This window comes from Heterocephalus glaber, unplaced genomic scaffold (genome assembly GCF_053883595.1).
Source record: "Heterocephalus glaber isolate CG9 unplaced genomic scaffold, H.glaber_assembly_v1.0 deba00001608, whole genome shotgun sequence".
Classification (NCBI taxonomy): domain Eukaryota; kingdom Metazoa; phylum Chordata; class Mammalia; order Rodentia; family Bathyergidae; genus Heterocephalus; species Heterocephalus glaber.
The window spans coordinates 39,523,983-39,668,161 of record NW_028258379.1 but is presented as its reverse complement, the minus strand read 5'-3'; the positions used below and the strand labels follow the sequence as shown (position 1 = coordinate 39,668,161).

General features: G+C 47.9%; 1 protein-coding gene and 2 pseudogenes across 4 annotated transcripts; 1 reads left to right on the top strand and 2 right to left on the bottom strand.

Moving 5' to 3' along the window:
* Positions 1-38,671: 38,671 nt before the first annotated feature.
* Rcor1 (REST corepressor 1) lies at positions 38,672-143,779 on the bottom strand. 2 transcript variants are annotated; one of them, XM_004836914.4, is made up of 12 exons: positions 143,267-143,779; positions 143,132-143,191; positions 75,337-75,420; positions 58,745-58,797; positions 54,479-54,640; positions 53,608-53,726; positions 52,464-52,542; positions 49,117-49,311; positions 44,775-44,852; positions 44,517-44,574; positions 43,629-43,858; positions 38,672-41,957 (listed from the first exon to the last, which is right to left on the bottom strand). In XM_004836914.4, exons 1-12 carry the CDS (start codon positions 143,508-143,510, stop codon positions 41,916-41,918), a joined length of 1,404 nt encoding a protein of 467 aa, XP_004836971.3. In that variant the 5' UTR covers positions 143,511-143,779; the 3' UTR covers positions 38,672-41,915. The 2 variants fall into 2 exon arrangements, with proteins under 2 accessions (XP_004836971.3, XP_087051738.1); XM_087195612.1 differs by lacking the exon at positions 58,745-58,797 and having other exon boundaries at positions 143,267-143,368.
* LOC147822878 (tRNA (uracil-5-)-methyltransferase homolog A pseudogene) lies at positions 75,427-109,576 on the bottom strand (annotated as a pseudogene). The gene has a single exon (XR_015445183.1). The product of XR_015445183.1 is annotated as a tRNA (uracil-5-)-methyltransferase homolog A pseudogene (transcript).
* On the top strand, positions 109,821-111,915 carry LOC147822877 (Krueppel-like factor 4 pseudogene; annotated as a pseudogene). Its single transcript, XR_015445184.1, has one exon. The product of XR_015445184.1 is annotated as a Krueppel-like factor 4 pseudogene (transcript).
* Positions 143,780-144,179: the final 400 nt, after the last annotated feature.

The window sequence follows — 144,179 nt, the reverse complement described above, 5'->3', positions numbered from 1 at the left end:
TCGAGACACAGCCATAACATCCAGCTACTCCAAAAGCGGAGGCAAGAGGCTTGCCGTGAGTTCGATGCCACCCTGGGCTACATAGTGAGTTCAAGGCCAGCCTAGACCACATAGGGAGACCCTGTCTCAAAAAAATAAATAACAATAACAATAATAATAAATAAAAATGAGGGTCTGGTGGTGGGCTCTGTGGTACAGTGCGTGCCTAGCGTGCATGAAGCCCTGGATTTAGTTTCCACTACTGCAAAAAAAAGAAAAATTATTTTCCTCCAGATTCAAGATTCCTTCATCCATCCAAAGTGTGCACTGGACGCCCAGCCGGTGGATGTTCACGGCTCCCTGACCTTCTTTCACCCCACCGAGGCTCATGACCCCTTGGGAAGGGGCAGCACCAACTTGCTGAAATTGCTCTCGGAACTGTGTTGTGGGTTCTTCGTCTCTGCTGCACTGTCAGAGGCTGAGACCCTAAATGCAAGAGACTGAGCTTTGCAGAGAAGAAATAGATACCTGAACGCGCCACGCCTCAAGCCCGTCCTCACAGGCAGTGTCCAGCAGGCCCCTGGAGCGCTGGGCAGACGCTGGGGTGACTTCACAAGCCTGGGACGGCCTCCAGCCACCCCTGCTGTCCACTGCCTGCCCTCACTGCCCTGTCCCCTCCCACGCCCGCGCCCTCAGCCATTCCCTGCCACCACCACTCCTCTCCAGCTGCCTCCTCCTGGTCACCTTCTCCGCATCAGGCTCCACTGCCCCACCGTGCTTGGCTCTCTAGGTGGCATGCCGAGTCCCTGTCCCCTTGCCGCGTCCTACAGACCGGATCAGGTAGGCTTTGGGGCCAGGAGTGGACGCCAATACCTCTAATTCCGCCTCTTCCTGTCCCCTCCAGGTCCTGAGCACCCCAGCGGCTCCAGCAGGGACACTCAGGGAGGGGAACCCCCGCAGGGCACCCCGGCCCTGGGAACGGCCGTGCTCCCCGCTTCCCATCAGGGAAGAAAGACCTTCAACCACCCCCACCCCCATCCTTCTGCTGGCACCCCGGGCACCTGCCGTTCTGGAAGCTTCTGTCCCAGCCGGGGAGGGAGCCTGAGGCAGAGCAGCCTGCTGGAGGACAGGCAGGGCACATATCCCAGGCCCCCACCGAGGGCTTGACGTGTGGGGTCGTCTGCCAAGTTACCCACACTTCAGGAGGCCCTGAGGGGCAGAGAGAAAGCAGGGTGACAGACAGACACACGAGGATGGTGGCATGGGGCCAGTGGCTCAGACAATGTCCCCAGGAAGCCCTTCCTTATGTGGCTCCTGGTGAGGACAGGGAGGAATGTGGTGGGGTGTACAGTCACTGCTAGGGCACAGCGAACAAGTCTAGAACCTGGTGGCTTACACAATGATAGCCCTTACCTCATGATCTCCATGGGCTGGCAGTTCAGGAGAGGTGGTGGAAGTGATTGTGGGAAGGCCAGGCCTCTTCCATCACATGCCAGCCCTGGCCGCCTTATGACATGGCTGCCCAGACAGGCTGGCCGGAGGCTCCCGGATTAGGAATTCCAGTCACCAAAGCAGGTGCTGTGTCACCTTTATCACTTACCATTGGATGTCACGTAGTGCCACTTTTCTGTGCCCTCCGGTTACAGCCACGTCATCAGCCTGCCCAGGCTCCAGAGGAGGTGTGACCATTCCTCATGATGGTAACTGAATCAAGAAACACCTCCATCGGTCACTTTCCCTGTCACTAGGACACAACTCCCAACGCCCACAAGCGTGCAGAGGAGAGGTTCAATTTGGCTCATGGTTTCGGGGATTCAGTCCATGGTTGGCTGCTCTAAGGCGTGAACATCAAGCTGGAAGGGTGTGGTGGAGCAAAGACGCTTAGTTCCTGGTGGGCAGGGACCAGAGACACCTTTGTGATCCACCAGACACAAGCAGAAGCTCCCAGGTGGCTCCCAAGCCAAGCAAGTGACAGTGTTAACCACTAGGAGGGGCACAGACTTTGCTTCTCTCAGAGAACCCTGAGGGTCACAGTGTAGGAAAGTGGTGGGACAGGGAATACCTGGCTCTCACATCCGTGACCTTTTGCTATGACTTTGTCATCCCTTCTACCAAGAGGAGTCTGTTCCCCACACCTCTGATCTGGGTATGGTGGTGCACACCTGTGATTCCAGTACTCTGGGAGGCTGAGACAGGAGGATCACAAGTTTGAGCCCAGCCTGGGAAATCTAGTGACTTAATGAAATCCTATCTCAAAAAAAAAAAAATTAAAAAGGTCTGGGGACGCAGTGGCACTGCGCCTGTCTCACAATGCAGCATCCTGAGTTCGACCTGTGGTGCCAAAAAACAAAAAAGCCCTATAGAGGCTATTTGTTAAGAAAAAAAAAGGTCTGGGGGTGGAGCTCAGTGCAAAGACCCTGGGTTCACTGCCCAGTACTGAAAAAAACAAAAGAACCAAAAACCCAGGGCATGGCCAGGTGACTGGCTTGGGCCGCTTCGTAACTCCGGGGAGCTTGAGGGGTGCACTGGGCGGTGAAGGCCTCCCTCTCTCGAGGCGCTGAGGGACAGGGAGACACTTGGCAGCCCTCATGGCCTCCCGTCTGTGCTCCCAGGAGTGAGCGAGGGGCTCCCGTGCCTCGCCCACAGTGCCAGCTTCCCCAGGGCCCATTGGTGACTGCAATTTAAGCCACATCAGAAGTCAGTAGCCAGTGGATACTCACCCTCTAACAGCACTCGGGGCCTGGCCCTCAGCCTTCGGCCCACTGCCGCCCCAGGCTCACCTGGGGAGATGTCCCTGCACCCCCTCAGGGAGGCCCTGTTCAGGCCTTCTGAGGTGGAAGGCCCAACCCTGAGGGCTCCCAGAGCAGCTGTCCACTCTGTTCTGAATTGGGCGCTGACTTTGGGGCCCAGGCTTTGAGTCTGGGGAAGATGGGGTCCTGGACCACCTATCAGAAGCCACAACTCCGGAATAGAGCTGGGAGCCTTGCTGACAGGTGAGAGTAATGCCAGGCTGTTCTTGCAAAACATATTTGGGGTCTCTTGGATAAAGATTGCAATTTTAAACATTAAGATTTTGCTATGGGGCTGGGCACTTAGCTCAGTGGCACCGAGCCTGCCTCGAAAGCACGAGGTCCTGTGTTCCATTCCCAGTACTGGAGAAAAAAATAAATAAATAAAAGATTTTGCTATGATTAAATTCTCACTGGGCCTGGGGAAAGAACTGTAACCACATTTCAATGTAGCTTTTGAAGGGATTTAGTGATTTTCCATTAATTTTTTTAAATGTCAAGGGTACATAGCTTTCTTCGAGGACTCCACCTATGGCAAATTTCAGATTTAAAAAGATCCATCGATGGACTTAGAGGGCCAAGAAGGGGAGCTGACAGATCTGCAATTCAAAAATTAGGAAACTGTTAAGTTTCCAGTTAATTCAAAAACCATCTCAATGGAAAATGTTGTGAGCATGCCATGCGTAATCCAGGAGAACACGCTTGGAATTGCAGCGGAAGTGTGCCCTGTAAGAAAGCTTGCTCTGGGCCTGGGGATTTAGCTCAGTGGTTCCGCTGCCTGCCTCGCAAGCACAAGGTCCCGAGTTCGATCCTCGGTACCAAAAAAAAGCTTGCTGTGGAAAAGCATCGGCAGCGGCAGGCAGCCGCCGACAGTCGGCTCTCGTTACAGGAGACAGCCGGGTCCTTCCTCCGCTTCCCAGCTTCCCCTTGCTCCCTGCCAGCCTCAGAGCTCAGAGAGCAGGCAGAAGTTACATTTCCAGTGCTACGGAACAGTGAAGTCTGTGGTGAATGTTCATTGCCTATTTAGTAAATACAATTGCATTTCTAGCTGTGTTTTGTCTGGCTCTTACTGGAACTCACTTTCGAGGGTAGGAGGGTACAATGGGATGAGCGGGGACACACATCAGGGAGCAGAGGACTCGTTGGTGGCAGTGACAGCAGGAGGGTTTGGTCTTTCTGACCTGAGCCAAAGCCAGGGCAGATGCCACATCCTGTCCCTGCCCTCTGGAGGCCAGCTCTCCCCAGTAGAAGTGCCAGGCAACCTGGGTCCCGTCCCCAGGCCTGCGGGTCCCCGCTCAGGACCGGACCATTCCAGCCCCTTGTCATTCAGATCCACCCAGAGCAAGCTTTCGGCCAGGTCCTACAGTCACCATGCAGCCCCCACTCCAAGCTCCCTCCCTGCCGCAGCATTCCTGTTGCTCGGCCCCACTGAACCCTAGACACGATGCCCTTTCACCTGTGCACCATTTCATCTCAATGTCAGCGTGACTGCTCTTCCCCTGCACTGCATCCTGAATGCCATAAGTTAAGCATCTTTGTTCCACCACACCCCTTCCACCATGCTGTTCCAGCCTTAGAGCTGGCCAACCGTGGACTGAATCCCCTGACACTGTGAGCCACATTAAACTTCCCCTTCTTTAAGCTATGGGTGTTAGGTATGTTGTCCTAGCAGCAGTAAAGCTGACCAATACATCTTGACAAAATGACTTTCACCCAGTAATTCTACTTCTAGGCATCTGCCCTAGAAGAGTGAAAATGTCTGTCCACACAAAAACATGCACACAGAGTTCATAGCTGCATAATCCACAACCACCAGCAGGTAGAAACAACTGAATGTCTATCAGCTGATCACTGCACAGACACAATGCATGCTGTCTGTACCATGGAATATTACTTGGCAATAAGGGAAATGAAATACCGATATGCACTCCAGCAAGGGTGAGATATCACATAAAGGGAAAGAGGCCAGACAAAACGGGTCACATATTATACAATTGCATTATATGAAATGCCCAGAATAGGCAAATCCATAGAGATAGAAAGTAGATTAGTGGTTGCCTGTGGCTGGTGGGAAGGGAATAGGGGGTGACCACTAAGGCCTGCGTGGTTTCTTTTCAGGGTCACAAACTTGTTCTAAAAGTGACTGTGGTGGTGGTTGCACAAGCTCATAAATCTACTAAGAACCGCTGGATTACACTTCAGACTACTGAGTGTTACAGCGCATGAATGGGAAAGTTGTGGGGATCAAAGTGGCGTCACTCGTGTCAAGCCATAAGCGAGGCAAACAAATAAAGCCAGGCGGTTGGTTGGAGAGGAGAGACAGATCTCACGTGCGCATGCTTGACAATAAGGACAAGTCCACAAAGACTGCCTGAGCCCCAGCCTTGCCCAGCGGCCACTGGCCTGCCCCCAAAATATTTCTGCAAGGACGTCGGCTCCACACTGTCTAATCTGGGGCCAACGCTGCCCTTGTTATTGGCCCTGTAGCCAGGGATTATTGTTCAAAATACAAGGAGGGATGAAAACTATGATGATGGATGTTGAAATTAAAGAAAAACCTTATCACTGTAAAAGACACATTACACAGAATGATGGAATAAGGAAGAGGGAATATTTAGAGTATTTTAAGGGAGTTTAATGGCAACATGTCTCTTAATGTAATTTTTTTTTTTTGGTACCGGGGATAGAACTCAGGACCTTGCACTTGTGAGGCAGGTGGCGGAACCACTGAGCTAAATCCCCGGCCCTGTAATATATTTTTAATTTAAATATTCATCATATTTTTTATCACCCTGCTTATCTGATGTTATCCTCTTTGTTTTGCCTTTAAAACCTCCCCCCACCCCCCGCCTCAACCCTCAGCCTCCCCGAATGTGCCTAGGGCTTCCTGTGGCATCGATCCCAGGTACACAGCATTATTCCTCTCTCTCTCTCTTCCTCCAATTGTCCCTTAAGTTGATGTGAATTAGATTTAGTTTTTGACTCACCTCACCTCTGTGCTAGCAGGTACAAGTGTCGGTGACCTTCCCTGGGAGTCCTGCATGGGGACACCTTGGGCCAGGTCCCTCAGGGTTTCAGGTGAGGCAACATTAGCGCCCTCCTGGTGGACAGGCACACTCAGGGAATGGTGGCCCTGCACATGGCTGGACTGGGGACAGAACAGGAAGAGGGGCCCGGGTCCTGCATGTCCACAGCAGACTGCATTGCATCACTGCATCCAGACACAGACAGCAGGGTTGGCCTGCCTGGGGTGGAGATGCCTTCTTCCAGCAGCTGGAAACTTCTAGAAAGTAGGCTTCTCCTCCTACTGGGACATCAGGTTCACCCAGACACTGGCAGGATCTTGGGTATGCAGTGGTCCAAAAACCACCCTGAGTGCCTCGGGGATGGGTTCTTATTGGCTAAACCAGTGGTTTTTCTAGCCAATGACTGGTTTAGTATGGGCCATGTGACCCACTTCTAGCCAGTGAAATGTGGGGGTGGGGGCGGGGCTACTGAGGAATGCTGGGAAGGCCTTACTGGTGGATAAAAACAGAGAGGCAAAATGGCTTCCCTTCTGCTGCTGATTTTGGATCTGGGTAATCCATGTCTGCCAAGTGTCACAGGCGAAATGTTTCAGATGAGGTGCCTATGTGGTGGCGCACATGTAATCCCAACATTCTGGGAGATTGAAGCAGGAACATTTCAAGTTCAAGCCCAGCCTGACCAATTTAACATGACCCAGTCTCAAAATTTTAAAAAAGGCTGAGGATATATGTAGCTCAGTGTGAAGGCACTGAGTTCAAATGCCAAGTATCAGAAACAAAAAAATGCCATTGAGGGACCAGATGCCACTGGTGCTGCCCTTCCCTAGGAAAGGCTGTGCTCTTTCCTTATTGTTGAGGTCAACTTTTTTTTTTTCGGGGTGGGGAGCTTGAGACAAGGTCTTGCTATGTAGCCCAGGCTGGCCTCAAACTTGCAGTGATTCTCCTGCCTCAGCCTCCCAAGTGCTGCGATTACAGGCATGTGCCACCACACCTGGCATGTTGAGACCAACTGGGTCAGGTTTCTTTCCACTGCAGCTGGTCCTGCCTTAGCCCAGGTCCACAGGGCCCCAGTCCATAGTGCCTGGGACAGTGTTGGCTGACGTTAGCATGTGATCACTGCAAGTTTCTAGAGAAAAGATTACTTTGGTTTTGGAGACTTCAGCCTATGGTCTGGTTGCTGAAGGGGAAAAACAGCACCTTGCTTTGGTAAGGTTTTTGTCATAGACTCGAACTTCTCCCACTCACACTGGACACCAAGCAGGAGAGATGTCAGAATCCATGAACATGCAGCCCTGAGCCTCTTCCCAAAAGGGCTCCTGGGAGGGCCTGAGCCTGAGCACCCCGAAGAGATGCGGGACTGGGGCGGGGAGCTCAGGCCCAGAGCACCCCTTTCCCATGAGTCTGAGCGTCCAGGAGGAGGCGGGCAGGGGAGCAGAAACCAGGCCCAGGTGACACACGCATCGTTTAGCTTGTGGTGACAAAAATAACTCGAACTCGGCCTCTCCCCTGAGGGCCAAAATCCCCTTTCAGAGGGGGTGAACTCAGGCAAGAGCGACAGGAAGCCAGGCTGGTGGAGGGCAGTTGCAGTCTCCGCAGATGATGGCGCCCACCCCTGCCTCAGTTTCCCCATGCCAGCTGTCGCTGTTGACTTAGTCCTCATCTCACTCTGGCCCACGAAGCTGGGTCAGGGCTACAGCCCGAGCCCCGTCCCCTCTCCCTCCAGCTCCAAGCCCAGCTGCCGCTCTGGGCCTCCAGCTGAGATTTATAAAGATTTAATAGCCGAGGGCTGGATGAGAGCTCGGATTATTAAGATCTCATTTCTCTTTGAAATTATCTCATGAAGTATTCTCTTGCATAATTAAAACTAAATTCCACCTATCAAAATAAATGAAAAGGCTGCCGGGCCCTGGTGTCACGCGGGGGAGTGACTCCTGAGGCCACCGGGTCCTTTTCTGAGCTGTCCCTGCACTGAGTGACACGGCTTGGGCTTTCTAAATCCACCTTCTCCAGCTCTCCGCCAGTGCTGCTCCTGGTGACCCGGGCCAAGGCTCTGACCTTCCCGGTGTATCACCGGCCTGCTGGGGCGCAGACGGGTCAAGAAAAGATCATGGGCCTCAGTGGTGGGCGCGGTTGCCGATCCCAAAATAAGGGTGTGTTTATATTTCAAGGAGGCAGCTCTGTCTGTACCCAGTGCGGATTCTGTCTTCTGGATGACAGCAAGCTCATCAGGAGGCTGCATGGGAGATGCTGCACAAGTATCTCTTGGTGTCCCCTCCTCCAGGGTCCCTGGGCTTTGGCCCTTGCTCTCCTGCCATGGGCACTGGGTGCCATAGCATAGGGATCTCTGCAAATCTCGCTGGCCTGGTCCCTATTGGTTAAGTGAATAACTGCATTATCTGCTTCTGAGGAAGAACAGGTTGAGAATTGCAAGGTATCTGTCCAGAGCAGCCCTGTGAGGTTACCCAGGTGGGGCACTGCACAAGGGCACCTACCTCAGGCATTCTAGGCTTGTAGGCAGGAAAGGGTGGTGACCTAACTGGTCAGTACCTCATGGCCACTTTCTGTGACAGTGTCATGGGGTGGAGGGGCTTTCCTAATTCACCTAGGAGCCTCGAGTGCTAGCAGGCCAGAGTGACCCTCATCACATGGGAGTTGCCTGTGACCTCAGATGACACCATTCTCTGGGGCAGGGTGGCTTCTGGGAGGTGAGAAAGGCCAGGCCAGGGACACAGACAGCAGAATCAGGGAAGTGGGCAGACTGGGAGTCATCTCGGAGGATGTCTGTTGTGTTCCATCTGTGGCCTCAATAAAGTTACCTGCATTTTGAACGGGGGGGGGCACCCACGCATGGTCGTAGTGTCCCCTGTGCCGCTCTGGGTCGGGAAGGGCTGTCCCTGTCCACTGGGTGAGCCTGACGCTTGCCCCTGCCCCTGCCCAGTCCCGAGTCCCCAAGCCCCCATGGGGAAGGAGAGGGCAGCCTGGCCAGGGCCCAGGGCACACAGGGCCTTCGGGAGGGAGGGGCAGGCTGCACCAGGACACCCGGAATGGCCTTCGCTGCTCAGCACAGGGCCTCAGGCGCCCCCATGACTTGAATCCACACCGCCGCCTCAGGCAGAAGGGATTCCATGTCTCTGGGTAAGGAGAGGATGCACCGCAAGCTGGGTGCGCTGGTGCAGGCCTACAATCCCAGCACTCTGGGAGGCTGAGGCAGGAGGATCCCAAGTTTGAGCCCAGCCTGAGCAACTCAGTGACTTAGCGAGACTCTGGCTCAAAATAAAAAAATACGAAAGGGCTGGGGATGCAGCTCAGTGCCACGGCCCCGGGTTCAGTCCAAGGTCCCACAAAACAAATGAAAGAATAAATGAGGAAATCCGAGAACCTGGAGAGGAGAGCCCAGGGTCACACAGCTTCTAGCCGCAGAACTGGGGTCTGAGGGCTCTGGCGCCTCCCACCTGTCTCAGCCTCCCAAGTGCTGTCGGGTCACAGGTGGCACCCCACACGCCACTCCATGTGCGTTCTCAGCCTCTGTGGCTATGCCTCTCGCTCTGGCTCCCAGGAAGTCCAGCGAGCCCCGCCTTCCCTGGGAGCTGGGGGGCTGCGTGAGGGGCCTGGGCTCCCTGCAGGCCCTACAGGGCGGGCTTTGCTCCCTCAAGCTCCAGGCCTCATGAGCCTGCACACTCTCCTTCTGCAGGGTCGCTGGGCCCACACTGCGTCCTCTGGAGCGACTGGCCCGGGGCCAGGACTGGCCGGCCCCCTTGGCATCTCTGCTCTGATTTCTCCACAGCCACAGGGGCAGCAGCTCCTGAGTCCAGATCCCGCCAGCCGAGGCCTCGCTCAGAGCCATGCCCAAGCTGCCACCCAGGCCAGCTGAGGCCACTGAACAGACGCTGCCTCACGTTCCAAGTTGCCTGCCCCAGGATCCCCTAGGATCTGGCCCTCTCTTCCCTGCTTCCCGGGACAGGGCTCCCCGGTTCCTGCCTACGCCTGGCCTTTCCCAAGTTCCTCGCCTGGAAAGGGCTCTGGGGCCTGCAAGACCTCAGCGGCCTCTGACACCATCGCGGCCCAGCCTGAGCCCCAGCGCCCCCACACCCAGCGAACTTGGAGAGGGGACGTCGGGGAGCTGAGCGACACCACCGTGCTCAGCGCCACCCGGGCGGCCTGCGGGGTCCTGGTGTGTCACCATTTGTTGATTCTTGGTGTGACTGTTACTGATTTGCTGATTGCTGTTAGCTCATTCTGAGTTTGCACAGCCAGATATTCAGCTGTTTCCTGACTAATGCAAGCAAAAAAAGCAAAACCAGAATATTCTGCCCACGTGTGTGCACCGCACTTGGCTGTCACCACAGCTGCCACCACCAGCCGCATCAGGGATGGAGGGCCCTGCCCCCACCAGCTCCAGGAAAACAAACAGAACGATTAGCCAGGAAGCCTCTGCAGTGGCAGGGATGTCGGCTCCCAGAACACCAGAAACCTGGGGCTCCGCCGCAGGGCCCTCCACGCAGCGCCACGCAGCCCGGGAAAGGCGCCGACAGTGGCCTTGGGCCCTGCCCTCCCTGCGCAGGGCTCCAGGCCAGGCGGTCAGCTCCGCCTGTGAACATGAACACATCAGGGACACACGCAGAGCAGGGCCCAGAGCGCCCCAGCCAGGCCCGCGTCTGCCCAAAGCTGGCCCAGGCCCTGGCTCTGATGGGCAGGGCCTAGACACCTGCAGGACAGTGAGGCCCCACTCCCAGGCCCAGGGCCTGGTCCTGCTGTGGCCTGGGGCAAGGCCTGGACCAGACCAGAGTAGGGCCCGAGTGCCAGCCCTGGGAGCAGTTGCCATGGGGCTGAGACCGCAGAGGACAGCGTGGGGGGGACAGCGTGGGGGGCACAGCCTCTCCCCCAGCCCAGCAGGCACACATGTGACAGCCTTGGGGACTGAGGTGGGTTGGGGAGGCCTCCAGGGTCCAGCGAGGCTGGGCAGCCTGGCAGGAGGTGTTTACAGCAGCCTTGGAGTCAAAGGTGCTAAAAATGGCAGGGGCCTCGCCCTGCCCCACTCCACCCGCTGCCCAGCAGGTGGCAGGACAGGAATAGGCGCCAGGCCCCGAGGGGTTGGCAGGGACACCTCCCTCTCCGGGGCCTGCAGGAGGAAGCGGATGGGCTCTCTGGGGGCCCTGTGGCCCAGGGCTGAGCCATACAGGGAGTGAGGGACCGGGAGGGGCCCAGGCTGGGCTGACTGCACCCAGCAGCCCCGGCACAGAGGCCTGACTCCAGGGCAGTGCCAGGGCCTGATCCGTGCCATGTGCGTCCACCCTGGGCCAGCCTCCTCCTCCTGGGTGCTCCGAAGGTGGGTTCTGCCGAAAGTGGGGGCCGGGGTCACCTGAGGGCCAGGCTCCTGGGTGACGCCCCTAGGACAGTGCTGGGAGGCTGGTACCCACGCCCCCTCCTGGGCACCAGAGGCCACAGAGCCCGGGCTCCACACGGCCCCAGCACCCTGGGTCCCCTACAGCTGAGGAGAGCAGTGCTACCAGCCAGATTGGACCCCAGACTTCCTGAAAGTGACACGCACCATGGCCAACAAGTATCAGTCACCAAGCCCAGCCACCAGGGCGCCAGACGTCTGGGCAGGGCACGGGCCAGGCTCTTGGACATCAGCTCATGTTTTCAAAACACCACCCTTGTGACCGTCCTGGCTCCCGGGGACTTGGGGCTTTGAGCTCCATCTTCCTTCTGACTTGTGAGCTTAGGCAGCCACTGCCAACCTGAGGGCGGGCGGGCAGGCGTCAGGGCGCAGGGCACGGGCGATTCACCCCAGCTACAGGGAGCCCCACGCTCCTCCTGGCCACCCCGGGGCCAAGCTGCCCACCCAGGGACCCTCCCTCCTCCAGGAGCCCCTCAAAAGGTCTCTCAGGGACTTGCCAACAGGCTCCGGGAGTGTCCTGGGTGCCCCGGCCCTGGTACCACACCAGTGATGGAAGCCTTCTAGAGACCGAGCCCCAGAACAGCAGCCCAAACCCACCTACTTACTGCAAAGTGCCCGACTTAATTCAACCTGAATTCTGAGGTTTTGGTTTAGAACAAACAGCTGTTACCCAATGCTCGGCTGCCAGGGCGACTTGCCTCTTGGGGAGGGCTTCGGTCCCCCCACGGCACGCATGCCACAGGTTCACTGCCACTGCCCTGCGCCTGGCACACGAGGCCTTGCTGCTTCTGCTGCTGCTGTCACTCCGCTCCTCTGGAGCCCAGCCAGTCTCCTGCACACGCCCCAGCCCCGCAGCTCCCGGGCCTCATCAGCACCCCAAAACCAGCCAAGGAGGGGTGGGAGGGACAGTGCTGCTCCCCACACCAGGCTGGGGCCAGGGTTCCGGAGCTGCCCACCTTGCCGAGGCCTCTGGGGCCCTTCCAGAGCTGACCCCAGATGCATCCCTGGGGTTCCCCATCCTGCTTGTGATGCCCCTGACCCCAAGTGCCCCCTGGGCTGTCTCCCTGCCGTGGCCTGAGAGGCCCGGAAGGCCCTGTGCCAGGCCTGCTGCAGCTCCAGGCCCGACCCCCTGGCCTCTGTCCCATTACCCTGAGTCTCCTCAGTCTTGGGGACCCTGGGCTTGGGCCTGTGTCCGCCTGGCAGGAGGGGACGTCCCTGTCCTGTGCCATTGAGGGCTCCAGAGGTGGAGGGGCCCCAAGGCTTGGAAGACCCACCCCAGTTCTGGCAAGGAGTGGCCGGGGCCGGGACAGAGGACCCTCAGCTCTGGCATCACCTGGACCTGGGTTCAAATCCTGCCCTCGTCATATCCTTGAGTTCTGGGCAAATACTTAACTCCTCCAACCCCCTTCTCATCAGCAAATGGAACCAGCGACTCTGGTTGGGGGGATGAAGGTGGCCTGCACTAAGCCAGCTGTGGTGCAGGCTGAGGGGTGAGCTTGGGACAGAGCCAAGCAGGGCCGAGACCAGCAGGGCGGCAGGCAGCGTCCAGGCCCAGCCTCCGTGGTCGCAGGTGTGAGGCTGTGATGTAGATGAGCGCTTCTAGGTGCAGGGCCAGGCTACTCCGAGGCGGGCCGGGCCTCACGTGGGCTGATCTTCGAGGCTGTTCCTGGTCCCCAGCGGCAGGGGCCGGCAGCCTCCGAGGTGCCGTCGTGGATTGCGGCAGCCTTCTCAGTGACCGGCCTCTGCCCACGCATCCCAGGCATCAGTGCGCCCGCCCCTCCCGGAAGCCTGTCCTATGCAACACTAGCACTGCCGGCCCGGTGCTGCTTGCGTAAATCCTTCTCCATCCGCTCACTTCCAGTCTCTCTTCGCCTCTGCCTTTATTTTATTAGTTCAGCTGGGAATTAGCTCAGTGGTTCCGCCGCCTGCTTTGCAAGCACAAGGACCCGAGTTCAATCCCCAGTACCAAAAAAAAGAAAAACAAAACTGACTGGGAAGTAGGCTGAAAGACCTTAAGTCAAGCACAGCATCTTGGGGACCTTGTCCTATGTCGCATTTAGGTCAGAAACACAACGCAGCACTGCTGTCATGTCTGAAATGGTGATGTCTCTGAAATGAGTCTAAAAACAAGAAATAGAAGTGCGGGGGACAGCGGGCCCCGCCGCCGCTCAGACTCTGCCCGTTTTTGTTCTGCGTCGTGGTTGCCGACAGAGGGCGCCAGTGGGACACCACGGCCGTCTAGGAGTTCGCGGCGCCGCGGCGGGGCTGGGCCGAGGCGAGGGTGTGGGGCGAGGGTGCCGCCGCGGAGGATCCGGGTCTTTTAACCATCTCAGCCGCTGCCATCTTGTAGCCAGATCGTCGCTCTCTGTTCAAACCTACCTGTTCAGGTTACAAGAGAAATTTTCTCCCCTCTCCTCTTCCTCTTCCTCTTCTCTCTCTTTCAGGATCGAACTCTGGACCTTGCACTTGCAAGGCAGGCGCGGCGCCACGGAGCTAAATCCCCGGCCCCTCTTTCTTTCTTTCCTTCTTTCTCTCTTCCTTTCTTCCTGTACTGGGGACTGAACCCAGGCCCAAAGCTACATCCCTTATTTTTTTTTATTTTGGGACAGGGTCTTGCTGAGTAGCCCAGGCTGGGCTCAAGTTTACAATCCTCCTGCCTCAGCCTCCCAGAGTGGTGTGATTATAGGTGTCCGCCACCATGTCTGGCTCTGAATTTCTATTTTTTTTGGCTTTTTAAAATTTGAATTTCAGGGCCAGGGATTTATTTAGCTCAGTGGTTCCGGTGCCTGCCTCATAAGTGCAAGGTCCTGAGTTCGATCCCCAGTACCAAAAAACAACAACAACAAACAACAACAAAAAATAATAATAATAAATTTTGAATTTCTGTTTTTAAAAGATCTATTGAGGTTCCAAAGTGTCCCCACATTAAGGCATTTTCCCTTACTTACTGGTGCTTGCTTGTCATAGTGGCTGTGAAGATTTCACCCGCTAACTCCAGGACCTGAGCCCACCTGGAGCTGGTTTCTGCTGTTTTCTGATCACAACTCATACCCTCCTGTTTTCTTTTTCTTTTTTTTTTTTTGGTACCAGGGATCGAAATCTGGTCCTTGTACTTGTGCAGTGGGCAGCGAAACAGTTAAATCCCTGGCCCACCTCCTGTTTTCTTTGCCTGTGTGTTAATTTCCAATTGAAAAGCAGACTTTGGAGAAAATACATTTTAGTGACTCTGGGTTCTATTATGGTCTTAGGATTGCTGCTTTGTTGTTGTTTCAGAGGACATTTAACTGCTTCTATTCAAATCACCTCTCTCACACACACACACACACATGCATGCCTGTGCAGTGCCCATCTGCTGTGCTTTCTGTCCCTCTCCCCTCAGTGCTGCTTTTGTCACCCGGCTTCCTGTGGGTGGGCATGGGGTCCTCCTGCCCCCTAGGGTTTGCCAGCTGCAGCCCCGTGTCCACACTGAGGGCTGGGGGACTGTTCTCAGGAAGGCCTGAGGGACCGTTCTCAGGAAGGCCCCTCATCTGAGACTGCTCCCTTAACCTTCAGCTTTCCTGCCAGGCCCAGGCTTGCTGTAGTGCCTCACGGGTCAGGCTGGGCTTTCTGCCCCCAGCTGTGCATAGTCAGGTGGACTCAAAGCCTCCTGCAGACAGCCACCTTCCTGCCCAGCACCTTGGGGTCCATGGCAGGCGCAGGGTTCAGGGAGGGTGGGGTCTGAGCAGCGATGCTCCATCACTGAGAGCTCCAAGCTCCGTCCTCTGGTCTTTCCAGGGTGTAAGGAGGTGGCACTGCCCTCCCCTCCTCCACGATTCGGGCACTGGGCAGAACTTTATGAAATTATTTTAATGACTGAGCTGGAGACCAAGCCTATGAGGACCCCTGGGCTCGCCCACCAGCCTGCAGCTTGGCCATGCGGGCACCTGCAACAACAGACACACACACTCGCGCCCCCCCCCGCGCCCCCCCCGCCGCCTCTTGTCTTTACAGCTACTTGGATCCACACTGCAGAGGCACAGGGGAGCATAAAGGCCATTGTTCTGTGCTGCAGAAGGGAACAACAGACACAGGGCCTCTCAGGCTCCCTGATGAAAACTGAAGGCCACTGGAAAAGTAAAGAGAATCTCTGCGATAAAGGCGCACCAGACCACTGTGCTTGGTAAGATCATTACCTCGCATCGGAACCTGGACTATCTTCAGGGGAAGGGGAGCTGGAATCTGCAATAGAACCTTGCACAGTTCAACCGTGCAGGAGGACAGGGAGCTCAACCTGGGACTTGCAGCCAGAAATCTGCCTGAATCTAATGGGTCTGCAACTGGCTTACTGAGACTCATTGACTTATAACTGCACACTGCTGCCACATTGTCTATTGTGACAGCAGAGACATACCCTGAAGGAGGCCCTTCATTTATATCTTTTGTTATTTTCAAAATTACTACTATTATTTTGCTCTTATTTTTAATTTTTTTTCTTCTTTGCTACTCTTTTCAAATTTTTCTTTTTCTTTCTTTTCTCCTTTCTTTCTCTCTCTCTCTGGCTCACTCCCTTGCTGTCCCACATTGTTCTTCATCTCCCTTTGTGTTCCTGTTCTGCCCCTAATTTGTATTTCTTCTTTACTTTTCTTTTCTTCTCTTTCCTTCTCTTGCCTGTGCCCTCTGGTCTCACTGCTAACCTTCCCCTGTCCTTCTACCTACCTATCCCTCCCTCCCCAACTCCTTCTAAGTCCCCATCCCACAGGGTAAAGTTGCTATATTAAAGAGTTTATTCACTGTAAACATATGTTGGGTTAGTCCTTGATTTTGATTTAATTCACACAGTTAAAGGTGATAGATGAATAACTACCACAAATTGTCATTTTCTAAGAGGTACTTGATGCTATTGCGTTGCTGATTGTATCACTTGGGCTAAGGTGTTGTGATTGATCTAATCAGTTGTCCTTCCTGGTATAATGAAAATGAGATAGCATCAGAGCCATTAGAGTCTCAAAACCTAAAGACCAGCTATATCTGGAAGACACCTCTGAGAAGCAATCATTCCATAAGTGTTCTAAATACATCAACAAAGATATTTACAATAAGCAACTTCAAAGTATCAAGCCAGGAATTAAACTAAGGACAGTACCAAAAACAAAAATGAGAAGACATTTAAGTACGGCACAAGGCCAGGGATTTAGCTCAGTGGTTCCGATGCTTGCCTTGCAAGCACAAGGACACGAGTTCAATCCCCAGTACAAAAAAAAAAAAAAGGTCTTAAGTAAGGCATAAACTCAGACTTCCACCCCACAAAAGGCAAATTCTGGGGAAACAAGGTGGAAAAGTCTGATAATCAACCACTTGGACACCCTGAACTGATAGCACAGGAAGTAACAAAACAGATGAATGAGGCTCTAAAAAAATTCAAAACAGGAATAATTTCCCAGATAACTACAGAGATGGTGAGCAGAGTGAAAGACATGATTAGAAACTCTAGAACAGAAATAGATAGAAAAAGTAGATGAGCTCAGAAACATGCTGGAAGCCATGAATGCCCAGCATAAGAAAGAAATGGAAACCATGAAACAGATTCGAACAGATATTCAGATTAAAAACTCCACTGAAATCATGCATAGAAGATTAAAGGAATCTGAAGATAGAATATCAGATATAGAAGATAGGATTGTGGTTAAGGACCATGAAAACAGAGATCTCTTCAAAATAGTAAGGGACCATGAGAAATCAATCCAGCAGCTACTAGATGATGCAAAGAAGAATAACATAAGACTGATAGGACCCCATGAAAAAACAGGAGAAAGTACAATTGACATAGAAAAACTGTTCACAGAAGTAAATAGTAGAAAACTTCCCAGACAGAGGTGGAGAATTGGATGTACAGATAAGTGAGGCATATAGAACTCCAACCAGCCATGACCAAAAAAAATCTACACATAGACATATAATAGTCAAGATCCCAGAAACCCAACAGTAGAACAAAATCCTACAGGCAGTTAGAGAAAAGAAAAAAATCACCTACAAAGGAAAGCCCATCAGAATCACGGTAGACTTCTCAACACAAACCCTCAAATCAAGGAGAGTCTGGAGTGAAGTATTTCAAGCCCTAAAAGAAAATAACTTCCAACCTAGACTGTTGTGTCCTGCAAAATTATCTTTCAAAATTGATGGGGAAATTAGATACTTCCATAACAAAGAACACCTGAGAAATTTCATGACCAACATACCAGCACTCCAAACAAGTCTAAGCAATATCCTAGAAAAAGACAATGAAAGTCACAGCTCTATGAGGCCCAACAAAGGGAAGTCACCAGGCAAGGTAAGAAACTAAAGGGAAAGGGGGGTAAAAAAAAGAAATAAAAGAGCCAACAACAGCAAAACATCATGACATGGATGAGTCAATATCCATCAATTATAACCATCAATGTTAATGGCCTCAATTCACCAATCAAAAGAAATAGACTGACAGAATGGATTAAGAAGCAAAATCCAGCAATATGCTGTGTACAAGAAACACACCTAACTCAAAAAAAGAAATTCATAGATTGAAAGTAAAAGGATGGAAATCAGTTCTTCACGCGACAGGAACTCAGAGAAAAGCAAGGGTAGCAATCTTATTTGGAGACAAAATAGATTTCAAACCAAAACTAATTAAGAGAGACAAAGATGGTCACTACATCCTTGTGAAGGGAACAATCCAAGAGGAAGAGATGACAATCCTAAATATATATGCACCAAATACGAATGCCCCCAACTATACAAAACAAGTATTAATGGACATGAAAAATCAAATAAGCACTAATACATTTGTAGTGGGGGAATTCAATATCCCACTATCACAAGTTTACAGATCATCTAGACAAAAAATTAACAATGAAATTCTAGAACTGAATGAAGCTATTGAACAAATGGACTTAATAGATGTTTACAGAGTATTCCACCCCACAAAATCAGAATACACATTCTTTTTGGCTGCACACGGGTCATTCTCCAAAATAGACCACATGCTAGCTCAAAGGACATGTCTAAGTAAATGTAAAAGAATTGAAGTTATCTCCTGTATATTATCAGACCATAGTGCAATAAAAATGGAGATCAATAGCATGAGAAACCACAAAACTCCCACAAACACATGGAAATTGAATAACACCCTCCTGAACAACCAATGGGGCACAGAGGAAATTAAAGAAGAAATTAGATAGTTTCTACAAGTACATGATAATGCCAGTACAACATACAGGAATCTATGGGACACAATGAAAGCAGTTCTACACGGGAAATTCATAGCAGTGAAAGCCCATATTAGGAAAACAGAGAGAACTCAAACAAATAACCTAATGCAGAACCTTAAGCTCCTAGAAAAAGAAGAGCATAAGAAACTCAAAGCTCGGGGCCGGGGATTTAGCTCAGTGGTTTCGCTGCCTGCTGTGCAAGCGCAAGGACCCAAGTTCGATCCCCGGTACCAAAAAAAAAAAAAAGAAAGAAAGAAAGAAACTCAAAGCTCATACAAGAAAGGAAATTATAAAGATCAGAGCAGAAATCAATGCAATGGAGACTAAGAGAATAATACAAAATATTAATGAAGCCAAGAGTTTATTTTTTGAAAGAATAAATAAAATCAGTAAACATTTAGCCAACCTTATCAAAAAAAGGAAAGAAAAGGCTCAAATCCATGCAATTAAGAATGAAAAAAGTGAAGTTACAACAGACCCAGCAGAAATCCAGAGGATCATCAATACCTACTTTGAGAACCTGTGCTCTAATAAAATGGAAAACACAGAAGAAATGGGCAGATTCCTAGATACGTATGAATTGCCAAAGTTAAATGAAGAAGATATAGAAATTCTAAGCACTCTAATTACAATGAGTGAAATTGAAAATGTAATTCAAAATTTACCAACAAAGAAAAGTCCAGGTCATGATGGCTTCACTGCTAAATTCTACAAGACATTTAAAGAAGAACTATTGCCATTACTCTTTCAACTCATCAAGAAAATTGAAAGGGAAGCAAGGGTTCCAAATTCATTCCTGGAAGGAAGTGTTACTTTGATTCCAAAACCAGGGAAAGACTCAACCCAAAAAGAGAACTACAGGCTAATCTCCCTAATGAACATAGATGTAAAAATCCTCAACAAGATACTGGCAAACAGAATACAGAGGGTCATCAAGAAGATCATATACCCTTGGGCCGGCGATTTAGCTCAGTGGTTTCGTTGCCTGCTGCGCAAGCGCAAGGACCCGAGTTCAATCCCCGGTACCAAAAAAAAAAAAAGCAGAAGATCATACACCCTGACCAAGTTGGATTTATCCCAGGGATGCAAAGATGGTTCAACATTCATAAATCAATAAGTGTAATACAGTATATTAACACAGTCAAGGACAAAAACCATATGATCATCTCAATAGATGCTGAAAAGGTATTTGACAAAATCCAACACCCATTCATGATAAAAACGCTACAGAAAATTGGAATAGAAGGTCTTTATCTCAACCTGATTAAGGCTATTTATGAAAAACCAACAGCCAACATCATACTAAATCATCAAAAACTGAAAACTTTCATGCTAAAATCAGGAACAAGACAAGGATGCCCACTATCACCACTCCTGTTCAATATAGTTTTGCAAATATTAGCCACAGCAATTAGAAAAGAGAAAGAAGTAAAAGGAATACAGATAGGAAAGGAAGAAGTTAAACTGTCATTATTTGCTGATGATATGATACTTTGCATAGAAGACCCAAAAAACTTGGCCAAAAGACTTCTAGACCTACTTGACAGATTCAGTAGAGTAGCTGGATATAAGGCCAATACTCAAAAAACAATAGCCTTCTTATACACAAATAGCAGACTCACTGAGAGACAAATTAGGGAAACAATTCCTTTCACAATAGCATCCCAAAAACCGAAATATCTAGGAATCAACCTAACAAAGGAAGCAAAAGACCTCTGCACTGACAACTACAGCACTCTGAAAAAGGAGATCAAGGAGGATATAACAAAATGCAAAGACATCCCTTGTTCCTGGGTGGGAAGAACCAATATAGTGAAAATGGCCATACTTCCAAAACTACTATATAGATTTAATGTAATGCCAATTGAAATTCCAACAATATACTTCACAGAACTAGAGAAAACAATCAAAAAATTCATTTGAGGGCCGGGGATTTAGCTCAGTGGTTTCGCTGCCTGCTGTGCAAGCACAAGGACCCGAGTTCGATCCCCGGTACCAAAAAAAAAAAAAAAAAGAAATCATTGTTAATTTTGGGCTGGGGATTTAGCTCAGTGGTTCTGCCACCTGCCTCGCAAGCACAAGGACCCGAGTTTGATCCCCGGTACCAAAAAAAAAAAAAATTCATTTGGAACTAGAATAGCAAAAGCAATTCTAGGCAACAGAGACATGGCTGGGGGATATCACAATCCCCAACTTGAAACTATACTACAAAGCTACTGTGATAAAAACAGCATGGTACTGGCAAAGAAACAGATCCAAGAATCAATGGAATAGATTAGAAGATCCAGAAACAACTTCAGACATACTCAGCCACCTCATTTTTGACAAAGGAGCCAACCACCCTCATTAGAGGAAAGATAGCCTATTTAATAAATGGTGTTGGAAGGGCCGGGGATTTAGCTCCGTGGTTTCGCTGCCTGCTGCACAAGTACAAGGACCCGAGTTCAATCCCCAGTACCAAAAAAAAAAATGGTGTTGGAAAAACTGGATTTCAACCTGGCAAAGATTGAAAGTAGACCCATACCTATCACCATGCACTAAACTAAGATCAAAGTGGCTTAAAGATCTAAATTTTGTTTGTTTGTTTGTTTTGTTTTTTGGTACCAGGGATTGAACTCGGGTCCTTGTGCTTGTGCAGCAAGCAGCGAAAGCACTGAGCTAAATCCCCGGCCCTAAAGATCTAAATATTAAGACAGAAACAGTAAACTTGCTGGAAGATGAGTTAGGTAGAACTCTTGAAGACATTGGCATAGGAAAAGACTTTATGAACAAAACTTCAGTAGCACAGGAAGTAGCACAAAGAATCGACAACTGTTATCTCATCTTATTAAAAAGCTTCTGCAGGGGCCGGGGATTTAGCTCAGTGGTTCTGGCACCAGCCTTGCAAGCACAAAGTCCCAAGTTCAATCCCCAGTACCAAAAAAAAAAAGCTTCTGCACTGCAAGAGAGACCACCAACAGAGCTAAGAGACAACCTACAATGTGGGGAAAAAATTTTAGCAGTTGTACTTCAGACAAAGATCTACTATCTAGAATATATACAGAACTGAAAAAAAAAATCAGACCCCCAAATTCAAAGACCAAATTCAAAAATGGGCTTCTGAAATGAACAGACATTTCTCAGACAAAGAAGTAAAAGCAGCAAATAAATATATAAAAAAATGTTCAACATCACTGGTCATTCGAGAGATGCAGATGAAAACACTGAGAATCCACTTCACCCCAGAGAGATTGGCTGCTATCATGAAATCAACCAGTAACAAATCCTGGCAGAGGTGTGGAGAGAAAGGAACCCTTCTCCATTGCTGGTGGGAGTGCAGACTGGTGCAACCACTGTGGAAATCAGTATGGAGATACCTCAAAGAACTAGGACTAGAGGTCCCATTTGACCCAGCTATTCCCCTGCTGGGTATCTTCCCAAAAGAATTAAAAGAATCACACCACAGCGATATATGTGCACCCATGTTTACAGTGGCACAGTTTGTAATAGATAAAGCTTGGAAACAGCCCCAGTGCCCATCAACTGGAAACTGGATAAAGAAGATGTGGTTTTTTAATAAAATGGAGTACTACTCAGCCATAAAGAACGAGAAACTAGAGTCATTTATAGCTAAATGGATGCATATTGAGGCGATACTCTTAAGTGAAATAAATAGGACACACATGTGTAAATACCGAATAGTTTCTCTGGTGTGAGAAACTGAAAGTGTAAATAGGATTAAAAGGATTAAAATGAATAATTGATAATTTGAAATAGGAAAAGGTCCAAAGGTGGAGGGGTGGTGGGAGGGGAAGGGGAAAGGGAAGAAGGGAAAGGAAAAATTATGAGAAAAGAAGAAAAATGGAAACAAAGTCTATGTAAATAGGGAAGGGTGGAGGGGGTGAAGGGTGCACAGGTAATGGGGAAAAAATAAGAACCAAGATACATCATGTACATCAGGTACATGTATACCTAAAATGTACCAATAAAAGAATTTTAAAAAATTATTTTAAGACAACATCTCACTAAATTGGTGAGTTGCCAGGGTAGACTTGAATCTGCAGCCCTCCCTCCTCAGCTCCCCAGTGTGCATTACAGGCAGGCAGGACCACTCCTGCAGCGTCTTAGCTCTTAAAGAGACATGGTATTGGGCTTTATCTTTTGCCATAGCAGGGATAAAAGTGGACGATGCCTTTAATCTGTCTATAAGCACTGGATGGCAACCACAGTAGGGCTGCAATCCCCAGGAAAGGAAAGGAAAGAAAATCAAATGGCTGCACATAAAGACAGAAGCCGAGCCACACTTTCACAGGGCTGGAGAAGACCATTGTCCAAGGATGCCAGGGTGGGTGAGATTCGGGGGAGCATTTTGTAGTATAGAAAAGGAGCCTCAGATCCATGTGGAATTTTCCAGAAGGTACTGGGCTGTTGACGCTCATTGCAGAGCTGAGTCCTGGAGACCATGGAGGCCGAGAGCTGAGTAGAGGGGCAGGAGCTGCTCAGGGATCCACTGGGGTTGGAGAACTTGCTGGACAGCCCAGACCTAGGGTCTCAGGAAGTTCAACATCCTGGAGGAAGGACAGCACCCTCAGAATAGGCAAAACTGAAGAGGGCCATTCCACAAATCTAAACCCATCAGATTCAAGGTGATTGGTAAGCAATAAAAGAAAATGTAAAACTCTTTATAGACAGGTAATATAATCAGAGCTTCGATAACATGCTATTAATGAACAACAAACAAACAAAAATAACTGGACACATAAAGAAGTAGAGAAGGTGATTAAGACTCTAGAGATAAAACAATCTATAGCTCCTACACGGTGCTGTGTATCTGTAATCCCAGCACTGAGAGAGGCTGAGGCAGGAGGATGGCAAGTTCAAACTCACTCTGAGCAGCTTAGTGACTTAGTAAGTCCCCATCTTGAGATAAAAAATAAAAAAGGGGCTGGAGATGTAGCTCAGTGTGAAGGCCCTGCGTTCAACCTGCAGTATCCTCCTCACCAAAAAAGAAAACACACACACACACACACACACACACACACACACACAAAAAATAGATGGCATATCCAGAGAAGAGCTAGATATTGGAGTTGTCAGACACACTTTAATCATGACCTTTTTTTTCTTTTTTTTTCGTACCAGGGATTGAACTTGGGACCCTGTGGTTGCGAGGTAGGTGGTGGCACCACTGAGCTAAATCCCTGGCCCATGATTTCCTTTTTTTGAGGCAGGATCTCACTATGTAGCCCAGGCTGTCCTTGAACTCACAGCAACCCTCCTGCCCCAGCCTCCTGAGTGCTGGGATTACAGCCTGTGCCACCACAGCTGGCCTAACTGTGATTTATATATTAAACAACATCCAGGAAAAGATGGAGAGGATGGAGAGCTAGATGAAAATGTTTCACTAGAGACTCGGAGTCTGCCATGTTTTGAATATGTCTCTCACATTTCATGTGTTAGGGACTTAATCCTCACAATTGTTAGTGGCATTGGAGAGGCGGGCCTTTGGGAAGTGACAGGAGGGCATGGACCAGGAGGTGACTGGCACACCTGCTCTGCTGTTTTCATGACACCCTCTGCCATGCTGTGATGCAGCAGGGGGCCTTGTCAGTGGCCAAGCAGATGCTGGTGCTAAGCTCTCAGAATCCCTAGCCGCCAGACCCATGAGGTAAATGAACCTCCATTCTTTACAGATGCAGATGCCCCAGTCTGCAGAATTCAGTTATAGCAACAGAAAACAGACAAAGACACAGTTAATAACAGGCCATTCTAGAGCTGCATTTAAAATATCTGAGATCAAGAACTTGCCGATAGGTTTGATAGCAACAGAGAATGCAGGATTAATAAAGTCAAAGGCAGGCTGGTATAAAATACCCAATCTGAAACAGAAAGAGAATGGGGGACAAAGAAAACTGGGCATGAAACATATATGCAAAACACTTGCTGGAGAGCTAGAAGGCGAGGAAAGAGAGAAATGGACAAAGCCACATTTGCAGCAATAAGGACTTCAGTCTCACCAAAGACATCACCTCAGTCAAATTCTCAGTGAGACCCCAGGAGGATGAGTAAGCAGGAGAACTACAAAGCCACACCCAGGGAGTCACAACCAGTGCTGGAAATCCTAGTCCAAGAGGAAAAAGCCCCAAACGGGGAGAGCAATGTTATTTTCCAAGAACTCAAATGGTTGCAAGAATGCTAATCTATAAAACTATGGCAGCTGGTGGACAATGGAACGACAGCTTTGATGGAAGAGAAAAAACAACAGCAGCATTTCACAACCTGAAAACACTTTCCATGAAATACAAATGCAAAATAAAGATGATGTTAGATTTTTTATAAAAAAGGAAAGAATTCATCAATAGTAGATATGCACCCAAAAAATGCTGAAAAATTTCTTCAGACTTCAGGAAAAGGATCCAGGATGGAAGAATTGTCTTGCATATAAAATAAAGAGCGTTATGGAGGGGAACTGTGTGGGCAATGGAAATACTGATTTAAAAATAACTACAATGGAGCAGGGTTCCTCTTTCCCCACAGCCCCGCCAGCATTTGTTATTGGTTGATTTCATGATAGCAGCCATTCTTTCTGGGGTGAGGTGGAATCTCAGTGTTGTTTTCATCTCCATCTCTCGAATGACCCGTGATGTTGAACATTTTTTCATATATTTATTTGCTGTTTTTACTTCTTTGTCTGAGAAATGTCTGTTCATTTCAGATGCCCATTTTTGGATTGGGTCTTTGAATTTGGGGGGTCTGATTTTTTTCAATTTTTTATATATTTTAGATAGTAGTCCTTTGAGGTACAGCTGCTAAAAATTTTTTCCCCGCGTTGTATGTTGTCTCTTAGCCCTGTTGGTGGTCTCTCTTGCAGGGCAGAAGCTTTTTAATATGATAAATGTAAATGTATTGTATACCTAAAATGTACCAATTAATATATAAATTAAAAAAAATAACTACAATGAGGGCCAGGGAGTTAGCTCAGTGGTTTCATTGCCTGCTGTGCAAGTGCAAGGACCCGAGTTCAATCTCTGGTACCAAAAAATAGTAAATAAATAAATAAATAAATAAAAATAACTACAGTGATAATGACCCCTGGCACAGGATGGCTAACGTAACCAAAGCGAAATAGATGAGAACAGCAGCCCACAGGCTGGAGGTCGGTGGCACTGCTGTGTAGCTCCCAAGTGGTTTTGCAAGTGGCGTGACACTAATTTAAAGCCAGCGGTAATAAATGAAAGATGAGTATTGTTATAAAGAGAAGGACAGATGAGCGAGAGCACACTCTTCCTTGACTTGGGGTGTGCTTGGAGGAGGCTTTGCCTGTGTCTGCATCTGGCCTCTGCCCGGGAGGGAGGGAAGGAGAGGAGCCAGATCACCCTGTTCCTGTGTGCACCCTGAGCGGCCACACTCCAGCCCTCGAAGGCCCTGCCTCTGGGCGACTCTCGGAGGAGGACGGTCCCTCCTGTCCTTCTCAGTGGGAGGCTCCTGATGTCCCCAGGGTGTCCCTGTGAGCTCTGACCAACTGGGTGGCTTGGCAGAGCCCAGAGTCCAGCACACCCTCCAGAGCCAGGAGACGCAAGCTGCAGCCCGGCCTCCGACCCACTGGCTTGGGTCTCAGACAAGTCACGGAACTTCCCGGAAATGCAGAAGGCATGCAGAGGCCAAAGAGGTTTTCAGAAGATTCAAGCTTTACAGAGGCTCCCGAGGTGGTAGTGAAGCTAGAGGTACCTGAGGGTAAGGCTGGAGAAAGGGAGGCTCCACCTGCCTTGGACCCAGTTTCTAGGCTGAACTGGAGGCATCAGGTAACCAAGGAAAAGGCTGGGACAAAGAAAGGAGGCCACCTGGAGCTGCTTTCTGAGACAGGGTCCACCTCCTGCACTAAACATTAGCCCAGGACTGAGAGGCCTGGGTCTGAAAACAACGGGAAAAGGTGACAGGTGACTTAGCTTACACACAAGTCCCCAGGCGTGCACACCGGGGGCTTCTGCAACCCTTGCAGGACCCCCACCCTAATTACTGCATCACTGCCTGTGCAGATTTGACCCCAGGGGAATTTGGGCAATGTGACAGGTCCTCCAAGGGCCTCAAAGGGCCAAAAGCTCTGCATCCCAACTCTCAGTAGAGTCAAGCTGCTCAGTGGCAGGAGTTGAACCTCAGGCCAAACCCTCAGTCCCACTCCAAGCCTCAGCACCAAGCCCCTGAGCTGGGAGTTCTCCTTGGCCCACTCCTGCCCTGGGGAGTGGGACTTGTCTCCTCCCTGCCGCTGCTAGGTGTGCTGCTCGATTCTCTGCTTGGACATCAGGAACCTGGATGAGACTCACCCCTGGTACCAGCAGCTGAAAAGCAGGAGCCCATGCAGTGCCAGAGACGCACGGCGACTGTGCTGGGGCAGTCAGACCACCAGCTCTCCGAGGTGCCAGGGGCTCCCCGTGTATGTGTATGGGGCAGCGATGGGGAGGAGAACCGGCCAGCAGAGCGAGCAGGGGTGCCCACATACCTGACCCGGGGGGCCTTATCCTACAGGAGACTCAGGGTTATGATCACAGTATTAGGTGGGAGCCGATTGAAACAGGTAGCAAATATCATAAATACGAGCAAAATAATGTTTTTGCTGAAAGAAATGCCAAACACACCCTATCTTCCCACATTTCCTCTTTGTAAGGCAACCGTTTTAAGTGCCATTTTAATATTTTTAGCTCAGGCTTTTGGATTCCCTTAGGAGACTTCCTTCCCATCAATAATCCTGAAAATAATTAACACAATGAATCCGGTATGAAGACTTACAGAAAGGCAATTCAGGGGCTTTTTGGAAATTGCTTATTATGGTGCATCCAGCTACACAGAACTTGTTTCTACAGACTTTTGCTGTGTGGGTGGCGACTCTGGGTCTCATTCACCCCGACCCACTGGCATGCGGCAGCACGTGACTCCGCACACAGATGAGCCTGCTGTTCTCAGTTCCGCGCAGATTTGTGTCCAAACACCAGGGCCCCGACGAGCAGCACTGCATGCAGTGCCCATTAACATCTCGTGGTGCCTTTCAAGTGCATTCTCCATTCCTGAGTGTGTTTGTGACAGGTGGCACGGCTGTCGTCATGGGAACCGAATGTCCCGAAGAGGCATGGAGATCCGCCCACACAGGGCGCAGCCCCGGGCATTTCCAGCCGGCTCCACCACCCTCGGCCCCGGAGCTGGACCTGTAGAGCACGTTCTTCACAACACTGGGCTTCCACCCCTGTCCCTCTGAGTGGTGACGCAGCCCCTGGCCTTGTCTGCTTAGGCCGCTGTGAGGGCACTGCTGGCTGCCCGCTCCAGCCCCAGGGCTCAGAAGCCCAGTGCAAGCTCTCTGTCCTCCTCCTCCCGGCCTGGGGATGGACCAGGCCACACAGAGCTCGGGCGAGCACCCACCGCCAAGCTGCCTTCCAGACAGGCTCTCACTGGGCTGCCCAGGCCGGCCTTGAAATTGTGATCCTCCTGCCTCAGCCTCTTGAGTGGTGGGATTACAGGCGTGTGCCACCATGCCTGGTGACATCTTTTTATATTGTGTATCATTAACATATATTGAAGGTAGAATTATTAACGCTTTTGCCTTTTAACTTCTACACTAAAGTGATTTAGACACCACCATCACAGTATTCAAGTGTTATTGTTATGGAGATCTCGGAAAGGAAAGAAATGCTACAGAACTCAGGTAAAACAAATAAGATTTACTTGCAAGCCGGCTGGGACTGCCAGAAACCGGTCTGGTCAGAGTCCCCCCCCCCCCTTTTGTTAGTCTCTTCTCTTTATACTTTTGTTAGTCATTATCTCCTTCCTTGTGGTCTCTGATGTGTAAAAACAATTGGGGTGCCTACCTACAAGTCACAGACACAAGATAGGCACATATACATTGTAAATTCACTTAGGCATTTGCAACTTTGTTAGGTTAAAATGTTATCTATAATTAAATTACTGGTTAACACCTTAAACATCAAGAGCAACAAAAAAAGCAAATCTTAAAGGAATACATTACTTATTTTGCTTCTACAATTACCTTCATATTCAATCTACTAAGCTACTTAAAACTTTTTTCTTTCTATCAATGTGATTTACAGGAAGCTTCAGGTCTACCCGTACTTTTGCTAGCGAGGCATGGTAATTGTTTTTTTAGTTTGGACATCTGGCCCAATTCAAGTGGGGGGTTGCAGTTAAGAAATGCTGCAGGCATTTCCTTATCTAGGGATGGTGCTATTGCCTGCAGTCATTTTAAATATCCCTCAACATTACACAACTGACTGTTTACCAATAGGTTTAAGGTTTTCTTTTTTGGAAGTTATTAATCAGTGTCCTTTTGTTTCACGTTGGTTTTTGTTTTGAGGCTGGCCTCACACTCCCTGTATGGCCCAGCTGGGCTTGAACTCCCAGTCCTCCTGTCTCAGCCTCCCAGAGTGCTGGGACTGCAGGTGTGTGCCACCATGGCTGGCCTTGGGTTCCAATCTGAACCGTTTCCTCTTGGACTTGTAAGACCTGCCGGATGGATGGAGATAGATCCCCTGGACGCTGACTGCTCTGAATCTTCTCCCCTCTGGCATATCTAAAGACGAGCTTTGCTAGGTGTAGTATTCTTGGTTGGCAATTGCTGGTTTTGTTGAGTGCTTTGAATATTTCGTTCTATTTTCTGCTGAACTCCAAGGTTTCTACTGCGAAGTCCAGTGACAGCCGTAGGAAGGCTCCCTTGTACTTGATGATTTGGGTTTTATCTTGGTGCTTTCAAATCCTCTCTTTAGCCTTGCTAAGCTGCCCACACTGGCCTTGAAGTTGTGGTTCTCCTGCCTCAGCCTCCTGAGCAGCTGGGATGACTGGGATTTGCCACCATGCCCAGCTGTCTGACCCTTGACCATTTATTAGAATGAGTCTTCTGTAGTCTGCCTTGGGTTAATCCTGTTTGTAGATTCTTCCAACTTCATGAACCTTGTGGCTCTCACAATTTGGGGTTCTCACCAAGTATTTTTTTAAGTAAGCTTTCAGCCACATTCTCTCTCTCTCTCTCTAGGAGACAACCAGAATCTGCGCGGTGGTTTGTTTCCCTGTGTCCTGAGCCCTGCAGTTACTCTTCATGTTTTCCTTTTTTTTGCTCTGGCTAGATAATTTCAAATGGCTGATCTTTCAGGTCATACAGCTTGATCTTGTCTGCGACCGAATCTCTCTGTTGCATTTATCTCATTTACTGTAGTCTTCACAGCCAGAATTTGTTTTTTATTATTTCTATTTTCTGGTTGAATCTCTTTTTCCATGCACTGTTGTATGATTCTTTCGGATTGTCTGTTCTCTCACAGATTTCTGAGCTTCCTAAAAACAAGCATTTGGAGATTTTTGTTAGGCATGACATAATCTCCATTTCTTTGGGGCAAATTACTGGAACATTCTGCACAGGTTCCTTGATTATCTGATGTTTGTTGAAGCCTTGTGTTGCTGTCTGCTGATCCGCCTCCCCCCAGCACCCTGCATGTACCCAGGCTCATGAGATATAAAAAGCTAAGCAGGAGCCAGATGCAGTGGCACACACCTGTAATCCCAACACTCTGGGAGGCTGAGGCAAGAGGACTGCAAATTTGAGCCCAACCTGGACAATTTAGCAACTTAGCAAGACACTATTTCAAAATAAAAACAAATAAAAAAGGTCTGGGATTTGGCTCAGTGGTTCCACTGCCTGCCTTGAAAGCAGAAGGTCCCGAGTTTGATGCCTGGTACAAAAAAAAAAAGGGCTGGGCTGGGGATGTAGCTCAGTGCCAAGGCCCTGGGTTCAATGTCCAGGATTGGAAGAAAAGCAAAAAACAAAAACAAAGCAGCTAAGCAGGGTGGTTTGCTGGTTGGTGGCTGCAGCGCTCCAGTGGGTGCCCCCTCCAGGGCTCTGTTCTCCTGGGCTCCGACTTCCCTCCCTCTGCCTGCAGCAGTCTGAGGCCAATGTCCTTGTATACTTGCACATGCTCACACATGCTGCAGGCTGCAGGCTATGGAGAGAGGCACATGGGCCCTGGGGAGCATGCGGGAGAGCTGGTCTGGGCTACTTTGTCCCCAAAGTTCACAGGAAGGAACCCTGGCCCACGAGGCAGTTACCTGTGGTTGTGCTGGCTGCTGCAAGCCCCGGCTCCTCTTCCCTGCTCCCAGTGTCTTGAGATATCTGCCCTGCAGGCCTGCAGCATCTGGGCAGGACAGGAGGAAATGAGCCACATGGGAGCCTGTTATGCCCACTGCTCCCTGGGGTCTTGAAGGCCAGAGGCTCTCGCTTGGCAGCAGGGAACTGCTGGGCTGGCAGGCATGTGCCTTGAGATGCTAAGTGACATAAAGCAGACACTTGGCTTCAATGGTGCACAGCCCCTCTTATGTGAGAAACCCAAAGTATAAATAATTTAAGGAGTAAAAGACTGAAAATAGGAAACAGGGAGATAGATCTTTTGCAGATGGGAAGAGGACCAACAGATGGAGGGAAGGGAGACAAAGGAGACACAGAGAGAATTAAGATGCGTTACACACACGCACCAGCTCCCCACAGGGAGTGGATCTCATGTACTGCAAACGTGAACTAATAAAAATTAAAATTAACAAAAGAAAAAGAAAAACCCCACTGGGCTGGGGTGCAGCTCAGCAGCAAGCACTTGCCTATCATGCGTGAGGCCTGGATTTCCTCCAAAATCCAGAACTAAGAATATGCATTTCCCTTTCATTCTGCAATGTGCCTATTCTAAGTATTTTGCTGTAGAAGACACTGGGGTCTCTTTGTGGGCTCCCAGAAACCCATCAGGGTACCCTCGCCACGGGGCTGTCAAAATCGGCCTGGTTGGCCTGGACATGCATGGGGTGGGGCGATACAGGAAGTACCTGTACCTTCTTCTCTGTCCTGCTGTGAACAGTAGCTCTAAAACAAGAAAGTCTAAAAATGGTGCATTTTATTGAATGCAACTAGATTCTTTTTTTTTTTTTTTGGCAACTAGATTCTTAAAGTTTATTTAAAAAGAAAAAAATATTACTTTAGTTCAATTTTTGTTTAGTTTGAAATAAAGTCTTGTTGTACAGCCCAGCCTGGCCTCAAACTCACAGCAATCCTCCTGCCTCAGCTTCCCACGTGCTAGGATTCCAGGTGTGTGCCATGGCGCCCGGCTCTGTACCTCCCTCGGAGAGCAATGTGCAGCATCTTCCACAGTCACAGTGGCCATCTGAACATCTTCCTTGGAGAAATGCCTACTCCGCCTGTCCCGGTCTGCACTGTGCTGGGCTAGCAAATGGAAATTCCGCTCTCACAAGATCCAGATCCTGGCATCTGGTGCGTAACTCACTCTGCCCTGCAGACAGCCTCAGGCCCGATGCTGAGGGCCCATCCCCAAAGTACCCATTTACAGCAAAGGTGCTCACGCATGGCCAGATGAGGAGCTGGGCAGGCTGAGGCCTGGGACAGCAGGGAGCTCTTGCCGTGAGGCCCGGCACATGAACGTGCTTCCGACCATCAGCCCCGGACAGCCAGGAGGAGCACGGTCCTTTGGGACCACCAGTGCAGGCTTGGTGGAGACAGAAGGGGTCGGCAGATGGGGAAGTAAAAATGACCTGATGCCAGGTGTGGAGCACCCACACTCCACGAGAAATGTGCTCCGTGCACATGGCATGCAGAGGCAGCCAGGGCCACAGGGAGACCGAGTTGCAAATGAGAACAAGGAGATCCCCGCTGTGAGCCACATCCACATGCTGAGGGCCTTTTCCAGGCATCAGGCGAGAGGCAGCTCCCCGGGGCTGAGGCCTGTGCTTCCTTCAGGTGGCGCTGGGAGCTTGCTCTTCCTGTCCCCACCCCACCCTGTCACCTGGCGCCTTCCTTGTGTTCCACGTGGTCTCTGCTACAAGCTTCTCCCTAGGTCTGTTGGCCAGGCGCTTACCTTCCGCTCCTTTCTTCCACTCTCCTTTGCAATCTCTTCCTTGAACCCGTTAAGAATGTGATGTTTGCGAGGTGCAGTGACTCATGCCTAAACTCTCAGCTACTTGGGAGGCTGAGGCAGGAGGATCGTGAGTTCAAGGCCTGTGGAGCTTAACAAGACCCTGACTCAGAATGAAAAACTGAAAGGGCCAGGATGTGGCCCAGGGCAGACTGCCCGGGTTCCGTCCCTCATACTGCAGCAGGTGGGCAGCATCTCCCCAAGTCTCAAGTCACATGACTGACTTTGGGCCCAGCGCATCAGCAGATGTGACACAAGCAGGACGGGGCAGTGCCGTTGCTGGGCTTGGCCTCTGCACCATGGAGGACCCTTCCCGCCACCAACTTCCCATCCGGGTCTCAGCAGCCTCGGGCGACCTGGGACTGGATCCATTCCATCAGTAGCTGCAATCTGGTCATTTAATTTCCTAATTCCCCGGCACGTGTCGGCTGGCATTTCCCCTGACGACCAATGGCTTAGTTATCCCGCAGTCGTCCCGACAAGAGCGCAGTGTGCTGTGCCACGCTCTCCGATGGCGCTGAATGGCTGCAGCCTGCAGCCTGCAGGCCCGTCCTGGCTGCGCTCCCACCAGCCGACAGCCTTCCCAGGCGGCTCCCGAGGTCCCAGTCCCAGCCGCTGTCACAGCCTGCCTGGTCTCCACGCAGGGAAGTGAAGGGGAGGGGACCCTGGGCTGAGAGGGGACAGGGGGTGAGGTCCTAGGGCCCAGGCCTTCCTGGCACCTGTCTCACTGGTGATCTCATGGGAACCCCCACTGGCACCTGGCTTCCTTCGACATTTCCTGGTCACCCCTGGAGTTCACAGTCCTTGCTTATCTCTCCCAGTGCCGCAGGTGGGGGCCCAGACACGGACACACAGGCTGGCAACCAACCGAGCCCAAGGCTCTGTTGTGTTTTCTGAGGGAAAACCCCATGACCCGGGAGCTCAAACAGCACAGCGGGACCCCAAGCTGGCTGTCCCTGGCCGCCCGACCCTCCTGCCTCCTGCCACCCGGGACTGGCTCTCAGGAGCGCCTCAGGGCTGTGAGACACCCAGGATGCAGGCCCAGGGCTATTCCAGAGTTGGGGAACCCCAGGCCTATCCTGCCCTGCGCCCCGACCGCAGCTCTGCTGGTGGGCGGCAGCCCCAGATGTCCCTGCGTTTAGGTCAGGGAGGTGGCAGGTGGCCTCCTGCTTGCTGGGTGTCCGGCAGGACAGGGACAGAGTGGAGACCCAGAGACTCTCCACCACCTTCAGGGGGGTCAGGGACAGAATCGGCCCGGATGCGCCTGCACAGCAGGAGAACATGGGAGCCCCAGCGGGCTGAAGCGGGAGGCAGGCAGTGCGGCAGGGCCAGGAGGGAGCGCTCAGCTCCCAGGCTCCACAGCCACCACAGGACCCCACACAGAGGCAGCTCAAGCCAAGCCCGCCAGCTGTGCCCACCCAGTCTGCGCAGGAGCCTGGCTCGCAGTTGGTGCAGGCCCTGCATGCTCAGTGCTCATCGGCAGCAGGAATGTCACCCAGGGCTCAGGTGTCACTTCCCGTGCCCCAGGCTGGTGTCCTCCAAGAAGGGCCCTGTGATCCTCCCCGAGAGCTGTGCCACCAGGCAGTGCCCCATGGTGTCTACAGCCCAATCCTGTTGGTGACCTTGTCACAAATCCCTGGGGCTGCCCCTCTCTGGCCACCTCAGTCACTGCTGCCATGCGTCAAACCACGCCAAGATCCAGCGTCTAGAACAGCGGCTGCTGGTCTTGCTCACAACCTGAAGCCACCTTAAGCGGAGTGGTCGTGGCCAGGCGGGGCCCATGCTGGTCACTCTTGGGGTCCAGTAAAGCCCTCTGCCCCTGGGCGGCTTTGGTCGCAGGGCTGGGTGGTGGCAGCTGGCCAGCCAACCGTATCCAGCAGGCGGTGCCCAGCTTCTCAGGGTGGCAGGGCTCTCACAGGGCAGGCAGGCTGGGTCACCCATGCCACACGTATGGCGATGTCGCTGATCACGTCGGTAGTCCAGCCCATGTGCCCAGCAGGTCATGAGGGAAGCTTGGTCCTCAGGTGGCGGTGGGGCCAGCGGCAGATCCATGGGGCCTGGGAGGGAGTCCTAGCTTGGAAGCGACTAATGGGGCTCTGCTGGGTTCAGGATGCCCAAAAGGCCCATCCAGCTCTCCCCACTGCCCCAGCGAGCCTGCTATCGGCACCCGCCATGGGGTGATCCGGGCCGCACCACAGGCTGCGCCCAGCTGCTCATACTCAGCCACTAAGGCTGTGAGCTGTCACCTGGGTTTTCCTGATGCCTAGCCAGCAGCCTGGGCCTCATCTCAGGGGTGAGAAAGAGGCGGATACCGTCTGGCTGCCATGGGGAGGGGCCAAGGAAGCAAGGGGGACGCTGATGGAGGAGGGAGGTCCTCAGAGGCACCAGGCCGGAGCTCACAGAAGGCTGTGTGGGGGCACAGGGCAGTGCAGTGCTGGGCTCAGTGTGATGCCTGGGTTCCCTGCTCACCGAAGGCCCTAGCCCAGGGCACCCAGCCTCGGGGAAGGAAGAGGCCTGTGGGACAGTCTTGATGGCATCTGAGGGCCTGCGTGGAAAAGGCCAAGGCGGAAAAAATGGCACTGAGCCCCTTGGGACAGCCTGGAGCTGCAGGAGGCGAGGAGAGAGGGAACAGGAATGGCCAGGACACAGCTGCAGAGTGTGGCTGCAGGCAGGCTGTCGGCCCAGGGCCAGTCCAGGTGATGGGGCTGCTGCTCTGCTATGAGCAGGATGCCGAAAATTGCTGACTGTCCTGGTGCTGAAGAGAGGGCACCAGGGCTGCAAGGGGCTGAAGGCTGTGCAGAAGCAGGTCCCTAGCACAGGGCACCCTGCAGCCCGGACAGCCCACAGTGGCGCTACACTCACTGCACCTGCTCCTGGAGGTCCAGGCTGGCTGGGGCGGCTGCAGCTGGTGTGGGGCCCTCTCCACACGGGACAGCTTCACACACGAGATGGCTGGGGTAGCTGTGGAGAGGCAGATCCCAGTGATGCAAGGCAGCACCACTCCGTTCTGCACTGTGGCCGGGGGGGTGGGCAGCTCTCCTCAGGGGCAGGGGGAGTAGGCGACCTGAAGGGGGGAGTCAGCGCAACCCACACCTGTGGTTTCCTGGCGGTTTGGCAGTAATCATCTCAACAGCAGACATCTCAATAAACAAGCGAAGGACCCCAAAACCTGGCCCAGCTGCTAACCCCCTGGATGGCCGGGAAGTAATCGGCAGCTGCAGATCCCACTCCCTGGGTGCCAACTGGGAGCCAGAATGGCTGAGGGCCAGTGGGTACTTATTTCCTCTTCAACGCACTCAATTTCTTGATTCCTTTAACAAGCATTTATGTGCCTCGCATTATTCCCAGCTCTGGGGAACCAGGGAGGGACTCTGACAGTCAAGATCTCAAGGAACCCACAGTCCAGTGGACGGAGCAGCTTCCACAACAGCACAGGAAAAGGCCTGAGGGTCACTGCTGTGTGACAGTGGGGCAATGGGACAGGAGGCGACACTCTCGCTGCCTGTACGGAAGGCCAGCGGGCAAGCGGTGTGTTCCGATGTGCAAAGGAGCAGAGCTTCTAACCAGGAACTTGAGTCCCCATCCAGGCTCTAGGAGACAGCCACAGGCTGAAAGCAGGGGCAGGCTGTGGGCTCCACTGGGAGACAGACAGCGGCTCCAGTGGGAGTGAGGGAGGCTGAGCTGCCACCTGCAGCCTGCGGCGCCCATCCTAGTCAGATGACCAGGCATCAAGAGGACTCGGCTCGGGGCAGGTCTCTGTCTCTCGGGTCCCTCTGCGGGCACAGCAGTGAGGGTCCCACTGCCACGGAGGCCCAGAGAACAGGAGAGGGTCCTGGTGACAGCTCAGCCCTCACAGGTGGGGAGAGGCCCTGGCAGGGAGCGGGAAAGCAGCAGCCCTCCCTGCTCCTGGCCATGAGGACCGCATCTATGCAGCCAACCTGGGCATCTCTGTCCAAATGGTGGCTGAGCTCAAAGGGGCTGCGACGTGCGGAGAAGTGGCGAGTGGCCCTCGAGGGACAGCGCACAATCCCGGCCTCCAAGTCACCGCTGGGCCGTGGTGGGCACCAGGAGCACCCACGAGGAGCAGGGAGCACCATGACCAAGGGCAGCTGGGAAGCCAGGTGCTGCCTGGCTTCCTTCCCAGGATGCTGCCGAGCACGAGGCTCCAATCCCTCAGTCGAGCCAGATCTGTCCAGTGCAGGAGAGCAGCTCTTCCCCTGTGCACGCGCAGTTAGGGCAGAGCCAGAGCTGGGGCTGTCGGTACAGTTTCCTTCTGAAAATGGTCCCTGAAAACAGAAGGGGGGCCCAGGAAGTGGGACAGGGAGGAAACTGGCACAGGTGCACTCCGTGACAGGTCAGCACCACGGGCCACTGAGCTGGCGCCCGGGTGATGGCCCCGAAAGGCTGCCTGGAGCCAGCAGCCCAAGCGTCCTCCGCAGCCTTGCACACTGCCCTGGCCAGGACCACAGCGAGCAGCTGGGAACCGGGAGGTGGGGCCGAGCAGCCTTGCAGACAAGGAAGGGGCCTGGACCAGGGTCTTCACACGGGCCTGGGGTGCTGTCCCTGCACCTGACCGGTGCCCACTCCGGCTGGGCTGACGGGCCTTTCACTCACCCCCGCCCACGCTCTTCCCAGTCCTTGGAGACTGAGATCCAGCGTCCCTCAGGGCCGGGCCCTCCCCTCAGGCATCCCCACCACTTGCACTGCTTCCCTTTCAGCCCCTTGCCCTCCATCTCCGGGAGATGCTGGGCTTCTACACTGTGTGACCCTCCAAAGACCAGACACTGAGCTGCCCGGGCGCAGGCCTGCCTGCTGCCTTCCACTCTTCTCCAGGACTCAGGGTCACAGAGCAGGTGCCCAAAGGGGACGGTGGGGCCAGCGCTGGCTCTTCTGCTCTCCCCCATATCCCGGCCAAGGGGCCCAAATGCCCAGTGCAGTGAGCCCTTGAACCGCCTCTCTGCACGGGGACTTAGCTCAGGGATTGTTTGGCACCTCAGACAGCTGACTGGCAGGCGAGCGACTGGATCCAGGCAGAGAGGGGAGGGCGCGAGACCATAGTGCTCTTCACACCCTCGGGCAGGCTGGGCCCAGCAGGGCCATCTTAGCCTTCTGAGGCGACACAAGTGGTGGTCAATCTCTTCCCCGCCCCAATGCAGGGCCGTGTGGAGACCGAAGGTCAGGCGGAGCTGGGGGAAGCTGATAAAAAGCATCCTCAAGGGCCGGGGATTTAGCTCAGTGGTTCTGCCGCTTGCCTCGCAAGCATAAGGACCCGAGTTTGGTCCCCAGTACCAAAAACCAAAAAACCAAAAAAACCAAAAAAAACATCCTCATGGCCGGGATTTAGCTCAGTGGCTCTGCCACTTGCTGCTCAAGTCCAAGGTCCTGAGTCTGATCCCTGGTACCAAAAAAACCCCCAACCAAACAAAAAAGCCCCAAAAACCCATCCTCATACCCAACCTTCTTCACACTGAAGCTGTCAATCTCCACACGCAGAGCCCAACCTGATGCTGACCGTGAGTCTCACACAGTTCAGGCGGAAAAGCAAGCTGCCGCGCCGTGGGTCCACAGGTCTTACCCCGTGGCCCGCTCACAAGGGAAGCAACACCTCACCGACAGATGCACATGGGGGTTGCAGAAAATTGTCTGTTTTATATTTTATTACATCAATGGCTTGAAAATTTTTATTTAATTTCAGCAAATATTGGAAATAGAAAAATGAATTCTGCAGAATTTCACAAATAAAGTCTTCCAATTTCTACTAACAAATGTTATCATTCAATGGCTAAGCAATTATAATGCTATGAACATTCACGACAATGAATGTGCTGAAATAGAAAACAGGCAAAGAGAGACATGAAAATATTACTTACAACAGCATTATTACAACATATTTTCTTTAAAATTTCAACGTGGATTTTATCACTTCAAAAGATATACAGCATTTCCATTATATTTGCAAACTTAACCTTATACATCTTTTAAAATTTTGAAAAATTTTAAGCAATCTAAAAAGCACTTAGCAAAGTTGTAAGTCTACATATGGAATACTATCCACTCCAGTATAAGTTTTTGTTTAGGAGACGGTGACTGTAAACACTCATTATTTTACAACATGCATAGACTCTCCTGACCTCCTTCTGAATTGTAATGTTACTGCAATTGTGCTTTGCTACAGTAGGAGAAGCTGCAGAGCCCCAGGGCATGGCAGAAAGCATTGCACGGATCACTAATTCCGAGGACTGACTGACTACCTGGAGTTCTTCAGAGGCTGGCGCGCGGGATGCTGAGGGTTGGAATCCTGGGCTCGTGAGATCAGAAATGGGGTGGGGGTGGGGGATGGGACACAACAGAGAGAGAGAGAGAGAGAGAGAGAGAGAGAAAGAGAGATAGACAGAGAGAGGCTCGCGCTGGAGTTGGCTCCATCTTTCCTTTGCTCGCATAAAAGCAGGGATCCAGTTAGTGTAATGCACTGTTTGGCTTCTTTTTGGTGTGCAATTATACCAATAGTACATCTGATATTTGGAAAGACAAAAATAGGGTAGAGTTGAAATTTAAAGTGACAACAAGCACACTTAAGTGGTGTGGGATATTAGAGGAAATTTAACATAAACACCAAAGAATTGCTTCATTTTCCATTTTGCATTAGAGGCTGTGGCCACCAGCGGGTCCTAGAAGGTTAGAACCAGCAGGCATCAGGCTGAGGCCCGAGACAGCACGCAGGGTGGGGAGCCACACTAACTTGTTCCTCCTGCGCACCAGCACCTGCCTGGCCCGGCCCCAGCTGGCGACTGAGGCCATGACCTCCTGGTTCAAAGAGCTGCACTAGAGAGCCGGTCGCTGTTGCTGACCAGCTAACACAACATTCAAGTAACGAGGTGTTTAAATGGATAAATGAAAACAATTTTTACCTAACACTTTATACATCTACATAAAATTAAATAAAACAAACTTTTAATGCATATCAATACAATTTATATCTTTTAGGATTTCTAAACTAAAAGTTAAACTATTTGCGTCCATGATACTATATTTTGCACAATAACTTATACTTAGGAGAATTTTCCACAAAAATATATATAATTATGACATTCACATTGATAATTTTAAGAACACAAGCTTAAGTGACATTCCACCTAAAGCAGTTACCGAGTCCTGGACCTAGCCCACCGACACACCGATTCTTTTTTTTTTGGTACCGGGGATCGAACTCGGGTCCTTCCGCTTGCAAGGCAGGTGGCGGAACCACTGAGCTAAATCCTCGGCCCCGACGCACCGATTCTTGATATGTTAGAGTCTTCACTATAGACAAGAGCACTCATCACTGGCTTTGGAAGCGAGGTGATTCCTTGCATTTACATAATTGCCAAGACAGTGTAAGGAACAGCATTTAGGATAGTGCTCTTGGATGCACAGCCTGCAGCCAGGCGGGCCGGCAGACCTCCTGCTCCTCTGCCACGCTGCAGAGCGAGCTCCAGCTGAGCAGCCTTGAGCCTGAGGACACCATGTGACCTGTCGGGGCTGGAGGGTGCCCAGCGCCAGGGACGGGAGACAATGCAGAACAGACTGGGACCTGCCACCATGCTGCCTGCAGCCGAACATCATTTCTAGGCTCTGCCGGGAGGGGTCCCATCTTAAGGAAACTGGTGGGCGCAAAGAAAGACAACTATTGGCTGGGCAGGGTGGGGCGGGGCCGCCTGCTGCTGCTCTTGGCAGGACCGAGGGCGCGAGTCCAGCCAGGAGGACCGAGGCCACAGTGATGGCCTGTGTTCCTGTGAGCCAGCTCTGCCCTGCGCTTTCCGGCCGTCACTCAGTCCCACGGCAGGCTTGTGGGACACACAGAAACCTGCCCAGTGCTAGTGTCACTCTGCTACCTGTCTGCAGGTGGGAACAGCAGGCTCTCCTTGGCCAATAGACTCGCTGTGTGGGACAAGTCGAGGGATGTCTCTGCACTTCCCTTTGGAATGACCTTTCCCCAGATGTCTAAAACGAAATGTACAATCCCCAAAACCTAGGGTCCTAGCTGAACCTCTTTCTAAAGAGAAAATCAGCTGACAAAAAAAAAAAAAAAAAAAAGAAAAAGAAGCAAGGTGCTTGGGAGTCAAAACATCAAATTTTTAATTGCATATTTAAAATCCATAAGAATTCTGTTTATGCCTTAAAGCATCTGGATTTGTTTTCTTTTTGGTATTAAAAGCAGGAAAAATTATTCAAATGATGCAAACAACCAGCAAAGCTCCTCCTGCATTTTTAGCGCATGTGCAGTGGCCCTGGGTGGCAGGTGCAGCTTGGCGTCCGCGCCTCACGCCTCACAGGCCCCAGTCTGGGGAGGACCAAAGTGGCCCAGGCCATCTCAGCACTCTGATTAGAAGCTTGCTTGCTCCCAGTCTAACCAAAAGGCCTCTTCTCACCTTGGTCTCACCAGACCACGCGCTGACCACTTCTGTCTCGTGCTCTCTGCTACTGAGACGGGGGTGGTGCCTGTGTCACACAGCACTCGAGGGACACAAAGGGACACACACACGCAGCAGGCCAGGCACACCGAGGACAGGGCGGCGGTGTTGCTCCCACACACCCACCGGCAGCTCTTCCAACCCTGGAGCCAGCGCTCAGCTGGCAGAGGCGCTCCCCACCTACCTCGATGATGTCATCTTTGGCAAGCAATAAACTTTAAATAAGACACTTGAACAGAAAAGGGTCGATGTAACATGGTTGCCAAGAGGAGAAGGCACCAATTCCGAATGCACAAGCACCAGGTATAGTGATATGGACCGAATCTCTCGGAGTGGGGCGGTGGTAGTGGTGGCTGGGGATCAGGAAAAGATGGGGCACACCCACCCTGGGACTGCAATGCTGAGGTTGAAGGCAGAAAGCGTTGAAGTCCAACATTCCCTGTAAGCTACAGTGTCCAAGGTCAGTTGCTGAGAACGAGCTTTTAAACACTTGGGAAAGGAGAAAGGGGAGAGATTTAAGCCGACTAAATTTATGAACCATAATTCCACTCTATACTTGGGGAACTGAGTTGCATCAGGATGGTTGGCACAATAAGGTCACAATGCAGTCTGACAATGTGTCGTGACTTCCAAAGAAGCTTGGAATTACTTAGGTGGCTGCCCCGGAAAAGAACAAGAAAAACTTCCTAGAAAGCCAACCAGGTCAGTTATTCTGAAAACTACATTATGCACAAAGTAGAAATCGCAGGCCATGCAAGAACAGAGTCGAGCCTTCCGAGACTCCCTGTTCCGAAGCTGCTGATGGGGAAGAGCTGCCATTGGTGGGGTGCAGGGGTCCAAGTGGGGGGTGGGTCTGAGTCGAGGGGGTGCAGGCATGGGTTCCCCAGCACTGAGGCAGAGTGAGACGCAACGGAGCTCTCTGGGAAGTGGTGCCAGCATGGAGGAACGAGCAAAGAATTAAGGCAGATGGAGCACAGGACTGAAGTGTATGCCTTTTTGGTAATAGCTGCTTGTCCACAGAGATGTGATGCAGATGGCTAGGTGATGTCTCGTAATACCTGATATCCTGGATAGCACAGAGTCCACACCACGAGTTCAAAGCTGCCAGCGTTCTCATGAGGCAGATGCGTATCTGACGTCAAGGACAGAGGCAGCCTGAGGAGAGGGAGAGGGAAGGAGAGGTGAGAGTGCAGGCCAACAATGCCCCGACTCTCTGGGGCCCTGCGCACCCTCAGTCCTTCTGGGCACTAAGAGGCCAGCCAGGTGGTGACGCTGCCTCCCAGGGTTACCTGAAAACCCCTGCAGGCAGCACCAGCACAGCTGGCTGGGATATGGGTGGGCGGGCGGGCCGGAGGCGGTGGCACTCATGGCACTCGGCCCTGCCTGGGAACCTGCGAACGGCCTCTGGCCAGTGCTGGGAGCCTGGAAGCGGTGTGCAGGACCACAGGGCCCTCTTCAGAGCCTTGCAGGCGCCTCCTTCTTCACCGCCTGCCCCCAAAGCGGGTGTAGGGCCCTACTGCTCCCTGCAGCCTTTCTGCCGGGAAGCAACTGGCCTAGGAATTCACAATATGACAGCGAGGCTCCTTCAGGGAAAAAGCAATTTACAGGAACTGCTGCCAGTTCACTCAGGACTCTTTCTCCTCACTGGTAATGCATCCAATCATCGCATAATTTTAACTGAGACCCCAGCATTCCCTGCGCCCCTTCTCTGCTGCAAGGATGGAAGTAGCATCACGCCCTCCGCCCCATGCTCAGCACCGCAAGGACTTCTGGGTGACTCTCCCATCTTGGCTGGAAAGAAGAAAGGTCTGCAAGGGGCACATGATTCTCCACATTACTATACCACAACCCGAGGCCAGGGCTGGACCGAGCCCACAGCTACAATGAGTGAGAGTCACCAGTGAGCTCGTATTCAAACAGGCTCCCTTAGGCCCTGGGCGAGCAGACTAATTCCTTCTGCAAACTAACACGATGAAGGAAAACAAGAGGGGCGGCAGGGGAGGGCAGATGCTGTAAGAAGCATGAAAGGAAGGGGGTAAAGGAATGTCAGTGCAGGTGTGGGGGACACCACTGAAATGACCAAAGGGAAAAGGAGGATCACAGACATCTTAGATCAGCAGCCTCCTGCTGTGTCTCGCGTGGCTCTTGAAGAGGAGACTGGGTAAACAGATACAGACACTGAACACCAACGAGAAGCTGGGAGTGGCTGCTTGCTGGGAGGTGCACACCGGACGAGCCATGCCCAGCCTCACGGAAAGCATGAGGAAGATGCTTTCATTCCCACAAATCCTAAGGGTGCCGCTGTCCCCAGCTCTGTAGCCCTTCCTCAGACGAGCCCCATACACACGTTCTGTGGGCAGAGGCGAGGCCTGAGGAGGGGTGGTCAGGCAGGTAAGCCTGCACAGGAAGAAGGCAGGAAGGCATCCGGGACACGACTACAGGGTCAGCCACCACCCTCCCAGCTGTGACAGCCACAGGGCCTAGAACTGCCCCATCGATATCTAAGCCAGGCAGCCCCAACAGCACCAAAGGCCGGAAGGGGCAGCAGGGACGCAGCACCTCCCGATGACTGCTGCACGCCAGTCTCACTGGTTTCAGAGCAGCTGGCTGTGCGGTACTTTTTGGCTGGAGGAACCCAGAGTGAAATGAAGAACTGGCGCAGGAACTGAAGTGTGAACAATGAACTGCCAAGAGCTGGCTGGCGTCAGCACGCAGGTATTAACAGGAGGCCTGACACAGCTGCACCTGAGGGTATTTCACCAGCTGGAGCCCTGCCAGAGGCACAGGCGCAGCGGCAGTGAGGAGCCCGCCCTGCGTCAGGGTTACCTCATCCTCCTCTTCAGGCATCTTGATGGAGTTATCCGGGGACTTGACTGGCTTCTGGGTGCTGGGCCCATTGGTCTCTTCTTTACCGTGCTCTGCCTCCCACTCTTGTAAAACTTCATCGATGTTGAAGCGGCGTCGATAGTTGACAAAAAAGTTCTTGACCTGTACCACTGACTTATTCCCAATCACATCTGAGATTGCTTGAAAATCTCGGCCATATTTCCGGATGGCTGAGGACAGAAGAGAGCTTTTGTTGTTTTATTCATTCACTCATTCATTCAGGTACTAGGGATCAAACTTAGGACCTTGCGCTTGAGAAGCAGACGTGGCCCCACTAAGCTAAACCCTGGCCCGTTTTATTTGTTTAAATAGGAGAGAAAAATACTTTTTATAAATCACAACTGAGGCTCAGCCTCTTCAACGTGGCAAGAAAGCGCACAGGCTTTTAATAGCAGGAGCCAGCCAGCTTGTCAGGCCACGGGAAGGCACAGTCCAGGCTACACTCTGTGAGCGACCATACAGAAGTCCAGTTCGACCCCACCATCTGGAAATCTCTTCCTATCATGCTACAGACAGGGTTGCTGGAATCTTCACAAGTGCCCCATGGTGCAGATGCCCGGTGTGGAGGACCTCAGTGCTCTAGCATCTGGCCAGAGGGGTACAGTCTGACTACTCAGAGCTCAACAAGTATCTGCTGAAGTGTAACAATCATGTCCTTAGAACGCTGCCTTCCATGTCAGTTTTACAGCTTGTGAGAAATGGGAAAGGAGAATAAAGGCCGCCCAGGACAATGGAGCTCTGTGGCTGAAGTGACCCCTGTAGAATGTTCCCTTTCCCACAAATGCAGCTGTGGGGCTCCCTAGGCATTTGGAGGAGAGCCCTGCATACCTTGCACGGCGAGAAGCTGCTCTTCGGTGGTCCAGCGTGCATTGCACTTCTGAGTGACCTAGACAGTTGGACAGTTACACTCAGAGATAAGCACGTCCGTGTGACAGTTCAACCAATGCTCTTCCCCCACATCATAATTTTAACATCAACTGGATTTAGGAAATTATGTCTATTCCTTTCTAAGAAATGTATACTGGAAATGTGTCCCCCAGACATTAAACTCAGGGAAGACTTCTGAGACGGCTAATATGATCCTACCTCTGGAAGTCGATATGGTTCTATTCCACCGTCAAGTTTTTCTTTGAGAGCACTGTTTGTCTGTTTAATATTCTGAATCTAAAAAGGAAAAACATTTTCATTTTATAAGTAAAAACTCTAGAAAAGCATGAAAAGAGAACTAAAAAAATTACAAGAAACAAACAAGAGCTGAGACATTCCCAACCCCCACTGTGGTGCCCTCTGAGGGCAGCCTATGAAACTCTTTCACCTGCTTCCTGAGGGACAGTGAGAGGAGTGGACATGAGCGGCATCGCTGCTCCTAATAGGCAACTGCTGGTGCCGAAGGACACGGCTGGGCCTGACCCAGAGGAGAGGCGAGGCCTGGGCTTGCACTGCCTGGACGTAAGCAGACAGCTGAGGTGGCAGAGCACAGGCTGCACAGAGAGCCATGTGATAGCCGCCCGGCCCCACGCCACACTGTCCACGCACACCACTGGTCTACACGGCAGCGGCTCCAAGTGCAGACGCCCTCAAGGGGACAAAAGGAGGCCACACATCAGTGAGTGCTCCACAATCTTAACTTGCATCAGCGGCACTGGCTTCATTTTCTCACAAATTCCCTTTCTCTACACAGACAGAAACACCACACAGCCAGCAAGCCAGCCCCGCACTCCGCAGGCCCTTCCTCAGAGCCCAGGTGAAGCGTTTCCGTGCTATGCAGCAACGCTCATCTCAGTAACAGCACAAGCAAAGAGGAAGGCAGCGAAGGCATAGGCTGATTTTCCAAGGAAAACATGACACCCGTTCACAAATAGAAGACGTTCCCCAGAGACTAACTCCCGCTAGCAAAGGAAATGGAGACAGCGGGCCTTGAAGGGAGGGAGATACAGGAAGGTGCAGAAGAGTTACCCGGCAAAAGGAATAAGCGGACACTTTGATTTTCTGAAATCTGTTGTAACACACTGTTTTGAAAAGGTGCAAATCAGAAGAAAATAAACTGATGTTGGAACTCTATTTACCCCCAGTAAGGTCTCAGTAAGTAACACAAGCTCTACGGACCAGCACTGTCCATGACAGTGACACCACGGATCCCCAAGGCTGGGCTGGCTGAAGCCCTCTGCTCACCAACTCCTACTAGATGTTGCCAGGGATGGCACGCTCCCCACATCCCTTTAGCTGAGAAGCTGGGCTGACACATTTCCCACAAGGAATAAGCCATCCGGGAACACCGCATGTCCCAGAGCGCTCCTGGGACATGTGCCGCCCTCTCTACTTGAGTTGGCTCCGCTTAGACGACACAAAGCGGGTGTGCACTGTCCTGTGATTAAGCAGCATGCACTTCCCAGGGAGACCAGCATGCTCACCACGCATTTCCTGTCCTAAGGCCACGAGTAAAGCACACAGGTCAAATGCACACCAGACGTTGTCTCTGAGTTCTCACAAGCTGAGGCACTTTCCACACTGGAAACACCCGAGGGTTACAGTTAGAACAAGGGCAGAGGGGTAGCTGCCAACACCATGCCAACTGCCAAGAATCTGAACGGCAAGAGTAGCAAGAATTAGGACACAGAGTAATCCAGCGTTTAAAAAAACCAAAATCAAGAACAGCAATGCACATGGCCAATCCTCGAGGCCTGGTCCCTTCCTGACCTGCCAGCTGAACACGGCTTGCTTCTTCCACTCTCCTCCTCCTGTCACACCATCTCCTTCTCCAGCAGCACCGACTGTGACAGCACTCTGGAGGCATGCAGCCATGCTGGCCCTGCTCCCTGGGTCTGATGCAGGGCTTGGCTACAGGCGCTGTGAGGGACCACTGGTAAGGGGCTTTGCTTGTCCTGTGACAGGGACAGGCCAGTTAGCTCCACCTCCACCTCCTCCTTCCACCCTGAATACAGGTGTGAGGGCTACAGACGGCCTCCAAAATCTCCAACGATGTCAGGAGGAGACAGTGAGTTTGGAATGGCAGGGCAGAGGGTCTGATGGGAGAACCTGGTCCTTGACAGTAGCACCGAACACCGACCACTCCCAGAGAGAAAGGATTCTTTAGGTGTCGGAGCTGCTGCTCCTTTTCTGCTGCCCTCAGGTGAGTGCTTCCTGCCTGGCCAGCAGTCCTGTGCAGAGTGGCTGTCCCTCCTGCTAGATGCATCTGGCGGTATGTGCTCTCTACACAGCCCTCCCTCTCCTTCCCTCAGGAAGTCAGGCTCTGAGCTCTCTTCAAAATCATCCATTGCTGAGCAGCTGTCTTCCAAAGCCAAATGCGCCTGCCCTTGGCCTTGCTCTCACGCCAATGTCAGCAGCACCTGTGTGGAGAGGGACTCTTCCCTCCTGCACATGCGCACTTTGTAACTGCCCTGGACTCCCTCAGCAGGGGGACCGGGAGCATGAGATCCGGCCGGTGTGGGGAGCACTGCCCCTGAGAAGGGGTGGCACGCACCCGGGCCACAGGACCCATTCCCCACTGAGGTGAAGTGGGTCTCGGTGTGGCATCGCTGTGCAGCACTGGGCCACACAATGCCACAGCTGCTGGCTGTGTGTGGCCACGGAGCCCTGGAAACATGGCCACATGGCTGGGCATTTAGCCCCAGGCCACACTGTGTCTTTGGGATCCAGTCACACGCCAGAGGCAATCTAGTCAGGAAAGGTCCCTGGGTCACTGGGAAGGATGAGACCATGCTGTGCCAGCTGCCGAAACAAGGAGTGGCCTCCATTCCGGGGACACGTGTGGTCCGGTCAGTGTCAGCTCCCTGAAGTGGAAGGAAGATGGGCCACACACCCTACTCTTCTCATCTGGGAAACGACTGCCAGCTTCTCACTTAGCCTTGTGTGGGAATCACCAAGATTAACAGATCAAAAGCAGCACAACCCAAAACTGCAGACCACAAGTAGACCGTTTTCTGGAACTGAGTTCCAGAGGGTGGGAGGGAGGGAAGGAAGGAGAGACACAAAGCCATGAAAGGCCAATGCCAGACTGTTGGGCTGCATTTTCCATCTAAAGGTGAAACACAATCAGATTAGTGATGAGGCTTTCTACACAGCAAGTATAGACAACGGCAAAAGATAGCTTAAAACACGGTACCCTTTACAAGGGCACCAAACATCTAGGGATAGCACTAGCAAAGAATGTTTAGGCCTTGCGCACAAAAAATAATAAAACATACTGCCTGCCTCGCAAGCACAAGGTCTTGAGTTTGATCCCCAGTACTGAAAAAAAACAACCCCACAGAGAATAGAGATCTGACTAATGAGCGTGAGTGGAATCACACCCGCTCACCAGAGCCAATGCGGGGCCTGACCTGACAGCTGCAACCGCACCCAACCAAGACCCCAGCAGGGCTGTTCCTCTGGAAATTGAGAAAGCAATCCCACCTTTCATGTGGAAATATGAAGCATCAGGGGTGACCGAGACCTTGGACACTTACACTGCCAGGCACACACTGACAAGGTGTGTAAGTGAGGACGGCGTGTGTTGGTGAAGGGTGAGCACACAGACCAGAGGAGCGGGACTCCAAACTATGCCCATGCCTGTGCAGACTCTGGACTTCAAATCCAGAGCTGTGCAGTACAGTGGGGAAAGACAGAGCTTTCACAAAAAGCACAGTACGTGGTGACGTGGATGCCCACGTTAGTTCTAAAAGCCCTGGAGATTACCATGCACATGACAACAGGGAACAGTCATGAGATGACCAGTAGAGAACTCAGAACCTGACAAACACCACCTGCATATCAGTGAGGAAAGTTAAGACACACATAAAGCAACAATGCCGTGTGATTACTCTTGACATCAAATCCAAAAGTGGGGAAGAGAAGCTGCCTGGCAAGCGCAAGGCCCTGAGTTCCAACCCCGCTGCCAAAAACCCAAATAAACAAAGAAGAAGCTGTGCTATTTATTTATTTACTTATTTATTTACTTTCCCGGCACTGGGGATCAAACTCAGGGCCTTGAGCTTTTGAGGCAGGCGTGGCGCCACTGAGCCGCATCCTGGCCCTCTGTGCTTTCCAGAAGTCAAACAGTGGCTGTCTGCTGGGAGAAGGCACACCCCAATGAGGTGAGGGCCTCGGAGGGGCTCTGTGCTGCCTGCAGGCGGCAGCGGCCAGGAGGGGACACAGAGAGGCTCTGGGGGCCACGGCCACTCCCTGGTTCAGAGGGAGGGTGCCTGTGCGCGTGGGCGAGGAACGCATGGATGTGGGGCACACGTGTGCGCACACACACGCACACACACACACACACACACAGATGCACTATAGAGAAAGACCCCATTTGTGCACTCTTCTCTCTGTACAATACTCTAATCTAAAAGTGAAGGTAAACAACCCCAGGCCAGTGCCCAGGCAGAGCTCCTGCCATGTGCAGGTGTGAAGAGGGCGGCACCTTGGGCAGTACCTGTCGCTTGATGGAGACCAGCTCCATGTCTAGCTGTCGCAGCACCGTGGTAGCAGCAGTGGCATTGGCAGAAACAGCCTCCACATCCTCTTGAGAAAGAAACATTCCTTTTGGAGGTTTCCTTTTTGCTCTGTTTTTAGCTTGTGTGCTGTGTTTTTCTTTCTTCACCTGAGGAACTGCCTCAGTAGGGGGCACCTGCATGATACACATACTTGGTAAATAAAAGTAAAAATTAAAATGCCAAATGAAGAGTAATAAGCATATGTCTTTTAAAGGCCCAAACAATGTAAGACAAATACCACGCCATACCCTAATCACCATCTACACCCTCTAGAAGGAACTTAGCTAACAGATGAGAACCCTGGCTTGGGATTTTGGCTAAACCTTTCAAAGTGCACTCGGTTTCCTTCTTGAACAGAGACATCTTTAGTCTCTTCCTTGGAGCCTCTGCTAATAAGTGTTCTCAGCTTTCTGGAGTAACACAGGAAGAAAAAAAAATCTTTTTATTATTCCCTTTTGAGCTTTAGGGCCATAGAGATGCTTATTTATATGACACAGAGACAAATAAAGAGCAGCTATTTTTATCCCAACAGTGGTCTCTAGCAATACACATTGACAGACGACCAAAGAAATAAAAAAATGATTTGGCATATGGAATGATCTATAATTCTTCAAATCTTTCCATGAAGAAATACAGTCTTCAGGGCCAGGGTGCAGCTCAAGGTTAGAGCACCTGCCTACCAAGCGTAAGGCTCTGTGTTCAGTCCCCAGCACAAAGGAAGGACAGACATAAGGAGAGAAGAGGAAAATAAGAGAAAAAATACAAACTTCAGTAGGAAGTTATGACTTTACATACAACTTCTTTTTGGAAAACACCTAACTTCAGGGCAGCTATAGGGGTGGCAGTGCGGTGACAGAGCGCTTGCCTAGCACACATGAGCCCTGGTATGATGCCCAGTATGGCTATTTAAAAACGACAGCTTTTAGGACAACTCATTATTTGCTTAAGGGGGGTGGGGCATCATTTAAAAATGCCTGACGGGGCCAGGGATTTAGCTCAGTGGTTCCGCCGCCTGCCTTGCAAGCTCAAGGACCCCAGAGTTTGATCCCCGGTACCAAAAAAAAAAAGCCTGACAGAGGGCCAGGGATTTAGCTCAGTGGTTTCGCCGCCTGCGGCTCAAGAGCAAGGACCCAAGTTTGATCCCCAGTACCAAAAAAAAAAATGCCTGACAAGGCCAGGGATTTAGCTCAGCGGTGCCATGCCTGCCTCGCAAGCACAAGGTCCTGAGTTCAATCTGCAGTGCCCCCACCCCAAAATGCATGACAGCTGCTATTTATTTATTTATACTGGGGATCGAAGTCAGTACCTTGCATGTACCAGGCAGCCATGGTGCTGCTGAACTACATCCCTGGCCCAGATGCTAATTTTTTAAAGTGCTGTCTCTAAAACTGTAACTTTCAGAAACGAACACAGTTGAATCTTGGCAAGGGAAGGATCTCACTGGGCAAGGGTCTTACTGGTAACCATTTTATTTTATTTTATTTTTGGGGAGTACCGGGGATTGAACTTGGGTCCTTGCGCTTGCGCAGCAGGCGGCGAAACAACTGAGCTAAAATCCCTGGCCCTGGTAACCATTTTAAAAGTTTTTATAGTTCATAATCTAAAGTTAAAAGTATAATCAGTCAGTTGGGGGTGGGAATTTAGCTCAGTGGCACCATGCCTGCCTTGCAAGCACAAGGTTGTGAATTTGATCCCAGGTATCAAAAAAAGTATGTTCAGTCTTTTTGCTTCACGTGGTAATAAACAACTTAGGCAATAAACTATATTCTGCATAGCACTACACTGTTTTAATAAAGACTATCTTTTGAACATGTGTCCGTATAATAACATTTTATACTTAAACTAAGGTTTAACCAATTTTCTTTTTGAATTAGATATTGTACTATAGAAATAAGAATTATAGTAGCTGTCATAAAATCATTTTCTTATTCATTGAAAATGGTCCACTGAAGAACCTAATAATAATAATAATAATAATAATAATAATAATAATAAATTCCAACACATTAGGAAAAAAGGTCAATAGAAACCCAGTCCAATCTCCTTTCCCAATCACTGGTCCAGCTAACTTTGAGGGTCTTACTCCTCACATTCCTGCAAATCACTGGCAAGAACACCACCCAGAAAGAATGACCCATTTCCAATTTGGTGATATGCATTAAAAGGAGACCTTAAAAATGCATACAGAACACTCTGCTACAACAATTCAACTTCCAGAAATTAATTCAAATAGAATAAAGTAAGTGCACAAATATTTAGTTATGTGATCATCAATTCAGCACTGTTTATACCAGCAAAAAGCAGGGGGTATAATCAAGCTAGAAATTCACATGTGATCAGTTAACTCAATTTCTAAGATTCATATGATGAATATGTAACTATGTATACAAGTATACCTGACAAAAATATATTCAAGGTAAATTTTTAAGTTTGCAAAAATTACATTGCAAGAACTCCTCTTATTATTTTTAAAAAGTGAACAGTCATAATTATGTATGTATATGGACACATACATTTTACAGAAAAGGTGTCTGGAAAGTTACCAAAATGTTTTTTTTTTTGGTACCAGGGATCGAACTCAGGTCCTTGTGCTTGCACAGCAGGCGGGGAAATCACTGAGCTAAATCCCCAGCCCTTTTGTTTGTTTGTTTGTTTTTGGAATCGGGGATTGAGCTTGGGTCCTTGCACTTGCAAGGTAGGCAGTGGAACCACTGAGCTAAATCTCGGGCCCAGGTACCAAAATGTTAACAGTGACTACAGGTGACAGTCACATAAATAACCTTACTCTCCTCTTTGTGTTTAGCTGCATTCTCACTCTGCCTGAAGGAAGCATGTGTTACCGGTGTGATTTTAAACTCTAGCTATGTCTAGGCCCTTTGTTTTTCTAAGCTTAAAATTAACTCATGCTTCGGAGAGGAAGAGACCAGGGCCCGGTCTCCGGAAAAGCCCCTGCATGGACACAACGGAGAGACCACACAGCCACAGAGGCCCCTCTTGTGCCTTGGTATGGGAGCGCAAGTCACCACCAGGGCTGCAAGGCGGAGCCTCACTACCACAGCTCTCCCTTGCCTATGTAGGAAGGCAGCGGGGCCGGTGGGACCATCGTCCACTCGGCAGTGCCCCTTTCCCTTGAGTTCTGTAAAGTGAAGCTGTGAGTGTTTGCAGTCCTAATGTGATGCTATGCTATGTAAAAAGCACCTAACAAGTGAATAGAACATGTAAGAAGACAGTTTTAGGTGGAACTAGAATAAAATGTATTTGTCTAAATAGTACTCAGGGAAAATACCTCCTTTTTGCTCTCCTTGTTTTGATCAACCTCAATGTCAATGGGGTTACTTCCATTTGTCTCTTCCAGCTCATCCTCACTGGAACACAAGAACAGGGAATGGAAAGGTTACTCTGTATTAATTCTATTCCACTTACAAATATAAGCAATACATTGATTTAATGGCAGATTTAATATAAAATTACTATGTTTTCAGACTCCAGAGATAATAACATTTTTATAATTCAGAGACAGCACCACCAACTTAGCTAGACTCTCATAGTTGCAAAGAGCCTTAGAGATGTCCTTAACATCATTCTCAATTTATATGTGGCCCCGAAGTTTGAACTCCCTGAAAGTGATACTCTATTCTCAATGTCTTCTTGCAGGTTATTCTCTTCCATTTGCAATAATCAGATTCTCTCTTGAGAAGGGACTTTGGGAACCACATAGTTCAGCTTCCGTTTTATTCTGTTACTAATTCATAAGTAATGTAGTACAGAAAATGTGGAAGATCAACTTGGAGAAGCCACCTTCATCCAGCTGACACACACCCCTGGGAAGTGGCCTGCTGAACCAACTTGACCAGGAGCGCGTGCCAAGGCTGCAGCCTGCCTGCCACTGCACCCAGGCAGGAAGACCACAAAGACTCCTGCCTACAAGCTGTCCTTGCCAGTAACCTGGCCAGGGCGGAGCTCGTGCTGGAGCACGTGCCTAGCACACAAGGTCCTAGGTTCCTTCTCCAGTACCAGCAGAATGAACAACAACAAAGCCCCAAAAAGCAAACTAACCACAACAGCAACAACAAAAACCTAAATTAACATCCTTCTAGTAAATTACAGAATGCTTCTCTTTCTCAATCACAAACACAATACATATGGCCAAAAGAGGGAAGAAGGAAATCTAAACTGTATTCCTTGCTGTCGCGTAACAAACCCAATACACACGTCAAATGAATCTTGGCTTACCACACCAAATAAATTTCAACTAAAGAACAAGAGATCTCATCTATTAAAACGAGCCCGGCTTTACAGCCTGCAGAGAGCAGCAGCAGGAGGCTGCAGGGCGTGCTTGCCTGCTGTGTGTCCCGGGCCCAGCCTTCGCCGTCTGTGTGCCCACAGCCCCTCGAGACCCAAGGGCCAGGCTCACGTTGGCTCACACCCACCTCTCCTCCCGCTCTCGCTTCTGCTTCCGAGCATGGCGATCCATCACACTGGTTTTAGTTCTTGTCTTCTTCCAAGAGTAGTAAAATTTTACCAGACTTGCTATAGATTTATCAGGAAGCTAAATATAAAAGATGAGTTAGTTTAGGGTTAAAGCTGATCTTCAAACATCAAATGTGTTTAGACATATTTAATAAGTATCACTCTCACGTTCAGATTTGTCCTAAGTCACAGCCTTTTTCTCTGGTAAGAAACAAAAATCAACAAAATACATTTTCTTTTTTTTTCTTTTTTTTTGGTACCGGGGATCGAACTCAGGTCCTTGCAGTTGCGAGGCAGGCGACAGAACCACTGGGCTAAATCCCCGGCCCAACAAAATACATTTTCAATTCAATGTGCTTTCAAATTTCTGAAGTTTACTGAGTGAAAATGGGCCAATGAAAGATCATGAAGTCAGACTAAGAAGAATTTGTTTTGCATGTAAGTAAAGGCTCTTAGCACTACTTTGGGTTTGGTTGTTTAGAACTCATTTAGCACTTAAGGCAAAAGTCAGAGGGCTTTTATGCAGGAGTCTACCAAACAGCTCTCCAGAATGAAAAGCTAACCAGACCTCCCCCACAGAGACTGGACTGGATGTGCCACCTCAGGTCCCGCCTGGGCTCACTGCCTGTGGACAGACCCCAACAAGAGTCTGCAGTGGTGCGTGGGAGGGTAGCGCAGCTCAAGGGCTGGGAAGGACCTCACTGGGACACTGCTTCTTCTGAAAGAAGAGTTAGTAAAAGCAAGGATATCTATGCTCAAGGATGAGAGTCCATCTCTCATGCATGCACAGAACACAGCTGCTCGGGGAAATAAAAGACAGTGGCCACTTACCATTTGTTGGATTCTATGAAAAGTTTTCCCATGAAAACTAAAGGCTTGTTCAAATAAGACTTTATCTTCCACAGTCCACTCATCTGGGAAGGGGGTAAAGTTGGGCAAATCAGCCAATGATTTTTCAATATTATGCTTATGCCAAAAGAGCATCCCAAGAGCCTAGAAAAGAGATATGAATGAGACTTTAGACCAAACAACTGAATCAAACACAAAGCTGAAGTGATGCTGCCAAGAGAAAAGCATATACGGCTTTCTATCAGACAAGCGAATAAATGCTTGACTCACATACATCGATAAGTGGGGAACATTGTCCTATCCCCTTTCTCCCATATTTTTTTTGGTAACGGGGACTGAAGTCAGGACCTTGTTCATGTGAGACAGGTGTGGTGCCACTGAGCTAAATCCCCAGCCCTTCCCCCCACAGGTTCTGCTCACTTGCACTGAACACATGCGCACTGGTTTGGAGCCACTTCCACCTGGGGAAATGAAACCTCTGTAGCCACTGAACAGCAGCTACCATCCCAGCCCTGGGCCTGTCCCCATCCTGGCAGCCGCCCTCCGGGTGACTCAGGCCTCTGGTCAGGCCGCTCCCCCCACACCTCAGCCAAGCAGAACCAGCCAGCTCGTGCCCTTGTGACTGGCTTATTTTACCTACTGTAAAGCCTGCAAGGGTCCCCACATGCTGAGCCAAGGGATTTCTTTCCTAAGGCTCAATAATAATCCATCATATGTATATGCCACAGCTTATTCATTCACCCACTGGACACTCAAGGTCCTACTTTCAGTTCTTTGGGTCTAGGCCCAGGAGATGATTTGCTAAATCACACAAGCCTACTGTTGTTCATTTTTAAAGGCTGTCTTCCCCACCCACAGTGAACGATCTTGTGTCTCCGAACCGGTTGGTTAGGGTTAACTGTCTGACATCAGCCCAGCTATCCCCTTCTCCGTTACTGTTTCATGGAACAACCTTCTCTAGCTTTCTCTTTTCCCCTGTGTCTTTGGATCTTGGGAGCCTCTTGGTCACAGCATACATCGGGGTCAGGTATTTTACTCACTCTGCCCACCTGTGCTTTGACTGGAGAGCACAGTCCACCTACAGTGAAGGTACATATTTACTGATACTAAAGAAACTACTTGTGTCATGTATCTACTTACTTCCTCTAAGCCTTACAGCTTTTCTTGTCTCTCATTTCCTGAGTTACAGTCTTCTTTTATGTTTAGTTGATTATTCATTGGGAATGTTTAAATTCCCTCTTCATCTCCCTTTGTATACATATATTCTACAGCGCCTGTCTTTGTGGTTGCCATGGGGATTACATGTAACATCTTGAAACTGTAACTTTCCATTGTGAGTTTATCCTGGCATAGTTTCAATACTATATACAAATTCAGCTCCTTAAACAGCTCTCCCCGACCTCTCTCAGTTAGTGAATTACAAAATTGTACTTTTATATATTGTATGCTAAAAATTGAACTAATAATTCTTCTAAATGCACCAGTCTCTTAAGTTATGTGGAAACAATGTGGAGTTACAAACACTAAGGCTGTAGCAGCTTTTAGACGTTTAAAAATGTCTGAGTCTCTGAAGTCCTATAGAGAACACCAAGTGCAGTTACATACACTGGCGCACTGGCGACCACCAGTCTTGGTGTAGACACGAGTCTGTCTGTCTGCAGGTTTGCTGAGCTGAGTTGCTCTGATATTTGTATTCGTGACCTTCATCAACTTTGGGAACCTGTTCTATTATTTAGAAGCTCTGTTGTCTCTTTCCATCTTCTCTCTCTGGAACTCCCACAACACAATGTTCTCCCACAGTACTTACGGTTCCTGTTCATGAGCATTTTTTCTTTTTGTTCCTCAAACTCCATAATTTAAACTGTCCTGTCTTTGGTTCACTGATTATTTCTTCTGCCTGCTCAAAGCTGCCTTTGAATCCCTCTAGTGAATTCTTCATCTGAGTTATAATTTTTGTTTTGGTACCAGGGATTGAACTCGGGTCCTTGCACTTGTGCAACAGGTGGAAAAACCACGGAGCTAAATCCCTAAAATTTTTAGCTCCAGAAGTTCTTTTTTTTTTTTTTTCAATACTTCAATTTTATTCATACATCGTTTTCTTGCCGTTCTTCCTATCTTGCTTTAGTTCTTTGAGCATGGTGACAATACTGCTTTACAGACTTCGGGTATCATCTGCCACCAACTCAATTGTTTTTCAAGGCCCATACCTTCTGTGTAATTTTTCTGTTGAAAACTGGCTACATAAATCAAATAATGTGGTGACACTGGTAAATCAGATACTTGTTCTTCCCTGGTGTGGTTTTTGTTTTTTTTTTTTTTTTTGGTACTGAGGATCGAACTCAGGACCTTGCGCTTCCAAGGCAGGCAGCGGAACCACTGAGCTAAATCCCCAGCCCCCCTGGTATGATATTTTTGTCACAGTTTTTGCTTCTTTGCCAGGTGCAATCTGTTTTCAAAGGATCAGCTGTAGGGCTCAGTGTGAGGTCTCTGCAGGTCTTTTCTGAGCCTGCTTCTTTCCCTGGCCATGCACTGTGACCTGCTGTTGTCGGTGGTCTTGGAGAAGCCTACTCCCACTGCACAGTCACCTGGGAACATCCTAACCACTCACAGCTGCCTCGCCAGGGGGATGTGAGAAACAAGAGGGGGGCAGAGGGCACAGGCGGGCCCCTGGGTCCCCTGAGGGTCATGACAGTAGGTGGCACAGCGCCCCTGTGACAAGCAGCAGTCAGAGCTCAGCACAGGTCCCCATATGCAGGGGACAGGGTGCTCTGCTGCCCCCTCCGGCTCCTGCAAGCCATGCTGGGAAGACCCACAGACACCTTCTGCACTGCAGTGCAGTGCGCATCCAGGTAGGGAGACAAACTCCTGGCTTCCACTGTGCTGCTGCCTTGGGATCCTCTCTGTCAGTGCCCTTTGTACACTAACGCATTTAGCTCGCAATCCCTGTGGCCTTACATGATTTCCACTTCTCAGATGAGAATATGGAGGCCCAGAAACACCGAGTAACCTGGCGACCAACTGCCTCAGAGCAGGGAAGACAGAAGCAGGACAGGCGGCTCCAGAACCTGTGCCCTTGAAGCACCACACTTTAACAGCTCTGTGTCGGAAAGGTGTAGAGAGTTTTCAGAAGCAACTGCTTTGTTATTCTTTCACAAGAAATCTCTAATATATACAGTGCCCCCCCACGCCCTGTTCAGGGGGAAAAAAATAGGTGACAATGAACAAGAACAAATGAGAACCAAAAGATAATCCAGCAATACTTTGCTACAAAACCTTCCAATATCACAATTCTAAACTAAAAATGATCGTTTCAAGATGGAATGGTCAAGACTATCATCCTGAAGAATTCATATAGCTGGGCACAGTGATGTATACTTGTAATCCCAGCTACTTGGGAGGCTGAGACAGGAGGATCACAAGTCTGAGGCCAGCCTGGGTAACTCAGCAAGACCCTGTTTCAAAAGTAAAACTAAACAGGGCTGGGGATGCAGCTCAGTGGTCAAGCAAGCCCTTGCCTACCTTATGAGAGGCCCTGGGTTCAATTCCCAGTACAAATAAAACAAAACAAACAAAAAACTCAAAACCACCACACAGGTATTATTTAGAAAATTTTCAATAACATTTACAAACATTTTAAATAAAAAAAAAAACTTAATGCTTTTTCAACCCAATGTATGAAGTTCATGCACAGGGTTTGGAAAATGAGAAACATATTTTTTTTGCTTTGAGTGATTCTGGAACTATATGAATGCAGATGGCTTTTCTAAAAAGTACCTTTAGTGACGAGGATAAAGTAATTCAAAGCGATGCCAAGCCTAACCACAGGTATCCACTTGTCTATAACCTAGCTCTGGGTACCCTGGATTGTTAGTTAATTGAGAAATGTGAGTAACTTACAGGCTGTAACAGCAGATCAATGCCACAGAAGGCATTAATCCACTTACTATACTTAAAGTAGGAATTCGAACCTGAGGATGAAATATAATTATCAACACACTTTGGTAGAAAAATCAATTTTGTAGTTTTCCTATCAATGTTCCAAATAATATTAAAAAAACCCTTAGTCGAACGTTTACCACTCAGTGATTCAAAACAAGGAACATCACCACAGCAGGAAACAGACTTTGTGCCAATGGGAGACCAGGCTCTGTCCCCTCCCCGCCGGGCACGTGGGCACCGCTGGTCTGTGCCCAGGCCCCTTGGGAGCCCGGGGACCCACCCCACGCACACAAGGAAGTGCGCCCTTACCTGCTCCATGTTGTACCCGTGCTTCTCCTTGGCAATAGCGATGTACTCGTCCACTGGAAGACAGGAGGGAGACCGTGAGCAGCCGGGAGTGCGAGATCGTGACAGCAGGCCCCAGCACGGCCCCGCCCTGCACAGGCCCATCCGGAAGTGGGCAGACAAGAGGGCTTCGGCTGCAGGGCACTGGCACTACCTCCGCAAGGGGAGCCTGGAAGTCTGCTCATTAGCAGACAAAGCAAGCAAAAACCCTTGCTTTACTCAAATTTTCTAAAACAGGTGCTACCTTGGTACTGTACTTCAGAAAGACATATGAAGCTGGTGTTGAATTTTAGTTTCACTTCAGGTTAAAGCACAAGCAAACTGTTTTTATGGGGTTTTGTTTGGTTTTTGGTGCTGGGGATCAAACCCCAGCCTCACACACGCACAATGTGGACCCTGACACTGAGCCAGCTGTGTGGTAAAACCCTAAGACACAAGAAGAAATCCCTGGCATGGCCTCAGCCTCATGTTTGCCTCTGATGATCCAACAGGGGGGCACCTGCTAGCTTTCTCGCACTGAGGACACATGAGAAAATGGACTGGCTGCACCCCAGGAGGAGCATGTGCCAGTCCTCTTTCCCAGCTGCCAGAAAACCCGGGCCAGCCCACAGCACGACTGAAACAAGAAAGGCACAGAACTCTCTGGAATAAAGCGTGAACTCCTCTTATCCCCCAACCTTACTCTCTAGAAGACAAACAGAAGGGGCTCCGAGTGCATTCTCCGCCCGCAGCCATGCTGAGATGGACAGAGACCTCCCCGCCCGGCTGCCTCCCTGCCGCAGCAGCTGACTCAGTCACCTCAGAGCCCTGCTCCTCCCAGTATCACTGACGGCCGATGCAGGAAAGAGGTCAGTTATTTTTTTTTTGGTTCCAGGGATTGAACTCGGGATCTTGCGCTTGTGCAGCAGGTGCCGGAACCACTGAGCTAAATCCCTGGCCCCAGAAAGAGGTCAGTTCTTTCTTTTTTTTTTGGTACCGGGGATCGAACTCAGGTCCTTGCGCTTGCTCAGCAGGCGGTGAAACCACTGAGCTAAATCCCTGGCCCTAAGAGGTCAGTTCTGCTAAGGAACTCAGGTGCTTTTCATAGCACATATTCTAATACTTGGGAAAACATTTTCCACTGACAGCAATACCTACAGTGTAACTCAATGGTTATGCCAACACAAAGCCACTAACTTACTGTTTTTATATTTGAAACACATACAGACTTGCAGGTTACTTCAGCAAATTCCAATTAACCTGGATGTCAGCAAACAACAAACTGTATGACCTTGGTATGAACACAAAAGTTGAATCTGAAGGAAGACGGAGGCGTATTCTAGAGTCCCTTGCTTTTTACTCCTGTGTGTGTCACACGATCTGAAGCGAGTCAAAGGTGTTCAGGCTGAGGAGTGACGTGGTCCCGGGCCCCTGTGGTCCTGGGGTGGCTGCTACCTGCTCACATTTCTTCTACTGCATCAGTGATGGGGCCCACTCAGCCTGACCCAGCCTCCCTGACCAGGGTTAGCTAAAAATGACAAGGGAAGCACATGCAATTTGGATGCTGCTCCAGCGGCTCTGGTGCCAGCGTTTTGACCTAAACCTCAGCCAGGTCAGGAGCAGTGGAACTCGGGTGGGGCTGGGTTGGCCGCTATCAGCAGTGGGGCACTGCGTCTCACTAGGGAGCGGCCATTACCCGTGTAGGTCTACAGGTGCCCTACAGGTTTCAAGGAAGTAAGTCAGTGAGGGAGCCCTATGACCTGCCAAGGGCACTGGCTCATGGCCGCCAGCGGACACAGCTCTTCAACATTTCTGCTCGCCCAATGTCCAACAACGCTCCGGGAGACAAGCGTTTGCCGCATGGGTGATGTCACCGTCCTAGGTTTTCTGTCTGGCAAGTAAAGGCAGCACGAGTGAGGCTGGGGTAAGAGAGGCCCAGAGCCAAGCTTGGTTCTGTTTCCTCAGAGTTCATACTGCAGTGCCTGGCACATAGTACCCGCTAATATAATGACTGGGTTACCTTTAGCAACTTCCTTGACTGTTTCAGTGTTGAATAAAAATCACAGGAGGCTGTTCTGGACCAAGCTTCTGCACTGGCCCCCAAAAGACCAAACTAAAACTCAAAATGGAGCCACTCTTGCTAATGTTTTGTGTCACTCATCTAAAACAGTTCTTTATCTGACTTTCAACTTCTGAGGATCAGAGAAATTTTCCAAATCGTCCAGTTTCAAATGACATGATAACAAATTCCCCGGGCTTTATCTATACACCAAAGTGACCTGAAATAACCTGGGGTTACTAATCAGTATTTTCTTGTTCTGGCTCCTCCTAGTCCTTTACAGGAAGCCTTTTCCTTCGGCTGCTGCTTCACTCAAGCCCTTCTCTGTGGACAAAGCCATCCTCTCTGCTGAGCCCACTTATTCCACATTGTGGGACGAAGTGTGCTCCAACTCTAGAATCAAAGTAAAGCGATCAGCTCTTTGAATTGTTCTAATTTTGTTTCATAATAGGAGACATTAGCTTTCACCAGCAAAACCAGGCCGTCCCTGACTGGGCAGCCAGGCCCTCCTTGCCCTTGTCCTCCCTAAGCTTCCGGGCCACATGCTGCTCCCTGCTGCAGACCCCCGGCACCTCCCTCCCACACTTCTCCTCCACCGGGTGGCAGCTGCTGCTGGCAGAACAGGGATGAAATAGAACCTGTGCATCTGTCACCACCTCCCACAGGATTCCCTTAAGTAAAGTGAAAGTAAGCTTTCAATCTGAAAAACTCAAATCTGCTCCCAGCTGCCCTTGTGAAAAACAGACTGACTGGTGCTGCAGGCGGTGCAGGAGGAGAAAGTGGGAACAGCACAGGCCCCGCTCTGCCCTGTCGGTCACCCAGCCTGGTGAGAGGCACTGCAGGCCATGCATTGCCTGGCTGGTAGAGACCACGCAGCTCAGCTCCCAGCGCTCCCAGTGCCACGCCCAGCCAGGGCTCAGTGCCTGGCACACAGGGGTGAGCGGGGAGGCATCAGCAGGTCCACTGCACTCCAATCTGTGGACGGCTGCACTGGTGTGCAATGTGATTTGGCACAACTCGACAACCCTCACTAAACATCCACTGAGAGTCGGCTAATCTCTCTGCTGATGGACACAGACACATTATGTGCAGCTATGGCCACAGAAGCACATGGACTGTGTGAACCTGGGACTCTGGTTTTGGTTGGTGTTTTTCAGACAGGGTCTCACCATGCTTCGCAGGATGCCCCCAAACCCCTGTGTTCCAGTGACCCTCCTGCCTCAGCCTTCCATGTCATCAGGACTAGGGGCACATGGCACTATGACTGGCTTCACAGCTTTAGGAGACAAGAACCCATCACGATGGCAGGCACAGGTAAATGTGACATTACTTAAAGACAGGGTAAGATCTCGCTTGTCAAGAGAACGTATGAAAGGGTCGGGGATTTAGCTCAGTAGTTTTGCAAGGACCCGAGTTTGATCCCCAGTACCAAAAAAGAAAAAAAGAGAAAAAGAGAACGTATAAAATCCCTAAAGCCCACACACTTACTGCTCTATACCTGCCAAGCTGGAAAGACAAAGCCAAACTGGTGTCCTGCAGGGGCCCAAGGCACACACAGAAGGACATGAGCACGCAAAGCAGCAGCACAGGTGGAGGCCAGCATGGAGAACAAGTGCTTGGTGTGTGACGGGGATGACACTGACACAAGGAAAGCTCCTGCAGGGTGTGTGGTAGCACCTGTAGCCCCTGCTGCCCCTAAGGCTGAGGCAGGAAGATCACTTGGGTTCAGGACGTTTGAGGCCAGCGAGGGCAACACAGCGAGACCCTGTATCAAAAAACCCCAAACAAACCAACCCCACCAAGAACCAAGGAAAAAGAAAGATCCCTAAACAGCTCCAGGGACTGAACGATAATGGCAGCTAGCAGTGGAGCAGTCAGTGGCAGTCGCAGCTCTGAGCTCTCTGTGGGGGTTACCCTTTAATCCTCCACTCACAAGCGCAGGAACTGAGGTCCAAAGAAGGGCTGGGCCTCGGCCAAGGTCACCTAGTTGCGTGTGGCAGGAAGGGGACTCGAACACCCTAATGTGTCTGGTGGCCTGGTCTGTGGAGTCTCGTGAGGACAGCGGGTGGTGAGCCGTGCAGGGTAGCACACTCCAGGCCAGGAGGACAGGGTGAGAGACACTGCGTGGGCAAGCAAAGGCGGGCACAGAACTGGGGGGTGAGAAACAGGCGTTGCGCTCATCTCCCCCACTCATGCTTCCATCCGGGCCGCAGTCGGCTGTACCACCCGTGAGTCTCAGAGGGCACCGCGCAGGGGGGATGCAAAACAGTGCTGCCCTCAAGCTCAGGTCACCCTGCCTTCGCCAGGCCCTGGGAGATGGAGGTTGACGCGGGAGGGTGGCCGAGGACAGGGCTAAGGACGGGACCCTGCTACCCTAACAAAAGCAAGCATCAGGCAGGCAGAGGAGATACAGCAGCAACTTCTCTCATAACTCAAACTATCGCACGAAATTTTAGAAATATATTTATAACAAACATCGTGGAACCTTTTATTATTTAAATAAGGAATAGGTTATCACCAACTCGCTGAGAAGCCAAAGGCAGGGTGGCACTAAAGTGAAACAAGTCTGCCACCTGGTGGGCCCAGATGTCACTACAGCCAGCGTCCGCAAGCTCCCTCCGCAGAAAACAAGGCAGGCGGGACGTACGTGCTTTCCCAAGACGCCAATTCCAAATCTGGTTTTGTTTCTTAAAAATCCCACTGCGCATAACGTTTTACTGCACCCTCCTCACACCCGGACTCGCAGACGATGTGATTTGTAAACAAGCTGCTGCCCCCACCCCGCCCCCCTGCGTCCGCCCTCCCCGGGCAGCATGCACCTCAGGACTGGGCAGTTTCTCCCTCTCCTTTCTAACTCAGTTTCCTTAACAGCATAAGAGTGGACTACTACGACCCTAAAGGCTTCTTCCAGGGCTAATATTTCACAACCAATTCTTAAAACTCTTAAATGTTAAATGTAAATGTTTTTCCCTAACAAGAGAATGCCCAGGATATGTACAGCATCCACCCAGAAAGCGACCCCCAGTCTCCCAGTCATCAGAATGCCACTTAGTTGTGACTAATCAAAACGACATGCACCATTCTCCTTAAAAATCCCCAAAGTAGGGGCCGGGGATTTAACTCAGTGGTTCTGCTGACTGCCTCAAAAGCGCAAGGATCTGAGTTCAATCCTGGTACCAAAAAAAAATCCCCAAAGCAGCCATGCCTGTATCCCAGCACTTCTGAGGCTGAGGCAGGACTGCTCCAAGTTCAAGGCCAGCATGGACTACACAGCAAGAGTCTATCTCAAAATAAAAAAAAAAAAATCCCAAAGCAAAATGAGCACAATAGCTTTTTGGGGTTTTTTTTTTGGTACCGGGGATCAAGCTGGGGACCTTGCGCTTGTGAGGCAGGTGCTGGAACCACTGAGCTAAATCCCCAGCCCAGCACAATAGTTTTCTGCATTGAGTCTCCTGACTTCTTGCCAGCAGATACACAATCCTCATTCCCTCCTGCATACGCTTAGCTCTGCACTGTGAACTGATGGGAGAACCATGATCTGTATTCCCTGACCTGGAAGGGAAGGAATGGAGGGAGGGAGGGATGCAGGGAGGGAGGGAGACAGACAGAAAGAGATGCAGAGACAGACAGACAGAGAGACAGAGGTGCTGTTCTGGGCCATGATGTGAAGCTAAGAACCTGCAGCAGGGTAGGGTGGAGGTGGGGGACCCTTTCCTGAACTGCAGAATAAGTCATTAACAATTCTGAGATTGCATCTTACCGCAGAAAGATGGCCACCATCAAGAAATCAAAGAATAACAAATGCTGGTGAGGCTGTAGGGGAAAAGGACCCTTCTATGCTTGCTGGTGGGAGTGTAAACTAGTAGAACCACTATGGACATCAGTATGGAGATTCCTCAAAATAAAGCAAACTCAGGGCCAGGGATTTAGCTTAGTGGTTTCGCCGCTTGCTGCGCAAGAGCAAGGAACTGAGTTCTATCCTCGGTACCAAAAAAAAATAAAATAAAATAAAGCAAACTCCATTCCACCCAGCTATTCTCCTTCTAGGTATCTTCCCAAGAGTTAAGACATCATATTGCAGTGATCCGTGCACGCCCATGTTTATAGCGACACAACTCATAATAGCTAAGTCTTGGAAGCAGCCTATATGTCCATTAAAACATGAATGGAGATGGGGGCTGGGGATTTAGCTCAGTGGTTCCAGCGCCTGCCTCACAAGCGCAAGGATCTGAGTTCAATCTCCAGTACCAAAAAAAAAAAAAAAAAAAAAAGATGAATGGAGAAAGAAAATGTAGTATACACCCACAACAGACTACTACTCTGACAAAAAGGATAAACTTGATAGAAATGGCAAATAAACATATGAAAAAATGTTCAACATCACTGGTCATTCAAGAGATGCAAATGAAAACAATGCTGAGATTCCACCTCACCCCAGAAAGAAATGCTATCATGAAATCAACCAATAACAAATGCTGGTGGGGCTGTGGGGAAAGAGGAACCCTGCTCCACTGCTGTTGAGAGTGTAAACTGGTGCAACCACTGTGGAAATCAGTACGGAGATACCTCAAAGAACCAGGACTGGAAGTCCCATTTGACCCAGCTATTCCCCCGCTCGGGATCTTCCCAAAAGAATTAAAAGAATCATACCACAGTGATATATGCACACCCATTTATAGCAGCACAGTTTGTAATAGCTAAAACTGTGCCCCGTCAACTGGAGACTGGATAAAGAAAATGTGGTTTTTTAATAAAATGGAGTACTACTGAGCCATAAAAACTGAGAAATTAGAAACATTATTGTTAAATGGATGCACACTGAGGCGATACTCAAGTGAAATAAATAGGACACGTGTAAATACCGAATAGTTTCTCTAGTATGAGAAACTGAAAGTGTAAATAAGGACTAAAAGGTATAATAGATAATGTGAAATAGGAAGAAAAGGGCCAAAGGGGAAGGGGTAGGGGAAAGAAAAGAAGGGAATGGAATTAATATGAGAAAATGAAAAAAGGGAAACAAAGTCTTTGTAAATAGGGAGGGATGGAGGGGTTGAAGGGAGGGCAGGGGAAGGGGGAAAAATAAGAACCAAGATGGATTATGTAAAGGTGCAAATGTCCTATGATCAATGTCATTATATCGTATACCCTAAATGTACCAATAAAATTAATTTTTTTAAAAAAGGATAAACTTGATTCATTTGTAGGAAAATGGATGCACAGTGAGACAAGAACCTGGCATGAACACAGACAGATGATCTCACCAAGTATACAACATTAAAGTTTTGGTAATAAAAAGATTATGAAATTATCAAAATCATAGAAATGGGAAGAAACACACTTTTATGTTACTACTACATAATGTGAGGCTTTAACTTTATGGGCCTTTTCTGCTTTGTTCTGGAAGTGGTGGGGGCTGGGCCACACACACCATGTGCTGCGGGCTCCTGAGCTCTACCTTGGGGTCCCCTCCCATGGCTGCAGAGGCCCTACTCTCTTGGCTGGCAGCGCCAAGCCCTGGGTCCCAGCTCCCTGATGCGGGTGCCGCTCGCTAACAACGTTACTGCTTTCAAGCCCTCCTCCTGCGGGGGTTCAGGCAGGGGGCAGACGGTGTCAGAGGCCGGACTTGCAACTAGTTGGACATGGTCCCAACACCTCCTCCATCCCACACCGTCCATGCTACACTGGGACCCACGAGGACAGGGCCTGCGTGTCCTCGGCAGCTGTAGGAGGCGGAGAGGCTACATCACATAAGGCTCTGCCCCAGCACGCTTCCCACACATGACTGCCTCCACTGGAGGTCTCAGCACAGACAGGGGAGCTGGGCCACAGATGTGTCCGAGAGGGCGGCAGGTGGGGCTTTCCTGGGCAGGGCCTACCACCTGCAGCGCTTGAATCTTGCATGGCTGTTTTCCTCATCCAATAAAAAAATCTTCAATGAGCACTGCTGTAGAAATGGGTTCTTCTGGAGCTCTGAAAGCTGGCTGCAGTGGGGTGATGTTTTGCAATAAGCTAATGTCAGCCTGCCATGGTGGCACACACCTGAAATCCCAGCACTGGAGGAAACTGAGGCAGGAGGACAGCAAGCTGAAGCCCGGCCTGGCAATTTACGGAGACCCTGTCTCAAAACAAAAAGAGCTGGGGATGCAGCTCAGTGCGAAGGCGCTGGTTCAATCCTCAGAAAAAAGGTGGCGGCATCAATGCTGCACATCAAGTTTTTTCCCAAGGACCTGACAACCTTCAGACTCACTGTGCTCCTGGTGCTGCCCAGAAACGCCCTGCTCTCCTCCTCTTGGCTGCAGAAAGAAGTGACTGCATGGTAACTAACTGCACTGTCGGAAGTGCCAGCGAGTGCACTTAACTGGGAGACTTGACCTGCAGAACTGAGGAGGGAAGGGGAGACACTTCCAGCTTGCTCCTGTCGTTTACGGTAAGGGAAACAGAATCTCAAAGTTCAGGAACGGACATGGCTGAAGAAATCAAGCTCCAAGATGGAACATTATTTTTTTGTTTTTTGTTTTTGGTACCGGGGATCAAACTCGGGTCCTTGCACTTGCACAGCAGGTGGTGAAACCTATGAGCTAAATTCCCGGCCCAATTTGAGTGTAAATTTTCATACAGTATGACCCAGTCTCTTCAATATTCAACATGTGCTTTCTAAGAGTAAATATCTCTTACATTAGCACAGAACAGTAAATTCAACGTTGCGCTAATACTTTAATCCGTGTACCTATTCCAATCTGGATAGCTGACCACAAAATGTGCTTTATATTTGCTAAAGAATTTTAAAGTAAATGTCAGTTATTTTGTCTCATTCCTACATATGTCAATATGCATGTATTTTTGAAATGCAGGCGTATTTTATGTTACCATAATGTCATCATCACACTAAGAAAAGTAGCAAACTTCCTGGGAAACAGGAAGAAACAGTACCATATTCACTAGACTGTCCAACACCCCAGCGCTTACAGAAGAGGATGAGGAGCAAACCCACTTTGTATTTTACAGGTAGCAGCTATAGACCAGTATAACTGCTCTGGAAGATTATCTGGCATGGACTTCTCAAAGCTGACCGTCAACCTTCCAAATGGACACCAGGAATGTTGCTACAGTAGACTGCAGGAGCACAACCTAGAAACTACTGTCGTGCGCACTCTGAACAGAAAGGATAAAGAAAGGATAACTGAACAGATGACTTTCTTTTTTTTGGTGGTACTGGGGGTTGAACCAAGGGCCTTAACAATGAGTCCTTCTCTACTTTTGATTCTGAGACAGGGTCTCACCAAGTGGCCAGGCTGTGCTGAACTTTGCGACCCTCCTGCCTCTACCTCCCAAGTGCTCAGACTGTGGGTGAGCAGCGCCAGGCCCTGCTCGGAGCTTTCACCTAATCCCCACCCCTCTAATGTAGGCCCCAAAGCCAGAGACCTCAGGCCCTCCTGCAGAAAAGAGCCTTCCCGAGCACGTGCACACGAGCCTTGTCCCTGTGCTCAACAAAGCCCCTCCTACCCCAGCATTTCTTACTCTCACCAGGGAGGAGGATGAGCTATGCAGTGGGGTTTCTCAAACCTGGGGACCCGCAGGGCCAACAAGTGAACAGGTGAGACTACACTGCAGAATGGCAGGCAGCACTAAGGGACAGGAGCGAAGGGAGAGTGGTTCTTTTTTTCTTTTTTGGTACCAGGAACTGAATTCAGGGCCTTGCATTTGCCAGGCACGCAGTGTGCCGCTGAGCTACACCCCTGACAGGTTCCTTAGCTTCCCACTTCCCAAGAACAGTGTGGTTGCCGCCAGGAGGGTCCCCATCCCCACGCCACCACCTCTCCTGCCTGCTGAGCCCCTCCGGCTGGCGAGCTTCCCCCAGTCCCCAGCCAGGAGAAGCAGGGATCTTCTGTTGTGCCCGTGGGATGACAGGCAGGGCACGGAGACTCAGATGCCAAAGCAATTCCAGAGGCCACTGCCTTCTGCATCAGTGAACACCCTCCCACCCTGCAGGGCTTGCTGCGGGACAGCAGGCTATTTTTGTGTCCCCCACACCCCGGGTCACTGTCTCATCCAGGAATTTCCCTGATTATTCTGGGGAACTCTGTCGGAACTCTGGTGCTCTCGTCTATGCTACTGAGAATTATTTACATCGCTTCAACATGAAATGTGTCTCCAAAAGGCACATTTTCTAGGCGTATTCCAAAAGGTTGTATCTGTGATTAAATGACTTTTACTTAGACACAGCCCAAAGCAACTCATGTAATATCAGTAATGTTCTAAGTATTCAATTACCCTTTACTAAGGGAAGCAGCACACGAAGGCAGATGTATGCAGTAAACGCAGGCTGGAGACCAGAGATCTAGCACAAACCTGGCTACCAACGAGCTGAGAGAATGAAAACATTTGATTAAATCTCTATAGACCTCGTGTTTTTGCTTCTAAAAAGGAAGAACTAGAAAAAATACATAGACAAGTGCAAGGTCCTGAGTTCCATCCCTGGTACCAAAAACAAACAAACAAGAAAAAATACATAGAAATTACTTGTTCACATGCCCCTCCCCCGCCATTAGAAAATAAGCTTCCCCAATGGAAGTACTGGCAGACACCAGTAATCCTAGCACTTGGAAGGCTGAGGCAGGAGAATCACTGAGTTTGAGACCAGCCTGAACTAGTGAGACGCTGTCTCAAAAAACAAAAGAAGCTTCCTGAATCCCTCTCTACTCATGCACTCCAATGCACACAAAACTGCAAATGAATATCAATAAACTCAAACTGAAGGAACTTCTATCAAGAGACTTTTGGGGAGGACTTCATGCCATAAGATTTACCTACAAGAATAAGGGCATGATAGGGCCAGGGATTTAGCTCAGTGGTTTTGCCACCTGCTGTGCAAGCACAAGGACCTGAGTTCGATCCAGGTACAAAAAAAAAATTAAAAAAATAAAAAAATAAAAAGAATAAGTGCATGAGGGACTGGGGATTTAGCTCAGTGGTGCCGTGTCTGCTTTGCAAGTGCAAGGTCCTGAGTTCGATCCCCAGTACCAGGGGAAAAAAAGAGTAATAAGCGCATGAGCCTGAAATACAGAAAAGAATGAAAATGGCACTAGATAAGGAAAAAAACCACAACAATGAAAAAATAACAGAACAGTGGGCAAAGCTAAGACCAAGACACATGCACAAGTCACCCTCAGTGAAGGAAATCAATACAGCCCAGCTCCTGCCCCTTGCTACTTCCCCAGGAAGCTCAGGGGCACAGGGTAGGTGAGAAGTCAACCTGCACTCCACAACATGCTGGGAGGACGGAGCTCAGAGGGACCAGGGCGAGAAGCCAGAGCAAGCGCTGGTCCTGTGAGACAAAGCCCTCTCCTGAGGCAGCCTGGGCCCTGGCTGTCCGCAGCGGGGCAGTCACAGGTGTATGAGGTATGTAGGATCCTTTCAGGTTTCTGCTATTTTTAGCTGCGAACCTATAATTCTCTGGAAAAAAAGTCTATTTTAAAAAACAACCACCCAGGGCCAGAGATTTAGCTTAGTGGTTCCACTGCTTGCCTTGCAAGCACAAGGACCTGAGTTCGATTCCTTGTACCAAAAAAAAAAAAACAAAAACAAAAAACCAACCACCCAACATCATCTATGACTTAACATGAAGGGTCCATTCTGGAAAATGTGTCACTGGGCTTTTCTGCTGTGGGAGCATCAGAGAGGACCCATGAGAACTAGCTAGTATAGACAGCCTGCTCCCGTGGGCTCCCAGACGGTGCGGACATACGGTAAACAGCACAGCACTAAATCAAGCGCAGGAAAATGATGCAATCAACAGACTGGTACACACAGATGTGCTAGGCTCTGCCGTGAAGTGGCAGGCTGTTTCAGGGTACTGTTTTACACAGGAGTGAGTGTGCTTTAAATGGCAGTTCGGGCTGGGGATGTGGCTCAGAGGTAGAGCATTTGCACAGCGTGCCACAGGCCGTGGGTTCAATCCCCAGCACAACAAAACAAAGACAAAGCAACAATTAAAAGCATAATATAGTAAATACCTCACCAGCAAGCACCCTAGTGACCTGCGTGCTACATGACGCGCACATGACGCGTTCACACCAGCACCACCACAGACCTATGAGATGCAGGAATGTTCCGCTCCCTATCTTTCTTATACCTTATTTCAATCGTTCATATACATATACATATATATCCATATATATCCATATATATATATATATATATTCTCTTTTGGTGGGCCATTCTAGAATTGAACCCAGACAACATTCTACCACTGAGCTACAGCCCCAGTTCTCCATTATCGTATGTGACCGACAGATATGTGTTGACAGGCATGTCATTAGTCTACATGTGACAATAAGTAAAAATGTTTACTATAGCTTTTTAAAAAAGTTTTAAAAATAACTGCAAGATTCAAGTATCCATCAATAGGTAGGGTTGTTTTTTTTTAAGACTAAATTATGGTATTCTTATGGTTTATGTCTAGATGTTTCCCTAAAGCCTCAAGCTGTCATAGGTGGGGCTTTTCAGAGGTGGCTGGGTCTAGGGTGTGCGATGCTAGGATCAAGGGTATGTGAATACTAAATTAGTGCCTTGATTGGTTTGGCACAGTTCTGGGTAGGATTGGGGGTCCCCCACCCTTGATGTGAGCATTACACATCCTGGACAGAATATAAGGGACAGGAAGAGGGTTACTGTCATCACTTGTCATTTGCTGTTTCTTTGCTACTTCGCTACCTTCTGCCTGCCATGAACTGTTTCTCTCTGTGATGCCCTTCTGCCGTGCCACCCTGCTTTGGAGCCAGCAGGTTATGGACTAAAAACCACTATAAACTGTGAGCCAAATAACACTTTCCTCCTTTAACTTTGGGTGTTGGTACCACAGTTTAGCACCACAGTTTGTTACAGTAAAAAATTAGTTAACTGTAGATGTGCTGAATAACAAACTCCTAGATATATTTTTAGGAATAAACTGATGAAGAGCTTGCAGAAGAAATACATGCCTTGTAAATAATGGATATGGGAGGCCTTTTGCTCTCCACAGTATACATATTATTTGAATTTTGTACAACAGCATTTATTTTTATAGGCACAAAATAAATTAACTTATCTTTGTAATAATCCTATGTGATCCTGAAAGGCAGAATCTCAACACCCACTGTGAGAAGAAACAAACCAAGAGAAAAAGGCTAACAGACTTTCTGGGGAGCTGCTAAGAGCTATACCTGCCCTAATCTACTTCTACCCAAAGTCCAAATCAATGATGAAACCAAGACTTTCACATCCCTTCAAAATAAAGAAGGAAGTCAAGAAGAAAAGACTTCTTTCGCCTGTCTGCGTGGAAGAGCTGAGGGAGCGACGATAGATGGTGAAGGCCTTCTGCTGTCTTGCTGTGTCCCATGTGGTGACATCACCAAGCCGCCACTCAGCACAACGCCAAACTGCTGCACGCACTCACCCACCAGAGAAACCCAGTTCCCATGGAGGGGTCCCAGCACTTCACCTTCTTGCTCCTGAACAAGGAGGCGAACTCCTCCTAACTGTAACTCTATTCTCAGGAATATAATGTAAGAAACAGGACTAAGCTCTATGACTCAGTTCTTCACTACAGCCTTCTTTTACACAGCAATAAATTAGAAACAACCTAAACTTTCAGCAGAGGAATGATTAAACATGTTAACTCACCCATACGATGGAGTATTGTACAGTTATTTAAAATGTTACAGGGCATTTTAACAATGTGGAAAATGTTGGGCTAGTGTTCAGGACAACACTAACCACCATCTCATTTATATAAATATGCACAGGATAAAATGATCAGAAGAATCATTACAAAATGTTTACCAGTATCTTGAATAGAAAAATAGGTCAACTTTTTTCTTTTGTTTTTCAAGCTTTCAACAGTATATGTTACTTTTAGATTAGGTTTTAAAGTTTTAATTAATATTAGGCAGAGCTTACAGTAAAACTGCAAATTTATTTTATACAAAAACCACTTCTTAAAAATATTAACTATTTCTGGGGCCGGGGATTTAGCTCAGTGGTTCCGGCGCCTGCCTTGCAAGCACAAGGTCCTGAGTTCAATCGCTGGTACCAAAAAAACCCCACAAAAACCATGAACTATTTCTGTATTCTGCTCTTTTCTTCTAGGTCTAAGAAAAATAAAGTATTAAAATTAAAATCTGACTCCAAAGACTCTGGTAGGTAATACAAACAGGCAGAAGAGACAAATACAATCTTGCCCTGCTGTGCCATCCTGCCAGGGTGACTCAGCCTCTCTGGGAGGCAGGTGCAGGTGTCAGGGCACTGGACAGCATTGCAGGCACCCACGTGCGGTCCACACGAGCTCCCGCGCTTCCCGGACCTGGGGAAAGCCATCTATCTACCCAATGGGACAGGAACAGCCACTGGTTACCGTGGCGACTACAGGCTGCAGGCACAGGGACAGCTGGCAGTGCTTGACACCCTGCTCAGCAAATGCTCCCCAGTACCCAGTTTTGGGTACCACAACTAGAAACGGGCACAGGATCTATCCAGGAAGGCACAGAGATGCAAGGAACCCTAAATCCAGCTATCCGAGACATGAAACAAGGCAGCAGAGGGGACAGGATGACAGAGCAACCAAGAGATGCAGATGAAGCAGACCCATTCGGCAGAGCTCAGAAAGCAACGTTTACAAATGCGAGAGGCAGACTTTCAGCTCTCTGTAAGAAAGGACAACATGTTCAAAAATTGGCATAGAGGGCTTTTGTAAGTCACTGCAAGTGCTCAAAGAGAAGAGGGGAGGACCAGGAAATGCTCAGAAAGGTCTTCTCAAGCACAACAAAGGCATCAGGAATAGCAATGCTCCTCTTTTAATATTCTGGTCTTTGTTCTTATTTTTAGTGTGACACTGGGGATTGATTCTAGGGCCTTCACACCTAGCCACATCTCCAGCCCTTTCTTACTGATTTTATTTATTTATTTTTGGAGACAGGGTCTTGCTATGTAGTTCAGGCTGGCCTTGAACTCACAGTGATCCTCCTGCTTCAGCCTCCTGAGTGCTGGGATTGCAGCCGTGTGCCACCAGACCCGGCGATACTTCTTTATTTTGAGACAGTGTCTCGGTAAATCACAAGGTGCCCAGGTTGTACTCAAACTTGGGATCCTCCTTAGCTTCCCAGAGTGCTAAAATTACAGGCTATGCTGTTCTTATAAACTCATAAAACAGCAGAGTGATGGTGGTGAGATTAAGATATTTAAAAAATCACATCAGACTGGAAAGAATTTTTTTATTGCTAAGTTTAGCATTACTAAGAGTAGTTGAATTTCTCATGCTCTGTGGAAGGGACTGTACAAAAAAAAAAGGGATCCCTCTGGGTCAAAGTGAAATGTGCTTCTTTATGTATGAGCTCTTAGCACCTTCAATATGCTAACGCAGATGTTGAATATTCACTACACGTGATCGCTCAACGCTGTTTGGCACTGGAAAGTATTAACACCTATTTTAATAGGGCAAAACATGATCTGGGAAATCCTGGTTAAAGCCTAAGAGTTCCAGCTTTTAATGAGAACATACCAGACTCCTTACGAACATCACTGATGGATGTCTAAAACCACCACCTTCAGAACAATGATTCTTAGCCTGCATATTTGTCAAAGATCTCTTCAAGAATCCAGAGTCTTTTTCTCCAAAAAAATACACATCATACCCAAAATGCTGCATGTGATTTCAGAGTTAACTCTGTAAATTCCATCCATGGGGCTCCATTGAAAAACTAGCAAAGGGAGGCTCTGTCTACCCTCAAGTGATGAAGGAAATAAGGACTTTGAAAACGGCAAGGCTGGCGGGCAGGGGGTGCCCGCCTGTAATCCCAGCACTGGGGAGATTGAGGCAGGAGGACTGCCGGGAGATCAAGGCAGCCTGGGTTACATGGCCAGACCCTATCTCAAAAAACTTTAAAAGAACAAAAAACTTCCTGAAAATGACAAGGACTTAGGGTAATACAGCAGCTATAAAATTAATCTGGCATGGCATCATGAGCAGCAGGGACAGAAAATACAATTAATATTACTAACAGCTAAAGAAACCCTACCTTGAAAAAAAAGTAGCTCAGGATATAGTATTTGCCTAATAAAATCTCAAATACTGTCAAACACCCAATTCAAATGCTTTGCTTCCAGCCAGGCTCAAGTCTTACATAATAAAGATTTTTCCCAAAAACACATTTGCCCTTTGTAATCCTTCAAATTAAAACTTGTTCAACTCTTAGTCTTTGTCAATCTGAAAGCCTCAGTTAGTGGAGCTACGTGCTGCACTGTAGCTCTCTCTGCACTTGGAACGATTCTCCTAGACTTTGGTATTAGCTGATACACAGCACTGGAAAACAGGAAGTTATGAAGTCACAGATTAGCAATCTTTCAGGTGACAGGCCAGAGTTAGGAAGCACATATTTTCAAACTCTTCACACTACTGTACAAGGACCATGTGAGAGAATGTAACCGATGTGGGATTCTGGCCGCGCTGCAGAGGAAGGTGGGAGCAAGGTGCTCTGGGACTTACGTTTTGCCTCCGATAGGTTCTGATTGGGCGACCAGACCAACATGCCAAGATTGTCTCGTTCCTGACTGCGCCTTGCCAGTTTGGCTTGGGGAAGAGAAGAGAGAGTTCTCATTACAATTTAGCAGATACAACAGGCAGTAACAGCAACACTCCGGTCTTGTAAGACTCAGACTACAGCGACCTCACCCCTTCACTGAGGCTGCGTGGGAGACGCTGACATCCTGGGGAGCCAGGGTGGGGTGGCCAGGGCACTGCAGCAGGTCTACCTCCAGGACTCCTGTTCGCCTGCGATTCACAGAACGCACAGATGCATGCAAGGCAGGTGTAACTGTCATTGCCATGTGCTGGGCGAGGGCTTAAGGGGCCAGAGGGCTCTCAAGAGGTGCAGCCAGGGTCCCCCAAGGCTAGCACGTTCTGCTGTCTCTACCAGATTAACTTCCTGGTGACTTGACAACAGTGATCCAAGGATTCTTTCAACAGCCTTATTAAAGAATAACCATTAAAAAAATCTAACCAGTTCCGCTGCCTGCCTCGAAAGCGCAAGGTCCCGAGTTCTATCCCCAGTATCAAAAAAATCTAACCAGAAAAAGAAACTCCTAAAATGCATCTTAAAATTGTTAATAATAGGTCAACATGTTTACATGTGCAAACTGTTAACATGTACAACTGTTGGGAACAACAACATTTTAAATGGCTTTTTTTTCTGGTGTGTGTGTGGGGGTACATGCTCACTATAATATTGCCCACACTGACCCCAAGCCTGTGATCCTCCTGCCTCAGCTTCCCCAGTAGCTGGGAATTCCAGGTGTACTGCACCTGATTAAAACAGCATCTTTGGAAAGTAACAAAAGACTCAAGAGCTTCACTATAATTGGTCCCTTCATCCAGTAAAGTCCAGATAGACATCAGTCACCCAGGTGGGTGACCAGGACCTCCCGACCCATCTGTTCCTAAGAATGTCTTTGACCTTTCCATGTACCCTTGCTGCATGACTTGCCTCCCCACTGGATCAATATTACCTAAGTGGCTATACTTGTAATCTTACTGGTTGATCATAGTTTTGAAACATGTTGTGCCCACCTTGTGAATTTGGTCTGTAAAACCTTCTTAGAGAAGTGGGGTCCGTGGCAACTTACTTTCAGGTACCCTCCTGTCTCTCAGAAGCTATCTCTCAATAAAGTTTTCCTGCTCTTTACCTCCGCTGTTCCTTAGAATTCATTCTGTGATTTCAGGGAACACAAACTCGGCATATCTGACATCTAGCAGGTTGGGAGTTACATTCTTCCCCTGTACCACTAATGTTTGGATAATAAAATGTCACTTGAGTTCTAGAGGGGACAAACACAACATCAAAGAAAATATTCAGCAAATAAACACATGAAAAGGCATCAAAATCAGCCATTAGGGAAAGGCAACCTGAAGCCGCTGGAGACTCCATAACTTGCCTACAAAAGAGTATACAATTGAAGGACAGATAATACTGAAATCTGGAAGAAGTGGAACTGTAGACTGCTGGCAGGTATATGAAATGATATTACAGTGGACCCTGGACTTACGAGCTCAATTCATTTCCGAGGGGTGGTTGTAACTCAAGTTGGTCAATGAAGGCTCAGGCCCCTCTACACAGCCTTCAGAGTCTCTCTCCTGTACACAGGCAGATCTCAGTGTCCTTAGAGAGACAATGGCCCAGCATTTCTCAACCCCACACAGGAGAGGATGCTGTAAGGTCCCTTCCAGAGCTCTCTTAAGGGTTAAACCTGTATCTGAGACCATCTGGAATCACAAGTGGCCAGTATTCGGGTTGTAACTCAAAACTTTGGTCCTACATTAAAACTATAATTCCACCACAACCGAAGTTGTTCATATGTCAGGCTGGTCATAACTCGAAGGTCCACTGTATCACTCTTGGGGAAAGTCACAATTTGCTAAAATTGTGGCATATCCATGCAACAGAATATAACTCAGCAATATAAAAGGAAAATGAATTAAACACACAAGAACAGAAATGAATCTCAAAATAGTTATGCTGAGTGAGAGTTATAAATATGAAAATGGGAAGGCTTTTAGAAAGACTTCTCCAGTGCTGGATAGGAATCAAAGTAACTGTGAATTCATGGTCTGCAGCATCAACAAGACTGCAGAGTACGCTCAGCATAGGCATGCAGCCATTCATCCCCTCTCTCTGCCCACTGGGAAGGCCTCAGAGGAATGACGGACAACCCAGCAACTCCAAGCACACAACTCCCAGACAGGGTTGCTAACCACCAATCTCCAATAAAATAAACTTGGACTCCTTAAAGAAATGGTTTATTGGCCTGGGGATTTAGCTCATTGGCACCGGGGCTGCCTCGCAAGCACAAAGTCCCAAGTTGGATCCCTGGTACGGGAGGAAAAAAAAGAAAGAAAGAAATGGTTTATTCCAGGACTGGGGCAGCAAGATTACAAAATGATCCTGGAATATTCTGTTACACCAGAAAAAAAAAGTTCAAAGAACAATAGAATCTATCCCCCCCAGGTCCAATCCAGAAGGATTTGAGCAAGGATATAAATGATAGTAACAAAATAACAACTCATGAGTCCATACTGATATAAATACACAAAAGGACAGATAAAATGGAGGTGAGGCAGGACAAAGGAGAGGAAGAACCAGAACAATGCAGGAAGACTCACACTGCCCTCTTGCAAGGCTTCCTACATAAAGGCACAGTTGGTACAGTACTGGCAAAGAAACAGACACAGAGATCAAAGAAACAAAAGACACTTCAGAAACAGACCCATGCAAACATGGCCAGCTGATGTGTGACAAAGGTCAAAGGTGCTGCAAGAATCCAGTGGAGGAAGTGTCCTCTTCAACAAAGGGTGCCTGAATAAGACTCCAATGCAAGGAAAAGGGAGCCTCAGTCTGCCTCACAACTTGAAATGCATCTTGTACATAAAATTTGACACTTTTAGAAAAACACACAGGAGAAAGTCTCTTGTGTATCTGGTTTAGGAAAACTGTGCTTAGATATGTCCCTAAGAGCATCTTCCACAGAAAATGATAAGCTATGCTCAATCAAAATTTAGTAACTTCTGCTCTGCACACACGATTGAGATACACTTCAAACTGTGAGAAACATTTGCATATCACATGTCCAAAAAAGGATGTGCATCCAGAATACATAAAGAACTTTCAAACTCAATAATTAAATAATCCAACTTGTAAAGACCAGGCCAAAGATGTGAACAGTGGCATGCTTGAAGTCACAAAGAAAAGCCACGACGCGCCTATCCCACCCAGGGTCCAAAGCATGCAGGCAATGCCCTTACAGGATGTCTAAAACAGAGCAAGGATGAGCAGCACTGAAACTCTCACGCAGTGCTGGGGTAAATGCAAAGTGGTAAAGTCACTCTGGAAGAGCACACAGCTTTTCATAAGGAAACAGTGATCGCTGCCAAATGACAGAGCCAGGAGCTTCGCTCCTCAGGAAGATGCCCCACAGGACTAGTGCTCGTTCTTCACCTCACTGCAGCAGTCGGACATGAGGGCACACGCCTGTAACCCGATACTCCTTCAAACGCGTGCACATGCAGCTGCGGTGCTTTTTCAAAGTGCTGGTTAGACCTATGGGAATTCATTCTCTGTTTTTTGGTCCTAATCAGCATTTTAAAAAAAGACCAGCGGGGCATGGAATATTGCACACCTGTGATCCCAGCACTCAGGAGGCTGAGGCAGGAGGATCATCATTGTGTTCGAGGCCAGCCTGGACTATAAAGCGAGACCCTCAAGAATGGACAATATCAGCACGTTTCATTCAGTGTATGCATACACCATTGGTAGAGACTTTTAAAATCTGAAAGTCCCTACGCCAGAACCTCTTCAAAATACAGCCTGGAATGCCACTGTGCCACTCAGTTCTGGGGGCTGTGTTTGTTCTGAGACTCAGTCTCGTGGCTGCTCAGGCTGGGCTGGGATTTCTGAGCTCAAGTGGCCCTCCCACCTCAGCCTCAAGTCGCTAGGGCTGCCAACATGCTTGCCCACACCCAGCTCTGCTGTTAAACTTCATGTGCCAACCTGGCTAGACTGTAAGCACCCAGCTGTTCAATCAAACACTAAAGTATGTGTTGCTATGAAAGAACTTATCAGACAGGTTAACGTCTACAATGAGATGACGCGAAGACAACTCTCCACAATGGAGGTGGCCCCACGAGCAAAAATTCAGATTTTAGAAAAGAAAGTGTAAGGTCGCAACTCCTCCCTGGAGGCCTGCCCTATGGATTTCAGATGTGCCAGGCCCTACAAGCAGCCAACCTCTAAATACACAACTTTAAATAAACCTCGAAATCACACACAGGCACATACTCACGCACATTCCATCAGCTCCACCTGGAGAATCCTGACTGACAGTCACTGCAGGAAGAACCAGGTGTGAAACAAAACCCAAGAAAACCCTTAGCATGGATAAGCAGATTGGATAAAAGATGGCTATGTGAATTTAAAGGAATTAAATACAGAAAATAAAACATCAGATCTACATCATTTTTATTACAAAAAGCAAGCTGAAGGAATTGTATAATATAATAGAAGATTAAGATATAAAAGCAATGCTCAATATTATGGGTGTGCATACATTTGAGGAATAAAAGGTACATGATAAACATATCTTAAAAATCAGATTGGGGCCGGGGATTTAGCTCAGTGGTTCTGCCGCCTGCCTCACAAGCGCAACAACCCGAGTTCGATCCCCGGTACCAAAAAAACAAAAAACAAAAAAAAAATCAGATTGATAGCCGATGTGGTGGAACATGCCTATAATTCCAGCACTTCTTGGAAGGCAGGAGGACTGCCAGGAGTTCGAGGCTAGCCTGAACTAATAGCAAGATCCTGTCTAAAAAAAAACAAAAAACAAAAACAAAACAAAAAATCAGATTGAAAGCTACTCTGGAGTACTTTTTTTTTGGTAACGGGATCGAACTTGGGTCCTTGAGCTTACGCAGCAGGTGGCAAAACCACTAAGCTAAATCCCCAGCATCTATTCTGAAAAAGGGAAATCTTGCTCTGCAGCATCTATGTTTCACTGGTCTTTACAAATTTAGATGGCAGGTAGAGAAATCTTGCATATTTTTGTTTGTACAATTTTAAAACACAGAAAAATTAAAATACATTCTTCTCAGCAGCACATGGAACTTTCTCCAAAATAGACTACATCCTAGTCAATAAAACATGTTAGAGAAATGCAAAAGGATTGAAATTATACCAAGCATATTATCAGATTATAGTGCAATGAAACTAGAACTCAATGGCAAAAGAAACCACAGAAATTATGTAAATGCACATAAACTAAACAATATACTCTTGAATAATCAATGGGTCACAGAAGAAATCAAGTAAAAAATAAGACTGTTCCTAGAGTCAAACAATAATGCCAGTACAAGATACCTGAACTTACTGGACACAATGAAAGTCATCCTAAGAGGGAAGTAAACAAAGCAAGCCCAAATAACCTAACGGTGTATCTCAAAGTCCTAGAAAAACAAGAACAATTCAAACTCAAAGCTAGTACAAGGAGAAAAATTATAAACATCACAGCAGAAATTAATGAAATTAATGAAAACAACCCTCCCTCCCAAAAAAGCCCAAAGACTCAATTAAAAGCTAGTTCTTTAGGGCTGGGGATTTAGCTCAGTGGTTTCACTGCCTGCTGCGGAAGCGTAAGGAACTGAGTTCGATCTCCGGTACCAAAAAAAAAAAGAGCTAGTTCTTTGAAAGAACAAAATAGACCAATCCTTAGCCAATCTTACTAAAAGAGGAAAGAAAATCAATGCAATTAGAAATGAAAAAGGTGAAATCATGACATCACTAAAATCTAGATTATAACCCACTACTTCACAAACCTGTAAGCCAATAAATTGAAGAACTCAGAAGAAATAAATAGGATTCCTAGATACATGTGAACTACCAAAACAGAACCAAGATGATTTTTAAAACCCTAAGTAGTCCAATAACAAGCAATGAAATTGAAGCCATAATTTAAAAAAAAAACAACACAACCTACCAATTAAGAAAACCCCAGGTCCTGAAGGGTGCACTGCTGAATTTTACAAGAATTTCAGGGAAGATCTAATGCCAGGACTTTTCAAACTCTAATGAAAGTGAAAGGGAAGGTCTTGGAAGACTTGGACTTTCCAAAGTCTTGGAAGGTATCATTACCCTGATTCTAAAAACAGACAAGGATCTAGCCAAAAAAACAGAACTATAGGCCAATCTCTTTAATGAACACAGATGCAAAAAAAATGTAACAAATCATCAAAAAGATCATACATCATGGTCAAGTAGGCTTCATCTCAAGGATGCCAAGGATGGTTCAACATACACAAATCTTAATAAATGTAATCCCTCATAAATAAAAGCAAGGACAAAAAATCACAGATCATCGGGGATGGTGGCACACACCTAAAATCGAGAGGCTGAAGCAGGAGGATCACTGATAGTTCAAAGCCAGTGTGGCTGTTTCAAAACAAACAAACAAACAAAACAATCCACACGATTATCTCAATAGACACAGAAAAGGTCTTTGACAAAATCCAATGTCCATTCATGACAAAAACCCTGAAAAAAATATAGAAGGCTCTTATCTCAATTTGATAAAAGCCATTTATGACCAATCTACTGCCAACATCATATTAAACAAGGAAAACTTGAAAGCTTTACCTTCAAAATCAGGAACAAGACAAAGTCCACTATCTCCACTCCTGTTCAACACAGTCCTTGAAATATTAGCCAGAACAATCAGACAAGAGAAAGAAAAGGAACACATATAGTAAAGGAAGAAGTCAAATTAGTATTATTTGCAGATGACATGATCTTCTACACAGAAGACCCCAAAAAATTCCACCAAAAGACTCCTAGAATTAATAGCCAAAATCAGCAATGTAGCAGGATATAATATAAACACAAAAATCAATAGTGTTTTTGTACACTAATGAACTCACTGAGAAAGAAATTAGGAAAATATAATAGTATCAAGAAAAACTAAATACTCAGAAATTAATCTAACCAAAAAAAAAAAAGAAATTAACCTAACCAAGGAAGTGACAGACTGTAATGAAAATCACATCACTCTGAAAAGGGAGATCAAAAACTACATCAGAATAGGAAAAAAGGTCCAAAGATGAAGGAGTGAAGGGAGGGGAAGGGGAAAGGAAAAGAGCGAAAGGAAAAACTATGAGAAAAGAAAAAAAAATGGAAATGAAATCTATGTAAATAGGGAAGGGTGGAGGGGGCAAAGGGCGCACAGGTAATGGGAAAAAAAATAAGAACCAAGATACATCATGTACAGGTACAAACACCCAATGATAAATGTAAACGAATTGTGTACCTAAAATGTACCAATAAAAGAACTAAAAAAAAAAAAAAATCAGAAAATGGAAAGATAGCCCCTGTTTTTATTTTTACCGTTTTACCTTTTTATTGGTACCGGGGATCAAACTCAGGACCTTGTGCTTGTGAGGCAGGTGGCAGCACACCCTTATTTTTAGATAGGCAGAAACAATATAGTAAAAATGGCCATACTTCCAAAACTGGTCTATAGATTTAACGCAATCCCAATCAAAATACCAACAGCATTCCTCACAGATCGAGAGAAAACAATTCTAAAACTCTTAGGGAACCAGAAGAGACCCGGAATAACAAAGCAATCCTTGGTAACAAAACCAAAGCAGGAGGCACCACAATACCGGATCTGAAGTTATAGTACAAAGGTACGGTGATAAAAACAGCATGGTTCTGTCACAAAAACAGACATGTGGCTCAGTGGACCAAGAAGAAACAAAGTAGAAACAACCCCAGCCAGGCACACTCAACTATCTGATCTCTGACAAAGGAGCCAAAAACATAACCTGGAGGAAAGACAGCCTCTTTAATAAATGGTGCTGGGAAACCTGGAGGTCCACATGAAAGATTAAATCTAGACCCATGTACCTCACCATGCACTAAACTAAAATCAAAATGGATCAAAGACCTAAATGTTAAAACAGAAACACTTAATCTGCTGGAAGACAAAACAGGTAAAACTCTTGAAGACACAGGTGTAGGCAAGACTTTCTGAATGGAACCCTAATGGCACAAGCTGAGAATCAATAAATGGGATCACATCAAATTAAAAAGCTTCTGCGCAGCAAAGGAAACAGCTGAGAGTGAAGAGACAACCTACAGAATGGGGAAAAAAATGTTCCCACTATTCCCCAGAGGACTAACATCTAGACTATACAAAGAACTCAAAAAGACCCCCCAAAATAACGACCCAGTCAAAAAATGGGCAACTAAAACAGACACTTCTTAGAAGTACAAATGGCCGATAAACACATGAAAAAATGTTCAGCACTGCTGGTCATTAAAGAAATGTAAATTAAAATAACAACGAGATGCCATCTCACTCAAGAAAGAATAACAATTATCAAGAGGTTAAAGAATAACATGGGGGGGTAGGGCAGGGGTGTGTGTGTGTGTGTGTGATGGTCCTGTGTTGTTGATGGGAATGTAAACTAGTACAATCATTAAGGAAGTCAGTATAGGGATTCCTCAAAGAACTAAAACTGGAAATTCCATTTGATCCAGCTAGTCCCCTTCTAGGTATCTTTCCAAAAGAGTTAAAGATATCAGGTTACAAAGATTCATGCACACCCATGTTGATAACAGTACAATTCACAATAGCTAAAATCTTGGAAGTGGCCTTTAAGCTCATCAACAGAAGAATGGATAAAGAAAATGAAGTATTTATACACAGTAGAATACTACTCTGCCATAAAGGATAAACTTAAGCCATTCATAGGTAAATGGATGCACCTTGAGACTATAACGTTAAGTAAAATAAACTGGACACACAAGCCTAAATATTCCATGGTTTCTCTTATGTGAGAACCCCTAAATATAAAGAAAGAGCAAAATAAAAGATAGATAATAGGGATTATGGAGAACTTTTTCCAACTGGAAGGGGATCAGGAGATGGAGGGAGGGAGGAAAAAGAGGAGGGAAAGGAAAAAAAAAAGAACGGAGACAGAGTCATTGCAATGGGAAGGGGACCAAGAAGAGATGGAAGGAGATTGGAGGGAGAGCAGGAGAGGGCACAAAAGAAGAACTGAGCTGTGTTATGGACGTGTACCAACTCCCCATGAAGAATGTAGTCATCCTGTACTCCAAACATGGATTATTAAAAAATTTAAATAATTATAGCAAGTATAATATCTGTTATAGTTGAGACTATTTCATAATATAAAATAAAGAAGTCAAGCAATAAAACAAGAAGACTTTCACAATCACTTCAAAAAATGGCAAGAACTATGGAATAAATGTGTTCAAAGGGAAGGGGCAGTATATTGAGGGGAATTAATATAATGTCTTTCACTGTAATAGTTTCATTAATAATAGTTTCACCACATAGTCTGATCACACTTTCTGACCTGGGGAGAGACACTTGGTTCAGAAGAAATTTCTGGTTTGGTCCTTGGGAATCCCCATGCTGATTCTGACGGTGCCTGTGCTGGTCCGCATGTCCACAGTGTGGAAGGGGCTCCTCTTCCCACACTTTTGCCAGCATTTGTTGCTGTGTGTGTTCTTGGACATAGGCATAAATCTGTATTAACCATGTTAACATATATTTGAAATTCACATTTGTGTTATCTGCTTTTTAAACTTTCTACCAAGAATAATTCTTACAACTTCTCTTTACATAGTACAGGGTGTTATAGCTAGAGAAATTAGGCTAGAAAGTGAAATGAAATTAACTGAAATTGTACATGAAGAAGTAAAATTATCACTCTTCGGAAATTACATAATCCTCAGGGTCAGGGATTTAGCAGTGCTTTCGCCGCCTGCTGCGCAAGCACACGGACCCAAGTTCAATCCCTGGTACCAAAAAAAAAACCAACAAAGAAATTACATAATCCTCTCTATACAGAAAACCCAAAATATGCCACACAAAAAATTTTACAAGTAGTAAATGAAATAATCAAGGTAGCAGTACAAGAGCAACCCATGGAAGTCAGGTTCTCTCCACACGGCCACTGGTCAATCCCAAAGGGGAAGGCGGAAGCTGTGTGGGGCGGGTGCAGCTCAGCGTCAGAACACCTGCCCAGCACACAGGCTGCCCTGAGTTAATCCCTGGCACTGAAAAAGAAATACCTTCAATGACAATAATGTGACACCATCATAAAACTAAAAGACTTTCCCTGAAGAGAACACAACGTTCACCACATACTTTTAAACAAGTGAAAGATTTGTACACAGTTGCTTTTGAATCTAAGAAAATATGCTCATTCTCTATTTTTATATAATAATCTTTAGTAATCCTGTTTTTTCACATGGATTGTGGGCTTCATTTCAACATGAAAAACCTCCTTTATTGTATTTATTGTAAAGATTTGTTTGGTAAGAATTATCATTTTAAAAAATTTAATCCTGCAGTTTTGCAACATAATTCTGTGTTTGCCGATTACACCCTATGGAGCCCAGTGTGAGCCTCGTGGGGTGCTCCGCGGTAGGCAGGCAAGCCAGCTGCCAGCAGGGGTCGCTGGCTGGGAGGAGTGGGGCTGCGTCAGCCTCAGCTTCCCCACTGCCGCGACCCTCACCGTAAGAACATACCAATACTTCTGTACTACGTTTTCTTTTTTAAAAATGGTGAAGAACACTCAGTGAGAAATTTTAGGAATCACTTCATAGTGCTTCTGACCTATGTTGTTCTGTTCCTAAAGCCCCTGGAGACTGTGGGCACACTGAGTTCTCGGGGACCCCACGGGGACAGAAAGCAAGCAAGCAGAGCCACAGAGCTGCACATGGGCAACTTCACAGTGTGATCACAGGGAGGTGAAGGAGCACCTGGGCACCAACAGGCAACTCCTATGCCTCCGTTTCAGTGACACAGTAGACCCAGAACTCCTGAGGTTATAATTAATAAACACAGAATTATAAATTTGTGAGAAATCTTTAGCGAAGCTGAAAACACAAAAATGAAGGACAGGACTGCATCAAAGTCATAAGATTTGGAAAGCAGCCAGGCAGTACTTTTTTGGTTTTTTTGGTACCGGGGATCGAACTCAGGACCTTGCACTTTTGAGGCAGGTGGTAGCACCACTGAGCTAAATCCCTGGCCCTAGGCAGTACTTTTTAAAAAAAGAAAAAGCTAGGCATGGTAGTGCTCGCCTGTGATCCCAGCACCCAGGAGGCTGAGGCAGAAGGATCACTGTGAGTTCAAGGCCAGCCTGAAGTACATAGCAAGACCTTGTCTCAAAACAAACAAGAAAGAAAAATAGAATAATCCAAACAAAAAAACTCACTCAGTAAATTAAGCAGCAGATTAGTTACAGGTGAAGATACTATTCACAATGCAAAACAGAGATATAATAAAATGATGATGCAAAAACTCTCTGCAGGGATGCAGCTGAGTGCAGAGCTCCTGTGAGCTTGTGTGCAGCCCAGGTCCCTCCCCAGCACCCTGTGTAGACAGCCAGACTGAGGGACAAGATGTAGATAGAGGTGTGTCTCAGTGCATCTCCCAAACAACAACAAAAAAGAGGTTCCCAACACAATGAACAAGCTTTTTTTTTTTTTTTTAGTTCAACAGCTGTTTATTCCGGCTCTCTCAACCTGGCTGTTCCAGAAAGGATTTGGGGTAGGGGGTACGCAGGAGTCCACCCATCTTCAGAAACCACAGCCTGTGGCAACAGACTGGCTGATCCTAGTGGGGCAGCTGGGCCTTGTGCCCTATGACTGTTCTCCTGAGCATCCTGAAATGAGAGAGGCTGTGGGGAGCCCTCTAGGTTCTGTCCCATGATGGGCCCTGCTCTGGGACAGCCGGCTGAAGATGAGAGGGAGGCCCTAGTTTCCTGTGGAATATCATCAAGGAGCCCCTGTGGAGGCTGGGCTGGAGGGTCTTGGTGCTCCAGAGTCCTTGTGCCCTTGGGGTACTCCATCCTCTCAAACAGGATGAGCACCCCACAGTGTGGGGTCTGTGGGAACAGGTCCACTGCCATAGCCTTGACTGTTGGAAGGGAGGGAGGGAGTGCCCATCAGTCAACTGGACGGGGCCCTGCAGAGAGGTCCACAAAGTTGCCCGTGGCTGCCCAGGGGTTGCAGGAGACATACAGGAGCCTCTCGAGGTTCTCAACCCTACAGACAGCCAAGATCACCTTGGAATGCAGGCCGGTGTGGGGCAGGTCCAGGAGAGCCACAAGTCGTTGAGAGACCAGTCTGCTACCCAGGGCAGGCACTGGGTCCTCTGCCCTCCCACAGTGGAGCTCAACGCTGTTCAACTCATTGGCAGTCATTCATCTGTGCATCCTCCACAGCCTCCTGGCTCAGCTCAATCCCAGTGACTTTCTTCACCTTCCGGGCCAGGGCCAGGCCAATGGTGCCAGAGCCACAGCACACATCCAAGCACTGTACTTGCCCTGTCCAGCTGGGCCCAGTCTTGGATGACTGTGTAGATACCTCGGCTGTAGGCGTGTTCACCTAAAAGGCATGAGGGGTGATCTGGAAGGTCAGCCCAAGCAGACCTTCCTAGATGCACGGGTCCCCAGCCACATGCTCCAGGGGCAGGCCCTCCTGGCTGGGGATCTTTGACTGTCCGTCCTCCACGAAGTAGAGGCAGGTTACCCCGCTGGCCCTGCCTGGCCCCTCCTTGAAGTGTTGTGCCAGGGAGGTCTTCAGCCCTGCCAGCTCCTCAGGGCTCAAATTCTGGGGTGGTGGAAGTAGGCAATGGCCAAGGCCTGGCCTTGGCAGCTGGTACGCACAGTCAGCTGCTTCCAGTGACCTGCATAGGTCTCAGGATCATATGCTGAGTATGAGGTAGACCAGATAAACTCCTGGAAGGCTTTCACCACCTGTTTGGTGGCCTCGGGGATGCGCACTGTGTCAAAGGGGGCTGTCACAGCACATGTTCCACCCTTGTACTTGCTGAGCCAGCAGCCAACAGTATGGTCCTTCCCGTCCACCCCGATGCCGACCAGAAACTCACACTTATTTTAATACTCAGTCTGCTGGGACAATGGTCTGACCCCTCCAGTGGACAGCAGGCCTTCTTGTGCTTGTGCCTCTGCGTGAGCAGCCAGGGCAGCAGGGCACGGTTGGTGCTCCCGATTTCTCTGGCAAGCCTTTGCAGCACCTGCTCACATTCAAGGCATTCTCTCCAGCTGCTCGGCATAGGGTACTGTCCAAAGTGGGGTCACCACATTGGCAACTTGCGTTGCCAGTGGTTCGCCTTCACCCCCCTGCTGCCTCCTCCTGGCCATGGAGTCAGGCTAGGGCCGGGCTAGGTGCACACTGAGTGGGTGGCCTTTCCAGAGGGTACCATGCAAAACTCGCAGGGCTTTATCCCGCTCAGCAGTGCTTCAGAATGTGACAAAGACATAGGGTGGCTGCCCAAAGAGTTTGGTTTTGTGGGCTGCAAGCCAAAGCAGCCCAAAAAGTGTTGGACATCGCTGGAGCTGGCATGGCAAGGTAAGTTCTGCAGTTCCAACTTGAAGATCTCTGAGGTGAACAGGTCGTTCCTGATATAGCTATAGAGCACTGGTTGAGGCCCTGGTTCTACAGATGGCCCAGGCCCTTCTTTCTCCTGCTCCTCCTGGGCTGCTGGGGCTGCAGGGTTTCCCAGGGCACTGCGGCTTTCTGGCCACAGTCCTCCATGGGCTCTGGATTTTCGTTGTCCATCTTCTCACTCATCATCTGGGCCGTCTGCCACCTGGACTGGGGATCTCCATGAGCTGTTGCCTCGGCACCTTGTTCTGGATCTGTCACATGCGAGGTGCTCTAAGAGCAAGTGCGTCTCGGAGAAGACCCTCAGGCCTCCATTCTAGGCAGGATTCGTATCCCCGAGTGATCAGCATGGAACTAAACCGCCCACCCACCAGGGGCCTGCACCAGGCAATCGCCACACTGGGGCCTCTTCAGTCCAAACAAGCTTTTATTGGACACTCTTTTTAAGAACTGCATTTAATGAGTATAAAGTTTCTTTCAAGCAAATTTACAAATTTATTACAAAAATTGAACATATACAAGTCTATAAATTAACTCCAAATATATTTTGAAGACTAAGCAGTATTTAGCTTATATGCTAACCTCCAACTGAAAGCCAAGAATCAAAAGATGAACCGAAAGTTTTCAAACAAAAGTGGCTCTTCAGGGCAAGATAAAATTGTGACCAAGAAATTAAAATTACTTAAAACCAAACATTCAAAAGACTTTAGGATTCAATGGCCAGGGCAGGTACCAAAAAATGCACAGCTATGAATGCTTACAATAAAATGAGAAAGGCTAAAAATTACTTTGCTAAGCATACAAACGAATTCGCAAAGAGCGACAGAATCAACCAAGTAAATAGAAAGTAGCAATGAACATCAGACTTAATAAAACAGAAAACAAAGACTGACAGGTGTGGTGGCTCAAGCCTGTGACCAGCACACAGAAGGCGGAGGGAGGATCGCTGTGAGTTCGAGGCCAGCCTGTGCTACTACACCTTGTCTCCAAAAAAAGGAAGGAGGAAAGGAAAAAAAACCCAAAGACACACAGAGGATAAACACAGCTGAGCTGGTCTCACAACAAAACCAATAATATGGAGTCATCACTGTGGAATTTGATAAAGAAAAGCAAACAATGCAAATAACTTAAACGTTAGGAATAAAAAAAAAAATAAACAGACCTAAGTCTAGGATCACCAGAAATGAAAATCGGCATTATCAACAGCACTGCACCAGCACTCAAGGGTCTGGGCAGAAGACGCGCCCCTCAGCAGACTACAGCTGCACACGGGCAAGTGGTGCCACAGGCAGGGGCAGAAGCCGGGCAGCCCTCTTGCTTCCTGTGTGCTGCTCGCTTTCCCCTTGCACACCAAAGGGAGCACTCCCACCCCATTTGTGTGAAAAGAAGGCGCGGTGCGGCACAGCACGGCCTGGGCACGTCGGTGGGTGCCCACAGGGAAAGGAGCCTGGGCCCTCTTCTCCACATGAGAGGGGGGTGCTGTTCTACCGCTTAGGGCAGCTCTCCCTCCATGACTTAGTCAGAGCAGAGCCTGCAGCCAGCTGGGTGAGCGTGGGACAGGTTGGGGAGTCCATCCTGCGGAACAGGCACGGTTGTCGATTCCCTCAGAACAGACTTTATTGTTTTGCCAAAAATAATCACCCAGGAGCATCGTGTGGCTTAGAACGTGTCACTACAGGCTTTAACAATACCTGTCTTGTTTGCTACAATCCTAACTGCTCGAAATGTCTTCCTGGAGAAGTAAGGGAAGAGCAGTAATGAGATGATTCCAGGGTTCCTCCTGAGAATGTGAAAGCTTGGAGTCAGGAGTCTGCAGAGCCGACAGGGCACCCGTCCACATCAGTGTTACCAAGGCTTCCTAGAGCAAACCCTCCCGTGAAAGTCAGCACTCGTGACCAGGACACCCATTTTGTTCACTTTGTTAAATTCTTAGGGCTGCACTCCATCACCATGCAAAACGCCACATGGAATTCTGGAGTAGGATAAATACAAGCAGGGATCAAGAGTGTAGTAAAGGAATGAAGCTTTAAAAATAGGCAAATTCCTCTTTCTCATGTGCAAATGGACTCCCTCCCACATCCTTCCTGTATCGTGAAAGGTGAGCACCACAAACTTGCAGTGTCTTCACATTCACATTAGGGACCAAAAATATTTTGCGATTTCAAAATTTTCCTCCTCTGACTTTGGGTATTCAGAAAGATGTGAATCAGTGTGAATGGCAAACTAACATTTCACCAGCTCACTACACGCCAGGCACTGCAATTACCTATTAGCTTTTTCCTGCTGCCCTGGGCACCAAGTGCAGGCCATTCGCATCTGGTGGGCACATACTCGACACAAGCTGCACGGTCAGCCTGTCCGAAGCCCCACTTCAGACAGAAAGATGGGCTCCCTCACCTGGGATCTCACCTGTGAGCTGCAGAGGTGGGAGCTCCAGAGCACCACGCCTCGGTCAACACTCACATACAACCACCACCACCACTCCGTGTTGCCCAGTGAGTACTCGGCAGCAACTGTCACTCTCGGGAACAGAGCCCAGTTTGCACTAATGCGCTCCCGCTTCTGGGTACTGCTGGGCCAACTACTTTCCACAGGTCCTCTGCTGTCTATTCTTCTTTGTTTTGATGAATTGACTCTTCCTATGCTGCCCAGCCTCATCTAGAGCTTCAGGACTCACGTGACCCTCCCACCTCAGCCTTCCAGGAGCAGGGACTACACATGCACACCATCTGGTCTAGCTTCTCAGATTCTTCATTTGGGAAAGATTGATTCTGACTAGTGTAACACTGTCGTCAGAAAAAAAATATCTTAGGTAGTGTTTTTCCTTTGGTGCAGAGTTTTCTACCTCCAAGGAGCACAGAAAAGAGGATGTAAGGCAGAGGAATTGAAAGGCCACACAACTAATCTGTAATCACAGATTTGAACGTAAGTTGACCTTTCTCCACTTCTCCCGTGTTAGACATCAGTGTGCCCTGAGTGTCTCTCCAATTACTCTTCCTACATCCTAACATCTACTCTGCATTTCTGCAGGGATTTCCACACTGAGCCTGCAGAGCACAATACCCACATAATCCCACAGCACGCTCAGAACTGAACTTACCTTCCTCTCATTCACCCTTTCCACCACGACCACGCTGACTCCTCTTCTTTATCTTGCAAACAGACACTGTCACTTAACAGTCACCAACTGCCAGCCAGCTGCCTGTGAGTCCCCTGAACTGCTTCCTCCAGCCCCCAGCGCCTCAGCAGGTGCCATCGATTACAGCTCCTCAGCTCCATTTGACCCCTCGATCCTCAGTCCCAGCGTCCAGACCACAGACCTTCATCTCCTCTGGCCTGCCCTTCTCTGAAGGGCTTCAGGCTACTGGCGACACCTCCATGGCCCTGTCTGCCACTTCAGTCCCTCGAAGGTGGCTGGAGCAATCTCTCTGAGTCACCGTTCTTTCTTTCTTTTTTCTTTTTTGTGCTCTCAGGGATTGAACCCAGGGCCCACACACTTAGCTATATCACTGGCCTTTATTTATTTACATTTATTTTGGGAGAGAAGGTCTTGCTGTGAGTTCTGGCTGGCCTTGGACTCATGGTGCTCCTCCAACCTCAGCCTCCCAAGTGCTAGGATTACAGGCCCATTCCACCACAGCTAGCTAGTAGTGCTTCTTAAATAATAGCAATTTTGGGTGGCCCTGCCCCTTCAGCACAGAGGAGTAGAGCCACCCCCGCCCCAACTGGGCCAAGCCAGCCCTTGGATCCACACCACAGCGGGGCAGTGGATCAGAAAGGACATTGATCTGAGCTCCAGAAGATAGAACAGAAGTGAACAAGAGAAAGAGGCCCTCTCTGAGGCTCCTAGATGAAAACTGAAGCCCATTGGAAAAGCGAAGAAAATCTCTGCAATAAAGGCACACTGGACCATCGGGGTTGGTAAATTGGAGGGATCACCACCTCCCATCGGAACCTGGACTATCTTCAGGGAAAGGGCAGCTGAATCTGCAGTAGAACCTTGCAGAGTTCAACACAGCAGGAGGTCAGAGGTCTCAACCTGGGCTTTGAAGGCAGAAATCAGCCTGAATCTCAGGGGACAGTTGCTGGCTTGCTGAGACTAATTGACTTAGATCTGCATGCACACTGCTGCCCACACTGTCTATACTGACAGCAGAGACATACCCTGAAGGAGGCCCTTTATTTTTATTTTTTAACTTCAAAGTAATTTTATAATATTTTTTCTAATTTTTATCTATTCTTTTCTCTTTTCAAATTTTTCCCTTATTTTCTCTTTTCTTTCTCTCTTGCCCTCTCTCTCTCCCACCTTTTTCTTCATTTCTTTCCCTGTTTGTTCCTGTTCCTGTCCTAGTTCGAGTTTTTTTCTTATTTTTTCTTTTGCTTTTCCTTCTCTCGATTGTCATTAGTTTCAAAGGAAAGTGAATACAGTTCTGCTGTTAGGTTGTTCTGTTTTTGTGTTCGTTCTTTCATTCTGTCTTCTCTTCTCTTCAATAGCTTCCTAGAGTTTGTGTGATCTTCCTGTGTCCTCTGGCCTCACTGCTAACCTTTCCCTATCATACCTATCTATCCCTCCCTCCCCAACTCCTTCTAACTCCCCATCCTTAAGGGTAAAGTTGCTATATTGAAGAGTTTATTCACTACAGACATATTTAGGGTTGGTCCTCGATTTTGATTTAATTAACATGTTTAAAAGTAATAGATTAAAATAAATAAATAAAAGTAATAGATTAATAACTACCACAAATTGTCATTTTCTAAACTGTGCTTCATGCTATTGTTGTTGCTTGGGCTAAGCTTTTGTGACTGATCGAATTAGCTGTCCTTCCTGGTATACTGAAAACGTGATGGCCTAAGAGTCATTAGAGACTCAAAACCGAAAGGCCAGATATATCTGGAAGAGACTCCTGAGAAACAATCATTCTATAAAAGTTCTAAATACAAGCAACAAAGATACTTACAATAAGCAATACTGAAGTATCAACCTACGAATTGAACCAAAAATAGTACCAACAACAAAAATAAAAATGAGAAGACATCCATGCAAGACACAAAATCAGCTACCAGCTCACCAAAGGTAAATTATAGGGGAAACAAGGTGGAAAAGTCTGATAATCAATCACCTGGACAACCTTCACTGATGGCACAGGAAGTAACAAAACAGATGAACGAAGCTCTAGAAAAATTCAAAACAGAAATAATTTCCCAGATAACCACAGAGATGGTAAGCAGAATGAAAGACATGATTAGAGACTCTAGAACAGAAACAGATTAAAAAAAATAGATGAGCTCAGGACCATGATGGATACCATGAATGCCCAGCATGGGAAAGAAATGGAAACCATGAACACCCAACATAGGAAAGAAATGGAAAAAACAGATATCCAGGAGATTAAAAATTCTACTGAAAGCATTTGCAGCAGAATGAGCAAATGTGAAGACAGAATATCAGATATAGAAGACAGGATTGCAGTCAGTCACCATGAAAAGAGAGATCTCGTAAAAACAGTAAGGGACCATGAGAAATCGATCCAGCAGCTCCTAGATGATGCAAAGAAGAATAATATAAAACAGATAGGCATCCATGAAAAATCAGGAGAAAGTACAAATGAAATAAAAAACCTGTTCACAGAATTAATGACAGAAAACATGCCAGAGTGCAAGAATTTGACATACAGATGAGTGAGGCATATAGGACTCCCAATAGCCATGATCAAAAATAATCTACAGCTAGACATATACCAATCAAGATCCCTGAAACCCAACAGAACAAAATACTACAAGCAGTTAGAGAAAAGAAACAAACTGCATACAAAGGGAAGCCCATCAGAATCACAGCAGGCTTTTCAACACAAACCCTCAAGTCCAGGAGAGCCTGGAGTGAGATATTTCAAGCCCTAAAAGAACACAACCTCCAACCTAGACTGATGTATCCTGCAAAATTATCTTTCAAAATCAATGGGGAAATAAGATACTTCCACGACAAAGAACACCTGACAATTTCCATGAATACCAAACCAGCTAAACAAATACTAAACAAAATCCTGAAAAAAGAAAATGAAGGTCACAACTCCATAAGACCCAACTGAGCAAATCCACCAGGCAAGGCAAGAAATTAAAGGGAGAAGGGGGAAAATAAAAAATAAAAGAGCCAACAAGAGGAAAATAACATGACAAGGATAAGACAATACATATCAGTTATAACCATCAATGGTAATGGCCTCAACTCACCAATCAAAAGAAATACACTGATAGAATGGATTAAGAAGCAAAATCCAACAATATGCTGTATACAAGAAACCCACTTAGTTCACAAAGAAATTCACAGACTGAAAGGATGGAAAACAGTTCTCCACGTGACAGGAGCCTGGGAAAAAGTGGGGGTAGCTATCTTATTTGCAGACAAAATAGATTTCAAACCAAAACTAATTAAGAGAGGCAAAGATGGTCACTACATCCTTGTGAAGGGAACAATCCAAGAGGAAGAGATGACAATCCTAAATACATATGCACCAAATATGAATGCCCCCAACTATACAAAACAAGTATTAATGGACATGAAAACCCAAAAAAGCACTAATACAATTGTAGTAGGGGACCTCAATACCCCACTGTCACAAATAGACAGATTATCTAGACAAGAAATCAACAACGAAATAATACAACCTAACCAAGCTTTTGAAGAAATGGACTTAATAGATGTCTACAGAGTGTTCCACCCTACAAAATCAGAATATACATTCTTTTCGGCCACACATGGGTCATTCTCCAAAATAGACCACATGCTAAATCATAGAACATGTTGAAGTAAATGCAAAGGAACTGAAGTTATTCCCTGTATATTATCAGATCATAGTGCAATTAAACTGGAGATCAATAGCATAAAAAACTGCAAGAACTGCACAAACACATGGAAATTGAATAACACCCTCCTGAACAACCAATGGGTCACAGAGGAAATCAAAGAAGAAATTAGACAGTTTCTACAATTAAATGATAATGCCATACAACATACAGGAATCTATGGGACACAATGAAAGCAGTTCTGCAAGGGAAATTCATAGCAGGAAATGCCCATATTAGGAAAACAGAGCAAGCTCAAATAAACAACCTAAGGCTGAACCTTAAACTCCTAGAAAAAGGAGAGCAAGACAAACCCAAAGTTCATACAAGGGAGTAAATTATAAATATCAGAGCAGAAATCAATGCAATGGAGACTAAGAGAACGATACAAAAAATCAACAAATCAAAGAGTTGGTTTATTGAAAGAATAAATAAAATCGATAAACCCTTAGCCAACCTTATCAAAAAAAGTAAAGAAAAAGCTCAAATTCATGCAATTAGGAACAAAAAAGGTGAAGTCACAACAGATCCAGCAGAAATCCAGAGGATCATCAATACCTACTTCGAGAACTTGTACTATAATAAAATGGAAAACACAGAAGAAATGGACAGATTCCTAGATACATATGAATTACCAAAGTTGAACGAAGAAGATATAAAAACTCTAAACACCCCAGTTACAACCAGTGCAATTGAAAATGTAATTAAAAGTTTACCAACAAAGAAAAGCCCAGGTCATGATGGCTTCACTGCTGAATTCTACAAGACATTTAGAGAAGATCTATTGCCACTACTCTTTAAACTCTTCAATGAAATTGAAAGGTAAGCAATACTTCCAAATTCATTCCTGGAAGCAACTGTTACTTTGATTCCAAAACCAGGGAAAGACCCAACCCAAAAAGAGAACTACAGGCCAATTTCCCTAATGAACATAGATGCAAAAATCCTCAATAAGATATTGGCAAACAGAATGCATAGGGTCATCAAGAAGATCATATACGGGCCAGGGATTTAGCTCAGTGGTTTCACCTTTTGCTGCACAAGGGCAAGGACCCGAGTTCGATCCCCGGTACCAAAAAAAAAAAAAAAAAAGCCGAAGAAGATTATTCACCTTGACCAAGTCAGATTTATCCCAGGGATGCAAGGATGGTTCAACATACATAAATCAATAAATGTAATACACTATTTGGGGCGAGGTGGGGTACCAGGGATCGAATTCAGGACCCTGCGCTTGCTAGGCAGCCGGCGGAACCACTGAGCTAAATCCCTGGCCCTGTAATACACTATATTAACAGAGTCAAGGACAAAAACCACATGATCATCTCAATAGATGCAGAAAAAGCATTTGACAAAATCCAGAACGCACTCATGATAAAAACCCTACAGAAAATTGGAATAGATGGTCTTTATCTCAAGCTAATAAAGGCTATATATGAAAAAGCAACAGTCAACATCATACTAAATGGTCAAAAACTGAAAACCTTCATGCTAAAATCAGGAACAAGACAAGGATGTCCACTCCTGTTCAGTATAGTTCTGGAAACATTAGCCATAGCAATTAGACAAGAGAAAGAAATAAAAGGGATAAAAATGGGAAAGGAAGAAGTTAAACTATCATTATCTGCTGATATGATACTCTACATAGAAGACTCAAAAAATTCTGCCAAAAAACTTCCAAATTGACAGATTCAGTAGAGTAGCTGGATACAAGGTATCCCACTCAAAAATCAACAGCCATCTTGTACACAAATAACAGACTCACTGAGAGAGAAATTAAGGAAATAATTCCTTTCACAATAGCATCCAAAAAAATGAAATATCTAAAATCAATCTAACAAAGGAGATAAAAGACCTCTACACTGAAAACTACAGCACTTTGAAAAAAATCGAAGAGGATATAAGAAAATGGAAAGATATCCCTTGTTCCTGGATAGGACGAACCAATATAGTGAAAATGGCCATACATCCACAGCTGCTATACAGATTCAATGCAATCCTGACTGAAATCCCAATCTCACAGAACTAGAGAAAACAATCCAAAAATTTATTTGGAACCAGAAGAGACCTCGAATAGCAAAAGCAATTCTAGGCAACAGAGACATGACAGGCGGTATCACAATCCCCAACCTGAAACTATACTACAAAGCCACTGTGATAAAAACAGCATGGTACTGGCAAACAAACAGACCTGAGGACCAGTAGAATAGATCAGAAGATGCAGACACAACTCCAGACATACTCAGCTACCTCATCTTTGACAAAGGAGCCAACCATCCTCACTGGAGGAAAGATAGCCTATTTAATAAATAGTGTTGGAAAAACTGGATTTCAATCTGCCAAAGATTAAAACTAGACCCCTATCTTTCACCATGCACTAAACTAAAATCAAAGTGAATTAAAGATCTAAATATTAAAACAGAAACAGTAAACTTACTGGAAGGTAAGTTAGAACTCTTGAAGACATTGGCATAAGAAAAGATTTTATGAACAAATCCACAGTAGCATGGAAACTTGCACAAAGAATCAACAACTGGGATCTCATTAAGAAGCTTCTGCACTGCAAGAGAAACCACCAACAGAGCTAAGAGACAACCTACAATATGGGAAAAAAATTTTACCAGCTGTTCCTCAGACAAAGGTCTACTATCTAGAGTACATAAAGAACTCAAAAAAAATCAGACCCCCCAAATATAAAAGCCCAATTCAAAAATGGGCATCAACGAACAGACATTTCTCAGACAAACAAGTAAAAACAGCAAATAAATATATGAAAAAATGTTCAGCATCACTGGTCATTTGAGAGATGCACATGAAAACAACACTGAGAATCCACCTCACTCCAGAAAGAATGGCTGCTATCAAGAAATCAACCAACAACAAGTGTTGGCAGGGCTGTGGGAAGAAAGGAACCCTTCTCCACTGGTGGGAGTGGAGACTGGTGGAACCACTGTGGAAATCAATACAGAGATACCTCAAACAACTAGGATTATAAGTCCCACTTGACCCAGCTATCCCTCTGCTGGGTATCTTCCCGCAAAGAATTAAAAGAATTATACCACAGCGATATATGCATACCCATGTTTATAGCAGCACAGTTTGTTATAGCTAAAACTTGGAAACAGCCTAAATGCCCATCAACTGGAGACTGGATAAAGAAGATGTGGCTCTCCTATAAAATGGAGTACTACTAAGCCATAAAGAATGAGAAACTAGAGACATTTATAGCTAAATGGGTGCACATTGAGGCGATACTCTTAAGTGAAATAAATAAGACACACACGTGTAAATACTGAATAGTTTCTCTGGTGTGCAAAACTAAAAGTGTAAATAAGGCTCAAATGATATAACTGATAATGTGAAATAGGAAGAAAAGGTCTAAAGGAGTTGGGGAAGTGGGAGGGGAAGGGGAAAGGAAAGAAGGGAAAAGAAAAAATAGGAAAAAAGGAAAAAAATGGAAACAAAGTCTCTGTAAATAGGGAAAGGTGGAGAGGGTGAAGGGAGGGCAGGGAAATGGGGAAAAAATAAGAACCAAGATACATCATGTAAAGGTACAAGATCCCAATGAGGAATGTAACATATTTTATACCTAAAATGTTCCAATAAACTTAATGAAAAAAAATAATAGCAATTTTCTGCCCCCTGTTAAACTGCAGTCACTAAAACCTACAAATCTTGGACATCTGGCACATTCCAGGTGGTTTGTAAATGTTGAATTTACAGACATAAAGTAAAACATCACTCAACAACTGAGGGAAGTTCCTAGAAAGGAAGCAGCAGCTCATTCTCCTCCTCTCCCTTCACCTCAGCAGTCCACGGCAACACGTCTGAGAACTCAGGAGGACAGGAATGCAGCCACCCTGTCCCTGCGTGAGGCTGCTTCAAGGTGCCACAATTCACTTGCTCTGATGACAACTCTGCATGAGGACCAGCTGCATCACTGTGTGGCCAATGCCCAAGCCAGGTCTTTTCCTGATCCCTCCGCAGGAAGGGAGGTTCTAACCCAGGCTACTGAAGTGAGCTGTCCACAGCACAGCTGGACTATGAGCGTGGTTTCTCAGAGCGCCTTGTTTTCGCTCATCACCCCAGACCTCCTGGTGTCCCGACATTGAGCCAGCTCTCTAGGGAGGCCCGAAGCCCTTTGCTCCCTCCACAGCATCCACATCAGAAGCGCATCACTTCCACCAGTGCAAGCCTGCCACACAGAATCCTGAGCCAGCCAGGGATGCTCGGCACACACCGAGGACCCCCCCTCAGCACCAGAGCAGTACTGCAGCCTCTGCTCAGGACCCACAGCACTGAGCTCTGTCAGCACCTACACTTCAGAAAAAGCCCCAGCCAAAAAAGTGAGGCCTGGAAGCCATGAAAACATCAATGACCAATGACCAGGCCTCTTGTGGAGGGAGGACTTTAAAATTACACCCATGTTGTACAAGGATCCGTACAACCGGCCGCCTCAGGAGGAGAACAGGGACTTCTTAGAAAAGTCTGGCAAAGTAAGATGTCAGAGGCGGTGCAAAATCTAGTCACCAAAAATGCTGTAAGTGAGCCTTTCTGAAGGGCAGCCTGACAATGCCTTCACCAAAGCCTCCAGCCACTCATCCTGAAGTTTATAAAATAAGGGAGAGAGGCACGCAAAAACCCACTTAGCAAGTTACTCATCAAGTGCTGCTGGCAACAGAAACAAATTGGGAGGAGCACAAACACCCAAGATGAGTTGGAAGTCTGGGAGAAACACCACAGTGGAGGATGCGCACCCTGGAAGCGTGGAGCACATTTCAGCCCTCAGAAAATCATACATACTGCTGGCTACACATTTCCATGAGCAGCTGGTCTCTGTCCCCTGAGTCTCAGAAGTCAGGCAGGCTGTGACTGAAGCCGCTGATCCAGTTGAAGGAGAGGATGGAAAGGACAGCCCATCTCAGACTGTATTAAAATGAGCACTGCAGGTTCGCATTTTTTTAAAAGCTAAATAATTATAACATTTCTATAATCCAGATTTGTGAGGATTTTGTTAGATTTTCTACCTCCACAGTTTAGTTTCTCTTTTCCTCCTGGATGCTGGAGGTTGAACCTAGGGCCTGGCAACAGGCGCTCCCACTGAGCTCCACTCCCCAGCCCTGCACAGTGATTTATCCTTTGAAAAGCTTCACAAGATGGGCGTGGTGGTGCACACCTAGAATCCCAGCACTTGGGAGGCTGAGGCGGGAGGATGGCTGTAAGTTTGAAGCCAGGCTGGACTACAAAGTGAGTTTGAGATACAACTAGCAAGACCTTGTCTCAAAAAAAGCTTAGCAAAAATACTACAGATATACAATTTGAGCCTGGTTTGTTTGTCTGTTCTGTTTCTGGTAGCATCAGAACTGACTCCAAGGCCTCGAAGTGAGCCAGGCACGCACTCTACCGGTGAACTCCCCCCAGTCCTCCACCTTTGTTTTCTTAAAACAAATGAGCAATCTATGAGACTGTAATTTATGCAAGTCCTATCATACTAAAAGGACATCTGCTTAGCATCAGGTTGAAGATGAAAGGATGAAAATTATCATGCAGCCTCTTCACTGGCATACTATTCTGGAACACCATACACTCCAACAATGGTGTAGAACCAGATGCTGCCAATTTCGCAACAGTAGCAAGAGAAAAGGCACATCTACGTTCTTAATTTAGAATAAATTGAAAAATTAATTTTATTATGTAAAATACTAAAATGAACTTATTTTTTACCTTATCACCTATGCAATAATATTTTTAACTTTTAATGTTAAGAATATCACTTTCAAATCACAAGTATCACTTAAGACTACACATCACAGACTGAAAGCTATTTAATAAAATCAGCACACCCACAAGAGAACCCACTAAGATGAGTTAAGTTACCTAATCATGTACAACTGAGATGATCATAGGTTAAATTCCAGATCTGCCACCCACAAAGTTTCAGACACTGGAAAAACCTTTTATTTGCTCCTCAGGAAAGGGTAATTAAAAATAACTTCTGCCTTACAGTGAGAGAATTAAATGAGGAGATTCATACTGAGTGTTTAGCTAAATGCCTTGGCACACACTGAGCAACTACTCTATGACCAATCAGACTACAAAGGCCCATGTTCAGAGTCAGACCCTAGAAAAGCCACCTAGCCCTGACCAAGCATGATTTCCTTCACATGTTGCAGCCATGTCCTCTCCTCCCACATTCTCACATTTTTTAGGCCTAGGAAGGCTTCTCAGGTTTTAAGAGTCCTTACCAAACTTTCTGCCTCCCCGGTCTCCAAACCTAGTCTCTAACAGCAGCAAGAAGTAGCCCCTGCACTGTCCATGTGACACTACTTCACATTAATTACCTCCCAAGAATTCACCATGCTATGGGAGAAGTGACTCGGACTATTACAGCTTGAAAGAACTCCACAGGGGGGGTTGTGACCTGACATGTGAGGACAGCCCAACCCCAGGAGCCCTGCCCGGCCAAGCCTTCCTACTGGGCTCGTCCATGTCCAGCCCAGAGACCCCCGCCAACCACACTCTTACACCCACTGTAGACTTTTCTTGTTGATGAAGTAAGCATGCCAAGATAGGCTCCTTGGCCTCCTGTTCCGCGGCATTCCACAGCAATTTCCTTTTTTCATTAAGTTTACTCGTACAGTTTAGGTATACAATACAGTTACATTCCTCATTGGGATCTTGTACCTTTACATGATGTATCTTGGTTCTTATTTTTTCCCCAATTCCCTGCCCTCCCTTCACCCCCTCCACCTTTCCCTATTTACAGAGACTTTGTTTCCATTTTTTCCTTTTTTCATATTTTTTCTTTCCCCTTCTTTCCTTTCAAAGCAATTTCTGATAAAATATGGCAAATCTGTGTGTTGCTAATGTTGCGTTACTTGCCCCAAGAAAAGCCAAAAAAAAATGGAAGACTGTCTATGGGCTCTAGCAACTGTGGAACCTTGCTAGGTACTTCCTAAGTGTAGGTGAATCTTGTTTGGACAGCAGAGGTCATGTAACTCTCCAGCAGCGCAACAACTCTTTTTGCTCCTATGCAAATAGCTAATTTTGGTAACTTACAAAATATTTACAAAGAACTCATGTAAAGAGCCTTTTAAAAAAATCTCAACAAACTGATAGAAATGCAGGCAAAGTATTTCCTAGAAAAAATAGCTTCCTTAAAGAATGTCAAATAGTTGATGTAGAAACTCCCCTCTAGGAAGTGGAGCTTAATTGTCCCTACTTGAGTGTGAGCTTAATACTTAGTATTAACTCTGAATAAGCAAGAGGGGATTGCAAGTTCCAGCCCAGCCTGTGCAACTCAGTGGCTTAGTGAGACCCTGTCTCAAAATACAAAATACAAAGGGCTGCGATGCAGTTCAGTGGGAAGGCCTTGGTTTCACTCCCCAGTACTGAGTAAAAAAAAGATGGGTAAGACTAAAAGTTTTGTTTTATACTCCTGACAGTTTTCCAGGGAGCTGAGAGGCATTTTAATTATATTATCAATTACAAAGTTTTTTCTATCTTCAGAAACCACTAATGCTCACAACCTCTCTGAGTTACATCTACCTTAGAGGGAAAGGAACTGTCATCAGAAAGGGTAACAGATTAGCTCCAAGTAAAGTAATCAGTCTTAGACTAGGATGGAAGTACTTGAGTCTCAATGAACCTAACAAAGCCAGAAGGCCTCTGGCCTTAAGCCCAAGGACAGCAAGTCACTTAGGACTCACCAAAGGACAGCAGGGATCAGGAATTCAAAATCTGGCCCTGGGCACGCACCAGCACCCACCACCTGATGTGGGACACTTTACAAAGCTACCTTCAGAGACCTTTTTCAAAAATCTGTACTTTTCACGCATTTTAGATTTACACAGGCAACCTAAATTATATAGGAAAAAAATAAGACTTGAAATTTGTCTTTAAGCTATCTGAGCAATGAAATTTCATTAATGAAAAAAATCTGCTCTACTCTAACGCATACACCAAGAAACACAACTCACAAGCCCATGTATTCCTCATTCCTCGCGCTCCTCAGCAGGCAAGCAGGTGCCTAGGGTTTGGGTTGGGGTGAACCTCAGTGAGAAGGCCCTGAGTTCAACCCCCAGTACCATTAAAAAGATCAGCTGCTAGTGGAGTTAATTTTTAAAAGGAGAATATTCTCAGGAGGTAATCTGGACCCTATCATGGGTCCAAGTCTCACTGCTTAATACACAGTTATTGATGAGAAGGAAGTTAAGCTGCTCACTAGGGGCAACCCAAGCAGCATTAACAGCCATGATGAAAAGCTCAAACGCAAACCCCACATCTCGCAGGTCATCTGACCCAGCCCAGCTTGAAAAGCACCCACAATGCGCATGAGAATACACCAAGCCCAAGAGCCTGTACATGTTATTCAGACAAAGCAACTGCACAACCAATCTTCTGCACCAACAGAGACACCTCAAAGAGCACACGGAAGTCAGTCCCGTCGGTGGAAGTGGAGGGCTAGACCTACTTCTCTAGAGCCCATTCACTAGGTGAACTGGCTACTCTGAGCCCTGACCCCCCCCTTCCCACCACCCAAGGGAACCTTGTTCTGTTTTCTGAGTGTGTGTGGGCCCAGCTCCCTCCTCCTTCACGCAATCAGGCTGGGGGACCAACCACTCTCCTGGGATTGCGCCTGGTGCCATCTGCCTCACTAGGCACATGTTTCACTGTGTACAGAAGCCATTCCAGCTGGCTGAAGCCACCAGCACTTCACACGGTCTATAGGAGGCCGGAGGATCTAAGGTGGAGGCTGGCTGGTCATGATGACACCAAGATTGCCGCAAGCCGCTTAAGATGCCACACATGAGTGCCAGAGTGCCAGGCCCTACACAGAACATGTTGCCTCTGGACACATGACGCTTGCTGCCAGGCGCACCTACTTCAAGGTGTAACTCGCTTCGATCCTAGTCTAGTCCTAGTGCATGAGGCCAAAGTCACATGCCAAGGGCTATCTCTAGGGAGAGTGGGAAGGTTTACTGGACAGCTTCCCTCTGATGCCATCTGGACCAATACAGTGGGAAAGTGTCCTGCGACACAGGGTGTCAGGCGCTGATGGAGGACTGGGAGCACAGCTCAGCACATGCGAAGCTGGGGGAAGAGGTGCTGTGGCCAAAGAGCACCCCAGATGACCACAAAGGGCACCACACTCACGCTTAGGTCCTGGGCCTGCTTGTCTGCTCATCCCCTAACTTCCTCCCGTGCAGTACTCCAGGGAGGGGCACTCTCTCCTCCCTCCACACAGGGAATCATCTTCAACTCTATTAGCTCCGTCTCCTGGCATTTTAAAGAACATGCACAAACTCTATTGATTTTTTTCCAGTTTGAATCCCATCTATCCAATACCTTACACAGAAAAGATGAGTCAACGTTTCTGTACAATCTCTCCTCCCCTCCAATCGCCTCACAATACGCTTAATATGACTCAAGTACATCATTACATTAATTTTCATTATGACTGTGCACACTTCTCGTAATGGAATCAGGTTGCATATTACTGCTAGGTCCATTGTGTGCACGTGCACGTGTGCATGTGTGCAGTACTGTAAAGAACACACAGCCTTGCACATCTAGGCCAAGGCTCTACCACTGAGCTACAGTCCAGCCTTCAACTTAATTAATTTATTAATTTATTTCAGTACTGGTCTTTAATTTTATTTTGAAATAGTGTCTGACTAAATTGTCCAGGCGGGCCTTAAATTTACAATCTTCCTGCTCAAACGCCTGAGGGGTCACAGGCGTGCATTACTGTGCCCAGCTTAAATAACATTTCACCTAGGATTAGTTATTGTCTTTGCTTGCTTGGTTTTCTTTATACTTCTCACTAATTCACCACCAAACTTCCACAAGAAGTATAAATCTCAACTCCTCAGATTTATTTCTTGATGACATACCTTCTGAACCACGTTCAGTTAACCAATGTTGACTGGTTGGTCAGTGTCTACACAGCTATTATCGTTCAGTTTCTCTTTATTCTTGGAATTCCCTTCTCCTCCCCAGCTTGCTGAATTTCCCATTTTTTAAATCCCATGTCTGGGCCAAGTTTTCAGGCTGATTAAACAAATAAATAAATATATTAAGGATAATGTGTAGGTATAGATATAGATAACAGATGTGGGGGGAAATACAAATATTTAGAAGTTCTGCCCCCTTAGAGGCCTAGTCTCCCACCCCAATTCCAGACAGGATCCCCTACAGCAATGCATACACATCTAGTGTCCCTTAAAGAAATAGCTGATGTCAGGATGCGGAAGGAAGTACAAGAACTTCAAATACTTTGATAAACCAGAAAGCAAGGAAGCATTCAAAGAATGACAAAGACTTCTCCAAGGACACAGCTGTTAGCTTCAGGAGGCTCCTCCTGGCCACATCTGGGAAAAGTTGAGCATCAAAAGAAAAATGACAGTTACAAACTGACTGTAATCATCTAGTAAAATGGGAACCGTGAATCCACAGTGATATGAATAAACGACAGAGAAGAAGCCCCCAAACACCCCCTACAAAACACTTACTACACATTACTTAGTACAAAGCTTCTCCCAAAGTAAGTTTACAGTGAAGAATCCTGGCAGACACCATCTAGAGAGGAAGAGCTCAATAGCAGTAAGACCACCATTGAGACAAGTCTACACCACATTCCTCCTGGTGCACTGAGGAGCACAGCGTCCTTTGCGCAGACTCTGCCCAAAGATGTAAATTCTGAATCTAACCATGAAAAACACCAGATGAACTCAGTCTGGCAACCCCTGTAACACTACACACTTCAAAAAAGTCAAAGTCAGGCCTGGGGATTTAGCTCAGTCGTTCTGCCGCCTGCCTCGCAAGCACAAGATCCCGAGTTCAATCCCCAGTACCAGAAAAAAAAAGGTCAAAGTCAGAAGACCACCAGGAAAACTGAGGGGCTGGGCTGTTACTTAGGGGCAGAGCACTTGCCCAGCACACGGCTCTCCAGTACTGCAAAGAACAATTCCAGGGGGAAGAAAGCAGGGAGGCATGACAATGAGATACGGACACACAGTCCCGGAGTGGACTCCAAACCTCTAGAGAACATTATTGGGACAACTGATGAGATTTAAATAAAGTCTGTGGGTTACAGGTATTGCTCTATCAATGTTCTAATTTCCTGATTTTGATGGTTATACTGTGGTTATAAAAGAAAACATAAGAAATGGGAAATACATGCTGAGGCATTAAAAAAAAAAAGATGGAGCCTATATTCAATAATGAAATAACCTAATTTTAAAATGGAAAAAGACTTAAATGGACATTTTTGCATAAAAGAATATGAAAAAATGTTCAACATCATTAGCCACCAAGGAAATGCAAATTAAAGCTACCATGAGACACCACTCCACATCCCCCAGGATGGTTGTAATTTTTATTTTTGGTACCAGGGATCGAACTCAGGACCTTGCATTTTCGAAGAAGGCGCTGGAACCACTGAGCTAAATCCCTGGGCCTGGCTGTAATTTTTTTTTTTTTTTTTTTGTAATTTTTAAAAATGAGGAGAGGCCAGGTATCACCTGTAATCCCAGCACTCGGGAGGGTGAGGCAGGAGGACCATGAGTTCAAACCCACCCTTGGCTGTACAGCTAGCTTCAGGAAGCCTGAGCTACATACTGTATTTCCCTGAAAATAACACTGGGTCTTACATTAACTTTTGCTCCAAAAGATGCAATAGCTTATTTTCAGAGAATGTCTTATTTTTTTCACGTACAGAAAACTACATTTACTCAGATACAGTCATGTCATCATCTTCCGGAGCATCATCATAACTCTCCAACCCCGAATTCGGCCCAAAGTTCTTGTGAGTCCATTTCCTGGGAACCACTGGTCCCAACCTCTCGTGTCCAGCAGCGGACCCCTCCTCGAGTGAGTGCTGCTTCTCCGTGCAGCCGGCTCACAGTGCACTGGCAACGCAGCTCTCAGTGATTCCATCCCGTGAGTTCTTCACCCACCTCGCGACCTCTTCCCGAAGTTTCCATTAAATCCAGTGTTAACTGAAGACTTCCAGGACAGGAGTGGCAACAAAAATGATGACAGCTAAGAGTGACGGTCCACACGAAAGCGGCGAAAAACTGCAGGCATCAAAATCCAGAAAACATTTCTTTATTTCACACGAGTGCATTAAGTATGTGTGTTACACATACAACACACTGAATTACGAAGATTCATAGTGGGCACAAGCACGTCCCTTCCTATCAGGTGTGCATGTTACTTGCATGTCGTGTCTGCTCCGATCAATCAGTCCCTCGGCAGTAAGTCTCCAGTTCATCTGTTTACAAGGGCGTTGCCTCTTGCCAAAGGCGCCCACTTGAGTATTTACAAAGACTTAGTTATAACATACTATCATTTATGTATTAATGTCAATAATAGAGACACCGAATCAGCCCACTGCAGACAGGCAGGTCTGCGGATGCCCTACCGAGGTCCCAAGTCCCATGGAAGATACCGAATCAGCCCGCGCCCCAGCAACAATCCACTGGACCCCCCACCCCCCACTCCTCTGTGCGGCCACCTGGTTCCACACTACAAAGACACAGAGGACACTGGACCACCAGACCATGGTACTGAGTCCCACTGCTCCCGGGCCAGAGGAAGGGGCTTCTGAGCCGCCGTCCCACTGCTCCTGGTCCAGAGGAAGGGGCTTCTGAGCCGCCATCCCACTGCTCCTGGTCCAGAGGAAGGGGCTTCCCAGCCACCATCCCTCCCACTGCTCCCAGCCCAGAGGAAAGGGCTTTTGGGCCACCTTCTGTCCTGCCGCTCCTGACCCAAAGAAAAGGGCTTCCGGGCCACCATCCCTCCCACTGCGCCCAGCCCAGAGGTAAGGGCTTTTGGGCCACCTTCTGTCCCATCACTCCTGGCCCAGAGGAAGGGGCTTCTGGACCACCATCCCTCCCACTGCTCCCAGCCCAGAGGTAGGGGCTTCTGAGCCGCCATCTCACTGCTCCTGGACCAGAGGAAGGGGCTTCCCGGCCACCATCCCTCCCACTGCTCCCAGCCCACAGGAAAGGGCTTTTGGGTCACCATCCCTACCACTGCTCCCAGCCCCTGTCCCACCTCTCCAAGCTCAGAGGACATAATCCATGCAGGCGCCAACAGCGCCCCCCACCCCCACACCCCCATCGAAATGAGAAAACACGTAAATAAGTCTCAAAACCAAGACTCTCAGATCACCTACAGCAACCCAAAAGGGAAATGAGATGGAACACTCTGATACTCAACCACCTGGACCCACTGAACTGGCAACAAAAGGGGATCTGGAAAAAATGAAATCAGAAATAATTTCTCAAATAACAGGAGAAATTGTGCCCCTAGTGGAAGACATGATTAATAAATCTAGAGAGGAGCTGAGGAACATGATGGCATCCCAACATAGGAAACAAATGGATTCCATAAAACAGATGCAAACAGATTTCCAGGACATGAAAAACTCCATTGAAAGTCTACACAGCAGAATGAGCCAATGTGAGAACAGAATTTCAGATGTAGAAGATAAGATTGCAATTAGTGACCAGGAAAAGAAAAATTGCTTCAAAATTATAAAGGAACATGAGAAATCAATCCAGCAGCTGCTAGATGATGCAAAGAAGAATAACATAAGACTAATTGGAATCACTGAAGAAACAGGAGAGAGTGCAAATGACATAAAAGATCTCTTCACAGAATAATAGCAGAGAACTTCCCAAGCAGGGGAAAAAAGCTTGACATACAGATAAGTGAGGCATACAGGACTCCAGATAGCCTTGATCAAAAAAAACTACACATAGGCATATAATTGTTAAGATTCCAGAAACTGAGTTACCCCGCCGGAGAGAGCGAGCGTGGCTGCGGGCGCGCGGGGAGCAGAGGCAGTGGCGGGCGGCGGCGGCCCCGGGAGCCGCCGAGTGCCCCTTCCCGCCCCTCTGGGACCCCACCCAGCCACCCGCCCGCGGCCTGCGCCCATGGCCGCGCGTGCCCGGCGCAGCCCCCAGGACTCTGCGCAGTGCGCCTCAGCCCAGCTCGCAGCTCCGAGCCACCGCGGCCCTTCTCACCTGGCGGCGCCGCCCGCCCACCGCCCCAGCCACAGCCCCAGCGACGACAGCCGCAGCGACCACGACAGTGGCGCGGGACGCCTCTGAGTCGAAGAGAGCGCAGCCTGGCCACAGGACTACTTACTCGCCTTGCTGACTGTCTATTTTTATAAGAGCTTACAACTTTTCTATGAACTTTTGTGTACAAAGGAACTTTTTTTCTTTTTAAGGAGACGTTTCTAGTTTATATTTAATCCAAAGAAGGAGGATCTTGGGCATTTTGGCGTTTGGGGCTTTTGACTTCGTTTCTAAGGGTGATTTGTTTTTCTTCGTTAACTTTGGAGTTCGGGTACCCCCCTGCTTCGGGCTCCCGAGGACCTTCTGGGCCCCCACATTAATGAGGCAGCCACCTGGCGAGCCTGACATGGCTGTCAGCGACGCGTTGCTCCCGTCCTTCTCCACGTTCGCGTCTGGGCCAGCGGGAAGGGAGAAGACATTGCGTCCAACAGGTGCCCCGAATAACCGCTGGCGGGAGGAGCTCTCGCATATGAAGCTACCTTCCCCGGTGCTTCCCGGCCGCCCCTACGACCTGGCGGCTGCGACCGTGGCCACAGACCTGGACAGTGGAGCAGGCGCAGCCTGCAGCGGTAACAACCCAGCCCACTTAACCCGGAGGGAGACGGAGGAATTCAATGATCTCCTAGACCTAGAATTTATTCTCGCCAACTCGCTGTCTCATCAAGAGTCAGTGGCCGCTACCGTATCCTCGTTGGCATCAGCCTCATCCCCGTCCTCCCCATCGAGCAGCGGCCCGGCCAGCGCGCCTTCCACCTGTAGTTTCAGCTACCCCATGCGGGCCGGGGGCGACCCGGGCGTGGCCCCGGGCGGCACTGGCGCCGGCCACTTGTACAGCCGGGAGTCGGCGCCCCCTCCCACGGCTCCCTTCAACCTGGCGGATATCAACGATGTGAGCCCTTTGGGCGGCTTCGTGGCCGAACTCCTGCGGCCCGAACTGGACCCAGTGCAGACCTAAAAACTCTGAACAACCCAATATCAACCAATGAAATTGAAAATGTAATTAAAAACTTAACAACTAAGAAAAGCCCGGGCCCTGATGGCTTCACTGCTGAATTCTACAAGACATTTAGAGAGGAACTGCTGCCACTACTGTTTAAACTCTTCAATGAAATTGAAAGGGAAGCAATACTCCCAGATTCATTCCTGGAAGCAAGCATCACCTTGATCCCCAAAGCAGAGAAAGACCCAACCAAAAAGGAGAACTATAGGCCAATCTCACTGATGAACATAGATACAAAAATCCTTAGTAAGATAATGGCAAACAGAATGCAGAAGATCATCAAGAAGATCATACACCCTGATCAAGTGGGATTCATCCCAGGGATGCAGGGATGGTTCAATATACGCAAATCAATCAATGTAATACACTATATCAATAGAGCCAAGGACAAAAACCATATGATTATCTCCATAGACGCAGAAAAAGCATTTGACAAAATCCAACATATATTTATGATAAAAACCCTACAAAAAACTGGAATAGATGGTTTCTACCTCAAACTGATAGAAGCCATCTATGAAAAACCAACAGCCAATATCATACTAAATGGTCACAAACTGAAATCCTTCACACTCAAATCTGGAACAAGACAAGGATGTCCACTATCACCACTCTTGTTCAATATAGTTCTGGAAACATTAGCCACAGCAATTAGACAAGAGAAAGAAATAAAAGGAATAAAGATAGGTAATGAAGAAGTCAAACTGTCATTATTTGCAGATGACATGATATTCTATATAGAAGACCCCAAGAACTCCACCAAAAGTCTTCTAGACTTAATAACCAAATTCAGTAAAGTAGCTGGTTACAAGGTCAATACACAAAAATCAATAGCTTTCCTCTACACGAATGACAGACTCACTGAGAGAGAAATAGGGCAAATAATTCCTTTCACAATAGCATCCAAAAAACTGAAATACCTAGGAATCAACCTAATGAAAGAAATCAAAGAGCTCTTCTCTGAAAACTATGGCATTCTGAAAAGAGAGATTGAAGATGATATCAGAAAATGGACAGACATCCCCTGCTCCTGGGTACGAAGGATTAATATAGTGAAAATGGCCATACTTCCAAAACTGCTATATAGATTTAATGCAATTCCAGTTGAGATCCCAGCAGCATACTTCACAGACCTTGAGAAAACAATCCAAAAATTCATTTGGAACAAGAAGAGACCCAGGATAGCAAAAACAATTCTAGGTAACAGAGACATGGCAGGGGGTATCACAATCCCCAACCTGCAACTATACTACAAAGCTACTGTGATTAAAAACAGCATGGTACTGGCAAAGAAACAGACCTGAGGACCAGTGGAACAGATTAGAAGATGCAGAAACAACGCCAGACACACCCAGCCATCTCATCTTCGATAAAGGAGCCAAACAGCCTCACTGGAGGAAAGATAGCCTCTTTAATAAATGGTGCTGGAAAAATTGGGCTTCAACTTGCCAAAGATTAAAACTAGACCTATATCTCTCACCATGCACTAAACTAAAATCAAAATGGATTAAAGATCTAAATATTAAAATAGAAACTCTGAACCAGTTGGAACAGAGGTTAGGTAGAACCCTTGAAGACATCGGTGTAGGAAAAGATTTTATGAACAAAACCTCAGTTGCCTGTGAACTAGCACAAACAATCAACAAGTGGGATCTCTTCATATTAAAAGGCTTCTGCACAGCAAGAGAAACCACCAGCAGTGTGAAGAGACAACTCACAATGTGGGAAAGAGTCTTCACCTGCTCTTCCTCAGACAAAGGTCTACTATCTCGAATCTATAAAGAACTTAAAAAGATCAGACCTCCCAAATTTAAAGACCCAATCCAAAAATGGGCATCTGAAATGAATAGACATTTCTCAAAGAAGCAGAAATAGCAAATAAATACATGAAAAAATGTTCAACATCACTGGTCATTTGAGAGATGCAACTGAAAACAACGCTGAGATTCCACTTCACTCCAGAAAGAATGGCTGCTATCATGAAACCAACCAATAACAAATGCTGGCAGGACTGTGGGGAAAGAGGAACCCTGCTCCACTGCTGGTGGGAGTGTAGACTGGTGCAACCACTGTGGAAATCAGTATGGAGATACCTCAAAGAACTAGGACTGGACGCCCCATTTGACCCTGCTATTCCACTGCTGGGGATCTTTCCCAAAGAATTAAAAGAATCATACCACAGTGATATATGTGTGCCCATGTTCATAGCAGCACAGTTTGTGATAGCTAAACCTTGGAAACAGCCCAAATGTCCATCAACTGGAGACTGGATAAAGAAAATGTGGTTTTTTTATAAAATGGAGTACTACTCAGCCATAAAAAATGAGAAATTAGAGACATTTATAGCTAAGTGGATGCACATTGAGGTAATACTCTTAAGTGAAATAAATAGGGCACACATGTATAAATACCGAATAGTTTCTCTGGTGTGAGAAACTGAAAGTGTTAAATATGGACTAAATGTATAACAGGTACTGTGAAATAAGGAAGAAAAGGGGCAAAGGGGAAGGAAGTGGGAGGTCTAGGGGAAAGGATAGAAGGGAATGGGATTAATATGAGAAAATGGAAAAATAGGAACAAAATCTTTGTAAATAGGAATGGAGGGGTTGAAGGGAGGGCTGGGCAAGGGTCAAAAATAAGAACCAAGACTATGTAAAGGTGCAAATTTCCAATGATGAATGTCATTATATTGTATATCTAAAATGTACCAATGATTAGAATGAATAATCGATAACGCAAAATAGGAAGAAAAGGTCCAAAGGGGTAGGGGTAGTGGGAGGGGCAAGGGAAAGGAAAGAAGGGAAAGGAAAAATGCTGAGAAATGGAAAAAATGCTCAAGGGCCGAGGGCTTCCCTGAGGGGTGAGGCAAAGGTCCCGCAACACACGAAGCATCAGCCAAACAACTCCATAGAGACACTAAGACGATCACAGTATCATAACTTCCAAACAGGGGAAGCGTATAAATTACATCTCACTACAGTTGTTACTTTTTTTTTGAGGCAGGGTCTCACTATGTAGTTCACCCTGGCCTCGAACTCAGAGCAACCCTCCTGCCTTAACCTCCAGAGAGCCTGGATTACAGGCGTGCCCAGCTGAACATTGTGACTTTAAAAGAAAAAACACCTAAGAGAGGAAAACAGAGTATCACATCTGCAACACATTTTTCAACAGTGCAGAAGAACCCAGGAAATGCAGCCAGAGAGTGGATGCGTGTTCCTTCCCCCAAACAAGCCCTGAGCAGCTTGGGGCCTGCCTCGAAGTAACACTCCCAGAGTTGCTGGGCCCTGCCCCTGTCCGCTGGACTCTATCACTGGGATTCTCAATCCACCGTTCCAGAAGATGATGAGGTCTTCCCTATTTACCCCATTCTGAAATCCCAAGGTGCTGTGCCTACTACCTGTTTTTCTCTTTCTCTTTTGATGATATTGGGGGTTGAAGCCAGGGCCTTCCCACCAGTATACAACATCTCCAGCCCCACCCCGCCTTTTTTTGGTAGCAGGATCAAACTCAGGACGTTGTGTTTGTAAGGCAGGCGCCGTGCCACTGAGCTAAATCCCCAGCCCTTTCTGTTTTGTTTTGTTTTTGTTTTTTGGTACCAGGGATCGAACTTCCGTCCTTGTGCTTGCAAAGCAGGCAGCAAAACCACTGAGCTAAATCCCCGGTCCTGTTTTGTTTTATTTAGGCTGGGCTCAAATTTGCCATCCTCCTGCCTCAGCCTCCTGGAGTGCTGGATTACAGGCATGCACCAGCAGCTCAAGCATTAATTTAACATTGTTTCCTCTCAGTGTTTTCCTGTTTCTCTAGAACACCTAATAATTCAGATGTTGGACCTCCTGCACTGACCCACTGAATAACACTGAAGTACCCCTTCCTGTTGTTTTATTAATTATTTAACATCACTCCAACTGCTGTAACTGCTTCTCAGTGTTACACGTGCATCTTCTCCTCCCCCCTCCCTCTCTCTAGCGTGTGGCTGGAAAAATGCAAACATCATGGCCTGGTGGTATGCACCTTTAGAACCAAGGACACTTCCCTACATTACCACAGAATCACACCACACAGGGAAACCAACACGAATCCATCGGCACCTCGCCACAGTCCTCATGCACACGCCACACTTCCTCCTCCCACTTCAGGTAGCAGCTTTCCATCCCCAGTCTTGGGGGCCATCCCTTCTCTTTTGTATCTACCTTTGCCTACTGCTTTCTAGAAATGTCCTGTTTTCGACTGAAAATTTCCCTGCTATCCTATTTCCCAAGAACTTCCTTGTTCTGTCATGCATTGTGTTCCTACTTTAAGCTTTTTTATTTTTTAAGTCTGAACTTCCTTTCCGCAATGCACTTCCTATTTCTTCATTCCGTTTCTTTTTGTCTGTTGTCAGTGGTAAACTGCTGGGGCTTTCCTCACGGCCTCATGACCCCTGGCCGGTCTTGTCCCAGTGAAGAAGGCAGCGCTGGGTTCTAGCATCATGTCCCAGATGGGCCTGTTCAGTGGCCAGGGATCAGACAGGGTGTAACTGTGGCAGGTGAGGTTGTCCCTTCGCTGGCCCATTATCTCCACCCCTCTGCAGCCTACAGGCCTCCTTTAAGAGTGAGGGCGAGGGCGGTGTGAGGCGCCTCCAGGCCTAGGCAAGGTGGGAGTGCACAGGGCTCCACTCCACCAAGCTCCAGGCCCCGGCTCTCTCCCCAGCACTAAAGTAAGTAAACAGACAGTTCATCAAAGAGGAAAAGATCCTGCTGGCTGTCCCGGGACACAGCCACCATGCACGCAGCCTGTGTCTCAGAGGACAAGACGGTGCACGGCGACCTTCGCGCAGGTGCCTGGTGCTCCGCTCACTGCTGCTTCCCCAGCCTGTGCGCCACTGTGTGCCAGCACCAACTGAGCCCCGACCAATTCCAGACCCGCAGAAACCTGGACATCGTCTCAGTCACCAAGCTCTGGGGGCTGTGTGTCAGGCAGCAGAGTGACTGGGACAGATTTTGGCACATGGAGGTGTGACCCTGTGTTTCTCCCTTGGGCTTGCCGTGATCACAGAAAGGAGACGTCTGTGAGTAGGAGCTGGGTGGGAAATAAGACCAGCACTGTGCCTTGGACAAGGGGACCCTTGCTCTTGCTCCAAGTGGTGGAAGCAAGGCCTGGAGCAACACGGCAAAGGGATCGGTACCTGACAACTCAATGGCCATCCAGGGAGGTTTTCAGGAGGAATCCAGAGGTGCCTCAGCCTCTTCCCACTGCTATGATACAGGGAGAGCAGAGAGATGCACTGAGAAACAAGGGTAAAGGAACCAGGACCTTCTGGGTTCAAAATACTTAATCCCAAGGTAAAGTGACTGTCACAACAAGCAGGAAGGAAAGCACCGCAAAAGGGTTCTCAAAGTCCTTAGGGGAAGAGGAAGTCCAGGCTGTGCCTGAAACTGTTTTAAATCTCCAAATGACCCAAGAAGGGTCCTGCTGACCTCTGCCTCAGACCAGGCCTGACTGTTCCAGCCACTCTGCGACCCTCTGCTCCAATAAGCGCCGCAACTCCAGGGAGCCTGAGGAAGGGAAGGGCTCCTCACAAAGGACTTCTCGGCATGGTCCTGGTCTCGAGAGAGTGGGCCACAAACTGACGCGCTCGCAGCTCACAAGACTTTTAAAGGAACTGTACTAGTTTAGGTTGAAAGAGACAAAAACAGCACATAAGGAAGGGAAAATTTGTTCCTTCCAAAATACGGTCAGCATGAAGCAGAAGACAAACTCCCTAGCGATCGAAGCTAGCCATTTCTGGTGAAGGGTAACTCAGAACAAACCTCGCAGCAGAGACAAGGACCTCAGAATCACTCCTGGGTCCAGGAACTGGCAAGAGCACCCAGCCAAGTTTCAGAAAAGCCATGAACTGGGAACCATGTGACTCTGTGCTCCCTTTCTAACAGGTGTGCTGCCTGGAATTCTATCTGACCCACAGGGAAACTGTCCTCTTCCGGGTTTGTGGGGGTTTGGATCCAGAGAAGCCACACCTGAGCAGCTTCAGCTGCCCCTAGTAGGTCTACTGAGGTCACTCGATCCTGCACCCACAGCTAATGCCACAATGGGACGAGACCAGGGAGGGCTGGGGAGGAATAAGCGTGATTTACACGGGAGGAAGGGGAGTTACTGTGACCAAACCAAAAGCTGAGGAGGATCTCACCTCCAAAGATAACCACAGTGTCTCTCATCCCACACATTCTCCTTGCGATGTGACTCTGGGACAACTAAGGAAAGGGAATCTATCTCAAAGCCTGGCAGAAATGTGACACAAGATGACTCCCAAGGCCAGGCCACAAAGGTAATACAGTGTCCCATCCCCCTCCCTCCCGTTCTTGTGGGCTAGTGGGCTCTGAGGTCTGTGAGCACAATAAACAGGAGCCCTGGGGAAAGGATGCTCGGCTAGTCCAGCTGCCGTGGCACCAGACAACTACAACTAAGGTGAGAGACACAGCCAGAAATGCCCTGGCGTGCTCTTCCCACCAGGAAGCACATGTTCTTCTGGCACCAGGAAGCATGTGCCATCACAAAGTGAACAGCAACAGCGACCATCCCTGGAGTACTGGGAACATGCAACTGCCCGCATCTGCAGACTTTCACATCAGGACTTGTTTCCTCCTAGAGGGGAATCACAAATAAATCTAGTGCCCCTTTGGGTCTGCAGGAGTGAGCTTCTTTGTGCTAGGGTGAAGAAGACACAGTTACCGCGCTACTGGAGTGAAGCCACAACCTAGAAATCAGGAACCCCTGCAGGCTCATGTGGGGCCCCATTTAGCCTCACTCCTCCATGCCTGGGCCTTTGGAAAACCCTGGCCCCTCCACTTCCTAGGCTGACCTGAAGTCCTGCTTTCAGGTCTGCCCGAGCAGTGACACACACTCACCCACCTCTTCCATTTCCCAAAGGGCAGCGTGTCCAGCCTGCTCGCCTGTCTGGAATCCACTGCTCAGCACAGCACACTCAGCTCTGTGTGTACCCCTCTTCCCTGCCCTCTACAGGTTTGTTCTCATCCCCTGGGCGGGATCTCTTCCACTTTGGCCAGTCCTCACTGCCAACGTAGGAACACTGTAACTTCTCCAGCAGCCCGTACCACCCACTCCATGGTCCTGCGCCTCTGTCCTGTTCTGCAGCAAATGCTGCACTCCGCAAGTTTCCCTGTGAACTAGCAGCCTCACCACAGCACTGTCTACCATCAGCCGAAGACTCAGAATGGAGCCCCAGAGACAAATGCTGTCTCCATGAACAGTAAGACAGGTCCTCAACACTAGTCTGTAGCAGTGATGGTGAGCCATTGAGAGACCAAGTCCCCAAACTGCAACCCAAAACTTGTTATTTATTGCAAAGTGCCCCTGCTGAATTAACCCTGAACATTGAAAGTTGTTTTTTTTTTGGTACCGGAGCTCAAACTCAGGACCTTGTGCTTGTGAGGCAGGTGCAGTGCCACTGAGCTAAATCCCCGGCCCACTGAAGTTTTAATTTAGAAAAAAACAACTCATACACTTGGCTAGTGTGCCAGCAGAGAAGCTCCACATGCCCCTGCGGCACATGTGCCTCAGGTTCGCCATCACTGCCCTATAGAACTGAACCACCCCGCAATTTCTCTTGCCAAATAATCCCAACACTCCCATCCAGCTCTAAACATTTATCTTCTACAGATCAAAGGAGAGAAATTCGAGGCATTAAGTGCAACCTCTACTGAACACAGATTCTCAAGGCCACAGACATTTGTTTGCCCTAGAAAGGAGGTCTGCTCCTTCTATCAGACTTCTAGTCTTGCATCTCCCTTCTATCAGATTAAGAAACCCAGAAGCAGGCCGGGGATTTAGCTCAGCAGTTCCGCTGCCTGCCTCAAAAGTGCCAGGTCCCGAGTTCAATTCCTGGTACCAAAAAAAAAAAGAAAAAAGAAACCGGGAAGTAGTGGTCCCGGATACAGGCAAGGCAGGAGCGACAACCGGACACAGGTGACAGCACAAGGAGTCAGTTGTATGGACCCTGTGTCGCTCACCCTCACCCAAGGGCTGAGCCCTGCCAAGTCCGAGGGCTCCCCCATGCTCCAGACTCGATCCTGGGAAACACACACACTGAGCACTGCCCAAATCCCCTCTCCTCTGTGGAGAGGCCTGAGACCCAGCCACGAGCTCAGAGCTAATGAACAAGCACGCGACACTGCTGTGTCAGACCAGCCTTCGCATGCACTGGACACCGCCAAAGGCCACAGAAATATGCTACAGAAGGAACAGGGCAGAAGTAACACTGGTCACTCCTTCCTGAAGATGAAATCCAACAGGCAAGAAAACCAGCTTCACACAGCCAGTCAGCATCCTAAGCTTCAGCTTCCTCACAGCGAAATGGGATCGAGAGTAACTGCTTCCTACAGCACTGTAAAGCTGGCACACAGAAGCACAGAGATATTACCAAGTCACTATTCGAATGACTCTTAAAGTTATGATTAGACCAAAGGTTAAGTGTGGCAGCCTCCATGGAAGAGAACTGTGTGATGCAGACAACACAGAGAGGCAAAATTAGAGGTCACTGGGCCGGGGATTTAGCTCAGTGGTTTCGTTGCCTGCTTTGCAAGCGCAAGGACCCAAGTTCGATCCCTGGCACCAAAAAAGAAAATTAGAGGTCACTGGTACTTTTTGAAATTTAGTTACTTTACACCAATGACACATCACTATTAAAAAATTTGATTTAAACCTGTAACCAAAATGGAAGCAGGTACTGTATCTCAACTGCCATGATCCTTCCCTGCTACTCTAAATTTCCAGAGTCTCGATGGTCAACAAATCAGGCATGTGGTGTAGCCGTGTACGCCCAGCACTCTAGGAGGCTGACACAGGAGGATCACAAGTTTGACTCCAGCCTGGGCAATTTGGTGAAACCCAATCTCAAAATAAAAAATTTTAAAAGGGCTGCCTGGGAATACAGCTCAGTTGTAAAGCCCTGGGTTTCGACCCAATATTGGTTTAAAGAAAAAAAGACTATCTCTGACATGTGATGTACACTGGAGGGTGCTCCGAACACCACACCCAGCCCACACACTCCCACACACTGACCTCTGCCCAAGTGGCCAGGTCTAACAAACACAGTCACTTCAATTAACTCTCTTCTATTCCACTCCAGTAACCAAAACATGACTAGTCTTTTCCACCAAAAAGAATCTACACAATTCCACAGTTCTAATTCCAAACTGCTCTATTACCTTCCCCCAAAAAAGGTAAAACATCAAACACTTGTTTTCTTGGTACCGGGGATAGAACTTGGGACCTTGTACTTGTGAGGCAGGCACAGTGCCACTGAGCTAAGTCCCCGGCCCCACCAAACACTTTTTTTTTGGTACCGGGGATAGAACTCGGGTCCTTGCACTTGCATAGCAGATGGCGAAACCACTGAGCTAAATCCCCGGCCCCTCCACCAGACACTTTATAATGAGAAAAAATTTTTAACACCAAAAGCCTAGCCTACCAATAAGTTATAAGCTTCTGGCACCCTACTTACGTTCCCATGGATACAGCAGGACCATGCAGGGTGGCTCCACAAATCAAACAGGACCCCCAGGAGACACCTTACCCAAACTCGGGCAAGGGCAATGCCAGCGGGCGGGCACCGCCCCATCCAAGCTGCTCCCTAGGGCTCCGCTCAGTCTCTGGGGATTTGGCTACACCTGCCTCGCCCACCCAGACACGGACACCCCGCTGCCGCCGGGGAGGAGCCTGTCCATCTGTCCAAGTGGCTGGAAAGCAGGTGCGAACGAGCTCTACATGGTAAATCTGCAGCCCTGGGAAAGTTAAGTGTCCCGGGTTTATAAGCCAATCTTTCTATGACATTGGAAAAAATGGACATAATCCAAATTTTGAAAAACAACTGGTTTAGACTTGGACATTTATTTCCAGTGCTTAAACGCCATGAGACCAAGATGCGAAGTGCACACCAATCCCCTGATGACAGTGCTTACTGTGTCTCACAAACACGCACTAATAAAACAGGAAGAATTTGGAGCCCTTAAGAACTGCAGAAATCAAAGTGCAGGTACAATGCAACCAGAGAAAACAAAGGGACGCTCACCATTGCAGGACAATCTTTCTTTGTTCAAGTAATGTTTTCTTAAACTATAAAGCTATTAACAATAAATAGAAGGCAGATACTTTAGGTATTTATGAGCAATTTTTTTAAAACATCACTTTTTTATTAGCAAATTGACAAAAACTAAACAATAACAATCCCAGAAGTCATAAATATGCTGTCTACATAAAATTTAAAACTTTTGCACAGCCAATTTAACCATATCACCATCAAAAGACACACACACAGACACAAAAAAGAGAGACAAAAGATACACAAAAACCCGGTGTGGTGGCATACACCTTTAACCCCAGCACTCTGAGAGGCTGAGGCAGAAGGATCTCGAGTTCAAGCCCAGCCTGGAAAACTTAGTGGCTTAGCAGATCCTGTCTTAAAATAAAAAATTAAATGGGCTGGGAATGCAGCTCATTGTGAAGGGTCTGGGTTCAAACCCTAGCATTATCTATTGCTTAACTATTCAAATGACTCTTTAACTTATAATTATATGAGACCTCTAGGGAAGGGAGCTCTATGACACAGACAAAATGGTAAGAGGCCGAATTACAATTCACAGTATGCTTTGGAAATTTACTGAAAAAAGAAAGAAAGCCATGCTAGGTGTGGCAGCACACACCTGTAATCCTAGCACCTGGGAGGCTGAGGCAGGAGGGCCGATGTGAGGTCTTCAAGGCCAGCCAGCACTACAAAATGAGACCCTGTCCCAAAAAATCAAAAAAAGAAAAAAAGAAAAAGAAAAGAAAGTCACATACAAAGGGCTAACTAGCTCCTTTAATACACAAAAAGTTCTTGTGATCACCAAGCAATTGAGTAAAGTGGGATAAGGCTCTGGCTTCAGCCCCCTACACTGCCTTCTAAAAAACCAAATGGGCTAGGGTCACAAATAGAATATACAGAAAAGGAGGGTGGGTCCATAAACACCTGAAAAGATCTTTAAGCTTACTAGTTTAGAGGACTGATAATAATGCTTAACATTAAAGTCCTTTCAAAGTCTGCAGGGAATGAAAGACAGGCTTTTCAGAAGACACCTCGGTAGTTTCCATCTAAATTTTGATCCAGGAATCTGGTCTACAGAAATGTGAACCCAAGTGAGCAGACCATACTGTAGAAAAAATAATTCACACTCATCTATAATTCCAAATACTAAAAACAAGTCAGGTGCAGTGGTACAACCTATAATCCCAACTATTCCATAGGCTGAGGCAGGAGGGTTGAAAGTTCAAGGCCAGCCTGCATAACTTAGCAAAACCTTGTCTCAAATTAAAAATAAAAGGCCAGGGGATGAAACTCAGTCGCAGAGCACTTGCCTAGCATTCACAAGGTCCTGGGTTCAATGCCAATGCTGCAAAAGAAAAGGTAAAAAAGAAATACAGAGGGCTGCAACTCTTCAGATAAGAGTGCCTGGCTAGTATGCTGCTGAAGGTCCTGGGTTCAATTCTGAAACAAAGCCAGAGTCACAGCAAGCATGTGACAGATCTTTAGCTCATTTCTCTGTTCATGCGTGTTTATTTTATTTTATTTTACTTCAGTGATACTGGGAATGGAACCAAGGGCAGTCTGCTACTGAGCTACACCCCCAGCCCTTTTTTCTGTTTTATTTTGAGACAGGGCCTCACTAAGTCAACCAGGCTGGCCTCAAACCTGGGATCCTCCTACTTCAGCCTCCCAAGTAGCAGGGATTACAGGCGTGTGTCACTGTGCCTAGCTCAATATTTTTATATCAAGAGACTTTAGAAATATATATGATGGGCCGGGGATTTAGCTCAGTGGTTCCGCCGCCTGCCTCATAAGCAGAAGGACCGGAGTTCGATCCCCGGTACCAAAAAAAAAAAAAAAGAAAGAAAAAAGAATGATAGAAATATATATGAAAGAGGGCCTGGGATTTAGCTCAGTGGTTCTGCTGCCGGCCTCGAAAGTGCAAGGTCCTGAGTTCGATCCCCAGTACCAAAAAAAAAAAAAAAAGGAAATATATATGAAAGAAACATTTAAAGTTTGAACAAGAAAAGCTAGAACAAATGGGACAAAAGAATTTAGAAATTAGAAACAATAGAAGCATATGCAAAGAAAACCACAAATTTGACTGAAAACACAAGGAGCTAAAAAATTAAAAGGCAAGGGGCCGGGGATTTAGCTCAGTGGTTCCGTCACCTGCCCCACAAGTACAAGGACTGGAGTTCTATCCCTGTACCAAAAAAAAAAAAAAAAAAAAGGCAAGCAATCTGAGAATACACATTTGCAACAGGTGGCCCAGTGTCACTGTCACAGACTGACCGGAGCCTAGACAGCGCACAGGAAGGGCCCTCCTCTCTAGGCCCGCAAAAGCACAGCCCAAAGGGGAAACTGCCTGTCAAACGTACCCAGTTCAAGCCAGAGTCCACCTGAAGGAAGGCCTCCACATGCCTTCTGGGAAGCCTCGGGAGGTGAATCTAAAGAACCATGAGAACGTTCACATTTTATGACCCAGAAATTAATTTCACTTTTGATAGTCTAAAAACTGTAATCCAAAATAAGGTAGTGTTATAAATACATGAAATGTCTCAAAATGCTTATAAGACAAAAATGAAAAGAAAGTCAAAATACTTCCAACAGAGGCTGGTGTATCTGGTAATATTCAACTCCCATGGACTGTTTTTCAGGTTTTAAAAAACTCTGATGGCACAAAGAAGACTATTCATCATGTCACAGAAATAATAACAGTGCACTGGGGCTGGGATGTAGCTCGGTGGCACCGCATCTGCCTCACACGCACAAGGTCCTGAGTTCTATCCCTGGTACCGAAAAAGAAACAAAGCAGTGCGCTTACTTCTTGTTGTTGGGTAGCAGTCTAAGCAATTTATGTACATTAATTCATTTAAGACTAAAGTACTGGAAAAATATTAATGGCCTAAAGGACAGCTCTTCAAAGATTCTGTGGGGTTTTGTTTTGCTCAGAACCTATTGAGAATCTGTTTAAAGCTATGGCGGCTGACATTCTCCACAAAAAATGAGCACACATTTTTGCATACGTCCTTGGAAGGTTCGTGGGTCCCAGGCTTTAAAATTCACTATGTTCAGAAGGTTACTGTAAGATATATGCATGTGAAATACAGGACACTACAGCCATACCGCCCTGAATGTGCCTGATCTCATGTGATACACAGGACACTGGTCCAGCCAGGTATTACTGTCTTCCGGGGAAGGCAGGAGGCTTTGTGCATACATGTATTCTGGTGGAACCAAAGAAGAGATATGCCTCTAGGAAGGATGTTTATATAAATCACTAAACGGGAGCATGAGAATTTTAGGGCTCAATAGACCTAAACTGAAAGCCCAGCTCCATGTCACACAACACTAAGCACGTCAGCCTCAATTAGCCCATGTGTAAAATGCTGACAGAGAAAGGGCACATGAAAGGTCCCCTGAATTATTCAGTGACAACCCACTCCCTACATGGCTATTTAGTAACTTTAAAATGTAACATGAACTATGTCTCAGTAATCTTCAAAGTAAATAAACTTGTAACTATTTCCCTGAATCTCAATATGAACCCTGTCAAACCACTGCAAAGAAATGCACCTCTCAGTCTAGTGCCACAGCGAAGGCCTGTGATCCCAGCTACTCAGGAGGCTCAAACAGGAGATCAGCAAGTTCAAGGCCAGCCTGGGCTACACAGCGAGACCCTGACTACAAAAACAAAAAACAAAAAAAGCAGGATTTTACTTTTAGAAATTTCTTTCATACTCAACTTCTCCAGCTAAATATTTTAAGAACAAATTAGCCTGGCACAGTGGCACATGCCTATAATTGCAGCTACTCGGGAGGCTGAGGCAGAAGGATCACAAGTTCCAGCACAGCCTTAAAAACTTAGTAAAACAGGGCCGGGGATTTAGCTCAGTGATTCCGCCGCCTGCCTCGCAAGTGCAAGGTTCCAAGTTCCATGCCCGGTACCAAAAAAAAAAAGCTTAGTGAAACAAAAATAAAAAGGTCTGGGGATGTAGATTAGAGCAAAGGCCATGGATTCAATCCCCAGTGCCATACACACAAAAAAGGTGGGGGGAGGAGCCCCTTCTGCCTGACAGGAATGAAAGAATGACACATCGGAGAGGAAAAATATGATGCTAAAAGCAGGCTGTGTCTGGCGTGGTGTCCTGAAGAGGGAGGCCAGGCTGCCTTCCTCAGCAGCACTGTCACAGAAGGCCCAGATGTAGCCTGGGGACAGGTGGCAGCAGGAGCTTACCAAGGTCTGCTGGGTGCTAGATGTGGCTTCCCTTCTCCCAGGGAAATACGGGGAGCGTGGGGAAGGAAGGAGACTTGAAAGTGCTGTCTCAGGCAGGAGCTGAGGTGGGCAGGAGAGCACCTGGCAGGAAGCCAGACAGAGCCTATGGGGGACCCGCCCGGTTACAGACAGAGAGACTGTCTCACAGGCCACACCAGAGCGGGCCGGGGCCCTCCCTTAGTTCAGGGAGGGGGAAGCAGCCTAGCAAACGCTCTGGCAGAGCTCAGGAGCAGAAGCTGCCCCACACGCTGGCGCCACCTATCCCTGTCACCCCAGTGGGGAGGACTGGTATGGGGGCAACCCTGGGCAGGACTTCAAGGTCAATTCAGCCGCTTCTCCAGCTGCGGGAGAGGCCAAGAGTGCAGAGAAGAGTTCAGACCCTCAGGGCAATGTTGACCAGTAGGTGACAGGAGCCAGTACTCTGCCTCACGTGCCAGCTCAGCCCCAGGAAGTGTCTTCAGCGGGGCCTCGAGGCTCTCAGGGGGTTCCCAGGAATCAGCAGCAGCAGCAGCAGCAGGGAGGGTTCCTTCTGGAGCTGTGGCCAGCTAGGGAGGTGCTACCTCCTGTTTTCTTTCCTCCCCTCCCTCCAGCTTCAAATAAAGTGTCAGCACATAAGCCAGGCACAGTGGCCAAAGCCTGGAATCCCAGCTCCTCAGGAGGCTCTGGTAGGAGAATCATGAGTTCGAAGCCAACCTGGGCAACCCAGCAGATGAGCTCACAGTAAGAACCCAATGGGGAGGCCGGGGATTTAACTCAGGGGCACTGCACCTGCCTCGTCAGCGCAAAGTCCTGAGTTTGATCCCGGGTTACGACCCCTAAAAAAAGAAGTCAATGGGGCTGGGATGTAACTCAGTGGTGGTGGGCACACTCCTGGGTTCAATCCCCAGTAACAAACACGAAGAAACTCACAACCACATCAGCACTCAAGCTCTGTTTGTTGGGTGCTCTATTTTCTAGGGAATACACATTTTCTTCATGTGCACTCGAAATCAGGCTAGGGTTACTTATAAACCCTAATACAGCAAGTCATCACACTGCACTGTTTAGAACAATGAGAAGAAAAACGTCAGTGCATGTGCAGTGCAGACACATATTGTCTCTGAGTATTTTCAATCCACAGTTGGTTGAATCTGTAGATACAGACCCTGCAGATACCAAGGGCTAACTACCTGCATTCTAAGGTCTAGAATGCTAGACCCTATAAAGACCACCTTTAAGAACAAAGTTGAACTAAAAATCATCTCCAAACAGGCCCACACTGGAAGACTGTAAGGGCTGTTCTTCAGGCAGAAGGAAAATGGCCCCAGGAAGAAACTTAAGAAGTGCACAGGAAAATAAAAAGCAACCAAAAAAAGTGAGTATCTTGGTAAACCCAATGAAGGAACCGTGAACTGTGTAAGGTAATGACCCAGCAGAGGGGCACGTGCCTGTAATCCCAGCCATTTGGGAGGCTACAGCACAAGCTCCAGGCCAGCCCAAGCAACTTAGACCCAGTGTCAAAATAAAATAAATCAGAGGTGGATACATAGCTCAATAGTAGAGTACCTGCCTAGCATGTGCAAGACCCTGGGTTCAACTACCAGCACCACAAAAATAAATAAAAAGTAAATAAAGTAGTCTTGGTTTTTTGTTTCCTGTGGGTTTTTTTTTTTTTTGGAGAGATGTCACCAATGGGGATTAACTCAAGGGACCTCACACTGAGCTACACTCCTAGCCCCCCCCCCTTTTTTGAGCCAGGGTCTTGCTAAGTTGCTAAGTTACCCAGGCTGGGCTCAAACTTGTGATCCCCCTGCCTCAGCCTCCCAGAGGGCTGGGGAGGTTTTTTTCTTTTTAATAGAACACATAGATCATGTTTGAGTCCTGATTCAAACAGAGCAATTTATTTAAAAATAGCAAGGCTGGAGGTGTGGCTCAGTGGCAAAGCACTTGGCCCAGGGTCTGATCCCTCACACAGCATAAATACATAAATATCTGATGTGGCTGGAGTGTGCTGGCAGACTATGGTTTGGCATGCTTAAGGCTGAAGGTTCGATTCCCAGGACCTCCTCAAACCCGGACAAGATTAAATGCTGAGTGTGATCAGCTGAGTTCCGTGTGGGTTCAGAGACAAACATGGCAAGGAGGGCACTGGGACAAGCCTCGTGCCACACAGCTGGGAAGGGAGGGAAGCTCACCCTGCTACAGTGGGAGGGAGCCACGGGAGGGCTGAGGGCTGGCTGACTGCACCAGAGGCTGCAGCAGGGACTCGGGGTGTGGGCAAGGCGCAGAATGACACCAAGCCAGTTCGGGTCCGCACAGGGCTCCACAGTGACCCGGGCACCCTTCAGCAGGTGGAGAGGGGACCACAGGCTGCAGAGCCTCTGAAGACAGAGAAGACACCGGTAACACAGCAGGGACTGCCTGGGGAATGCAGCTCAGTGTACCACACCTGCCTCGAAAGTGCAAGGTCCTGAGTTCTATCTCCAGTACCAAAAAAACACACAAAACACAGCAGGGACAAGCCCAGGGTGGTGGCACACACCTATACCCCCAGCAGTCTGGGAGGCTGAGGCAGAAGGATCCTAAGTTCAAGCCCATCCCGGGTAAGTTAGTGAGACCCTGTCTCAAAATATAGAACTTAAGGGGCTGAGGATGCAGCTCAGTGCAAAGGCCCTGGGTTCAATCCCACACAAATCCAGGAACAAGGATAAGCTGTACCTCACTTTGAGGAGAGCCAAGATGCTGGATGCTGTCTACTGCTCACAGTAGGTGCTCATTCATTCCTAACCTCTACACTCCACCACAGCGAATGACACCAAGGACCACCATGTCGGCCCCCCAAGGCAGAAGTCTTCGCACGCCCACATCTCCTGCACTGTCGTGGACCCTTCCTGACAGCTGGAGAGGTTCCACTCACCCTCACCGCCCTCCAGAGCACCGGGCATCTTTTACTCACGGCATCTCCACCTTCGGCAGCCCTACTCGTACGTGCCCTCTACAGTGTGACCTGGCTGCAATTACACTGACATCACACCCTTGGCTTATAAGTTTCCAGTGTTGCACACTAAGAAACAAGGACTCTCAACAGCAAAGAAATGTATTCCTAAAATATATGCTCAATTTCTCATTTATTATTTCACAAAAATAATCAATTACTGCTTTCATAATACAGTAAAGAGTATCATATTCGATCCCCAGTACCAAAAAAAAAAAAAAGAGTATCATGTTATTTCCATCTCAGAAAGGGACATGGAGATGGGAGGGACCACATCTGTGATCCTACCACTCAGGAGGCTAAGGCAGGAGGACCACAAGTTCAAGGCCAGCCTCGGCTAAAAAGAGCCCCATCTTAAAAAAAGACAGAGCAAGAGCCAGGTGTAGTGGCACATGCCTGTAGTCCCAGCCCAGGGAGGCTGAGACAGGGTAGTCACAAGTTCGAGGCCAGCCTGCGTTACACAGTAAGTTCAAGGTTACCCTGAACTGCCTAGCAAGACCCTGGCTCAAAAAAACATTAAAAGAGAGAAAGAGAGAGAGAGAGAGAGAGAGAGAGAAAGAAAGACAGAGAGGTATGGGGGAGAAGAAATGGAATGTGTCAGTGCAAGGCAATAGACAAGCGGTAAAGCAAATTACACACTGAAAAAGTGTATTACATCCCATCCAGCTTTTTCAAAATCCCAATCTCACATGTGTTTGTAAAAGTCATGGGTGCACTCTCCCGATGCTCCTAGCTGTGCTCTTCAGGAGGGAGAAAATGGGGCTCAAGCTTGGTATGGTAATAAATCTCTTTCTCAAAACACAATTAATACCCAGAAATGTAATATGCAAACCGGACAGAACCTTGGCCACCCAAGTTTCCACCTGCATTTGCAGGGGAAGGGGCCTCCAACCCCACCCCACCCTCTCCGCTCCACTCACAACACAGGCGGCACTAAAACTAAAACGTCAACGCCATGGAAACTGACCTGTTGCCAAGCAGGCAGAGGGCAGGCGACAGCCAAAATGAGGGTTTCTCAGCCAGTACAGAAAATCCTCAAGTGGTCTGGGAGTCTCAATACATGGCACCTAAGAAGCCCTTTCTACATCCTTTTAAATACACAGCAGAAAATGACTAGGAGACAATACAAACTCCACAAAAATTACCTTAAAAAGAACACACCCACCCATTTCACCACCTCCTAGCGGGATGAAGGACCAACACAGTCCTAGGGTATTCATAAGTATGCTCTTCTCAGAAGTACAGTAAGTAGAAGCAGTAATTCCTAAGCCAGGCCTGGGGGTGCATGCCTGTAATCCCAGCTCCGAGAGGCTGAGGCAGGAGTGGCACAAGTTCAAGCCCAGTGCAACTGTGCAACTTAGCAACTTACCGAGACCTAGCTCAAAATAAAAAATAAAAAAGCACTAGGAATGTAGCTCAGTGCAATGACCCTGGGTTCAATCCAAAGTACTGCTAAATAAATAGAGTGAAAAAGTTGAAAAGAAGAGCTAGAGATGTAGCTCAGTGGTAGAACACCCATGAGTTTGACTCTCAGTACAGCAGCAAGAAAAAAAATAAACAAATTTAAAAGCCCTTTCTTTGGGAAGAAACTGATTAGATGAGGGGTAGAAGACAACATAAACACTGTTGTATCTGAGTGTGTCTGTGTATGTGTGGCACTAGAGACTGAACCCAGGGCCTCTGTGCTGAGCTACATCCCAACCCTTTTCACCTTCACTAAGTAAGTTGCCAGGACTGGGCTCAAACTTTTGATTCTACTGCCCCAGGCTTTCAGAGTGAACAGTGTCTTTTACAAAAAAATAAGAAAACCAACTTCTCCATCTTCCTTTTCTAAAAAATGTAGACTTGAGGGCCAGGGATGCAGCTCAGTGGTTCTGCCGCCTGCCTTGCAAGTGCAAGGTCCCAAGTTCGATCCCCAGCACCAAAAAATAAAAAATAAAAAATGTAGACTTGGGGCCAGAGACTTAGCTCAGTAGTGCGGCCCATGCCTCTCAAGCTCAAGGTTGTGAGTTCAATCCCCAGTACCGCCATAAAGAAAGAAAGAAAGAAAGAAAGAAAGAAAGAAAGAAAGAAAGAAAGAAAGAAAGAAAGTAGGCCTTCTTTCAGGTGTCACATGAACCCAATTTACCCTATGCAATATAGTATGAAATAAGAGGTATGGTGGGAAAATACAGTGCATTTTAACATTTTTTAATTACAGTAAAAGACACATTGCCATGAATCCCAAGTGTTCCCTTTGATCTGAACACACTTATCCCATCGTTCCTGCCACTGTCTGTAGCGACTCTGGAGTCCTCTTCCAAGCATCTCAGTTGCACTGTCCTGGCTGCCTCCATGTCCCAAGCTGATTCAAAACACTTCCCTTTCACGGTCATTCGGGACTTGGGTAGGAGCCAGCAGGTAAGAGCTGGACCGGGTGAGCAAGGTGGGTGAGCAAGGTGGGTGAGCTCCCACTGTGATATCTCTGAGCCTGCCCCTCTGTGATGGTGCTGAGCACATCTCACCAAGGCGCCCTCTCAAGAGGGCTCCGGAACTGCTTCACAAACCAAGTGTGTCAGGGTCAAGGGGGAGCATTTTGAGGAAGATCGATGGCGATGCGTCTTTTACTGTAATAATATTTTTAATTTAAATACTGGCCATATACTTTGATCAGCCATGGTAAGTTAGGTCTTTGTCCCAGGTTCCTAAAGCCCTGGGAATCTGCTGAGCAGTTTGTTTAAGCAGGGGTTCACTAGGCCGAGTTTATGCTAACGAGGCGACAGGCTGAGGCGACAGACTGGGGCTACGAACCAGAAAGTCCAGCAACGTGAGGGTGGAGCCTCCAGCCACACCCCTGACCTCCAGGAAGGGGCACTGAGCAGTAAAGAAACTGCACAAGGCTGGCTCAGGCTGCTGGGTGTGGGGAGGTGCTGGAGTCACACACCCTCCACCCGGCCTCACCCTTCTCTCCACCTGCTCTTCCTCTATATCCTAGGATAGTCTGGGAAGAGCGCTACCCTAACATGGGTGAGGCCCTGGGTTCTACACCAGGCATGTCACAACCACATACACACACACACACACACACACACACACACACACACACACACACACACACACACACACACACACACACACACCCCTCAATTACAGGAGGCTCTCACTCTGGACAAAACTCCTGCACTTGGCCCCAACAGACCAGGCTACACATAAATGTAGCAACTTTGGCTAATGCTCCAGGTCAATCTTCCAAGAAATCAGGTCTGGAAAAAACAGTCAAATTTCGCAAGCATGCCATTTTCAGATAGCCTGATAGTGAAGATCCTGTGCCCTTAATCTGGCATCAGAAAGGCAACCTGACAGAACTTGCCGGTAACCAATCAGCTATTTTTCTATTGTTCTGTCTCGGTCCTGCCCTACAATTCCACTTTGAAATGGCAGCAGCTTTTGGCTTTCTGCTTCCTTCAGCCCTTTCCTGTGTATAAAATAAACTTCTCCACTCATTCTACTGTATGGAACGAAGGTTTCCTAACGCTAACACTGAAAATTAAGCCAATTAAGATTTCTAAACTAAAGCTCAGTGGTAGAATGTGTTTGGGATGTGCAAGGCCCTGGGTTCAATCCCCAGCTCTCAAAAAAAACAAAAACAAAGATCTTTACATTTCTATGCCGGGTGTGGTGGTACACACGTGTAATTCCAGCAGTCTAAGAGGCACAGGCAGGAGGATCACAAGTTCCAGCCCAGCCTGGGCAATTCAGCAATTTAGTGAAACCCTATCTTAAAAAGTAACAATGTCTGGGGGCATAGCTCAGCACAAAGGCTCTGGGCTCAATCCCTAGTTCTAGGGGAGGAGAAAAGTTGTGATTTTGTCCTTTGATACAGTAACCAGCAAACAAATATTTCCCTGAGTCCTGCAAGCCATCCTAGCAAGACAATCCAACATGAGGAGGGGTCATGGAGCCCCAGTCTGCGGCCACTCAGGAGCACAGGTGGCCCAGCTTGCCATGGCATCTGCAGGGGAGGCTGTCTTGGGCACTGGCCCTCGGCCTGTGGGCCTGATACTACAAGCACCAGAACTGGGGTGAATTACAGCTCAGCTGGTGTCCATGGGGGAATTGCTTGGTGGGAAGAACACCCCCGCCCCCAAATCTGGTCAAAGACTTGCTCTGTGCTGAGCATGAGAATAGTGTAGAGAGAAAGAGGTTTGTTTTTCCACGTACACCCTGTCATCTTCAACTAAAAACTAGTGAAATATGAAGAAGGCTTTCAAGACATTAGACTTTTTTTTTTTTTAAGTTTTTTGAGACAGTGTCTCACCGTGTAGTTCAGGCTGGCCTCAAACTCATGGTGATCCTCCTGCCTCAGCCTCCCAAGTGCTGCGATTACAGGCGTGTACCACACCTGGCAAGACACTAGACCTGAGACAACTAAGCACGGGGATCCTCTCAACTACCCGACAGGCAGTAACTGAGGCTCACACTCTAACTGCTCTGATTACTGCTACAGGTTCCTCAGGCAGCACGAGGTAGACAACTAGGCAGAGCCACTTGTCTCTAGGGCTCAGGAGACACTGGCGTGCAGGCCAGCCAGGCAGCAAGAGCACACAGGGCAGGGGATAGACGACAGCAGTTCGGGAGGCCGCAGTAGCAGTCAGCGCACACGCTGCTCACTGAGAAGACCAGGAAAACTGTTTGAAGGGAGCCCTGAGGCGCATGCAGACACAGGAAGCAAGCTCCTCCCACAGCCAGGGCAGAAAACCTCATTCATGGAAGGGTGGGGGAACATGAAAGGGTTTCCCTCAGCACTGTAGTGGGAAATATTTAGCCCTGGATGAAATGCTGCTTTCTTCCTGTTTAATAAAACTTAAAAGCAAGACCTGAAATGATCAAACTATTTCTAAGTAATTCAACCATGTCCTAGAACAAAGCTCAAGAATATTTATAGAAATTTAAAAAAATATCTGTCACCCAACAAAGTAAAATTGATAATGCCTGGCATCCAAACCAACATTGCTAGACAAGTGAAGGAGGAAAAAACAACTCCAGATGAGAAAAATCAGTTAAAACTGACAGAAATAACAAGGATGAAGAACTGGCAGACCAGGGCCTTAAGACTGTATCTCCATGGCCACAGGGAGTTAGAGGGAAGCATGCCCTGGATAAGCAGGTTTAAAACACAGACTCAGCCCAAACTTTTAGATACGAGGCCAACACTGTCTGAGACAGAATATGTATGGGGTAGATTAAAGGCATACAGAAGCCTAGAGAACTCACAGGTGGAGCAAGAAAACCCTTAGAATCAAACGAGCCAGCATGGTAGCACACACGTAAGTCCCAGCTGCTCGGGAGGCTGAGGTGGGAGACCAAGTTCAAGGCCAGCCTGGGCCGGTCACACAGTGAGACCCCATCTCAAACACACAGACGGGCCACAGAGAGCTGGAGAGTGTCCGTAAGCAGAGACTTCACTTGGCCAATACAAACATAATCACACACTTCAAATACGGACAGCTTATTTTATAATAGTAGTCAATCACCTCAACAAGGCTATTTTGTTTTTGCTTTGCAGTACTGAGGACTGAACCTAAGAGAGGTCTACCACTGAGCTACACTCCCAGTCTTTCCATTCTTCCTTTTTGAGACAGTCTCATTAAGTTGCCCAGGCAAGGTTCAAACTTGTAATCTGGCCTCCCTCAGTCCTAGGATTACAGATGTGTGCCACTAAACCTGACTTCAATAAGGCTGTTTTTAAAAATCAAATCTTTCAGGGCCGGGGATGTAGCTCAGTAGCCCTGCACCTGCCTTGCTAGCACAAGGTCCTGAGTTCCATCCCCGGTACCAAAAAAAAAAAAAAAAAAAAATCAAATCTTTCAGGACAAGGCTGAGCCTTCATATTAATTTATCTTGAATAAAATCATCCATCCGTCCATTTCTATTTGTTTTTTCAAGGAACCTTCTTTTGAATACTTTAACAGCAACAATTTAAATATTCCACTACAGGAATACAGTACATAGCCATCATATTTACCAGCCAGATCAATCTCAAATTTCATCATGCACCTTGATCAAAGAGGCAAGGCGTTGGAACTATAAAAATTACTAACAATGAAATTTCCAGTTCACAGCACCTCTAGAGCAGTGCTACCCAATCAAACTTCCTGAGATGACAGAACTGCCCCAGTAACTCCACTGACCCCCTGGCCCTCTGAATAGGCCCAGTGTAACAGGAAGAGAGTGAACTTCTAACTTGACTCACTTTAACTTCAACAGTTACACAGAGCTAGTGGCTCCACTATCGGGCAGTGGTGTACATAATTTTAAACTGTAGACTGAAATTTTTTCTTTTTGTACTAGGAATTAAACTCAGGGCCTCACGCTTGCCAGTAGGCTGAGGATTTTTAAATTAGAATTTTCAAAACAATTTTATTACTTATTATTTCATATACCATGTAACATTAATTCTTACATTAATAAGTATCACAAGGGTCAGGGATTTAGCTCAGTGGTTTCATCACCTGCTGCGCAAGCGCCAAGGACCTGAGTTCGATACCTGATACCAAAAAAAAAAAAAAAAAAGTACCACAAATTCATGAACACTAACTCCTCCTTTTCACAGCTTAGCATTCTCCCTGGCTTCTTCCATGTCCTACCCTCAAGTCCCCACTGCACTCATTAGTGGAATTTTTCACACCTCCTCATCATTTAGCCCCTATATGAGGCTGACTTCCTATGGACTGACACTGGGTTTAAATTTCTATTCTAAATCCCTCAGATCATGGTCTGTATACACCAAAAGGACACAATGGACTCTGCTGTCCCCATAAGTTAACTCAGAAGAGAAGGCACCTTAGGTACATATTGGGGGGGTGTCCTGGGGCTGGGGAGGTAGCTCAGGTAGAATGCATGCTGGGGGAGGGGGAGCATTCTACAAAGAATTTACAAAACAGAAAACAAAGTGTTGCCAAGGATGCAGAAAACAGAGCCCCTATACATTAATGGTAGGAGTATAAATGCATCAGCCAATGTGGAAAACAATTTGGTATCTCTTCAAAAAGTTAAGTATTGAATTACTCTAGGAATCAACAACACCACTCCTAGAATATACCTCCTGAAAAGAGAGGGCAGATACTCAACATACAAGAAAAGCAACCAAAGATGTAATAACCCCAATGTTTTATCAACAAATGAATGGGTAAATTTTTTACCATCAACAGCAATGAAGTACAAATACTAATACAAGGCACAGCATGGATGAACCTCAAAAACATCACTCTTAGGGCCGGGGATTTAGCTCCGTGGTTCCACCACCTGCCTCGAAAGCACAAACACTGGAGTTTGATCCCCGATAACAACAACAACAAAAAAATCACTCTTAGGGACAGGGATTTAGCTCAGTGGTGCTGCTGCCTGCCTCCAAAGCAGAAGGTCCTGAGTTCTATTCCCTGGAACCACCCCCCACACCCCGCCAAAATCACTCTAGCGGCGCGTGGCAGCCCATCCCTAAAATCTCAGCTACTCTGAGGGAAGAGAATCTCAAGTTCGAGACCAGCCTAAGCAACTTAGAATCTGTCCCAAAATTAAAATAAAGTAAAAATAAATAAAAGAGGGCTGAGATTTAGCTCAGTGGTTCTGCCACCTGCTTTGCAAGTGCAAGGTCCTGAGTTCGATCCCGGGTACCAAAAAATAAATTATTTAATAAATTAAATAAATAAAATAAAATGGGCTGAGGATGCAGCTCAGTGGTAAAGCACTTGCCTAGCATGCATGAAGCCCTGGGTTCAATCTGTTCTACTACAATCAGTCAATCAGGCCACACAGGTTCAATCTCCAGGACTGCAAGAAGGAAGGGAGGAAGACAGGGAGGGAGGGGGAGGCCAGAATAAGTAATCACTGAGACAAAAAGCAAGTTGGTGGTTGCCAAAGGGGCTGGGGAAAACAGAGAAGCAAATGTAACTAATGGGCCAAGATTTTCTTTTGAGGTGATGGAAATGTTTTAGAACCAGATAGGGTGGTAGTTACGCAACACTGAGTGTCCTGAATGCCACTAATTTTTGCTGTTGTTTGAAGACAGGGTCTCACTGTCTCAAGCCATCCTCCCACCTCAGCCTCCTAAGCAGCTGGGAAAACAGACATATACCACCCTACCCGGTTCACTATGAATGGTTATTTTGTTATGTGACTTTCCCCTTCATTAAAAAAAGGAATCAAGCAAGATGTGCATCTCTCATTAATGACAAAAAAAGAGTGTATGTGCACTGCTGTACCAATTCATTGTAAGAATGGCAAAGAAAATGAAGAAATTAGCTCTAAACTGCAATTTGAAAGCCAATTTAGGGCCAGAGATGTAGCTCAGTGGTGCCATTGCCTGCCTCACAATTGTAAGGTCCCGAGTTTGATTCCCGGTACCAAAAAAAAAAAGCCAATTTTTCACAAGGCATAGTGACCCACTCTTGTAATCCTAGCACTGAGGGAGGCTGAGGCAGGAGCACTGCAAGTTCCAACACAGCCCAGCCTGATAGCAAGACCTTATCTCAAAATTTTTTTTGTTGGTTTTTTTTTTTTTTTTGGTACCAGGGATCAAACTCTGGTCCTTGCCCTTATGCAGCAGGCAGCAAAACCACTGAGCTAAATCCCCGCGCAACCCCCTCCCCCAGCTCAAACTTTTGATCCTCCTGCCTCAACCTCCCCAGAATGCTAGGATTATGGCCTGGCTCACCTATAATTACTGCACCCAATAACAAGGCTCTAAAACACCTAAAAAAAATAATAACAATATGAGGTCTGACCTGACACAGCCCTACATACATAGTCTACCTTGAGATTCTTTTAATGATTAGGAATGAAAGACAAATGTAGGTCACTTTACCTCTCTAGGCCTTACTTTCCTCATGTAGAAAAAGGTTTATTTTAGTTAGATGGACATGACATACAATTTTCTCTGATAACCTTGAGGTAGGAAAAAATCCACAAACTTCAAAGAATTGTCTAGTGTACAATTTTTACTAAGCTCAAAATATTTAAAGAATTTGACTAGTTAGCAAGAAATACTCATAGCTTACTACTGACATTTCACTTCAATGTAATCTTAATGCTGGCAACTTAGTGAGACCCTGTCTCAAAATAATAACTAAATAAATAAATAAATGGGCTGGGGATATAGCTCAGTGTAAAGGTCTGGATTTAATCCTGAGTACTGAAAACAAAATTTTTCTCTCTCAAACACTTTAGCAAAACACTTTTTTGCCACTTTCAACTAACTTTAAAACACTCCATTTTTAGAAGTCAAGAGAAACCATAAAATCAAGCCAGAGTTTAGAAGTGTACATTAACAGAGCTTCCAGAACATAAAACAGAAGACACTGTTACATCGAGGCCATACCCTGCCTGCCACTGCTGGGGTCCAGAACAGTGTTCCCACTGCTCCCAGCTGCAGGACCTGACCCACTGAGTCACTGAGTCAGCACAGCCCTCCACTCCACTAATGCGGGCTCCTCCAAGTTTTCCCCCAGTACCAGGGATCGAACTCAGGACCTTGAGATTGTCAAGGCAGGTGCAGTGCCACCGAGCTACAAACCCAGCCCTTACCTCCTCCAAGTTTTCTGCCTTCAAATAAACACTTTCCAGGATCGCTGTTCCTAGGGAGGAAAGCAGTGTGTGGACAAGACTTTGAAGTTTTCACCTCCAAAGATTCAGAAGTTTTTTTCAACTAAATTGCACCCATAGAATTTTATAATGCCAAAGAAACACTTCCCAAGAGCAATCCTAAATTCTCCGGTACAAATGACCTTTAACCCTGCTCTTAAAACAACTGCCCCAGCTAGCCTCGCCCAGCTGACTGAGTCACAGGCAGTGCTGGGGTAGGAGAGCTCCAACTCAAAAGCATTCCCTCTCAAAGTCAAGAATGTGGACCTTCAGTGGGAATCCACTTCTCGGGAGCTAGGGCGGCCCCGGCTGGAGTCAAGGCTTCCTCTGTACTACCCAAGAACGCCAGCTGAGCAAGTCTGCCCTCCTACTGAACTGAACGTGCTGGACCACTCTCCCCTGAGAAAGGGTATAAGACACATGTCTGAAACTTCAAAGCAACCAAGGTGCTGGGCACAGGGGAGTCTTTCATAGTAGTGAGGCCCTGCAGGAGGGCAGGAACCACTCCTGGCAACCTGAGCAACCCGAGGAACAGTCAGAGTATGCCAGAGGAATGTCTCCTTAGTGCTCCCTCCATGCCAGCCAGGTGCTACGCATTCGACACACACTACTAACTCAGTTCACTCCTCCTCCTGAGGACAAAGTCTTGCTTTCTGTATTTACAGATAAAGGCAAAGTGAAGTCACCAGAGCTGGACTTGGTGGCACACGCCTGTAATCCCAGCACTCGAGAGGCTAAGGCAGGATGATCACCATGAGTTCAAGGCCAGCCTGTGCTACACAGTGAGACCCTGCTTCAAAACCACCACCACCAAAAAAAAAAAGTGAAGTGACTAGCCTAGTCATGATACAGTGGCAAGCAGGCATGGTGGCAAATGCCTGTGATCCCAGCTATGCAGGAAGCTGAGGCAGGAGGATCACAAGTATGAGGCCAGCCTGGGCAACTCAGCAAGACTGTCTCAAAATAAAATTAAAGGGAGCAGGTGGTAGGGCTAGGGACGTAACTCAGTGGTAGAGCATGCTTGCCTAGCACATAGAAGATCCTGGATTCAATTCCCAGTACCACCCCCCCACACACACACACCCCGGCAATGGTGCTGCCTGGCTGGGAAGCCTGTCCTGACCTAGCCCAGGTGCTGGCAGCCTTCGCTCTAGCGCTTCTGAAAGCAACATGAGACAGAAAGCTGTTCATCTATACCCAATGCTCACTCCCACACACCATTCTGATGAGAAGAGCCAACGCTAGGAGCAGAGACCCTGAGAAGTGACCGACATACAGGCAATCTGACAGCCAGCTCGAGGTCTCTCACCACAGCCTTTTTTAAAAATTTGCAATAATGGTGATCAAACCCAGGACTGCTCTACCACGGAGCTATAGCCTAGCATTTCTTCATTTTTTATTTTGAGGCAGGGGCCTGCTTAATTGCCCAGGCAGGACTCCAACTTAAATCCTCTTGCCTCAGCCTTCCAAGTGCTGGGACTGCAGACGTGCACGACATGCTGGCTCCTACCACATCTCTTTTTTTCCCCCCAGTACTGGGCAGGAGCAGCACCACTGAGCTACATCCCCAGCTCTCCTACCACACCTCTTAACCAAGTGGATCACAGCCAGAATTCGTCATTTCCTACTAAATCTTGACCTCTCATGGGCAAACACTCCCCTTAATTATAACATCTAAGTCACAAAATGTTCACCATCACCTGTAAATTTTAGGGCATCCATAAAATGGGTTTTATATATAATGAACTAAAAGCATAGAAAATAACGTGTCCATGGAGAAGAGAAGAGAGGAGAACAGTCATCAGTGAAAACAGATGAAAGGCAGGCCAGGCACCTGGTTCAGTAACACTGTCCTCACCTCACAGAGGCAGGTCACGTTCTACTACAAACCAGTGCTAAGGCGACAGGCCGTGATGACCACAAATTTTCCAGTCTGATTAAATGCACTGGATTCAACGTTAAAACACAGGCTTTTTTTTTTGGTACCGGGGATCGAACTCAGGACCTTGTGCTTTTGAGGCAGGCGTTGGAACCACTGAGCTACATCCCCAGCCCCACAGGCTTCTTTTTTAAAGGCATGTTACCTCAAAACGAGTCACCATCAAAACCAAGCATGATGGCACATGCCTGTAATCCCAGCACTCTGGGAAGCTGAGGCACAAAGGCCCTGGTTCCACCCTTGTACCGTTAATAATAATAATAGTAATAATAATTCTCCATTAACAATTTCCTCTTCCTGGGCGGGGGATTTAGCTCAGTGGTTCCGGTGCCTGCCTCACAAGCACAAGGTCCTGAGTTCGAGCCCCAGTACCAAAAAAAAAAAATTTCCTCTTCTAGAGGCTGGGACTATAGCTTCATGTGGAGCACTCACCCCCAAACAATACAAATCCTCTTTGTATTAAGAGTCATCGTTTCAGCACATATGAATTATATTACTGAGAGTCAACTTGGGACTGAGGAGACACAGAACAGACTTGAGAAAACAGCCCTGGGCGGACCCCACGTCCTGGTGCCCTGCTGTGAGGCCACAAGGAGGAAATGACTGAATGACCAGAGAGAGGCCAGAGGCAGGCCGCAGAGCACCCACACTTTTACAGAGAGAAACACCTCCTTTCCAAGTAGATGATGCTTTGCAAGTGAAGGAAAGAACTCCCCCAGGGGCTGGGGACAACAGTCTCCTCCTCACTCTCTTCCTGAGGGCAAAAGGCTCTGAGGCAGCAGTGAAAGCTCCACATCCCGCCTGGCCTGGTCACCTATGAGGACCACGCGGAAAATGAAGGCGTGGGGCTGCACTGTGACTGTTTTTAGCTCCAAATTGTTTGACCTCTTTCTGCATTGTGAACAGAATGGTATTTTCACCCCAAACTACACCATGCTCCATGATCTAGTGGAGGTCTTGACTAGATGAAAGGCAGAGACAACACTCAGGACTAGGCTGCTCCACCCCCCCACTCACACCCATTCACTTTTCCCAGGGTGACAGGATTAACACTGCCCTGAGGGCCAGGGATTTAGCTCAGTGGTTCGTTGCCTGCCTCGAAACCCCAAGGTCCCAAGTTCGATTTCCGGTACCAAAAAACAAACAAACAAACAAATCCCTGCCCTGGCTACTGAGGGGCTATTAGGTGAACCCAGCTCCAAGTACCCCACACAAACAGGGTCACGGAGGGATTCGGCAGATGAGTAAAATCTGACTTAAATTAGAATCAGCCTTGTCCACTCACATACCTTTACGATACATAACGGAAGAAAAAACCTTTCTGATGAGTTTTGTATCTACCTCTCTGTTCAAACTGCCAGGCTGGGAGGTGATGGGAGTGCTCAGTCAGTGGCAGCACATGCTCAGCATGCCTAATCCCTGGGTTCAACCCCAGCACAAAACACACCACCGAAGCAAAGAGGAGGGAAAAGCAGTCACAATCACACCCTCAATTCCACAGTACTCCAGACTTCTTGTACTCTTGTAAAGAAACTCTGGGCATGGTGGCATAGCCCAGTAATGTTGGCACTTGGGGAGGTTGAGTGAGAGGATCTTAAGTTTGAGTCCAGCCTGGGAAACTCAGCAAGACCGTGTTTCAAAATAAAGCATAAAAAGGAGCTGACAATGTAGCTCAGTGTGAGGGCCTTAGGTTCAATCCCAACCACCAAAAAAAAGAATGGTAGGCTCAGCAAGTTTATGCCTATATCCCACCAAACCGTCCAAGGACAGCCCAAAATACAGTCCTGTGATATCTGCTGACTCAAAGAAGAGAACTCCAAAAAGGCTCCTTACTATCACTAACAAGGCAGAGCTAGAGATCAGGATTTAGGTGCATGTCAGAAATCTAAGTTCTGTGACTACCAAATATGTCCTTTTCCTTAGTTCTGTCCAATATATTTAAATATAACGTTCCTTATGTATGTGACAAAAATGTATCAAAAACTGACCAACTTACTCAAATGTTTGCTCACACTTTTAAAAAAAATTATGGGGGAAAAAATAATATATGGGGGAAGCGTGATGACAAGCTTTATGTCCTGGGTATTACACAGACAGAATTGACCTACAAAATGAAGATAGGGTCAACTGTAACCAAAAAACAGTATGCTTCCCCTGGCGGCCAACTCTGGAATGGAGGAGCCTGCACGGAAGAGAAAGCCTAGCCTCCCGGTTCCATCCTGTCACTCACAAATGAGAAGTGACGACCAAAAAAGGAAGGTGTGGGGGAAGGGAAAGTAGCACAAATACTAACATGGGTTTAACAGAAATACCAATCTGCGCGTGATGCTACATAAATATAAATATAAGCCAACAAACCAAAATTTAGAGGGCAAATATGGGAAAAGTCATTTATTTCAGAGAGCCCTCACCAGGGGATGTGTCTGTATTTTCCCCTCTAAGTACACCCCGAGCTTAGTACTTAATAACAGCCTGAGAGCAATCTCCTTTTTCGAGTACTAGATCCTTGCAATTTTCTGCAGTCTTGTTTCCAAGGAAAAGCATTTATTTTTTCAAACAAACTAGTGGTCTAACCTACTTAGAGAACCTGCAGCTCTAAAGCCCCCTACGCAGGAGGACCTTTCACTCCATCTTTACGAGCCTCTTCGGACTGTTATTCCTGAAACAAAACCCACGTCCTTTCACACGTTTTCTATACCCACAACCTCTAAAGTCTAGTCTCATACAGAGAAGGGCTAGAATCTCATGGACTAAAATCTGACGAATTCCTTTGTCTGACTGCATTTTTTTCTTGTACCACTTTAAATTTGCTTCCACACAGAACAGCAGTGGCAAAGGAAGTAAATGCTCCCTTCCAGGGTACAGGATTTCTGGTAGGTGGAAATCACTGGTTCGCTAAAGCTTCTGATGGCTCTATTCTTTCACGACCTCTTTCCCTTCTCCAACCCAGCCCACCCCACCCCCCATAAAGGTAAGAAAAGAAAAAGGAAATAAAGAACACACATACACGTTTATAAATACAAGATCCTAAAACCATACTGCCACACGCGAGCCTCTCCTGTCCAGGCAGGTACCCTCTGATTTGGGGGGGTCGTTGTACGATTGGTCTCCAGGACGGTGGGGGGCCAGGGTCAGCGCCGGGACCCGAGTCTGGAGCCTCCGTCCTCCTCCGTCCGGGCACTCCAAGACCCCGACCTTCGGCACTGTCACCCCTCGCCTGGCCCCCACTTGGGGGCGCAGCTCACCTGGACGCGGGCACCCCCAGGTGGGGCCGCCTCCCAGACCGGGGCGCGGGGGGTGAGGAGGGAGCCGAGGCGCCGACCCGAAGGGGGCCAGTAGGGCTCCCCCACGCGCGCCGGGCGTGCGGAACACGCGTGTGGGAGCGGCGCGGCCCCTCGCCCCGCCGCGTGCCCCACAGACCCCGGGGCTGCCACGCACGAAAACAAAGTTATGTCGGGGTCCCGCGGCACGGGCCGGCCGGCGCTACTCACCGGGGTCGAAGTCGGGCACCGCCGCCTGGTACTGGGGTCCGACCCGCATGCCGCCGCCACCTACGGGGAACAAGACGCGGTCAGCGGAGCGGGGCCGGGCCGGGCCGGGGCGGGCCGGGCCGGGGCCGCACCTACCGTGCTCCTCGTCGCTCGATGAGCCCGAGCTGCCTTCCTCCCAGGAGTTGCTGCCGCTGTTGCCATTGGGCGCAGCCGCCGCCGCCAAACTTTTATTCTGACCATTATTGGGGGCGGCGGCGGCCGAGGCGGCGTTGGCCGAGGCAACGGCGGCCGAGGCGGCGGCCGAGGCGGAGGAGGCCGCGGTGTTTCTCCCGCGCCGCTTCCCTGACACCTCCGGGCCCTTCTCCACCATGGCCGGCATCGGCGGGGCCCGAGGCCGGGCCAGGGCCAAGGCGGCGGGGACCCCGGCTCACGAGGACCGGGCGCCGGCGAGAGCAGGAGACGCGGAGGGCGCGGGGGCCGGGAGCGCGGGCGCGCGGACGCCCACCGGCGTGGGTCGCGGCCGCAGGAGGCCGGGGCGGGCGGAGCGAGGAGCCGCCTCAAGCCTTCAGCACCGAACAGAACGCAACTTTAGCTCCCATCGCTGCCTGCACTTCGCTGGCTCTAACTACTCCGGGAGCCGCGGGCGGGGGAGGGCGGGGCCTGAGCGGCTAGGGGCGGGCCGCGCGCAGCCTAACCCAGCGGGCGGCGGCTCCGCCCCCTCGCGGTCCCATTGGATCTCGTGGGATTTGGCTGGCGAGCGGCAGCAGGGTTGGCTGCGGCGAGTGTCCGTCAGGGGGGCCGGGGGGCGGACACGCAGGGTGGGGGAGGCCCCGCGCTTCCGTTGGTCGGGTTGGGTTGACGCGTATCGCCCACCGTACGTGGTTTGAGGTTTGAGATCGCTCTACGCCCCATGATCCATCTCTCGAGGCGACGGCGAGGACTTCGCCACCCTCCCGCCCCTCCCCCGCGGCCCCCGCCCGGCCGCCCGCACCCCGCGGCCCGGGCCCCAGCCCCCCCCCCGGCACACCGCGGGGCATCCCGTTGGCTT

Bases quoted from the DNA above. Each gene is read 5' to 3' on its own strand.
- Rcor1 (XM_004836914.4), bottom strand. From the start codon at position 143,510: ATGCCGGCCATGGTGGAGAAGGGCCCGGAGGTGTCAGGGAAGCGGCGC. The intron at 53,727-54,478 runs GTAAGTGGCCAC...TTTTATATTTAG, and splicing joins TTCATAGAATCCAACAAATG to CTTCCTGATAAATCTATAGC. The intron at 41,958-43,628 runs GTAACCCTGACG...CCCTCTCCTCAG, and splicing joins TGCCTGAAGAGGAGGATGAG to GCTGCCTCTGTCCTTGACGT.